The sequence below is a fragment of the Liolophura sinensis genome, chromosome 6 (assembly GCF_032854445.1).
Source record: "Liolophura sinensis isolate JHLJ2023 chromosome 6, CUHK_Ljap_v2, whole genome shotgun sequence".
Lineage (NCBI taxonomy): Eukaryota > Metazoa > Mollusca > Polyplacophora > Chitonida > Chitonidae > Liolophura > Liolophura sinensis.
Window position 1 is genome coordinate 55462967 of NC_088300.1, and position 144179 is coordinate 55607145.

The 144179-nt window shown below is 38.1% G+C and overlaps 7 protein-coding genes across 10 annotated transcripts; 4 read left to right on the forward strand and 3 right to left on the reverse strand.

Moving 5' to 3' along the window:
* Positions 1 to 12884: 12884 nt before the first annotated feature.
* On the reverse strand, positions 12885 to 51336 carry LOC135467630 (ras association domain-containing protein 8-like). Of its 3 annotated transcripts, none has more exons than XM_064745412.1 (6): positions 51244 to 51336; positions 44819 to 44870; positions 40451 to 40485; positions 20200 to 21391; positions 16066 to 16623; positions 12885 to 15036 (listed from the first exon to the last, which is right to left on the reverse strand). In XM_064745412.1, the coding sequence occupies exons 4-6, from the start codon at positions 21236 to 21238 to the stop codon at positions 14921 to 14923; spliced, it is 1713 nt and encodes a 570-aa protein (XP_064601482.1). In that variant the 5' UTR covers positions 21239 to 21391; positions 40451 to 40485; positions 44819 to 44870; positions 51244 to 51336; the 3' UTR covers positions 12885 to 14920. The 3 variants fall into 3 exon arrangements, with proteins under 3 accessions (XP_064601482.1, XP_064601483.1, XP_064601481.1); XM_064745413.1 differs by lacking the exon at positions 51244 to 51336 and adding an exon at positions 45079 to 45132; XM_064745411.1 differs by lacking the exon at positions 40451 to 40485.
* Positions 51337 to 51406: 70 nt separating this feature from the next.
* On the forward strand, positions 51407 to 60878 carry LOC135469319 (RING finger protein 141-like). Its single transcript, XM_064747941.1, has 6 exons — positions 51407 to 51482; positions 53225 to 53386; positions 54639 to 54747; positions 55476 to 55627; positions 56900 to 57019; positions 57876 to 60878. The coding sequence occupies exons 2-6, from the start codon at positions 53247 to 53249 to the stop codon at positions 58030 to 58032; spliced, it is 678 nt and encodes a 225-aa protein (XP_064604011.1). The 5' UTR covers positions 51407 to 51482; positions 53225 to 53246; the 3' UTR covers positions 58033 to 60878.
* A 137-nt stretch (positions 60879 to 61015) lies between these two features.
* LOC135467364 (uncharacterized) lies at positions 61016 to 79073 on the reverse strand. Its single transcript, XM_064745135.1, has 16 exons — positions 76032 to 79073; positions 75709 to 75798; positions 73824 to 74009; positions 72972 to 73251; positions 72596 to 72721; positions 72012 to 72232; positions 71431 to 71731; positions 70539 to 70605; positions 70231 to 70393; positions 68601 to 68676; positions 67603 to 67833; positions 66872 to 66962; positions 66623 to 66704; positions 65760 to 65932; positions 64758 to 64855; positions 61016 to 62302 (listed from the first exon to the last, which is right to left on the reverse strand). The coding sequence occupies exons 1-16, from the start codon at positions 77099 to 77101 to the stop codon at positions 62159 to 62161; spliced, it is 3399 nt and encodes a 1132-aa protein (XP_064601205.1). The 5' UTR covers positions 77102 to 79073; the 3' UTR covers positions 61016 to 62158.
* Positions 79074 to 86009: 6936 nt separating this feature from the next.
* LOC135467729 (uncharacterized) lies at positions 86010 to 100165 on the forward strand. Its single transcript, XM_064745553.1, has 10 exons — positions 86010 to 86048; positions 87143 to 87283; positions 87604 to 88619; positions 90888 to 91076; positions 92736 to 92800; positions 93454 to 93499; positions 94300 to 94355; positions 95163 to 95285; positions 95809 to 96033; positions 96907 to 100165. The coding sequence occupies exons 2-10, from the start codon at positions 87201 to 87203 to the stop codon at positions 96952 to 96954; spliced, it is 1851 nt and encodes a 616-aa protein (XP_064601623.1). The 5' UTR covers positions 86010 to 86048; positions 87143 to 87200; the 3' UTR covers positions 96955 to 100165.
* Positions 100166 to 100753: 588 nt separating this feature from the next.
* Positions 100754 to 108039, forward strand: LOC135468023 (uncharacterized). Its single transcript, XM_064746026.1, has 6 exons — positions 100754 to 100913; positions 101885 to 102107; positions 104041 to 104197; positions 104956 to 106143; positions 107080 to 107258; positions 107705 to 108039. Exons 2-6 carry the CDS (start codon positions 101970 to 101972, stop codon positions 108032 to 108034), a joined length of 1992 nt encoding a protein of 663 aa, XP_064602096.1. The 5' UTR covers positions 100754 to 100913; positions 101885 to 101969; the 3' UTR covers positions 108035 to 108039.
* Positions 108040 to 108083: 44 nt separating this feature from the next.
* On the reverse strand, positions 108084 to 116258 carry LOC135468024 (COMM domain-containing protein 9-like). Its single transcript, XM_064746027.1, has 6 exons — positions 116215 to 116258; positions 115524 to 115655; positions 114320 to 114404; positions 113862 to 113951; positions 112906 to 113009; positions 108084 to 111811 (listed from the first exon to the last, which is right to left on the reverse strand). Exons 1-6 carry the CDS (start codon positions 116254 to 116256, stop codon positions 111671 to 111673), a joined length of 594 nt encoding a protein of 197 aa, XP_064602097.1. The 5' UTR covers positions 116257 to 116258; the 3' UTR covers positions 108084 to 111670.
* Positions 116259 to 117712: 1454 nt separating this feature from the next.
* Positions 117713 to 131028, forward strand: LOC135468054 (nucleobindin-2-like). 2 transcript variants are annotated; one of them, XM_064746077.1, is made up of 11 exons: positions 117713 to 117957; positions 119494 to 119627; positions 120579 to 120686; positions 121536 to 121695; positions 123584 to 123678; positions 123951 to 124136; positions 124910 to 125000; positions 125996 to 126054; positions 126970 to 127152; positions 127529 to 127651; positions 128402 to 131028. In XM_064746077.1, exons 2-11 carry the CDS (start codon positions 119514 to 119516, stop codon positions 128873 to 128875), a joined length of 1593 nt encoding a protein of 530 aa, XP_064602147.1. In that variant the 5' UTR covers positions 117713 to 117957; positions 119494 to 119513; the 3' UTR covers positions 128876 to 131028. The 2 variants fall into 2 exon arrangements, with proteins under 2 accessions (XP_064602147.1, XP_064602148.1); XM_064746078.1 differs by having other exon boundaries at positions 117714 to 117957; positions 121536 to 121659.
* The last annotated feature ends 13151 nt before the right edge of the window (positions 131029 to 144179 follow it).

Genomic DNA, 144179 nt, shown 5'->3' on the forward strand with positions numbered 1-144179 from the left:
TGGATGGCATTCAGAAGTAAAGCACATGTGAACAATAAAAACTTTTAAAAAAGCTGATACAACATGTACGTTTAGTGGTTTGACCTGATAAGAATAAAGCTAGTTATGCAATCTATGAAAATCTTGTCTTATAATTGTTTACATCTGCGTGTCGAGATTGAAACTCGCATACCAGTCGTCACACACGTCGGACGCTCGGGGTCAGTGTTCTCAAGACCAGTTTCCAAAACAACGATCAACACAAACCATAAAACTATAACTAAGAATTATGTATTAAGTAAGGCGTTAGGTCGCCGATGCTGTTTCCTTCGTATATAAATGTGTATATCTCTGTTGCACTTTGGTTCCATCTGTTCATTGGATGTGTTCATTGTTTTTTCTTTGCTGGAATTTTACTACATATATATAGCCTGCATATGTTTTCTCGACATTTTATTTTTTTTTAATTTAATTACTTAGCTTTGGTGATATTCACTTATATATCTGTATTACGGGCAAATATGACTTTTAAATCAAAGTTATAGTACAGGTCTAAAAACACTCTTGATTCTTTATGTATATCATATAGAGAGAATACTGATAGTGGCGTATAAGATTTCCATAAGGTTTTCCCGAACATCGGATTTTAAAGCGATTAGCTCTTGTGTGAACATTCAGACTTTTTATTCCGAGGTATACATAGCAAGTGATTTCCAATGTGACAGCTCTTTTCTCTCTCTCTGCTGTACAATATAGGAGCTCTTTGTACTCATCAGTCGGTTGAAGTGATCCCTGAGTTAAGTGCAACATGCTGAAGCCTGTCATGAAACGTCTCGTCAAGAAAAACTAAAATAACTTAACAAACCTTATATCTGTTTTATTATAGATAGCTTACCAAACAATGGTCAACTTCGAGCGATTTAAAGCACATGCATGGTCAAACTCGCCAAACTTACCAAAAACGCGGGGGTGTCTGGAACCGGCAAATCACCTGAAAAATAAGCAGCGTAAGACTCCTAATAAGACTCCTTGCTATAGGTAAGAAAAATTACTGATGAAACGGATGCATATTTATGTATACCCGTATACCATAGGATTTTACTGTTATATTGATGTAATATCCTATAATAAAGCTGATATAGAGGTTTTCTTTATATATATGCTTAAAACGCACATTTTAAAATGAAAACATATTCCAAGTGTTAAAATAATATAACATATTAAATGCTGTAAAGTTTTAGTGTCAACAGCTGAAATGTTACGCGACGTAAAATAATGAACGATTATGGTTTCACGGGTTAACGCCAAATTGTAACATAACGTTAGATTACAAGATTTCATAACATTTATAATGTGGAACACAAGATCTAAATGTGCTAATTTGGCATAATAAAATTTGAGAATATAACATTTTCTAAGCATATTGTAAAGTGTTGAATCCCTTAGACTCTAGAAAGTGTTATCATAATAAAACTAAATGCTTTCCCTTTTTCACTAGTGCCAAAATGTTCTATTTAAAATTTACATTTTTAAATTAAGTAGGCCTGTTTTGTAGAGTTCGTTTTATTATCTAGAAAACAGGTGTATATTTTTAGTACCGGTACTAATAAATTCACGTTGACAAGAAGACTTTAGCTCCTCTGGGCCATCAAGTGCATGCATTTATTCAGTGGGTATAAAGACTACACTATTCCAGTGGAAAATACCACTTGCAAACTGGATTTTCACCTATACATTTTGCTGCTATTAAACATCACAAATATACATAAGACTAATAATATTTTATGAAGAGAAAATTTATCTTACGCTTTAAGTCGTCATCAGTTTCAGATAAACCCAGTTCGCGTCCTTGTTTCTCTGGTCGATCTATTGTCGCGTGAAAGAATTTCCAAAAGATTCGTACATAAGTTAATTAATTTATGTAAAGCTAAAAGGGTAAAAGCCATCATACTTTTGAAAAAACAAATGTCTTTTTCAGCTTCATTTGTCGTAAAATGCGTATTCGTTTGAGTTTTTATTGCTTGAGACTAATAGACATGAAGAAACTGTCATGGATTTATGTCTGTTTGTTCCGGGAATAGCTGAATTATTGACATTAGAAATTTTTCTCTATGTCTTCAACTTTTCAAGATCGCGTATAATGAAGTCTCAAAGGTTTAATCATTCTTACTGCTCCATGTTAACTATATGTTTATCAGTTTTGCCCGTATATTATATATGCTTGTCTTCTTAATTGAGAGAGTATAGATGCTAACAGTGGAGCGATGTAATATAGGACGATAGGAGGGATGGGGCGTGTTCTGTCTAGCTGTCATTTAACTAGCATGTGAAAATAATCTGCATGTTACATTGATGTCTTTATATCCTATATCATAATTGATTTCAAGGTACATGTATACAACCATATAAAAGTTTAAGGTAAGGATTTTTTCTGATTTTATATAGACGTTATCATATTAGTTTAAAACCCCAGAGGTTTATATTGTCTTCCTGAGCGTTGGTACATAAACTAATACATATGAAGATGAATCAGATTTTAACAGATATTTATAGGCGACCCGAAAGAATAAATGAGAATACAACCAAGTGCAATAAATTAAATTATTCGCAGGATTGGTGTTTTGTCCTGATTCAAGAATATCTCACTTGGGATATGGATTAGGAGACCCTGATTCATCTAATATATCCCCATAATGTAGTATGCATGTAACTACAATGGTAACAATCTGAATAAACTCAGCTGGATATGTTGATATATGATAGCTGAGTTTATTCAGAATCCAATGCTAACTGTGGGCATTACGTTGCCATGGTAGTTACCTGCTACAGTAAGGCTCTTAAGGCTTTGCAAATCCTTTCCCAGGTTTAAGGGCACTCCTGGACAGCGGATGTTCAGGAAAAAATACATTTTCTCCATTAAAAACTGCGTTTATTTTGATTTTTGATTAATGTTTAACGCCATACTAAAGAAGTTTTCCCTTATACAATGGCGATCAGTTTTATGGGCGGAGGAAATCGGAACACCCCGGGAAACACAATCATCAGCAAGCTACTGACGGACTTTCCCACATGAATGTGACGTACAGACATTGACGGCATATTGGTGGAAAACCGTTTGAAAGAACAGTGGTCTTCAACCTGAGACTACGCTGGGAAGTGCGTTGTGAAAAGAGTGATATGTTACTGTTATAAAATTGGTCATACAAACTGACACCATGATGTGTAGGTATATATTTATTCTGATTTTTAAACTCTGTCTATACAATGCAGCTGATAAAAACATTGCAGGTAACATACGTTCACATTTGCAGTGGTTTACAGAAATAATGAACCACACAATGTACCAATATCAAACCAATTGTTTTTACATCGACCCAAACTTTCTTGTCGATATAGTGTTTAAAATCTGAACAGTACACAAGTCAGCTCTACATTCACTGTTTCTGTACCAATGTTGCTTTTGATTTGGTATCAGAAGGTGTAATATTAACAAAAAAATTCTGGGGTTGAGTATTAGAACTACATGCAATTGTGTGATAATATTTTCTGCTAGACTGGGACATTCCATGCATACTGTACATTGTGCAGACTACGCTCTTTAAAATTCATTTGGTCTACATTATTACATAATCCCACGTGCACAAAATTGAATTCTTCATGCAAAGCCGCTAACATATTCGGCACTCGGGATACGGACAAAAAGTCCTCCTGTTACTGGAAGGGTGGACAGAAAGCCCTCTTCATAACCAAAGCTTGTTTTCTTCATACATTTGAACAAACTGATACTTGTTTATTTATTTATTTATTTATTTATTTGATTGGTGTTTTACGCCCTACTCAAAAATATTTCATTTACACGACGGCGGCCAGCAGAAGGTTGGTTGGAAACCGGGCACACCCTGGGGGAAACCCACGACCATTCGCAAGTTGCTGGAAGACCTTCCCACTTACGCAGGAGAGGAAGCCAGGATAAGCTGGACTTGAACTCACAGCGACCGGCTTGGGAGGAGACTCCTGGGTCACAACGCTGCGTAGCGCGCTAACCGACTGAGCCACGAGGCCTCTACTGATACTTGAAAAAGAAGAAAGAGACATAACTGTTGTTCTTGATATTAATTGAAGCACACGTATTAAAAGCATTAGCACACAAATGCACAACTTTATAGCAACATTAATGCAAAGCAGTCCACTTTGATCCTTCTCTTGAACCCCTTAGCAGATAATGGGGTAAGAGGGATTAGCAGCTATAACAGTATATACTTTACTAAAAGTGGAAACTGAGCAGTCAACTGAGTTAGAACTGTCACTTATATATCAATGTTACTAATTATCAAAGAATAAATACTGAGGCAAGGGACTTTGATTCTTCCCTTAATCATCTACCTTAATCCTCTGTCAGAACTCAGGCATGATTACCAGATAATGGGGTAAGAGGGATTAGCGGCTAATCTTTTTAAATCTTGTAAATTTGAACCTGTGAAAAAAGAGTAAAAGACATCAGTGTTGTTCTTGATGTAAGTTTATTAAGACATATTAAAGACATATAGCACAAAAATGCAGCACGACTTTATAGAAAAGATTACCATTGTTCAGGATAAGATTAATAAAATGTTAAAGCTATAGCACAAAACTGCAGCACAACTTCACAGCAATACGTATGAAACAAACTGTTGCAACTAAAAGCGGATGTTGTCACTAAAACTGAAGCTGTGAAATGGACGTCTTTGCATAAATGTTGCTAGAAAGTTCTGCCGCTTTTTGTGCTATGGCTTTTAAAAAGTATGCTTCATTTTATATTAAGAACAACAGTAATGTCTTTTTGCTTCTTTCACAAGTATCAGTTTATTCAAATGTATGAGGAAAACAAGCTTTAGTTATGAAGAGGACTTTTTGTCCACTCCTCCAGTAACAGGAGGAATTTTTGTTCGGGGACTTTTTGTCCCACACCAGCCAGCCATATGCTCTACAATACAGATATAGAGTCAGCCATACGTTGTACATTACAAATATACAGCTAATATACATACAGGTCATTATACTGGTATTTATTATGAACTTCATTACATTTGACTTACAATATTAAGTTCAATAAATGCACTGATCGAACTTTCATATATGTACTGCAGGATATATAGGGTACTGTCGAATACGTATAGATGCATTGCATGATTGCACATGTATATATTACACTTATTAAGGCATCAAGTTAAGACGCGGATATGTATAATACACTTGTTTTAATGGTTTTAGTCTGCTCGTATGTAAGACCTGTTTGTCTGCGGTTGAATCACCTGCGAGACTATCTTACGTTGTCGGGTGGACACGTGACTGGCTTTTGGGGGAACAAGTGTTAAATATATGCTGGACAAAGAAACGCAAATGCTCTGGTGGGTTTTCACAAGTGCCACAGCCTGAGAAGTTATTATGTGAGACAGAGGTAATCGGTATAAGAGTAGGAGTATTTGTAAATATGTTTCTTCCCTTCCTTCCTTCCTTCTGAGTTTGGGCAGTGTTCCCGCTTAGGGACTCACAAGGAGAAGCAGCCTAGAGGGTAACGTCTGGCAGTCAAGACGGTACAGCACCTGGGTGAAATGTATGAATGAAGACTGGCTGTGATATTGGCAAAACACGTCTTGACTGCTCGGCTGTCTTGGAGGGAATGGGGCTAAAACAAAGGGCCGCATGGCAAGGCTGGGGTGTGGAGGTCATGTGACCTCCCACCCCCTCTCAGGCCATGGGCACTCCCCCACAAACATAAGGCTTGGTTACTGATGTGACTAGCTCACTGGTGAACACCCAGAGCAGACATATAGCTGGCTGTATATTTGTACTGTCGGACATATGGCTGGCTGTATATTTGTACTGTAGGGCGTGAGAGGCTGTTTATTTTTTACTGTAGGATGTATGGCTGGCTGTATATTTGTACTGTAGGACGTATGGCTGGCTGTATATTTGTACTGTAGGAGGTATGGCTGGCTGTATATTTGTACTGTAGAAGGTATGACTGGCTGTATATTTGTACTGTAGGACGTATGGCTGGCTGTATATTTGTTCTGTAGAACATATGGTTGGCCTGTATTTGTACTGGAGGACATATTGCTGGCTGTATGTTTGTTTTGTAGAACATATGGTTGGCCTGTATTTGTACTGTAGGATATATGGCTGGCTGTATATTATTGCACAATAGGACATATGGCTGGCTGTATATCTGTACTGTAGAACGTATGGCTGGCTGTTTATATTTGCATGTACTGTAGGACATATGACTCGGTGTATACTTGTACTGCAGGACGTATGACTGTCTATACATGTACTGTAAAACCTATGGTTAGCTGTATATTTGTACTGTAGAACATATGACTGCCTGTATCTTTGTACTGTAGGACATATGACTGGCTGTATATTTGTACTGTAAAACATATGGCTGGCTGTATATTTGTACTGTAGAACATATAGCTGGCTGTATATTTGTACTGTAGGACATATGGTTGGCTGTATATTTGCTCTGAGGAAACATATGGCTGACTGTATATATGTCCTGTAGAACCTTTTGGCTGGGTGTATATTTGCACTATAGAACTTATGGCTGGCTGTATATTTGTTCTGTAGAACATATGGTTGGCTGTATATCTGTACAGTGAGACATACGGTTGTCTGTATATCTGTACTGGAGGACATGTGGCTGGATGCATATTTGCACTGTATGCTATATGGCTGGATGTATATTTGCACTGTGTGATGTATGGCTGGATGTATATTTGCACTGTGTGATATATGGCTGGATGTATATTTATACTGTATGATATATATCCGGATGTATATTTGCACTGTGTGACATATGGCTGGATGTATATTTGCACCCTATGATATATGGCTGGATGTATATTTGTACTGTAGAACATATGGTTGGCTGTATATCTGTACAGTCAGACATACGGGTGTCTGTATATTTGTACTGGAGGACATATGGCTGGATGTATATTTGTACTGTATGATATATGGATGGATGTATATTAGTACTGTATGACATGTGGCTGGATGCATATTTTTACTGTATGCTATATGGCTGGATGTATATTTGCACTGTGTGATATATGGTTGGATGTATATTTGCACTGTGTGATGTATGGCAGGATGTATATTTGCGCTGTATGATATATGCCCCAGATGTATATTTGCACTGTGTGACATATGGGTGGATGTATATTGCACCCTATGATATATGGCTGGGTGTATATTTGCACTGTATGATATATGTCCGGATGTATATTTGCACTGTGTGACATATGGCTGGATGTGTTTGTGCACCCTATGATATATGGCTGGATGTATATTTGCACCCTATGATATATGGCTGGGTCTATATTTGTAATGTATGATATATGGCTGGATGTATATTTGTACTGTATGGCATATGACTGGATGCATATCTGCACTGTATGACATGGCTGGATGGAAATTGTACTGGAGATTACATATCCCTAACATGTACGCATCAAACGTTCAGAGTAAAATTTTCTAAAGAACTCGAGATTACGTCATTCGGATATAGAGATGCAGTGAAACGTGAAAACGTCCTACAGTGAACGTTAATCATTCTTTACAGGGTTATAGATGCTTGTCAGTTCAGTTGTGGAATGCAATTAACTGCTTAGACTGAGACATCCATTGCCTTGTGGAAATGAATAGGGCTATAAAAACACTTGTATTTCAGCATGAGAATTTATGACGCTTCTTATCATAAAGATTTTGTTCACACCGTGTGATGATCAAGGAACACCCGTGCCACTAGCAGAATTCTAGGGTTGATCTTAACAGCATAAGATTGTTAATGTTAGCCCTTAGAATTACGCTACAACGCTATGTTCAACTATATGGACAAACCGGACGTCTCTGAGATAGACTACTAGACGACAGCGTCGTCTGCTTGATAAAACCTGGAGGTCTTCGAGGAAAATACTTCGCTTTTAATCCCTTAATCAGTCGGCATGGTCGGAAGGGAAAAAAAACAATCGAAACAAGATAGATAGAGGATATAAACAGTTTGGCGACAGTTATTTTTGTGAATGAAAGAAGCTTCAGTATGTGAGCATTCCTGCAGATGATGCAGTGTTTTGGAATGCTCGTTGTACCCCTTGCTGTGACCTCACCGTCGATATGTGCATGCACCGGTTCGTCTGGGGTCACGTCACACATTGAGCTCAGGCCAGGGCGATTAGGATGTATTCCGTAGAAATCTGAACACAGAGGACGTGGAAAAAGTGCATAATATCTATACCATACTGATTTGAGATTACATGTATTACCCTATATAATCACCGTCTTACTTCACTGCTTACATTTTACCTATATAGGCTTACAACTGTTACCGTGTACCGTTATTCACAGATTTCTCGAGACCAGCGTTCAAATCCAGTTTACCGGCCCCGATAACACAGTTGATAGAGCGTCCGCGTCGGGAGCGGTAGATCCACGGGTCCGTCATGAGTCGGATCACACCTAAGACCTTAAAAAAGTGGAAGTTGTAACTCCCTCGCTTGGCGTTCAGCGTTAAGGGGATAGTGCAATGATTGGTTGATCCGTATCAGTATAACGGCTCGGGCAGGGCGTCTTACTTGCCTTCGGTAAGTCGTCTCAGTGAAGCAGCACTAGATAAAAGAGCCATGGAAATCCTTCCTGCAACAAGGAGGCACATAACATACATTCTAAGGAATCCCTCGTCGTCATATCACTGAAAAATTGTAAGTACGAAGTTTAAACCCTAGCACTCACACTCGCACTCAAATCCAGGTCAGGCAATTCTTGAAACTTATTAGTATCTTGTTACATTCTGGCTTAAAAATTTAGCGCCACCCTAATATTAGCAGTGCGTGGGGTATTTTGTCTGGTGGCATTGGCATGCCATTCCAGTGTGGCAGTAACCATATAAGAGTGTCGTGACGTAGGTAACACAGTGTTGAAAGAGACATTAATTCCTGAACAAACAAACCAGTCAGTATTGAAAACTAAAGAGATAGGCTACTGTGTAGGAAATAATGAGGGAACAAATTTAACACCATCTATTATACGAGTAGATATTAAGTATGTCACTTAAGGAATTAATGCTTTCCAGGTAGCTGAATTGGCCATTGCTCTCTTGTAATACATGAATATAACACCTTACCAGTTACCGTACAGCTGGTCAAAGGCAGGAATGGCCAACCGACTACAAATCTTGAGCCCAAGTTAAGCCAACTTTTGCCAGGGAAGTTTCCCCATTAAGATGACATTTATATGGCCATCAAAAGCCCTGCTCCAGTGATATCAACAGGCATTTGTATCTCGTTTGAAGACTTATTTGAATATTTGAATACTTTTGAATATGAAAACTTATTCAATATATTGCAGTACGATAATCAAATTACCGTTGCACAATGGAAGTTCTGTTCCATATCTATATATGATTTTCCCTACAATGAGGTCTTCATAATATTGATTTCTGAACACACAGCGGTATGTAATTTAGCTGCAAGGCATAACAATAAATAGTTCAAAGATCCAATTTGAATGCTGCTTGGAAAGCTGTACTCTCCAGACTGTATCATTATCTATCGCCTAGTAATTTATTAACATTGTCCTCTGTTTGATCGCCTATGTAGCATTCCAGCTAGCTTAGCGCATGCATGTGGCCTGGAGATTTCGTGGAGAAAGGTGGAGCCAGTCACTTTTACTACGCTGTTGAACATATTACTCATCCTCACGAGAAATATCACATGTAGTTAGGCATTAGATTACGGTAGCAGACTTATCCTGTACTGTTTTGGTTTCCGTTATCTCTTGTTTAGGGTGGGATTGGGGAGAATCAGGTGGTAGGCCATGCATCCAAGTTTTTCAACAAGACGGCAATGTTTTGCTTTCCGTGCATGACTTTTGACTTTACATTCAAAAAATTAATCTGTTAATTTTAATAGAAAGTCTGTTATCTGAGTGATGCTAGAATGTTATTATAACATAATACTGTGTTATATTCAACATAATATCCTGTTAGTTAAATAGAATTTTTATGTTGAATTAATAGAATATGTGTGTTATTTATTTATTTATTTGATTGGTGTTTTATGCCATACTCAAGAATGTTTTACTTATACAACGGCGACCAGAATTATGGTGGGAGGAAATGGGCAGAACCTGGGGAAAACCCACGACCATGCGCAGGTTGCTGCAGACCTTCCCAATTACAGCTGGAGAGGAAGCCAGCATCAGCTGGACTTGAACTCACAGCGACCCCATTGGTGAGAGGCTCCTGGGTCATTACGCTGCGCTAGCGCTCTAACCAACTGAGCCACGGAGGCCCCCTAATATGTGTGTTATATTAACAGAATAATCTTTTACAATAGCAGAATACATTTTAGCATCACACAGACTTTCTGTTAAAATTAGCAAATTAACTTTTTGAGGGTATGTTAAATCTTTTAAAATTGCGACCATTTGGCCTACGAAATTTCCATGAGGAAAGGTCCATTGGAATGTGTAAAACTTTAACTAGTGCTTTGGCGAATCGGGTCTAAGCTGAATTCACCATTGTTAGCCTGCAATGAATAACAATACGAGAAGAACATAATTTACAGACACCTATACTGGTGTAGCTGACAGGTGACACCTATACTGGTGTAGCTGACAGGTGACACCTATACTGGTGTAGCTGACAGGTGACACCTATACTGGTGTAGCTGACAGGTGACACCTATACTGGTGTAGCCGAGAGTTCACATGAAGTTTACTCCATTCAGTGTGAGCGATGTTACAAAGAAGCGATGTTATGAAAAATGTACACGGTACAAAAGAATTGTGGGAAAATAATTTGTGGTCTCCAAATCACGATCATGCAACTAATTACACATTTAGTCTAGAAAGCATCGGGCTTCACATGTCGTTTTATGCATGTTGGCACCTTGCAAAGGCTTGCACCAGTGATCCATGGACTAGCCATACTGGTGTAGCGCCTTTCTGTTTCACTAAAAATATAGCATTATAATTTGAAAAAGTAGACTTTTGAAATATAAACCAAACGATAAAACTAATTTCTCAATCACCGGCATCCACACTTGGGCGTGTTGCTTATGTATGTTGGGTCGTTGTGGAAAGGAAATAATTAAAAATGCAGTAAAAAAAACATTAAAAACATTTTGGTCAAAGTTAAGTGTATCAAACAGAAATAAAGGATTGATTTTTGAGTCGTCCCCATACAGTGGGCGCAATTGTTTTCCTAGCAAATGTAGTTTACAGCATTAATCATTCAACATTTCTTATTTTGACCAGAATGCATTGCGACGTAATCATCCCAATTACAGTCATACATTTGACCTATCCACATACTTGTTAAACACATTTGACCTATCCACATACTTGTTAAACACATTTGACCTATCCACATACTTGTTAAACACCATTCAAACCACTACACTTAATCCTCACTGCCATCGTTGATGTATGTTGTATTGTGTGATGGCAAATTACAGATAACCATAAAACAAGCTTGGCATGTCTTCCTCAGACAAAGTAATCACCAAATATGGTCAAATGTATCTGGTTGGACGTTTGCAAGTATTCCTACAAGGGTATTCAAAATTTTGAAAGTGTCCCACTAGTGGTGTGCCAGTCTGACGGGGGATTTTTTAGATGGTTTGAAAGTTGCAAAAATGGCCCAGCAAATGGTATGTACATAGTAGGTAGGGTTTTACTCAGTCTAAATGAACAGAACTATGGGCAGATTAAAGCCAGCAGAGTAAAACAGCAACCAATGCATCTTGCTGGATGTCCGACATGAATTAAAACCACAGCCAAACCAGTGGGAACTGGATTGAAACCCACAGCCTCATCAGGTAAAAGGCTACTGGTCTTCCAACAGTTACTATTGGTCTTCAGGTTTTGTGAGCAAGTGAGACATCCAGGAAGATCTCCATTGCAACCATCATATCCGAAACCTTGCCAGAGACGACAACACAGACATTGGAAAAAGGCTATGTATTGATCTGTCAAGAGCAGCTCATACTCCTCCTTTTTGTGGGTTGTCAGTTATCCAAGTAGATCTCCCTTGGAATCACCAAACTTGAAACCTTAACAGTGACGGAACAACGCCATTGCAAATGGAAACCATCAAAAAACTCTTTCACCTTTTTTTATTCAACTATTTGATTGTTATGTAATGCCATACCGTAGAATATTTCACCGATGGCCGTCCATATTATGAGTGAAGGAAACCAGAGTGCCCTAGGTAAACCATCAACCTTTTGCAAGTCACTGCCAAACTTTCCCAGGAGTTACTTACAGGCATTCGCACCCTATATTGTTGGAAGGCAGTTGTTCTTGGGTGAATGTTAGACTCTGCAAACAGTTGCTAGAAGTGTCACTTGGTGTCAGCAAAGTCTTTGCATAGTGATACATGTAGCTGTAAACCTGCACCTCATGGGTTCTGGCAATAAAAAAGCAAGCACCTCAACTACAGCCTGCTCTCTAACATAACAGCACAAAGTCACTAATCAGACAATAAAAACTGACTTTGGACACCAGTTGTTTCCCAATTTATCCAGGATTAATAGTGTGCTTGTTATGGCAGCTGAAATTTTGGTCAGAGGCTTAAAAACGTCTTTCTCTAGAGAGGACCTTATGGAAACCAGAAGATTTTAGTACACCTCTCCTTTCAACTTTATAATTTGGTGAAACAAAAGCAAGAGCAGTTGACAAGAAGAAACCTGTGAGTATATTTCTTCTGTAAGTAACAAGTCTTGCAACAGATGTGTGTTCAAACGTAATAAAAGCTTTGTATTAAAACAACATTACAACAGTCAGATATAGTGAAGGTTGCAAAAACATTAAGACAATTATAACAATATGCAATCATTAAACTTGTTCATGTGGTTGTTGAAATTAATATTATTTTCATTTTTCATACATAGCTTGTACTACCAAAGAACTAGATGCGACAAGAGTTATCCCCCCTTGGCTTATCTCGACAAAAGCGTCATATAGAGTCCACCTTCAATCAAATGGAAGTATTGCCTTAAAAATTTTGCACATTAAGCCTTCCACAGTCAATCACTGAGTTTTTTTTTTACTTTCATTATGCTACATCTCCCTAATCATAACCCCATTCATTTAGAAACAATAACAGTACAATTCACAACCTTCATACAAAATCTAACGGCTCATCTCAGATCACAAATTGTAACAGTACAGGTAGCTGGAGTGAAAGCTTTGGCAATAGGAATGTAGACCACAGAACAGACAGAAGAGTTTACATACCATTACAAATGAGAAAAGTCTGACAAATACATGCTTTTGAAATAAAATATGGAATGGCATTATGGAAAAAAAAAACCCACAGATATCATTACAGGTCATAAAAATTGCCTTTGTGCTAAATACATTCCTGGAAATACATATTGTGAAAATACGTCATTTTTATTTTTACAATTTGGCTGGAACTTCAAAGCACCATCACAGTTAAGGCAGATGCACATGAAGACATGGTAACACCAGCTAGTTGGCGCTTGTGTGCTTGGTGGGGTAGATGAGTAAGTAATGGAGTCTCACTGAAGTCAAATCTAGTTCCTGCCCCAATATGCTGACTTGTCAACCACATCAGCAGAAGTAACCCCTATTCCCAGCCTTTCAGATGTTCATTCAATCAAACTCTTGCTTCTGTATTTTGGGAAGCCAGCTCCCCAGAGTGAAGTTGACTCTATTTCAGCCATATGTGTTTGGAAACGACAGCTCAAACTGGTACTATCAGTTGATCTTACCATTCAAGCACGGCTGAGGTTGGAAGCAGGAGGGGAATCCACACATCTAGTTCCAACTTCAGTAAAAATTTGAAATATGACTTTAGATATTAGCATGAAGGAGGCATGGCTTGATCTGACTTCAGAGAGACTAGTTATGGAGGTATAGTGTTTACATTGATTGTCTCTCTCCAGAATGTCATGATATTAAAATTACTGTGTCAACCTTTAAAGTGACTTGAGTCTTGTAGTAATACCGATACATAATATTAGTGAAGATAAAAACTAAAGCAGAAACCTGTAAAGGGCCTCCCCATATCAGGACATATTGGTTCATTGTCACATGAAGCTTGAGAAAACTCCATGAAATCTGAAAAACATGGCTGATTCCAAGAGTTGACTATTGGCAAAACATAAAACAATTTAGAGGAACGAATTTTTCACCTCCTTACTTTGGCAGTACAGAAATTACATGATTAACAGTCTGACAAAATACTAGTCATGACTGAGACTGGAATTTTAATTTAACAAGTTTAATGTTCCCTGTGCAATCAAAGTGAGCCCAGTTCATGCTGATTTTCTCTCCAGTCATACATGTACATGGAAGGTCTTCCAGCAACCTGTAGATGCTAGTGGGTTTCCACTGAGCTTTGCCAGCTTCCTTCCTACCATATTACTGGCTGCTGTTGTATAAGTGAAATATCCTTGAGTACTGTGTAAAACACCAGTCAAATCAATTCAAGTTCAATGGTATCAGACATGGAGGATTTGGCAACAACAGAATGTCACACATGATTTTCTATACCAAACTTGAGATATTTAAAACTATCACAATTAAGACAATTAAAATAATCAATTCTTGTTAAGTTTGTAAATTATTTGTACATCAGATAAAAGTTTCCCACCGAGACTTCAGACTACTCTTATTACATATACATGTATGTAACAATGTTATCTATGCAGGGGAGGTAACTCACGATGATAACACTGCTGGCAAAATATGGCATATCTTGTCTTGATGAACAGTCTCAAGAAGGTTTGGTTGGGAAGATTTATAAAAGAAAAAAAAAGGAGAAAACATGAAAATGTATTTATGGTTAACTGACTGGCAAGAGCTATATGCATGATGACATCAAAAGTGTTATGAGATGTGGAGGAATGAAGGAGGGTGGGGCTTGATGTCAGACCCACACTCCATCAGGGTGTTCACTGGTGGTCACTGTGGAACTGAAGTCTTGTGGACTGGGCTTACGTGTCGCTGGAGGCCGATGCAGCTGTTTAAACAAGGCAGATTCCCCTGGAACACAAAATAAAACACATCAGTACAAAGAGAAAACCAAGCTGATCACTCAAAAAGTCTAATGACATAAAACTGAAGCCGCAAGTGACTATAGCTGCAAACATTGTGTGAAAGAATTTTCGCACAGTTTACAACTTCACTAGCATTAGGTTAACAAACTTGTAGAAATATGTATATCTGTATCTACATGTACATCAATATGTTTTCTTTTTTTCATTCACATAATGATTAGGACATAAATTCAAAATTGTTGTTCTAATACTTGCAACCAAGCAACACAACATGCGAGAGGCTGTTCATTGTACATTTTGCGGCATATGTACCTACAGAAAAACAAGTACATTCGTAGAGTGCCTTGAATAAAACACCAATCTTTGCAAAGTCACTGGTAAACATTCTCATCTGTGACGTACAAACCTGAAGGTCAAAGCCACTGGTAAACATTCTCATCTGTGACGTACAAACCCGCAGGTCAAAGTCACTGGTAAACATTCTCATGTGTGACGTACAAACCCGCAGGTCAAAGTCACTGGTAAACATTCTCATGTGTGACGTACAAACCCGCAGGTCAAAGTCACTGGTAAACATTCTCATGTGTGACGTACAAACCCGCAGGTCAAAGTCACTGGTAAACATTCTCCGCGTCCTTGGGTAACATTCTCTACCTACTGAAGCATTATCCCACCCTCATACATGTATGAACATATTCTTTTCAATATCCTTGAACACTACAACTTAAATTAAAAAATGTGGCTGTACATACACCTAAAAGATAAATTCTGTATTTTATCTAGTTTAGTACATTAAAATGCACCTTCAGAAGCACATCTTTTGATAAGAAATTAACCAAATTTCACAACAAAATGACTAAGTGGCCCTACATGTACACAGCATGTATAAGGTGGATGAATCAATTCAAATCAAGCAAAATATGTCACTTGAAAAATCTTTAATTCCATGTGATATGCAGTAATATAAAATAGCAAGTTTATAATGTGCAAGTGTTAAGTATCTACCATGACCTACCTTCCTCCAGATGGTTGGGTGTTTCTGGCGGTGTTATCACAAACTGCTGTAGATTGGCTTCCTTCAAGCTACTCTCTAACTCAGCAACCTGCAACTTTTTCTCCAAAATTGCCGCGTCTAGGTCCTTCACTTCTTTGGTTAACTCCTCTAGTGTCGCATGACCCTTTTCAATCTCAGTCTGTTTTTCGCTGATCTTTTTCTGAACATCAGCTACTTCCTGCTTAACTCGCAGTTCAACCTCAGCCTCTTTTTTCTCCCTTTCCGAAATGTCCTTCTTCTCACACTCAATGTCTTCAATAATACTTTCTCTTTTTCTGACCATTTCCACAATCTGTTGTTGACAGTTTGTGATCTGTGTCCGTAAGGCGTCCATCTCTGCCTTGAGGCTATGTTCTGCCTGTACCTGAGCCTCGAGCTGGTCCTGCCAGCGCTGAGATACCAGGTCCTCCAGCTCCTGCTCACACACACCTGTCCTTCCCTCCCAGCTCAAGATTTCACCCTCCAACTGACGCAAACGCTCCTCCTCAGCATGACCCTTCTCCTCCAACTGCTTGATTTCTGTCAATAAAAAACAACATAAATTTGAGAAAAGTGGCACTATTCACTGTAATCTGAGCACTTAAATTGTACACATACACAAACATTTATATGAATTTATCTGAATGCTTATTTATTTACTTGATTGGTGTTTTACATCGTACTCAAGAGCATTTCACTCATACGACTGCGGCCAGCATTATGGTGGGAGGAAACCGGCCAGAGCCTCGATGAAACTCACGACCATCCACAGGTTGCTGACAAACCTACCCACGTACGGCCGGAGGAGAGGAAACCAGCATGACCTGGACTTGAACTCACAGCGACCATATTACTTGGAGGCTCCTGGGCGATTGCTCCACGCTGGTGTGCTAACCCCCTCGGCCACAGGCTCTCTGTCTGAGATATGATGCAAAAGAAACAAGCATATATGTACATACAGTACCTGCACATGTAGGTATACAAAAAAAAAAAAAACCCTTAGTGTGACTGAGCAATACAAACAAAACTGACAAATTAATGCTCATATCTGCTACTTCATTGGTCATAAGAATTACTCCCACAGTGGGTGTGGCATTGACAAAATGCTTACAAACCTACATATACCATATGTCATTTATTTACTACTTCTGATCTGAGGACAAAAATTGTGTCATTTCTTGGCATGAACGGCTGTGGATGTGAACCACATCATGCTAGGGCATGTGATAATGAATACTATTCTGTTTCCTGTACAATTCAAACATTTAAATGTACTTGGGGCAGAATTTTTACTACATGTATGGAGAACTGTGAGGCCATGTACATTTATTTGATCGGTGTTTTACGCCGTACTCAAGAATATTTCACTCATACGACGGCGGCCAGCATTATGGTGGGTGGAAACTTTGCAGAGCCCGGTGGAAACCCACGACCATCCGCAGGTTGCTGGCAGACCTTCCCACATATGACCGGAGAGGAAGCCAGCATCAGCTGGACTTGAACTCACAGCGACCACATTGGTGAGAGGCTCCTGGATCATTACGCTGCGCTAGCGCTCTAACCAACTGAGCCACGGAGGCCCCCGTCTAAAAGCTCAGAAGAAATTTAGTATTCTACACGTACACTACATGTATATGCAATAGTGTAGCAAAGAGCGTAAAACCAGAGCAGTGACAACAGCATGGTAGTTGTTGTGCTCCTGGGATGTGCTCCTGGGACAGAGTTTTATTCTGAAGGTTCATACAATGTATATACGTATATGATTAAAATGTAGCCATGTGCATGCCCCTAGCACCATGGCTTAAGCAGAATTTTGTGAACTAAAATATGCAGTGATGTCAGTTGCAATTTATTAATGACGTCACTGGTCTACAATTACTCAAAATGCTGTTTTGTTATCACATTAAGTCCACTAGTTTATCCTAATTCATGCAGGAATACAATATAAAAGACTACAGCATAGAAAGTAAAAGCAGACCAGTGATGACAGTTGGTACATGGTCAGACGTAATACCGGTGAAATCTGGCCTCTTGTCCATGTACCTCAGTCAGGGTTTTATTTCTGCCTGTTCCTGTATGTACTTACAAAAAACTATCAACATACATGGCACCTAGCACCATGGCTTATAAAGCAAAATGAAGAAAAAAAAATGCAGTGATGTTTAATAGTTGTAATATTTAGATGTCACTGATCTAGTATTACTCATAATGCTGCATTGTCATCACATTTAATAAACTATTTTGTAAAACAGAACACTGTGAACATCTCAGATAAACATTCTGTTTAATGTCATCCACAACTAAGAAATCCAGAAGGTGTTCCTTTTCTCCACAGTTACATGTATTTAAACACATTGTTATCATATATTTGCAGTCTAGTCACAGTGGCACTGACAGTGAATGCAAGGGAGATAATCACTGGAACTGAAATGACGTGACCCTCAATCTAACCAAAGTTCTAACAATGCAATAGATGTATTCAAAGGCTTAATCTACTACAGGTACATGTATATGTATGGCTGTTCAATGAGACATAGTTGTTCATTTAATACTGTTTATATATATATATATATATATATATATATATATATATATATGTAGTTTTCTTTTTGACTAAAGCACTTACATGTCGGCAGCTCAATTTGCACTTCTCAGTTTGAGCAAATGACAATTAATACATGTACATGTAATTTGTTTCTTGTCACAATATTCTGAAAAACTAGTGGGGACAGCAGAATAATTTCAGTTTTTGATATCATTACTTTGGAAAGATTTGATAATACCCTGTTTCCTCAACCTTTTGACATATGAAAATGCAACTTTCGACTTTAGAGACAAAACAACATTGGTTGGATTTGCTTCTTTCAGGGCTTCACAAAAAGTATACATGTATACAAAAAGTATACCAGTGTACACAGAATCATGCTTTTGGAATATGCTTGAATAAACACCTTGCAAACATTCGAAAAGGTTGAAGAATTATAGTTATCTCACCTTTTGTGACAATTTCTGGCACAAAATGAAATAATAAGTTCCAATGCCGAGGGTACAATGATGAGTGGCCGGTGACGGAGAAAACAAAGAATCAAATGTGATTTGGCCTTATAGTGCATGTGCACGTATGTACAGGATAGCACAACTCAATACATGTGTATACATATATGCTATATGCTGTGACTATTAAGGCACAATGTGGTACAAAATAAATACCCTGTAATCGACATACATGTACATGTAAACACACCTGAAAACATGGCATTCTCTACTGCTCAAATGTACTGTAATTCTTCAACAACTGCACATGTTTGCAAGGTGTTGATTCAGGCAAATTCTGAGGGCATTATTCTGTGTAGATTGATAAAATTATTCTATTTATGAAAGCACGACATTTGCCAATCTAACCAATATAGTTTGTCTCCAAAATCAAATTTAAAACATGCATAAATTGTACTGAAAGTTGCTCTTTCATATTCAAAAAGATTGAGGAATTCGGGTGTACAGTATTTATTTGATTTTTGTCTTACGCTGTACTCAAGAATATTTCACTTATACGATGGCGGCCAGCATTATGGTGGGTGGAAACCGGCCAGAGTCCGGTGGAAACCCACGACCATCCGCAGGTTGCTGACAGACCATCCCACGTACGGCCGGAGAGGAAGCCAGCATGAGCTGGGCTTGAACTCACAGCTACGGCATTGGTGAGAGACTCCTGGGTCATCACGCTGTGCAAGCATGCTAACCAACTGAGCCACGGAGGCCCCCTAGGGTGTACAGTATGTACAGGGCATGTATCTGTATGTATTCCTTCCGACAACTTGCTTAAATCTTACGGACGGTTGGACAGAATCACTCAATGCCACATCATAATACCTGTACAGGTATGACACATCGAGTGATTCTAATACACAAATGTGAATTTTTTGTTGTTTGTGTATGTAAGACCACAGTCTAAGACATGTGACCATTTCGTGCTTAATCAAAAATTTTCATCACCAATGCGAGTGTCAGCAAAGACAACTGAACATAAAATAGGACAGGGTTTACATGTGTACGTACAAAAGAACAACAAACCCGTTTGAGTACACATTAAAGTTGTACAGCCTGATTCAGCCTCACCTGTCTCTATCTTGCTGATCTCAGACTCCTGTACCTGAAGTCTGTCCTGCTGTTCGCTGACCAGCTTCACTAAATTGGAATATTCTTGAGATTCGTCAGATGAGGAGTTGCTGTCTGCCTTAGATGCGTTAGTCACTCGACTCTTAGCAACCCGAGCCTGAGGCGATGCATCAGGAAAGTTCCTATCCAGATCGTACTCCTCGAATTCAGGTAGCGGGCTCGACGACCAGGCTTCCTGAAAGTCTGGAGGGGAATTCTGGGATAGGTAAGTATCCAGACATTTGGGTCCATTACTAGTGGTGGAAGAGGAACTGCGACTGCGAGGTTTGGGTATAGGTCGTCCATTAGAGCGCACCACCTGACTATTACTGGTGGAGTCTGAGTTCACTGTGGTAGACCTATGTGGAGATTTCTGTTGACTGTTGCCATCTAAAGCTGAGAGATGAGACTCTCGTCTGTGATTGGATGAGGGAGCACCAGGCAGTTTATGAGTGGGTGAGCGTGACACTGCTGTAGGTTTGGCAGATTTTGAGAGGGAGAGTGAGGGGTGTGGCACATGAGATGATGATCCTAACTCACTTTCCTCAGAAATGGAGTTTTCGTGAAATACTTCGCGAAACTTTTCCCGCTTTCTAGCAGGGGATGTGAAGGAATTCCCAGAATGAGCACCACTGAATGTAAAAGATCGCTTAATGGAAGAGTCCCCATGGTGAGGCGGAGTGAAATTATGTGTAAAACGATCCTTTTTGTCATGTGAAGGAAGTCTAGTCCTTGATGGCGACTTCAGGCCATCTCTGTCAGTCTGTATCAGCATAAACTGAACATCTGTAGCGTACTCTCCCCACTTGTGTAGCACCTGTAATGGCTGCTCATCAGGTGCCAATGGTCGCTCATTACTCCGCCACTTTTCTATGAGCGTGAATCTGCCTGTGCGGCCAGTGGCATGGGCTAGCGCCAGCACGATATCCTGACAGGTGGTGCTATCAGAAACTCCGCAGATCACCCGCTGTATACCGTCCACCCACACCTTTAGCTCCATGTTGCCCACACAGCACCCTCTAACCCACACAGTGGCAGTAACAAGCCCAAGCTCTTCCTACAGGTAAATCCTGGAGAAGACAGGTGAGAGTTTGGACTGTCATCTCTGTAAGGTGTCTCCCTCCTTAATCAGCTGCTTCCCAGACTGCCCCAACTGAAACATAGCAGACAAGATCCAGTTATAGCTCACATAACACATAGACATCCACATGAAACTAACAGGGCAAGGGTCGTGATGACATTATGAACAGAGCCAGGAAAGAAAACACAAGTTTGGGAGCGATCAGGCCTATTGCATGGCCGCTATATTGACAGTGGTGAGGGATGTTTGACGATGGCTCAAACTCTTACAGGCTGCTCTGTGGTGGCAGGCCAGGTAAATCTGGTCCAGGAGATGGCCCGAGTACACTCGCAGCCGCTGTCGCAGCCGCTGTCGCAGGCGTTGATACAGCTGGCTATAACAGCATTTCTATTGTCTGATGTTTGTCCTACATATGTAGAAGCTGCACATAAGCTGTGTAGTCAGGGTATCAGTGGCCTGTCAATATGACAGCTGTACTCTTACATGAGGGTGTAATATATGGGGACACATTCATCCACTACTGGTATGGCTGCTCAGGTACGTGTTCTCCCAGAAATAACACAGCCATGACTCGAATGATTCCCATTCTGATACTCGCATCTACATGTACCTTGGCTGTTAACACATGAGGACCACACCTCATTTGCACCTTGCGCGGCTTTGGTTATTTAAGGCTTTCAAAGTAAATGTACAATTAAATCTACCCACACTTACATGGTATGAGAGTCTACAGGTATATATGTACACAGTACAGTACAAACAAATACATGAACATGTTGTTCATAAGGCTACATACTGTGGAGTGTTTTTGTATGGATGAACACGGCCATGATTCACACAGTGGATTGTTTCCATATGGATGTACATGCCTACGTTTATATCAAATACATGTACATGTACAGCATTACACTACCTTCTGACCCAGCTGTACACTACATGTGTACATGTACAAGCATTACACAACCTTCTGACCCGGCTGTACACTACCTCCTGACCCAGCTGTACACTACCTCCTGACCCAGCTGTACACTACATGCACATGTACAAGTACTACACTACCCTCTTGGCCCAGCTGTACACTACATGCACATGTACAAGTACTACACTACCTCCTGACCCAGCTGTACACTACATACACATGTAAAAGTACTACACTACCTCCTGACCCAGCTGTACACTACATGCACATGTACAAGTACTACACTACCTCCTGACCCAGCTGTACACTACATGCACATGTAAAAGTACTACACTACCTCCTGACCCAGCTGTACACTACATGCACATGTACAAGTACTACACTACCTCTTGGCCCAGCTGTACACTACATGCACATGTACAAGTACTATACTACCTCCTGGCCCAGCTGTACACTACATGTACAAGCATTACACTACCTCCTGACCCAGCTGTACACTACATGCACATGTACAAGTACTACACTACCTCCTGACCCAGCTGTACACTACACCTACATGTATCCACATAAAGATCACAGTCACTCTATAATACATATACCAGCTACTAGCAATCAGAGGCACTACATACATGTAAGCACTTTTCATGCTGGTACATGTATATTCATATCACATTTAGCATGTACAATATAATCTCATAAGAATAGACTATCTGGTAAAACCACAATAGTTTTTTGCAGCCATCTGTGTACGAAGTACATTTATTGCCTTCAATAAATGTCATAAAGACTGCTGCCCATTGTCGTAACTTTCCATTAAAAATGTGCTTTGTATGGGGAGTATGGAAAAGTGGGGTCCTTGAGTCAGTTGCCCTTCACCAAGGTTACAATAATCTATTGCTACTGGGTGGGTTATACAGTTTATCAACTGTTCTGTTGTTTGATATCATCTTCATTTAAACAAAAAAGAGCTGAGGCATTAATAACTGAAGGTAAAGGTATGCCAGGTGTAACATGACAACTGACTGTGGTTAGTCATGATATTAACAAGTACCAGTTACCTGTAATACCATGCTGTAGATCCCTCTGCTCTCACTGCATGTGCTGCCTTGGTGACTATAACCAGTCGACAATGATTATGAGGCTGTGTGCACAATTTAACATTCGATGAAAATCACTTGTCTTCCACCAATGTGGTGTACATGTATCTTTATGTCACACATGGGAAAGTTTCTAAGAAATTTGCCAAAGGTTGGTGGTCTATGCTGGGCACTTCAACATATTCCAACAATAAAACTGACAGCCAATGTATAGGTGACAAATTTAATGAGTATGGCATTAAACAACAATGAAATAACTAAATGTACTACTGTACAGCAGATTTGCAGACTGACCTGACATTTCCTGGTGAATGAAGAATGAATGAATGATTATGGCTTAACGCTACATGTACATCACTGGTGAAAGAAAACTCACTCCTACTACACGTACATAGATGTACAGTATACCCTGTGCTGTATTAGGCATCAGCCAAACAAAATACTTCATCACACTTCCCAAGACACTATAAACCTTTTCGCTGTTTTCCATAGTTTTGAGTATATGTAACTAATAATATTTTTGACAGACTGGGCCCTCGGGTTAGACAAAGTCTGTTGAGCCATAGAAAAAATCCACGTTTTAATTAGCAGCTCTAGGGTGTTCCTCATGCAAATAGACAAGGTGAATGAACTCTATACTTCATTTCACACTCTGATATATATACAAGCTACATGTAGATTAAAAACACTCCAATTACTAGTGTAAGCCACATGCAGATGTACTGTATGTACCTTGAATCACAAATGATATCTTCAGTTTGGTTCTAATATCACTTAAATCTTAAGATTTACTTTGTAGATATGGCTGTTAAGCACACTGAACGGCTAAATACTATCAGAACATATTATAATTGAGTCTATTACAGACCAGTGCCCCACTGAACTACAATTTGTATTTAATTACATGTACGTGATTCTACTACATGTACTACAGGCAAGTTGTGCCAGCACTAGTATCACACTGAATCCCTATTTCCACATGTACATACATGTAGTTGAGTCTATTGCTGTCTGATGATGTGATCAGTATCTCACTAAAATAGTGTATGTGATAAAGTTTCGTCAATGAATAAATGACTGCCTGACTGAGAGGTCTATTGATCTTAAACAGGTGTTTTAAAGGGGTTTTTTTATAGGCACACATGCAAATAGCCTGCTGCTCTTTTGCCAACATGTAAGTTTTAGCACCAAAAGGTTTTAAAACTATTTGCCACTATTAAAAATGTACCTTCTGTGGTAACACACTGACTTTAACATTAACAAACAGTTCAAACGTACCCAAAGCAATTTTGTTTCAATATGATTCTCACAGTTTTCCTTACAGGGTGTTGAAAGGCTACAATTTGTTAAAAGAAAACGGTTAAAAATCAAATGTAACTAGTTAAATACACATGTAATGCTAATGAAAAAGTAACATCAGCCTACCTGTCATTAACAGATAAAATTAGTTTACATATACCCACTGACCATAGCCCTGGGGAGGTCTGGTGCATGTAGTCCTCAAAATGTGTCTGTGAGGATGCACACTGTACCTGAGGGTAACTAGTAGGAGTTACCCCAGGTAATGTATACACCACTAATCTTCCCCGAACAGAAGGATCTCACATTACCAGGGGTCAGAGTTCCTTAGGTGTCCCATATCTGAGGACAACCAAAGATACCAGAGTTCACACAGGAACTCACCTGTCACGAACCATAGTCATTTCACCTGGCCAGACCGTAAGACATCTCTGCTCAACTGGATGTACAAAGTTAATACTGTAAACTCACATTCAGCCAGGTATTACCTTACACGACTGTCTTGTTCACATCAAAGTCTGGGACAATTTACCTGGGATTTAACTGGACTTAGGTCTCCAGCCCAGGCTCAAACCATTACCACTTCTCAACACAGGGGCCTAAAACTTGTCCAAATTGAAAGACATCAGTTAAGACATTACCCACATCCCGGGGGGGACAGACCAGGGGATTCCCCCTTCAGACCGAAACCCCAGGGATCCAATGAGCAGCTTGTCGGTCATCATCTGACCACCGGCTGGATTTATTCCCCTAATGACTTAGATAGACGGCAGATGGAGAGGTAAACAGACAGAGTAAACAAGGACTGAAGGAGTGATTAGTACACAGGTACAGGGGGATTAGCATTGGGCCATTATGGTTATCGCTGGCTGTAGTGTAGTCCATGGACGCGAAGTACATGTACATACTGAATAGAAAACTAATCTGCTATGCTTACAGTATATCATGGCTATGTAAACATCACTATTACGAGAAACTTCATAAGAAACCACAAAGTGCGCACCAGAATCAATCATCAGTATATATATTAAAATTTATTCATAGAGAAAGGTCAGACACCTGTCACACACATGTGGTAATGATACATACATGTACATGTATGAAAGGGCTTTTCAGGAGGTTCAATGACAAAAGAGGAATATCAAAACTAAAACAGAACTCAATGAAAACTTACGGTTCACCTTTATGAAGTAAAGAAGCCGTTACGCTGACATTCCAACATGTGATTTGCAGAGAGCTTTTAATAAAAACCACAGATTAACTTTGTACATAAGAATCCTTATATTAAGACTCAAGTCATATGGGTTACAAAAAAAATACCCACATCTCCCCAAGTAAAATGCTAGCATGCTAAAAATTCGTACGTAAGGGATGGACAGCATGCTTCACAGTGGTGTACCAGAAACCAAACCTTTGAAGTGAAGGGTTTAAAATCCCCGACATGAGCCAGGGTCAAGTGTGGTTACCCTCCATCCACCCCAAATATGCAGGGTGGTAAACACTGGACATACCTGTGACTAGCCAGTTGAGGGGTAATCAATGACATTCCAAGGGATTGATGAATTGATTGGCTATTTAGTTGGAGTTAAGCATCTCTTACGCCCAAGTCAATTTGTGCTCTCCAGGTAGTCAGCAACTTCACATAAACAACCCACAAGTAGGTAGTTTATGATATACACTCTAACAGCATGTTGCCCTCATACAGAATAAGGTCAATTACTGGATACTTAAGCTGTCCTATAACAATGGTTGATGGATGGAAGAGTGATAACAATTGTTGTATACATACATCTACGTGTGTCATCCAGCATTATCTATGTAAATACTATGCACCAGAAAATGCTTTAGTGAACATGTAAACCTGTTTTCATACACTACAACTCATTATCTACCTCTTTTCTTCTAATTTTTAGAAGACCTGGTCTGCGCATTTCAGCTAATGTATATGTAATTGTAGTAGGAATATTGAGTTTCTTTTTTCTCACATGGTTAACCCATCAAAAGAACAAAATACATATACTCATATCTTTACTTTTCCAAAAATGCTAGTAAAGAAATGTAATACTAGTATTCTGTTTTCAACACTACTAATATCTGTCCAAAAAATTAGAAGAATTAGGGTAAATGTAGGTGTTGGACACTGTACATGTACATTCAGTTAACAATAATAATCAAAAAATCCAACATTCTCAAACCTGTACATTCAGTTAACAATAATAATCAAAAAATCCAACATCTCAAACCTGCATGTATATGTATATCCATCAGCTAAGCAGAAACACATTTCATAATCAATAATTTTTCATTAGAATGTTGTTCAGTGTAAGAAATCTATGATCAACTTCCCAATGCCATTGCCTCACTATCAATTCTCAACTACAGGCTTCCCATGTTAAATTCAAACCTAAGCTAACCATTTATGATAAACATGACATCACAGCATACACATCATCCTCACTATACCAAAATACTTTGTCTTACTTTGTACAAACAACCGATACATGTATATCTGTGTCAAACTTTGCAAAATTGCACATATATTTACAGGTACTGCATAAGCCTACAACAGTTAATTACTATTGGATGCTGGGTTTACATGTACATGTATGTTCATGTTTTATCATGTCACAAAAATTATAATGAAAGAAACAGGTCCACGTCATATGAACATATGCCCACAAAAAGAGCAGTCAAAAAAAACTATCCTCAATGATGATCAGCATAATATCAGCATAATAATTTTCCAGGAAAATGATTATCCTTTTAATAATTCATAAAGCTGATTATTGAGAAGCCTGAATGAATGAAATACATGTTCGCAAAATCAAAGACCACATGTACATTGCTTGAAGTAAAGTTTCTGTGTTAACATGAATGAGGTTGTGCACAATATTTACATTTGCATGTTTTGCTTGTTAATGGCTGCCACACAAGAGGTCAATCATCACATATACATGTAATTAGGATTCAATTACACAACGAGCCCTTGTTTACTGTGTTAGCCCCTCAGCCTCAAAAGAAATGCACAGCTTATAGAAAAAGTTACGTTTACAAATAGATAAAAAAAAATTCAAGTTGATGAGAACTGAGAAACACTCAACCTGAAATTTCTATCAAAAGATGAATATGTTAATGTATTGCGTCTGATACCTGTAGAATCTCACAAGTTAACTGTAATGTACTTTTAAAACTGGAGATTCTGAAAATCCTGACACTTACCTAATGAAGGCAAAAAGTTAATTAATAATATTACTTTCAGTCTGAGAGTGTTGGGGTAACTGTATTCTATGTCCATGATCAGTTGTCTACCAAACCTACATGTACATCTAAATATTTTTAGTTTTGATGATGTTGCAATTTGTGATAAAAGTTATGTCTCAACAAAACATACATGTATGCACACGTACATCTGTCACATTCTGCCTCATGAGAGCATTTGCAGACATACATATTATATACATGTGACATAATCCTTACACATGAAGAATAACTATGACTGTAGAGAGTCCAACCTGTGTACCAGCAAGTAATCAGAGTACGAAATCCCTCACTGTGGTAATATAGAGTAATGATAACATACCACACCTCTGACTGTCCAGGCTGTTCTGTCACACAGCTGACAGCTGTGTACAAGCAGGTAACAAGTTAAACAGACAACTTCCCCTGACTAATGTATTAGTACGTGTGAGACTGTACCTGTGGTCATACAGAGTAATGGTAACATCCCACACCTGTCCAGGTTGTTCTCAGGCACAGTTGATTGCTGTGTGCAAGCAGGTAACAAGTCAGAGAGACAACTTTCCCGACTGAAGTACTGGTATGTGTGAGACTGTACCTGTGGTCATAAAGAGTAATGGTAACATCCCACACCTGTCCAGGTTGTTCTCAGACACAGTTGATTGCTGTGTGCAAGCAAGTAACAAGTCAGAGAGACAACTTTCCCGACTGAAGTACTGGTATGTGTGAGACTGTACCTGTGGTCATACAGAGTAATGGTAACATCCCACACCTGTCCAGGTTGTTCTCAGGCACAGTTGATTGCTGTGTGCAAGCAGGTAACAAGTCAGAGAGACAACTTTCCCGACTGAAGTACTGGTATGTGTGAGACTGTACCTGTGGTCATAAAGAGTAATGGTAACATCCCACACCTGTCCAGGTTGTTCTCAGACACAGTTGATTGCTGTGTGCAAGCAGGTAACAAGTCAGAGAGACAACTTTCCCGACTGAAGTACTAGTATGTGTGAGACTGTACCTGTGGTCATACAGAGTAATGGTAACATCCCACACCTGTCCAGGTTGTTCTCAGACGCAGCTGATTGTTATGTACAAGCAGGTACATGTGATCAGTCACAGAGACTGTTATCTGCCTTATCAAGCATGGGTGATGAAAGACTGGAGATCAGTATCAACCACCACAGGAAACTTGAATCAAACAAAAAAGTCACCATAAGCTGACTGATATAGGTTGTTGAACATGGTCTAGCGTCTCCATGCGGTGGCATTAAACACAAAAAAAAGAACTCGGCTAAAATGTCACCTATTTATAACCAAGGCTCTGTATTAATTGTAGCCAATTAGAGGGAACAAAAATACTAAGGCCTCTATGTACCTAGGGTACAAGTGCCAGTGTGTGTAGTATTTCATTAAATACATATGAACATTGTACATGTCACAGAGTACTGAGCAGTAATACACTAATATACATGTATATACATGTACATTCCCATGTTTGAGAATATAATGAACAATAGACAGAAGAGTCAGACAAACAACAAGATTTGACATCCAGCCTTTGTACAGTTTTGATAAATCTATTCTACTCAAAAGAAGTGAGTGACATGTTATCTTTAACAACAATGCTTATATTCAAGGACTGTGTCAAACAAAGGGCACAGTTTTACCAACATTTCTACACGCATGTTAAATACTAAACCATGTCAACACCACTCAGTTGTTAAATTAATGATGATATGTACATGATGGTATAGCTATCAACATTTGATCAATCTGACACACTGGGTGATGATAACAACAGACAACTGTACACACTACAAATAACCTGTGTACTACTTCCCAAAAAAAACCTGAATCTGAATTTAATTTTAAAACAAAAACATCTTCTCTACACGAACACAAATTTATCTTTATCATTATGGATATATAAATCAGACATTAGTTAACTTTAGTAGGCCAAGCATTTATCATCCAATTGGGATTTGATATGTAAGTGATATACATACAATTCTACAGTAAGTAAAAAAATTACTTATACAAGTACACCTATTTAATATCTACATGTAGCAAATTATGACATATTTGTCACCAGAAAGCTTACTGATATCCTACCATTGTTTGTGGTTAAAGCTGTAACCCGAGACTTAGCATACTATTATTCCATTCATGTATTTAAGACCCGGATACACGCCTGTTTACAGTTAGAGACACTGAAGCTTACCAACATGTAAGCCACTGATCACAGGTGTTCCTTTCTGTGTAGTGCTGTGTTCTTGTTTAGGTGTGTTCTGATGACCAGTAAACAGTTGAAAACTATGCCAGGTGAGAACCTCATCCAGCACAGGTATTCCTTTCGGTGTAGTGCTGTGTTCTTGTTTAGGTGTGTTCTGATGACCAGTAAACAGTTGAAAACTATGCCAGGTGAGCACAGCTTCCAGCACGGATATTTCTTTCTCTGAAGCAGTGTGTTCTTGCTCGGATGTGCTCTGATGTCCAGTAAACCGCTAAACAATATGTCTGGTGTGTACTTCACCTGACACCTCATCCACCACCTCACTCAGCACCTCAAACACCTGGTTCTGCAGAAATGGTCTGCTCCGATCACCTATATTAGGCCAGGAACCTATGAATTCCACCAGGAGGCAAACACAGATCCTGTCAACTGCCAAGGACAACACCACACTCCTACACAGATTAAGATTTCAAAACCAAAGCATTTTTCTTGGTGGGTTATTGGCAATAATAACACTATAGTCCAAGTTTTAAGATATAACAATGCATTAATCTAGAAAATCCTTGTTTACAATTCACTGTTTCTGCGCCCTTATTTAAACAGTTTCTGTGACATACAAACATATGGCTTGTAATCTCTCCCTTGGCCAAATCAATCTGTACCTAGGGTACTTACAATCTGTACCTAGGGTACTGACTACTTGCAAACCAAGTTTTGCCACGCACTTCCATTACCACTAAGCATAACCTGGCACTAGGAATCACAACAGACTCACCTATAGCATTCTGTGATCTGCATCATGTTCAAGTCTAAAGTACATGTACATGTACTGATGTGCATTGATCTGCAATATGCCTATCAATAATTTCTATCCGTCTATATTGCTATTTAATACCAAGTCTATGAGGGCCCAATTAACAGCCAGTAATGAATAGCAAATTAGAGCTGACTGCTAATGTGGAAAGACAGCAAAAGGAAAACAATCAGATCAATATATCGACCACAGGTGCATATTACTAGGGACTAATCAGTTATAATAGCCCAAGATGTTACATAGGTGCTACATGGCTGACCATGCTTAGAGTTTGCTTGTTACACGATGTTACATTTTCACTGTATAAGTACCAGTACACCTATTCCAGCTTGTAGGGCTTACAATCTATGACAACTGTTACAGCAAGAGATCAATTATGGACTGGTAGCAGACAAGCTGGCCATCGGCTATATGTACAATGTGTTCAAGCTAATGACCTATTAGTCAGGTAAATAGCTAAAAGTGTGAAAAAGGTATATCGAAAATTACTGAATAAACTATTCAATACAGGACTACATATGTAGCATAGAAAGTCTCTAGTTATACTTGAGAACAGTGACTTCATGCATCCCCATAAGGAACAGAATGTCCGACATGCAGAGGGGAACATGATGATATCTCAATACTGGTTTATTTTTATGCCACAGTGACTATAAATAAACAAAATGTTACTGTTTCATGTTAGCAAAGCCTAACTGTCTGCAGTGAACAATTGTCTGTAACACCCAATCATGTTTATAAATAAAGGCATGCCTTACCTTCATGCACACGTATTTCTGGCATAGATCCTACATCCTAGTTTACACACGATACAACACAAAGTGAGGAATGCTGGCTTAGGCCTATACACATGACACAACATTTTCTTTTCAGACACCTATTCACCTCACAAGATCCAATTTTATATATAAACCGACACATAAAAGCAAATACGTTAAATTGTGGCAGAAAAAGTTTCTAACTGACTTAATTAAATCACCCTATGTTTTTTTCCCCTGTGAGATTAAATATTCAAGCTGTGTGCTAAGGCTTAAGCCTGTCCAAGCACCAGAAGATAAGAGCGACTTCCCAGCTAATCAGGGGGAAAAAGGCAGAGCCCAATTACAAGCTGTCCCCTTTGCATTACTGTTAATCAATCCTCATCCCACGGGATTGACAAAAGGCAGAGATGAACTTGTCATATTAAGTGTCGGAGAAGTCAGCCGGAAATTACAAGCACAAAGTCAGCACAGTGGAACCAGCCATATGGGATGTCACAGAAACACATCTAGCTCACATACCAGCATACTAAACTTCTCAGGTATCCACTCTTATCTCTGAGTTCATCGTTTCAATTTACCAACAATACATTCATAATGTGCTAAATCCCACATTAGGCAGAAAGATATACCAGACAGGCATGCACAATGTACATAGAGGTTGCTAGTACACAGGTACACTTCCACACACACACACACATATATATATATATATATATATATATATATATACACACACATACACACAAAACTACATGTACCTGGTGCTCACCTGGATAGACCCTCATCAATGGTACAGGTAGATTAAATATCAAAAATACACAAATCAATATCCCGTCTTAAAATTCCATCCATAAAACCGCCTGGGGTCATACTGTATAAATCGCATTTAAGCCTCTTTCAGCTGTGAAGAGGTAATTTCCTGTAGTTATCATACAAAAGACAAGATATAATCCAGCATACACATCTCTACACAGGTCAGGGTCAAGTTTGACTGCAATGTGCACAAAAGAGTCCTTGCTTGTATCTAACCCTTTTCACATGCTTTTTCATACACTCTGCTAATATTGCATGTGTGAGAAATCATGTATACATGTACGTAAAGATACATAGATACAGCCAAATGAACATGATATTAAGAACTGCAAAAAAGAGATTCACAAGTTTTTTGTGTGTCAACACAGCTGAGAACAAAGATCAGAGAATAAATGAGAAGCCACTAAAGAGTAATACCCAAAAGAACAGTTACATGTTTACATATACAGTATGTAGCAAAAAGAAACACTCGATGATCATTATTAGTAATATTTTAGTTTACATAACAGTTAATCTGTATGGTAAAGTCCCTCAAATGAAGCAATTTTGTTTCAATATGTACATACAGATGTATATGTAGCCCTATGTTATGATCTGTGGAGCGAGAAAAAAAAAGTAAATAATCAAAAAGCGTAAATAATCAAAAACCATAACTAATCTTCTGTACCATTAAGAATTTCTTCTGCTTCAGGTGACAATCAGGTAACAAGCAAATAGCCTAAAAAGTGACAGCATTAGTGATTCACACCTTAGCCTTCCTGAATGTCCTGTATACACAGCCTCAGGGGCTGACCTACAAACTGCATCGGACATCACTGTGACCAGCTAAGGTGGGGCCAGTGAAGAAGTGAAAGCCATGCCCGAATACTACCTCATTTTGTCTATATACATATGTATAAATCTGATCTGATTCTAATGTTGTAACTGTATTCAAGAATGTCCAAACTTGGGTGCCACGTGAAAGGAAGTCTTGTGGTCTTTAACGAGTGCAAGATTGTCCAAACTGCCCAACAGTGTCTCCTGCTTGTCACCAACATGCCATAATCTAATACAGACAGCAGGGATGTCGACAAATTCAAAACATTTGAATGTGTGTACTTTAAATGGGCTGAATTTCTCCGATGTTCACGCTTCTGGGATGTTCTTGTTTACCTCAGAGTACATATACATCTAGATAGATGACCACATGACAATGTAAAACGGTGCTATTAACTGGCTACACAATGACAGGTCCTACACTGACTCCATGTCACCTAATCCTACCCAATAAATCCATCAAAATAATAGCAGGCTTGAATTACTTCCCATATTTTACATCTGACAGCAATGTGGACGACAAGGCTTATATTAATCATGATAGAGTTATACAGATAATGAGACATGTGCATGTAGATGTACACAAGATATACTGTGCTCCATTTAAATATTACTCAACACATTCATACTCATTGGCTTCAGATCTTGGGAAAATATGAGTTTAAACCAGTACATATTTTCCTACTCTCAGAACAGATATTTCCACGCAGACCTCATGAAAATAATCAATAATCATAATCTAATCAACAGCTTAAAACAGATTACTGCTACTTAAAAGTAACAGTTAAATCTTTAATAAAAACCTGTTTATCTTAAATCAAAGCAATCAAACTTAATTCTTGCACAATTTTTGAGCAACTGAACACTGGACGAATGAGCAAAGAGCACCTAAAATAGGCTTTTGGCAGAGAGTGCAAATGTATTAATGTAAATGTTGACTTAATCTGAAGACCTGCAGGCAGATAACTGTAGTGGTCACCATACACCATGGTCCTATTTCCACATGAACTGTACATGTGTACATGTACACTAAGCAAATAGCACAAGGGAATGGCATACACACATACCTGTACAATCTGTGTACACAGAAGAATTTTACCTTTCAAATTTGTTCATAAAAAGCAGTGTACAAGATCTGTACCGTTTAAGTATGGTATAAAAATGGATTCAACATACTTCTAGCTTCTCAAGGCCATGCCAAACACAAAGGGATGACTAAAGTCATTTACAGTGTGTGTATAATGTATTTTGTACACTTGCATCTACCTTTTTGATGACCAACAGAAAGAGCAATTTCAATGTACATGTCCTAAAATTAGAATTCATGCAGAGATGAATTAGACCTTCCTACCTGTAGAGCACACCAAGGTGTATGTGGATAAGATAACCTGTTTCAAAGTTTCAGTCGGGTTACGACTGCAGGATGACAGCGACTGCTGCAGACAGGTAAAGTCTGTGGCTGGGTGACCCTGCTGTGTTGACTTAACCCTCTCTCTAGACATCCATACCCTGCCAGCTACAATTCTACTCTGGCTTAACAAAAATAATCCCCAACTTAACACACAAAGAAAAACTCACTCCATGAAGGTATGTATTTAAGAGTGGCTGCATGGCAAAGGTATGAATACCAAACGTTTGGAATTTGTAGGTGTATGTGCTGTAGGACTGTTACGTGTTATACTGGTCCTAGTCAGATGGAATGCCCACATTCACGCAACATATAGTTCAGCACTGTACACGAATCTCAGGCAGTGGTACATGTATTTCATTGTGCTAGTCTAAACTGAATACAGACAACAGTTTTGTTTGTCAAATACCAACATAGATAAGCTGATTTGTCTGAATGGCCTGTGGTATGTTAGCTGACCAATGAGTACACACCCATCTACAATGAAATCAGTCAGTGCTATTGCATAAGAGCAATTTCAATCTACATGTCCTAAAACTGGAATACATGCAGAGATGAATTAGACCTGGCTACATCACCTTCACTATACCTCTGTGCTAGTTGTACAAGTTTATCTATAATGCAGATCTGTAATATTATCTACCTCTAGATTACATCATTAATCTGAATCTACATGCAGTAACATAAAAATAGTCTATGATGTCAAAAGCATTAGAATGTACATGTATATTAAAAAACCTGACAAGTGTGACTGTTTTTAGTTCAGACTGTGGAAGCTCCTCCTTCGTCTCATACAATCTGTCACTGCACACAGTCACAAAGTTATAATACATACTGACATGACTGATCTGTATCCAAACTGTCATGAATTGTTTTGTTTTTCCCAAAGATATGTACATATTGCAGAGAGCATAACTTCAGCCTGAATCTCTGCTTCACAAATGTAAATACAAGGTTTACAGGTAAATAACATAACATACATAGTTACAGGTAAATTAAAAATTCTATACTTCTCATTATCTCTTTTCTGCATCTCTAACTTTGAAAAAAAGACATGGGATTTACATTTTCACTTGACAGACTTATGCACTCCTGCACTGTTATGTAAAAACAGTTAATTACCTGTGACAATTTAGGTTTATGAATCACACTTTAACGCACTGAAGTAGAATATTTTTCTCAGGAGGGTCAAAGGTAACAAGGTCACCAAGCTCAAACAGTCAAGTGAGCTAGACTAGAATAAATTCATTTTAAAAAGTATTTTCTTGTATATGCTCACATGCCATACCATTCACTTAATCAAATATGAATAAAAACACAAAAGTACCTGTACAATATTTGGGCATAAGTTACTGAGAAATCTTTCTAACCCTAACTTACAAGCTACATGCATACATCAAAACAGAAGTCAGCTGTGAATCACACAGATCTGTGCTCAGGTGATGAAGTTGAGTTTACCTTGATTTCTTTCCCAGGCAGCCAGGTGTAAACTAACTGCCGTTAATACAGCATGTTAGGGGACGAGGCAATAACACAGTGCATCTCTGAAGAGTTCAGCTATGACTCCTAATGAAGTGTTCCTGTATATAGCCTGGTTGAACACCTGTCCACTCTCAGGTGTTACGGACAATCACAGGTAGCAGCTATAGAGAGAAGTCAAACCTGTTTTTCCTGCACATCTCCTTACAGTTAAGATATACACACACATATATGTATGATACAACTTTCCAGGTCATCAAAGACTTAACCAACATGAGCAACACAGGTACGTGATAATCACAGGTACAAGACAAACAATTTACCTGTGGAGTTCTGAAATTACCTAGAAACAGGCAGTCTTCATCATAATGATGTCATTACTTGTACCAAAGCCTAAGGTCTTTTAACAATTGCCAGCTTAATAAATGGCTGACCTGTTTGTGCATACTTATATGTGCATGGACTGGTGAAAGGAGTTTAAGTCACAAGAAGCTGATGGCAAAGCACACCTGTTAAAACAACACCAATGCTGATCTAAGAAAATGAACTGTTTCTGCACATTTTTATGTTGAAACTTGTCAAAAGATGAGATTTAGATGCATGTACAATGTGGTAAGTCAAGCTTACATGTATACAGCACTAGGAGTACTTAATATCTCAACAGTTAGATATGCATGACAGAAATACGATCTACCCTTGATGACTGCCAGCGCTGCCTAGTCTATGTGTGGCAGCATAAAACTGGTCAGTAAAAACCTGCACATACATTACACAAAGAGATCCAGCACATTAAGAGTTGACAAATTTTTACAACATAAAAACCTTAATGAAGAGATATTGTTTTTTGTAGCTTTTTCCCAGCTTTCTGACAACAACACTGCTATTACACAGAAATTTGTACACCAGACAAAATTTCTTTTCCTTCATCGATGATGATGATAATGTCAGTGAGGATGCGTGTAAATGTCTCTCTACATAATACCATAAGATGACACCATAAGGTCTACATAAACATGTGAACATCGTTCAGAGATTACTGCAAAGATGTCATAGCTTATACATTTTTATGCCATTAACATGACGTGTATTTTACATTTACTCTTCATTAGGCAACTTCTATAACATCAATCAGTTCAAAGTTATTCTATATTTCACCGAAAATTTTGAGAGATAGTTACTGTAAGTGTATTTCGCATGATTCTGAGATTCTGTCTATTTTACTTACAGGAACAGACCTCTAAAATATAAGCAGCCATCACTACATAGACCACTTAAAACTATGCACAAATATACTTTCATTTATTTTTTTAGATTTTTGTAAAATGAGTTAAAGGCATTTGAATTCTAGGGTGGGCTCTATGGACAATGCTATCAGAGGTTAGGAACTCTGACATCACAGGAAGTTTATCCCAGTCTAATCACCACACTGAATGTTGGAATAACTCTTTTTAGCTATGAGTAACAGATTGCTGAAATAATGTTCCCAAAAATTCCTTCTGTTTAACATCAAGGAAAAAAGGTGATGTGATGTCAGAGTTCCTAAATACCATCAGTATGGCTCACTAAGCCCACCACAGTATTCAAATATTTGAATACTCTTCAAAAAATCTAAAAAAATAAATGAAAGTATTTTTTCGCTAGTTTTCAGTTGTGTGTATGTTGCACCTTACTCCATATTTTAGCTATTCTTTCACTTTAAAAAAGATGTTTGAAATGAATGTTTTGGCAAAAAATTTTAGACTAACATTTCACACAGAAAGCAGATTATTTATTTGATTGGTGTTTTACGCCGTACTCAAAAATATTTCACTTCTACGACGACAGCTAGCATTATGGTGGGAGGAAGCTGGGCAGAAACTCACAACCATCTGCAGGCAGCTGACCGACCTTCCCACAAATGGCTGAAGAGGTACAACAAGTAGAAGTACACTGCACGCTCAGGCTGGCATAATGTCCTGCATAATCAACAGGTTTTTGACAAAATGTGAAAAATGCTGTACCTAATTGAACAGTCCAAATCCTTATAGCTTTATCAACAGATAAGGGAAGTCAAGCATTTAACCTGTTGACATGGGGTGTCAAGCTAAATGGAGTAGTATGGCTTATCACAGAGCTACATTATACCCCTGTGTATTTGTGTGGTTTGGCAAAATGCCTCAGAGAGGAGTAAAAAACTGGCTGTCCCCTTCTATATTCAGATTTCTCCATTTCTGCGTATTCAACCTGTTCCAACAGTGTTTGCCAAAATGTTACCATAAATAAATAGAGCCGAGATCTGACCTGTTCCTGTAACTCTGTAGAGCAGGTGTTAACATGCCCATGGTCAGTAATGTAAGCAGAACATTATATATGTACCCAATTAGCAGAATTTAAATACACAGCCTAAATAGTATACATCTATACAGATTATGTGATCTTTTATTGCAGGGTCCTCCGTGGCCAAGGGGGTTAGCACGCCAGAAAGGCACAATGCCCCACGAGCCTCCCACCAATGTGGTCTCTGTGAGTTCAGGTCCAGTTCATGCTGGCTTCCTCTCTGGTCATACGTGGGAAGGTCTGCCACCAACCTACGTTTGTCCCTGGTTTCCTCCCACCATAATGTTGGTCGCTGTCCTATAACTGAAATATTCTTGAGTACGGCATAAAACACCAATAAAAATAAATAAATCTTTTATCACAAGCTGACAGAACTGGTTTATTTGTGCAGATTCATTTCTTTAAGCTTTTAAGTGTTATAAGACACTTGGCATTGTTGAGGAGTGGTTTTGAAGTTACACCTGACCTCTACATGAGTTATTATATTTTGTTTATATTTATGACATTCTCTAGCACTATCACTGAAAAAAAGATTTTTTTTATTTGATTGGCGCTTAACACCCATACCAGCATAAAGATGGGAAGGAATTGGGCAGAGCCCGCGGAAAGCCTACGACCATCCGCAGGTTGGTGTTACACCTTCCCACGTTCAGCCGGAGAAGAAGCCAGCAGCCAGCATGACCTACAGATTATTGGACAGCTATTTTCATAGAATAATATCATGTGTCTGATAGAGAACTTTCCAAAACTATCTTGGTGCCTAATGATCACAGTACCTATTTCGTTCTACCCTACACTGTCACCACCACTACATGTATGTATGTGTGCACAATTTTGGGGATCCCCTAAGCCCTTTGAATAAGAACACAATCCCATCAAATCTATGCACGTAGCTGTAGATCTTATACACTTTAATACATATCTACTCTCTAAGGCTTGAAAGATTAATGCTGAATTTCATAAAGAATATCCCCAAAATGGTAAAATATTTTAGCGAAAAACACAAATGTACATATTAGTAAATAATTGGTGCTAGTACTTTACATATCATCAACCAGACAAATTCATCAGAAAATTCAGGGAACTACACACGTAGCTCTACACCCTACTGATAATGTCAGCAAAGAATATCTTTTTTCTGACATTAATAAAGTGACTTCCCCCCAAATTGATAAAAGAACCGCTGTCTACCCTCCCTGCATACTGATATTATGTAACAATCTTTAACAGAACTATATGTATTTCAATATTCATGAACACAATCCTCTTATGCATGTCAGGAATTAAACTACTAGTGGATCTCCATGCTTCAGTTGCAAAAAAAATTTGCGAAAACTAGTTTCATCTATAATATCTTTCTGGATGAATGTGTTCGTCCATTAATGTAGCCTTCAGCGTATTAGTTCAGACACCTAAGCAAACTGAACAGCAATCAATCCTGATATGAACATTAATATAAACATGACACACACTTGTATAAATACATGTAAGACAAAGATGCAGGAAAAAAAGTAAATGCTTGTACAGACAATTAAAGATGTTGTGCTTTCTAGGCACTAATTACACAGCCACAACCAAGGTTAATTAACAAGTGCACAGTGACGTGTAGAACTAGGAAATAACTGTACTTCACATAAGTCTGATTCACACTGTAAATATCTGGTATTGTTAAAACAGTACTAAACAACTGACAACTGACAACATACATGCACTTGTACATGTCTAACCAATCAACCCTCAGGCACCGTGTAACCGTACAGCCGCACACTACTCTTACATTACATGGCATTTCCCTCATTAACCTGTCAATATAAGAGCTTTACTACCGCTAACTCCATGTCCATGCACTTCCCCATCAATAAACCTGTACATGAGAATTCAATATGAGAATGCTTACTTGTGCAAAATACACAACAATCTCCACACTTATAAAAGAACTTACCAAGCTGCATGAAATTCCAAACTTCATACATGTACCTGTGTAGAAAATAACAACTGTCAGTACCCGTTAGACTAACATGGAATCATGTTCCGTGTTACACTAAAGACACCGTTAGACTTCACCTTCCTATCCCCTCACCTGGCTGCCATTGCCAACTATTGTGTTACGTGTATTCAAGCCTTCAGGGAACAGCTTCATCATCCCTGCACAACATCACATATAAACAAGTTTTCTATGTGTGGTCTTTTTTTGGGCTCCAATGAAGTCTCTTGTGTTTCTTTGTTTATTTAGATGAGGCACAAAGTAAGCCAGCCCACTGTACAAACAACCCAATCACACCACTTTACAATTCACTGACTAAACACTAAAAAGTTATTCACCTGAGAAAATGGACTACAAATTGTGACATTAAATAAAATACATGTACAACATTCTATTATACAATCTCTCATGATTCAAACCACAAGCTTGTATGGACACTGACTCCTTTATTGTCTATAAACTTATGAACTCGTAACTTATCAAGTATCATACAATAATGAAATGCATTAAAACGTCTAATATTCTAATATGGTCTAATATTTCTGTCACCCCTTAGCTTTTTGATAAGGCAGACCTTTTAGTTATTTTGCAGCAGACTGATTAAGATTGGAATGGTTAATAAACACGGCTGGGTGAAATGACTGTATGACTGTCTATGTCACTAGTTCTTCCATGGTCAAACAGTTAAACCATCAAAATCTTTACTCCCCACTTTGGTAAAGTAAAACCTATACACCATTACAGTTAAACCAATCCATCCAGTAATGACTCCACTGCCTATTTCTTCTATGCCAATTCTTTCACCAGTCATGCTCAAAACCATTTGATCTACCACTACAACATCCATTATTGTTCCCACAATGATTCCATCTAGCCCTTCAGCCCTGTGCCATCCATCCAACAAGCTTGCTTTGACACTTCCATTTAACCCTGTAGCCTTATGCCAATCCATCTAGCACTATTGTTACAATCCTTCCAAATTGACCTGAAGTCCTCTGACACTCCACCCAGCAATGTTGCTACCATTCTTCCACCTTGCCCTCTGGCACTTTGCCAGCCCACCTAACAATGTTGCTACAGTTTTTCCACTTGTTAAAATAATCCATCTAGCAACATATGGTTTGGTGTCAACCCATAAAGCATTGTTGCTACAATACTTTCACTTAGCCCTGTAGGCTTACGCTAATCCATCTATCATTATGCTACAATTCTTCTATCCAGCCCAAGTCAAGCACCCTCCATCAAGAAAATTCTGCATCTGAGAGTACATGTATACTATTTATTTATCTGATTGGTGTTTTATGCTGTACTCAAAAATATTTCACTAATACGATGGTGGCCAGCACTATGGTGGGAGGAAACCGGGCAGTTACTAAGTCAAGGTAGCCAATGATGCAGAGATCTCCTCAAATGTTAAAGTTCATTATCATACATAAGACATCACATTCAATGCAATGGGTACATTACATTTGCCTTTGCATTAGTACAATTGTACACAGAAATACCTTCCAGCAATCATAACAGAGGTACCTAAATGACCCTAAATTTAGTTCATGACTATCTTGCCCATTTTTCATGATTCTGAGAGCTATTGAATTTAAAAAAGTGTTTTGAGGTTTGCTTGGAACATGGGATGATATTTACTGGAAAGTTTTAAATTTCTGCACCAAAACTAATATTTTGTGGCATTTATTTGCCTCTAAATATGCACTTTTGTGGACGAAAATTTGGGTCATTTAGGGTATATATACATGTAGATACAGGTTCATGTATATTTAGACATATCCGCAACTCCAAGAAAAGTCAGTGCACCAGTATTTATATCATCAAATTTCTATTTACATATTTTTATGTCTTTAACACACCAGCCCTACAGTACCATTACAGCCGTTGAGTAACATTACGTTTTACATATACATGTATCTTCTGGAATGCTGTGAACACAGATCTACACGTAATTGCAATTAAGTAGCAATTGTCTACTCAGCAGATTCAGGGTATTAACATACAGACTTCTTGTAATATTGCACAATGTTCTGCGTATATGCATGTATACACATGTATAAATGTAGTATATGTGTAACAGCCTATAGTGCTCTTAACACAACAGCTTTTACACATAAAGTGGCAACCGGACTTCCTTAAGTGGCTCACTTCCTCAACCTACAGCTACTTTACATGGGACATTAGATATTGTCCTGGATTTGCAGAGTAGCAGTAATCTAGTTAGCATTAAAAAAAAAGAATACTACACAAGAGCATACTGTACCTTTGTAGTCTCTATTCAAACTACAGCAAGTGAAATAAAATTCTGTCAGTAGAAAACACAAATGAATCGTCCAACCCTTTGTCTTGACCTAGAGATGTCCTGGAACATTATAAGAGAGCACACTATTGTTCTCCAGTCTTAAGAGATGGCCAGTCAGCATTAACTACAACCATTCTCCCTAGCCACATGCCACATACCCACATGTTTTCTGTTCTGGGCTATTTATTTTCTTATCACTTCTTCCTGGAGGGTGATCTGATTAATCAGGAGCAGGGACAGGGTTTGGATGATGGCGGTGGTAAGCAGGGTGGAGGGATAGCTGTCAGCTGGAGGACAGGCCCATGTGGGTGAGGGTTCTTACTGGCTGGACAAGAACTACACATAGCACCAGTCCTACATGTACACTGGTACAAACACATGTAGACTTGTAGATCAATCTTTTCAAGACTTACACAAAACATGAGTTGGATCACTCATCACATGCCTAAAGAAGTGTACTTCTTTGAAGCTGATTTCAGTTCTCTTCCCACAAATGAGCATCCTCACAATATGAAGTCATGCATCCCAAATATATATCTTGTGTCCAATAATTTGATAGAAAGGCAAATTCATGGCTATCTACATCCAATCAAATTGGAAAGATGACAAATGAAAGCTGTTGCTCTGAGGTACAAAATTTAAAAAGTTGTGGAATTGCAAAATAATTCTGAAGAACACTACTACAGTATGCTACCAAACACAAAGTTTAGAACTTCAATAAGCATGCCAAAGTACAAAAACCAGCATATTCCACATGACAAAAATTGAACAGGTACTCAAAAACAAGCTCTACACACACATGCACATCATCAGCATGTACATGTACATAATATAAAAAGATCACTACTTTTCAACTTTTCTCCACCAACTGCTATTGACAAATTCAGCACTATCAGCGTGAACAATCCTTCTTAAGCGAAACATCTCTGAAAAGCAGTAATTAAAATTTGCGTACATACATTTTACCTTCATGTACATATCTAAGTGTATGGGTAATTGGCAAGTGGCAAACCTTGTGGACCATACATGTACATGTACACCTTACATGTAACCTTGTGGACCATACACGTGCATGTACACCGTACATGTAACCTTGTGGACCATACATGTGTATGTACACCTTACAGGTAACTTGCAAACGTGCGGATGTTAAAGTTTTGATTTATCTATATTTATGTGATACCTACGTGTATGTGATGCCCAGGTGACAGACGTCTATGTTTGTTCATCCATCAACACCTGGCATAATGGCAAGAATGGCTTTTTACAAAGACAAAAAAAGTGTCAGCGAATATGACATGTTTATATCACACTCCAGGAAATTTGATCTTACTCTACATTCCAACTGCTGCGTTATCAGGCAAAGGATGGTGGTAACCTACATGTAAATAAGCTGATTGTACAACAATAGCTGCTTTGTTAGATTGGCATGCAGAGTTCAACATTCAAGCAGAGTTCATACAGTCTCCAACATTGAGGGTGGCATCAAACAACCCAACCAAGTCGAGAAATTTTATGCTAAATTAAAAGCGACACAACAAGTTCTTACAAAAGAAATGTTACACCTCCTCCTTTTTCAGTAAGGACAAGAGTTTCAAATTTCTGCACCGAAGCTACAGATATCTAAGATGAACATTGGAACTGGAGAGAACTCACAAGTAGATTCACTGATGCTATATACAGTTACAGATATCTCTACACAAACACGCCCTGTGTAAGCTATAAAAGTGTCACTGACAACTTAATTACCAACTCATTGAGGTGTATGTAATTTCAAGTGCATATAAATGTATGTTATTGAAAAGGTAATCAAAATATTTGGAACCAAATATATGTAGATGATACACCACTTTTACACAGATTTTCAAAGTTGGATATCCTCAGCTGGGTGGAATCCATGTAATGCTTATGAGCATGTCTCTATGTAATACACACACAACTTGCACCTGTGCATCAAACTTGCAACGTGCCCCTTGCCTCACTCATGAAGAAAAGAGACGCATATCTTTATAACTTACTTTTTACTGCAGCAGAGATAGGGCAGCCACATACCAGAAAATCCAAGCTGAGCTGAAAGCAGAAAAAAACCCAAAAACATTTATATTAGCAGATGCATGTACACCTATGGTTGCCATATAAACCAGTAACCAATCTATCACAAACCCATGTTAGTTCAGAGATATTTAGGTATGTGTAATTGTATTATACACAAACTTCCTGGAGTTAAAAACCTTGTTACATGTGTTTTCAGGCTGTATCAGTGCAGCAGGGTGGGTACCTTCATGTATACATGCACACATGTCCTAGTCCATTCACCACCCAAGTCTACTGGCAGAATGACTGGCTCAGGCTGATACTAATGAAACCTGTTCAATGATTTGTCTCATTAGGGCCTGTAACATGAGCAGTTTGACAGGCCAGGGGTTGGGCTCAGTTTGTTTATCCTCATATGTGGCCCTGTAGCCTCAGACCCAGGGGCTCCACACTGCTCCACCAAACACAAGGCCTGAGATTGTCCAGGCGTCCCTGTCTTCACTCCATCCAAGGCTTAGGAGGCGGAAAAAATTTAACCTTACAAAAAACAATGGTTGTCATATAACCTTCAGCATAAACGATAAATTAACTAGCACCATGTGCAGCTGTGAAGCCTAGATAGTTTTTTCTTGTAACTTCATTAAACCACTGATATATCTGGCCCTTTTAGCTAAACAAATCCACAAAGCACAAATGGTCCATGATCTCCCTGGACTGGAGTAGGCCAAAATATGCAAGTTTTCAAATAAACCAGCCACAGCTTGTTTGTTAATCACAACAATTCATGATAAAAAAAAAAGTGTACTGAGTATTTAGGCTTTCACACAAAAATACTGTCATTACAGCCCTCCCTAAACACAGTACAACAGACCAGGAAAAATTTAAAAATTTAATTTTAGGTAAATTAAGGTAAACAGTTCCAGCTTATAGACCAGAATAACAGACCGGACAGGTATAAAAACCGGACTTGAGAGGAGTCACCCACACTTACTGACCGTAATACAGAAACTACTAACATTTACAGCTGTACCAGGACAAGAGATTCAAAAACAGAATATGCAATATGCCATGATATAGTTTAATTTAAGAAAAACGCAGCTACAAAGGCTACCCTTGGAAGACCTTTTTCGTTTACCTCCACCAATTCTTTATATAACATGTATAAGTTCATCCATTTCTGGACAGCTTGAAATATATTCTTTTTGAATCTATTACCTTGATATACTGTAGATGTACATGCATCTGTACAATATGGTTTCTATGGTCACATATGCACAGCTGCATGTTCTCAATTAGGGTCTTTATACAGGTGCAGTCTATCATTCTGGTTTTCAGGATAGAACAAATTAACACTGGTCTGCTAGCACCAGACCACTGGAAATTTTATATAAGGACTGCATGGTCTGACAAAATTTGGTGAGAGTTACTGGTGAGGAAATGGGTAGTGTATCTGGGGTGGTGGGGGTGACGAAGACTGACCTTCTCTCATGTTAAACAGCATATCAGCATGATCTCACTTGTTAATGGCTGCTGGTATCAAATTTTTATGTATAACTTCTGACCTTTTCACAATTTGAGCCAAATTTCTACTTTCTGTGCATTTCAATGAAAATGAATGTATACCAACTATATTCTCAGTAAAATCCAGTTAAGGAACATATATTACTCTTATTCTTCAACCTTTTCCCATATAAAAGAGCAACTTTCAGTGCTTTTTATTCACATTTGATTTTGGAGACAAAACAACATGTACATTGGTTGGTGTAAGTTTATCAGTCTACACTGATTATTGCCTTCAGAATTAGCTCTGTAGGGCTGTGATTACGTATAATTTCACAGCCCTGTCTTATTCCATATAAGCTTACCTTGAACAAGTCTGTACCTTTGCTGTCTTTAATATACTACTGCTGGGCACCAAATAATTTGTCTGTCCGTAGTCCTAGTCGTTTCAGCTATCAATTCCAGGCAGGTGTTCCCATGTGTTATCACCACACAAGCATGAAATTAGTGAAAACTGGATTAATTTTAACTCCAACTGCCATGTTCGAATGCACACTCCCCACAGCCCATACAAGGAAGATAACTACTGACATTACTAGCAATTAGTATATTTCGTACATCTTGTTTAATCTATTCTTTAATGGTTTGAAAAATGTTTTTGTTCATCAATGTTGATTATGGGTTCCCCCTACGTCATCATATTTGTGAGACTGATCCTAAACAAGTAGTCAGCATGCGTGTCAAAAGGTCTAACTTGCCTTATAGTGGCAGTGATAATTGTATACATGATTCTCTTCACTGTGAGGAGTATGCATTCAAACATGGTGGTTGGAGTTGCAATTTATCCACTTTCCACTAGTTTCATGCTTGTGTGGATTTATCAGTCACATGGGAACACCTACCTGGAATTGATAGGTGAGATGACTATGACTATGGACAGACATATCATTTGGTGCTCTCCTGTAGTACATTAAAGGTGGAAAAAACATAAAAATCACATAAAATTCAGATGAAAGAGTGTGAAAAGTGAGTTGTAAATGTGATCTTCAATATTTTTTTCAATTTTTCTATCAACAGAAAATACACTTGAAATTAACGTTTGCATGGTGGGTATTTATAACAGGGACCACTATTTGGTATTTATAGTCTTTGTGAAATAATGTTATAAATGAGAACTTAATACATACATGTTAAATAAATATATTTGCACTAGAATTTAGTCTTTTCAGCTAACAAATGTGTTAAGCATGGATTTTGATTGTATTTATATTTTTAATATATTCATAAATATTGTTATAATTCACACTAAATGCATATGTATGCAATTAAAAAAATATTAAAAATATTAAAGACCATATTTGCAGATAAATTCTGATGCTCTTTCATCTGATTCTGATATCATATTTACGTTTTCTTCTCCTTTAAAGCCAGAAAGGGAAATACAGATGTGTTCAAGGTAAGATTATGGAACAAGACAGGGCTGTGATAGTATACATGTATGTAATCACAGCCCTACAGATCTACTTCAGAGTATGATTGAATAATCACTAGTTGCAAGCATGCAAAAAGGTTGAAGAATTACAGTACTGGTGAGTAACAAAATGACAAACAACTATACCCAGACTTTAGTACTATAGCCAACCCTGCCTGTAATACATGTACATGTCAGTATAAATGCTATCCATACAGTACAGTTTCTTCCTGGTAGATCATAACATGAAGAAAGTACTTGTAGTATAGGCAGAATGAGATGTACAAGTATCTGTAGGTCCGTATTACCTTCCTATTGTATGGGTCCCATTACCAACATCCACATTTTATCTACAAAACCCCTCCAGGAACTTTTGAGCTACTAACAGCTAGCTAACCAAAGATGCCATGAAGGTCAGTCTTTTATGACTCAAAGTAAACACTGCAGATAATTCTAGTCACACTAGCCTTTGAACCATAATCAGGTGCTCATCTGGAGACTAGGTGTGTAAACAGATGGAGACCTGTTCTTTTGCGAATTATACACATTAACTTAGCCCCACCTGCAAAAGAACATAACTAACTGGAATTTATTTGCAGGTTGTTAGTGGGAAGCAGGATACGTAAAGTCTTGGTGCTTGGCTGTGGATCAAGCTAGAATAAATGATTGTACATCAAATTTTATCATCTCAGCCTTGAACACATTAATTTAGCCAGTAACCATATACCACTGAAAATTAACTGTGAGATTTATAGTATGATATCAAGTGCTTATTCATAGAATCTAGTTCAAGAACAGTGATCATTTCATTTCCTGAATATCACTGAAGACGTACCATTCTTAGAAAATCATCAAAAAGTTCATATTTTTGTTTCATACTGAACATGCATGTCTAATGTTACAGGATCCTATACAAAATTAGGTCCTACTCTATGTTAAGACCCAAATCATTATCCATATGTATACATTTTTTTACTGTATCTCATAGCAGATTTATAATGTACTGGACATGAATATGAAGGCACAACAACAGGAACAAGATCTGGGTACTTTAGACCTAGTATGGAAATTACAGGAAAATACCAAAATGACTCAAGTCAAAGTTTACTAATTGATGGGAATGATGATGAATTCTACCTACATCTAAAGTTGATCAGATTCATAAAGTATCTTTCCTCAGTCCTAACACAGGTTGTACAAGGAGGGTATGTGGCATTGTTATACCAATGAAAAAAGGCATTTCAGATGATATAAATTTTGATATATTATGTTATAGAAGATGATCATTAATTTTTTACATTTATTTGATTTGTGGTTTAGGCCGTACTCAAAATTATTCCACTTATACAACAGTGGCAAGCATTATGATGGGAGGAAACCTGGCAGAGCTGGGTGGCGGGGTGAAACAACGACAATCCGCTGCCAGACCTTCCCACGTACGGCCGGAGAGGAAGCCAGCATGAGCTAAGATGATCATTAACATGCTGAAGGCGGAATCATACTTTAACCATCAGCCTAGTTGAAATAAATTAGACATGATCTTGATCTGTGCTTTGAAGTGATCACATTTGGAACTTAATTTGATCAAACTCTAACAGGTGGCAGTTGATCAAACATGCAGCAGTACTAACGACTGGATGTTTAAATATATGACGACAAAAAGAGTAAAACACAGAATAAGCTATAGTAATAATGATGTCTCCAAAACTGTTTTAAGTCCAACTCTAAGTACAGTTCGCATGTACATGTAAATGTTATTCAGCCATTCTCTTTTTTATTTCCCCTTTCTTTGTCTAGGAGGGAATGGTATTTATTTACATAGTAGGTGTAAAAGTGGAGTAATTGAAATTACTGCCAAGGCATTTATTCTCTACCTTGAGTCTTATGCAGCAAGTTACTTACATGCAGATGTGCACCCGCCTCCCCCTGTCCCGCCTCCATGACCCATTTAATACTGAGCTCTGCTTTTCTTAATTGTCTTTTCACAGCAATTAAGCATATTCTTTCACAAGAGAAAGAAGCAGTTATCAAGGCATTGTTGTCTTGATTGAAGCTTAAATTATCTCTGTCTGATATAGTGAACTACCTCAAGTGTGGGAGAAAAGGCAACATATCAGCTGTAAATGGCATATGCACGTGTATCTGTTGGACAAGACACATCTAAATATAACTAAGTCTGTGCTGCCTGTGGATCAGTTTTAAGGCTCTAGCACCTGGTCAACAGCCTTGTTATTTTCTCATGACATTTGCACAAGAAATTAAGAACTACATGTACAATGAATATCGTGTGAATTATCACATAATGACGTTAAAATGTCTTTAAGTTTAGGCTGTTAAAAATATGTACATGTATGTAACATGCTTGGGGCTTTACAACATATTCAACATTCTTCAGTCAAATGACAAGAAGTCATCATTAAGTGTGTGTACATAAGTCTCTTACTGTGTCTTCATGTGGCAGGGCAAACCTGTGCCACCAAAATGCATCTGCCACTGACATATCATGCCAAAGACACCAGACATGAAATCCCACCCTGTTACAGTCCACTGGGCGGACTACTTTCTTTGTTCTAACCTCTCAAAGTTGAGTTCCAAGCAAAGCCACTTCTATAGTCTTTGGTATGACCCAACCCACATTTGATCCCAGTCTCCATAAATATGTGTATTGTGCCATGTACAAATTTAGAACATGAGATCCTTTCTCAATACTTTCAATGATAATGGGAAAATACATGCATCATTCAATGGAAATTAAAATAAAGCTTTTACTTCTTGTCTCTTTTCGAAATATGTTGTTTCTACTTTATACATGGTTTTGGCATAAAATTTTACAGTGGAATCTGTTTATTGATCACAGAAGAATGCTTTCTGGTTTCTTTCCACATGCCTCCAAAAGATCACTTTTATAGGCCAAATTTTAGGCCATTTAACGCTGACAGTCAAAAAAAAAACATCAAATATTACTGGCACCACTGAAGTTCATTTTAAAAGAATATACTGTAATGCCTATTGAAACTTAATTTTTAATGAACAAATGAAGCAGGTTTTGCCATAAATATGGTCATTAAAACTGTGAATGATGTGACCACAGGGCAGGTTGGAATGACCACTCTGAAAATGGACTTGTTGCATCTTTCCAGCATTAGGGAAATTTTACAAATGATCGACACATGTAAATTCCCAACCTATGAATAGTGTCTGGCGTTTAACATTAGGACGTAGCAGGTCGACTTCCCTGTTGAAAACCTCACATTTCCACTCATCCCAGCGTTAAACCCTGTCCAGCAGGCGCACCACAGGGTGCCATCGTCCACACTATCTAAGGGTGCCGGGGCCGACACAACGCTCAGAGATTGTTTCTACAATTCGTCGTAAGATCGGTAAACTTTTCAAAACGAAAACAGATACAAGTACAAGGTTATGTATGAGTTAGCTTACCTCAAATAGAGACAGACATTCCCACAAACTATCACAGGCAATCTTATGTTAGAAATTTTGTCAAGCCCACGATGGATCTGACTTGCCTCTATGTTGACAGAACACACCTACGCAGAATGCTGTGACGTAGTTGGCGTATTTTCAGACGTGTTGCACATCAGCTATCGGGAGGAGAAACATTGTGACACAGAATTGCTCTAAAGATGAAGGAAAACTGCGTTTTGGGGGGATGAGACAGGGTAATGGGCATCTAGAAAGGGTTCATGCATTATGTAGTTAGGAACAGTCGCGCTGTCAGTCGTAAATTTATCGTCACGTGCTCTATGTGTACACGTTTTGATTGTCAACAGACTGGGCATGTTGGATATTTCTTTCACTAAATCGGCCTTAGGCTTTTGCGTTAGATGGGCCCGTTTGGATTGTTAGTGACTCTTCATTAAATGCCATATTTGGTATAATTCAACTTCTTTTTAATATTTTCCTATTGATTCATTTGCTAGCTAACTTTTGATATTTTAGGGGTTTGTAGGAATGCAATATTTCCTGTTGCACTGTAGTAAATGAATCACAGTTTGATCACCATTCATGCCATCTCTGAATATTTGAGATATCTTGGGAATTTTCCTGTTACCACTAGATACTGTTCACATATAACGGTTTGCTATATTGGACTGGGACCATTATAGATGCTGGCTTTTCCCCTGAGAATGACTGTGAGCCCACCAGACAAGTTTGTCAGTTTCTTCTCTGAATTGTTACTCATGTCATGATAAATCCAGTTTTCAGACATTGCCCAACATACTTGCTCAGCCCAGTCGAGAATACAGACTGTCACTTGTCGCTCGAGTTGTTCGATAATCCAAAAGTCGCACTACGTGGCTTGATGAGCCAGTGTTTCTTGCTGCAGACATTTCAAAGTCTTCTCAGAATGCCTCATTCTGACAACATTTCAGCAGTTTTCATCATGCATGACGTAGCTATATAGAATGGCAATAACAAAATTGAAAAATGGTCGCAATAAAAAAAGGGCTAATTATGGAACATGGTGAGGCTTTTGGATTATTAAATGACTTGAGCGGCATGTTACAGCCTGTACTCGACTGGGCTAAGCAGTTACACAGTTGGCAATATCTGAACACTATCGCGAGTAACCGTTCAGGGAGGAACCTGATGGGCTCTGGGTCATTCTCGTGAGAAGAGTGAGCATCTTTAATGGCCACAGTTCAATACAGCAATCATTGTTGATGCACAGTATATAGCTGCCATAAAAGAACACAAACACTGTACGTTAATATTTATCATCAAGGATTCTGGGTATATCATATTTCTTGTATTTTGGGGGCAGCCTAGACACAGTACTGTCCTACAACTCTCCTTTTTTATTTGCTGATGTAATGGGATGTACAGAATGAGCTAACTAAACCATGGATCCGTATCCAAACATTACAGAAAGAAAGTAAAGGCATACTGATCGTTCAATAAAAATGCCTGTTTTCACTTAAGCTATGTTTTGAGCCAACTTACTAGGTGTAGCAGAGTCACCACAGCTTGGCATAGACTACAAATCAAATATTAAGTAAATTAATAATTTTTGAATTGGATTGTATCCGCCCACTTTCTGCAGCTTTTACTCTAGCTCTATTGTGGGCTCTGCAGGTCAAAATCTGTGGTTTACTTCAGGCACTCCACCAATAAAACTAACTGCTGTCATATTCATGTGAAGTAGTATTAAACACCAAGTAAATTGGTTTAGTAGATAATTATCTTATATTTTGTGATACAAGTGATTTAAGTTTTGTGTAATTATGAATATTTTTTGTGTAAACTGGATGAAGGTAAGTTAATATGAAAACAGGTCCATACGCAAGTTACTGCCAGACCTATATTATATGCTTACTGGTGCATTGTATACAAGTGTGCCTGTATGTGTAGTACTCACTGTAAGCATTCTGCCATTTTAATTCCAATATATTTCTTACAGAAAATGTAACACTGTGGATAAAATGGGACAGTCTGAAAGTTCAGAAGATGGCTCTGTGGCCTATATACAAGGGAAGATACAACATCACCTAACCATCCTTAAGAAAGCCACAGTTTTAACCTACAGTGATTTCCTTCTATCTGTCACAGAGCTGAACAAAGTGTGAGTAAAGGAAAAACATGATAGAAAGAAAATGTCTTGGTATTTTTGAAGACAGAACTAAGAGAGACTTTGGTGAGAATACTCTCTGCTAGTTTCTATCAAAGATGGTAATTGGCAAGCTGGTAAAATCAGATGAAGGACCCCCTTCCTCAGCCTCCTTTTTTTGTAGCACAAGATTTTGTATTCTATTACCCTTCGGTTCCTTTTTATTACATACAATGCACTGCTTGGCGTTATGCCAAGTGCACATTATCTGAGTTGTTAGATACCCCCCATCACGAGACAGAATCGTTTGACTTCTGGACGGGTCTATTGTAGTTCTAAAATATAAACTCTTCCACATCGATTTGATGTAAAACTACCGTTAGACTACCCTGACGCGAACATTATTTCTTAAATATATCACAGCTATATGTCTGTTAAATATACAAATGCCTAATGAAGAGTACTCTTAGTCTTCAGAGGCAAAGAAAACACTAGCGTGTGAAGTATATGCCAAGCTAAAGACCATTAACCACTGTTTTATAACAAAAACAAAACTATTTTTATCCTGGTAAAATGCATTGGAATCTACGGTGGCCACATTGGGACCAGTGATGTCACATCAGATTTTTACTAAACAGAGACTGCAAGATTTCATCATTCAAAATGCATATGCATATGGATCTATGAATGTTGTCCCTGAATGGACATAGAAAGAACTGTTATGGATGTACCATCACTCATACCCTCTGGGCTACAACAGAACACCATGATATATGTTCTTTTAAAACTTATAAATAAATCATCAAAAAATAAATTATGCAATTTTCCTGGACAGTGTTCAGTTGTCTTTCATCTGATATATATTTCATTTTACTGTTTTCTTTGCCTTTAAATAGCTATAAATTTTATTTCATAGCAAACTTATCCTGTAATCTAGTTTTGGCCATAATTTCAATCATTATTATCAGTTATTGTTGAAAACATTATGGTACCGTATATTTTCTTGACTATGAAGTAACATTTATTTAGTGTTTAAGTATCATAGAATTAATCTCTTCATTTGCGCGTAAATAAATTAAGGTTTCTCTCTTTAGCATGAAAATGAATAAGTATCCATTTAATCCTGTAGGACCACCTTCATGAAGTTTTGTATCAAATATACACTGTAGCTTCAAAGTGTATATTCTGGGGATGTTATTTACAGAAGACTCCAGATGAAAGTGATATCAAATGGCCTTGAGGACATGATGTAATTTTTTTTTTCCAGTACCCAAAGTTTTACCGATTGCCATGGCAAGCAGCTGCTGTTTGCTGTCAAGGCTGGCACAGATGAGACTATCCTCTGGAAGGCGACAGTCAGGATTAAATGCCTCAAGGTATGTTACCAAGCAGGGATCAGGGTATGACATATTACCTGGTATTATATTAAATCATTTATGAAAAGGCATCATCGTGATAGCCTTGATACATTGATCATGCATTTGTTTAATCAGCATAATGTTATTTATTTAGCATAAGCTAACAACATGAAAGCCAGTCCTAATATTCAGGTGATTGCTGAGATACTACAGAACATTTCTGCTAGAAGATGTTGATATTCATACCCTTTCGTATGTTAATTATTAAAGATTATGTGTAAGTGTTCATTTGTAAATCAAGGTGTATAATGGACATATGCAGTGTGATACTTTCATCTGTGATAACGGTGTGTTGCATTCCAAGCAAGCAAACAAATGAATATCCAATCATAAATCACAGAAGGTGCTAAAGTGCATGCCTACTCATAACAAACAAATATGAGCTTGTAAAATACATGTATGTGCTGGTTCAGATGACTCTTTGCTACTGTTATGGTGTTGGCCAATTAGGTTCCCATCCAGTTCATGCTGGTTATTGTTGTGTATTTCTTGTCAGGAGGTTGCTCAGGTACCTGGCAAAAGTTGGTGGTTTATCCCCCCCCCCTCCACCAGACACTCTGACACCTCCACCTATAACACCTGAGCACCATCATATAAATGAAAAATGTTTCAGTAGGACATTTAATAAATATAACCAAATAAATAAATAAATTAATTCACCCATACATTTATTATTATTTTGCCAGGTGAATACCCGTACAAATTGTGTGGAGTCATCACGGCTGCTGAACCTGCGCCAGTACATCATATTGTGTCAGGAGATCACTGAGCAGGTGAACATGGGACTGCTAGACCAAACTCAACAAGGGGCCACCTCCATATCTATGATTCTCAAAGGGTAAGTCTTCATTCCTGCAGTTCAGAAGGATATCAAAGTATATGTGTATCGACTGTATCTCCAAAACCATCACTTCATGAAACAACTCTTTTGTAGCCCTAATTATTGGGGTAAAAGACTAATATAAAATAACTATCATCAGTGAAATGAAAAGGGTTTACATCAGTCATTTGAAATTTAAATATAGCAAGAAGGGAATGACTTATAGTTCAGGACATAGCAGATGCCAGAATCTTGAGTGTCTCTGATTTCTACTGAGCTGTGCTCTGGCATATACACCTGAAGAAGTTGTACCAGTCTTCAGTGTGGCATTGTGTTGTTTGTGAAATGGTCTCTTTTTTTATATGCTCATGCTATTAGGCGAAGCGTATTATGTTATTGAGATTTTGTTACATAGATACACAGATAAAGACGTGTCACAACTCAAATTTGTCCATTTTTGCAGTTGTCATGGTAACCAGATAGCTATTTTCCTTATATTTACTATATAAACAGATATGATTTTGTATCCTGGCTATAACTCTGTTTTCTGGGTAAGGTTTTAATTTTTGGTGGATACACAGATACACAGATGATGATGTGTCATAGCTCACGTTTGTCCACTTTTGCAGTTGGTGTGGTAACCAAATAACCATTTTCCTTATATATACTATATAAATAGATATCATTTCGTGTCTGGGATACAACTCCAAATATTTTGCTGGCAAAGTATTAATTTTTGGTGGATACATAGATACAGAGATGACGATGTGTCATGTGTTTTGTTTAAACTGTTGTCATTGCATTCAAAGTTTATTAACTGCTAAACAACTAATAATTCATGCAGGAGCTATTCCCCTTAATGTAAATGGAGTTATCTTCCTTTAGTGTGCATATCTCTAGTAAGTCCAGTTGGCGTTTTACAGGTCTTTCAAGTTCACGCAGATATCGGCAAGACAGACGAGGGCTTTTGCCAACTTAACATAGATAGAATATGTTATTTTATGGTAGTTGATGGATTGAATACATATTTGTCTGCTGACTCGACGGCGCCATCGGCTCCTACCGTAAAATCATGTCTTTTAGCTGCAGTAGTTTGCGAGAGCCCCCCACCCCCACCTGTCTCACTGATATCTGCGTGAACTCGCGAGATCCCTGAAAAGCCGATTGGGCTTATTTGTATTAATGAAGAACTAATTAATAAAATGATTCACAATTTCATCTTTTTATTTCTTTCTGTTTTGAGCGTTACTTTTTTTGGTGTAATGGGTTATTTTTGATTGTACCTTTCAGTGTTGATGAACTGCCTGGCCTCCCGGATGACTCTGATGAATGTTGTATATGTATGGACAATAAATCAGAAGTTATTCTGGCCTGTGAACATAGATTCTGTGAGAGATGCATCGATGCCTGGTATGTACAACTAGTACTTTATTTTATACTCCCATTTATACGTTTCTTTAAAACATATATGTTCGACACAGTGATAGCTGAATTCTAAAACTGGTCACTCATGGATAGCCAATCATGGGAAGCGATTTGCACATCAAAGGTCACTCCAACAAATTAGTACTCGAACACCCCACGATAAAGTTTTTTACTACCATAGCTCAACATTTGCTCAGCCATTCACAGTATTGTAATTATTCACGGATTGCCACATGCAGTTCACAATTTGCATATCATAGACCACTGACTCAATTTTGTGCATGTTGACTGCTATAGCAGGCGAGCTGGTGGGATTCTCTGAATGCCGTGTTTCCTTTATATGATGGCAGTCAGTTTTATTGGTGGAGGAAACCAGAGTGTCCAGAGTAAACCATCAACTTTAGACAAGTTATTGACAAGCTTTCTCACATGTGATGTACAGATAATGATATGGACATCATATTAGTGGAGTTGTCTTTAGTTGTCTTTAGCAAACACTAGACTGCACAAATGACCACATAAGCATTGTCCAATGCTTGTTGTCACCAGAGCCCCACAAGCAGTGAGAGCGGGGTAATCTAAAAATTCCCTTCCAAGACCGGGTTTGAACCTACACTTAATGTATTTTAACAGTTGAAAGGCAAGTGCCTCTAACCACTAGACCACGACAGACCCTGAAAGACTGTTACCACAATGTACAACAGGTTATACTATTTTGGTGTGTTGTTACATGTAATTAGACTATCATTGATACTCCTGGATGATTATTTTTTAATTAAGTGTACTACTGTGTCCTTTATTATTTTACTCTATTCCTTTCTCATAATTCTCTTTTTCACAGGAATGTTACTCACAACACATGTCCAATATGTAGAGCCAAAGTGGAGAGTTCTGATGATACATGGGTCCTAACTGACAAACCAGACTCTGATGAATATGCTTCTGAGGTCAAAGGGTATTTGATGGGATTGGCTGACCGGACTGGTGCTCCGCAATGATTGGTGGATTTTTCAGAACAGAAAAACTTACAATACGCATGGGTTGACATTGTTTTGAGGAGCCATACTAGTACTCGGAGAAGTGTGCAGTAGGTGTAAAGTGACTGAGGGTGAATTCTGTGATACATCTCTTGCTGTTAAGCTTGTAGAAATTCAGAATATTTACATCTGGGTCAGTGTTTGTCTTTCTGCTCTACTAAGAACAGATCTCACAACTGTATATGCAGAAAACAAAGACTTATGTTTTGATGTAAATACTTCTGTTTTAAATGTTATATTATAGTGGCATAGTGTATTATATTATGTCACAGGTAGTTTCATTTATTACTGTGTCAAATGGGTTCCTTGATGTTAGTTATGAAGTTGTGCTTTGAATACAGTTTTTGATGGTCATACTGTGTAAGACAGTAAATTACAGGCTAACTACTCTGAGACAGGTGAAGCAACATAAAACATTTATCGTTTTAGTTTGATGATTTCTTAAGTGATAGTGCTTTGCTACTATACTTTTTATCTGGCTTGAATTTTAGGGATTTTCAGGAATACATCTCTGTGTACAATTTGACCATTTATGATATACTAGTACATGGAGCTATATAGACCATATCTTAGTTAACAGTATGTAAATTTTTATTCATTTAAATAGACATAGAAGTGTACATATGTTTTTTATTTTTGCTGTGTAACAGCACATGTATATATACAGTATATTAAATCTTCCTGTATGTACTTTTAAGTAGGCAGACAATTTGTTACATCAGTGAAATGTTGTAGAATTACATGCTTTGCGCTTCTTACTTGATTGCTTGTACATGTGTATAACATTTTTTGTGCTTATCCCACCTCATTAACTTTTCTGATAACAATTTTGTTTAGGCACCACATACATGAACAAGGGTTGTACTATGAAGTTTCCACACCACTGATCACTTTCAATATGCAAGCTTAGTATTATTTCCATGCTTACATATTTGTATCATTTTAGCAAAACTTTTGAATAGACAAATCCACACTAAGGAAAGGATTTGAATTCATGACATTATGTAAAACATTGATCAAGGACTTTGGTCAGACGCCAGGATGCCTGAGAAAACAGGAGGGCCATGTTTTGGCTTTGCCACAGTTTGTTAAAAATTACTGCAGAAATGGCTTACTTGTAGTTGTTGAATTCTACTAATGTTATTGTCAGGAAGTAAATATATACATTTTTTTAAATTATTATTTCAGGAAGTACATGGTTTATCCAAGCGTATTTTAGGAGCATTGTATTTTGCAGACTACTAAATTGTTATGAAGCCTTCAGGTTGGTTATCGAGGCCAATGTAATTTTACATGCATAATCCAATTATGTTACTGCATAAAGTTTGAAGTTTGTTTAAAAAGTTAAGGAATTAAATTCTGATTCATGGTTTCAGACTCTGACAGAATGTAAGATGCCTTGTCACTATGTGACATAGTTTACAGCTATTGTTGTTTGTAAATGTTGATATTTATGCTGTTAATATGCATAAAGTCTCACGGAGTGTGGATAACATTTGTCAGGCTAAGGGGCATTGGGAGGTCACAAAAATGTGGCCTAAACTTATTGCAGACTGCTTGATCTTTGGCAAAACCTGGATTACCAATGATGGCTGCCAATATTTAATATGGCAGTATATACACTGTCAGTGCTCATTGTGCTGTCTCCACACATATTAAGAAACAATATGCCAGTGTAGTTTGGAAAAGCCAATATTCTCTGAAGCAGGGGGAGATGACAATTTCTGCGGTTAAGGTGTCAAAGAGCTACCTAGATATGTATTGTAGAACACAATGGATATTTATTTGAACATCACAATATACCAAAGTCCTACAATCTTCAGTGATATGTACATATTGTGCTTAAAAAAGTGGGTTTGAGCATTCTTAATTATGATCATGCCTTGGTGTTCTAGCATTTACTCAGACAGACAATGTAGAAGGTGAGCCATTAGCTAAAAATACTACATTTACTTGTATTAATGTTTAACCATAGGAGTCCTGTCCTCTTAGCTCAAGTTGTGTAGTTTATATTAGCGAGAACAAATATTACATACCCGCACAAATATGTATGTCTACACGAGTAGTTCTTATACCTGAGGCCCTTGTTGCCTCACACTGTACTGGTGAGGTTGCATGCTTGGATTTAGCTTCCTCTGGATAGGATGGGGATTAGGGAACTGTAAGGCAGGATTTGATTGGTGTTTTATGCCGTATTGAAGAATATATCACTTATAAAAGGGCAGCCGGCATTATGGTGCGATGAAAACCCATCCCAGCATGAGCTGGACTTGAACTCACAGCGACTGCATTGGTGAGAGATGCCTGGGTCATTCTGCCTCTCTGGCACGCTAACCACCTTGGCCATGAAGGCCCCATGTAAGGCCGGAGGAGTGTCGGGTACCTGGTAAATGGTGGGGTGGTTTACTCTAGGCTCTTGCCTGGCATCCTTCACTCATGAACTCACATAACCTCCCTTGTATATGTGAAATATTTCAGTGTCAGTATGGCATTAAACTCTTACCACATAAATACAATGATAAAAGAAAAGTGAAATCAGAATTTCCCCCTTTTTATAACTTGATGTCTATGCTGTATTGGTATCATGTTAGTAACTGTCAACTCAGCAAGAATTTGGGTCGCATAAATGGTAGTTGCATGAAATGTGTTTTCTGTTTGAAATGGTAAGCAGTGTAGAGAACTGCCTTGATACAGTGAACAAGAATATACATGTATGTTGTTTAAATTGTCTCTCTGGACCAGAACATGTGCTACATCTTCAGATTATTCAGTATTTATTGTGATTAAAACAGAAGTAATAACATTAACAGTGATATTTTTCATCTTTAATTTTCTTTCTGAATTTATTTAGCCTTCTTTTCATTTTAGCCATCAATATCTTCATGAAAGGTCAGCTTGAAAGTTGAGAGTCCAAGCTGTAGTTCTTGAGTCAGATTTAACCGTCAACCTTATTCTTTTTGTTTTTTCAAGGTAATTTTCACAAAATGAACAATGTCAGATATGTCCATGTAATTACATGTAAACATGTGCAATTAGGTGCAAAACACAATAAACCACGACAGCTGCGCTACAGAAAATCTGTTTCCTAGAGAAAAGAGTATTACTGTATTTAGAAATTAAATCAAACTCCAGAAAATACCAATCTTTCTTATATTTTATCAGTCTGTCAACAATTTTGATTTTTTATTTATATGTACAAAAACATCCATTATAAAGGTTCCATAATAAAGTATTTTATCTGCATATATAACTCTTTGAATGCTTATCACCAATAAACAATTCAACAATTCTATGAAAAAGCTGGAAAACATTGTTTTTTCTGTTTTTGCTAATTCATTTGAATAACTCAATAACAGGCATACACTTGAAAAACTACGTAAAACCTTTGTTTCATACATACACATGTGTACAAATTCAACATCTATGTGTCACTACTTCACAAAATAGCTCTGAATATGCATAAAATAAAACCTCTTTCTAAGAAAAAGGATAAGTTCAAATGCAGTTTAAGCACCCCACTAACTACTAATGTTATTACATCAGTCAGGTCAGCTTACATCAGGGCATAACAAAGGGTACCATTTTTATCAGCCCCATGCCTTCAGAAGTTGTTAAACTAATCGTGACAACCATTAAAAAAAAAATTCAAAGAAAGGTACATGTACATGTAATTATTAAAACAATAGATATATCATCATGCAATCATGATTTAAGTGCCTTAACAGAATGCAACAATATGTGAAAACAAAATACACTACTATTATATCACAGAATGCTCTAACACCCATTTTGGTATGTTTGCATATAAAGCATATGCCATGCAACGCAGGCATTCATGATGCTTTAACACACAAATATCACAGACACCTTATTCTAGTCTTATAAATGCAATATTCTCTGCATCATGAAAAACTTCAGATGTTACATCTACCAATGTTAAACAGAAAGTTAAGCGAAATATGGTAAAGAAAACCCTGGTATCAGTCATTCAATAGTCACAAATATGTTATTTTAACTCCCCCCTTCTGAATGATGGACTAAAGAGGGGTAACAACGTATTCCTTATTGCCTCTCCAATCCCAGGAAGTCACCAGGCTGAGTAGAGTGGGGGGCGTGGCATGGGTGGATTATAATCGTGATGCTGCGACTGGACTTGCTGGAGGCCAACACTGAAGCGATCACGAGGAGTCATGAAAGCACTCGGGGGCATGGAAGTTACACCTGGATTGTTCTAGGAAAGAAAGTCAGAAATTAGCCACAATGTACCATAGATTTAGCAGAAGTACAACGCCTAACAATGCTTCAGCCTTTCAAATATTTGCACATCATGGACAGTTGTACTTAATGAATACCTTCTAAACTAAATTATCTTAATTCAATTGTTGAGGCAGTATTAAATACATACATTTTGATTTTATGTCCAATTTTTTTTTTAGTGATATCATGCACATGGTGTAAAGCAAAGCTATCACACAGAGGTAATTTATTTTATTTGCAGTTCACTAAGGAATGCATGTGAGCTTAAAAATTTCTACTTTGTGTTCTATCAGCAAGCAACTTCATGTACATCAAATGTTACCCTATATGTAGGAGATTTTTAAGGTTCATGAACAATTTTTTTTTTACACATTTGGTTTGTAATTCTCAAAAAACAGTGTTTTTTGTGCACTATGTGAGAGCCAGTCTGGAGTCAAATAGCTTTACCCAGGTGAACATGTCTACACGCCTTTTGACAAACACAACTCATCCAAAACACACATTCTTGTTAACTCTGATCACTCTTAATCATCTACTGAAACCATCACAGAAAAATGCTCTTTTTTAAGAGACCTTTTCAAAACCATGCAAATCAGTCAAACCTGGAGAAACTGAAGATCCATCCAAACCCAGAACTAGGGAAACTTTTGTGTGTTGAAGAGAAGAGAAGAGCAAGAATGAGACAGTGCCAAAACCATTTTAAGTTACTGATGGAAACTAGAAAAGGGGCTAGACTGAATACAGGCAAAAACTGGGACACACCTAGGGAGTTATGAAACGAGCAAGGCATGTAGTTTTATTACTGCAGGCCTGGGAGAATTCTTGTTGGAGCGGAGATAAAAATGGTGTTGGTGGGCCAAATCGGCGTGTGTCTACCTAAAAATAAAAATTTGTGAATTAAAATGCTTAGACTTGGACAACTTGAAAACACAGAGGGAAGACAGGCTGAGCTGTACATTGGTGCACATTTAGCGAGTGATGCGCAGAGCACAAGACAGTAGAACACCATCTTGACATGCAGGACAGGGTAGACAACCATACATGCTGACACACATGCACACAAAAGACAAATGTGATGCCCAGTATTAGTTGATATATCCCTAATTTTCCCTTGCATAACCTGGGTCTGTCACAGTCAGTTAGCTGAGGAACTGTGTAATCCAATAACATCAAAGGATGAATGCCAAGATAATTTCCGGTGATAGTGAACAGAAGCCTAGGTACTTACACACCAAAATCCAATGGATATGTGTAATCAGAAGGGCGCATACATGCACCACTTGTAAGAGCTTCTAGCCAGAGCAACACAAGGGAGACAACCATGTTTTACCAACTTTCACTCCTGCCCATAACGTTTTCAGCTGGTCACAAGGTAATACCGTTTTGTAAGAACAATTACGAGGAACAATGCTTTGTACAAGAAAATATTTGCGAAGAATGGTGGAGAACGGTAATAAATGGGTAATATGGAGAATGCAGACTCATGTTTGTGAGTTGCTGTGACTTAACTGTTTACTAACATGTTCAAAACAAAAAATTATAACGGAAAGTGTACAAGTGAGAACAGCAGTAACAGTTGAGCAGAATATTTTCAAATCAAACCTTGTCTTAGGTTCAGGTTATGGATAAATAATCAATGCAAATGTACTATTAAAAATTATACCAATACCAGAACACAAAACTGACAAAGAACGAACAACCTTGCTGAAAGTAACTACATAGTTAAAGTGTAACAAAGACATGCAAAGAAACGAAAATCCTCCAAATGTAGCACTCCACCGCTAAATCCAAATGAAAAATGACATAAACCAAGAAAAGAGGGCTTGTGAGCTTGAGCAGGCAGAATGTAATGTGAAACATGCAGGAAACCAAGCACACGTACATGCATATGAATATATGACATTGCTGAAGACAAGAACATGGGAATGCAGTGCCTAGCCAAAAGCAGTAAACAAAACAATCCGAGTAGGAATAATAATGAAAAATGCAGAAAATTAAGAACATACACATAAAAGATGGACACAAGTTTTTGCTCATGTAAAAAGTAATTGATGCTGGAAATGGCATTTGTAACATACATGCCAAGTTGAAATAAAGTACTATACACTCTAAATGCATACACAAAAATAACTGGTTGTGGATGCTTTTATGTCCTACACACTGGTGGAAATACATGCCAAACATGCCAAGATTTTAAAACTCAGTATCATTGACCTGTTCTGTTGGTTTTTATGTCACAAAGTTTTATGTTAGATATCATTCTTTACAATCATACTGAATCTTTGATACACAGATTCTCTAGTTACTGCCAGCAGAAAATTTATTTCTGTGATATCACTCAATATTAAAAAGTAAAAAGAAGCAGAGACAGATGACCAGATCATGGCCAAAATAATCTTAATGGTCAGTTAGTTTTTACTCCAACTTACTGCTTTATTTGCAATCTTGCCACTACTGTGTGGTGGAATCCCTGGTGGAGGGGCATAATATCCTATTCTCTGTCCACTTGGGCCGGCATATGGCTCTCCTGTACAACACACACACCATCACTAATTACAATGCAACTCAAATACAGGAGGCACATGGAATAAATATACATCACACATTCCAATGCAATAAAAGCAGAGAACTCACATTTCTGACAGTGACTAAAGGCAAAGAAAATGCTAATGTAAAGTACATGTCAGATTAAAGGCCATTAAACACTGTCCACAAAAATAGTTGGGTATATTATTTTAGAATTTTTACAACCCAGTAAAATGCATCTGAACCTTTGGACTCTGCAGTGGCCTTTTCTGATCACAGTGGGACACGTCTACGCTAAAACATATAGATGTGATGTCACTGACATCTTCTGGGTGATTATAGACCACAGTAGAATCTGATGTTTTAAAACCATTTTACTCTGCTGGAACATTCTAAAAACATAAATCAAACTATTTTGCTGGACTGTGTTTAATGGTCTTTCATCTGATACACTGTAAATCTTTAACCTTTTCCACCTCTAAAGAACTTTTTTCATTGGAATTTATGAATATATTTATAATAAAAATGATGATGCTTAAGATGTAAGCTTCATAAAATTATGGAAATTATTTCTCTACACCCCATAGTTCTCTCAGAATGTTTCTAAATATTGGTCGCAGTGGTAGTTAAAAAAGGTCAAAGAATTAGGTATTTCATTTTTAGTGTTGTCTTTGCCTTTAAGTGTGCCATTATCAGACTTCCACATGAAGCACTTCAGTCAATACTACATGATGTCTAGCATGATTTGATTAGTTTTCTACAACTATGCACCGGCAAAAGAGATTTCATTAGTAGTTCTTAGAAAAGCAAAGCATCAAGTTATTAAGGAGCAAAATAGCTAGCTCAGCAAACACTATGGCCAAGGCTTGCATCAATAGGGTATGAATTCAGGCGTGTTTAATTACCTGTAGGTGGGTCAGGGGTGCAGGTCTGTGAGCGTGACTGACGATTAAGACTGCTGTTGTCGTTGCCTGCCGTCAAGGGGCGTGGTGGATATGCTTGAGGGTGGGTTTTCTTACCTGGGAAGGCTCCATGTGGGTGTTTGGTGGGAGACAGCGATGGTGGCGTCTGTTTCTCTCTGTAACATACACAACATACCTGGTGCTGATTCTAATTGGACAAGTATAATACATAAACCAGTGTAAATATTTGGAATAGCCCTGTTTTGATCATAACACAGATACATACATGTATTCATTTCAAGGGAGTTTAGAAAACAGGACTTTCTTTGCGATCAAAGCAAACCTTAGCCTGTGCACAAAATCACACCTAGCTGTTAGACAATGCTCCAGGCAACATGTACATGTAAGCTGTTACAGTCAAAAACAATTTGTTCAGATGAAAAGGTACAAGTTTTTATCACATCTACATCAGTGCTAAAACACAATTATTCAGAGAAATTATGGTAAAGATGTTAACTGTAATTCTTCAAGCTTTTGCAGGCTTTTCCGGTTTGTATTCAGGTATATTCTGAGGGCAATATTGTGTCTAGACTATTGAAATTACACCTTAAGCATAAAGCATAAAGCACACAGAAAGCTGTTTTTTCATATGCAAAAAGGTTGAGGAATTTGAGTAATGTTTCCAGGGCACTGGAAAAAAGGTCTTTGCAAGAATGCTCAGAGGTCAACATTGCTAAAACATGGCTCAGAGAAGAAACAGATTTTTATAGAGAGTTTCTCAATATTTTTAACAAGAGTTCTTCAATTGTTTTTAGGTGAATCAGATTTGCAAACACTAAAATTAGCTATTTCAAAGACAGCCTCACCTTCGGAGGTAAACCGAATCTGCAGGGATTGCTGACCCATTTACGTAGGTTTCTGTCATGACTTCATGTTCACCCCCATTCTCTGTAAAACATTACACAATACAGAATGTTACAGTCAGCTTTTATCAACACTTATAACCAAATATGTTAATATGGCTGTCAACAAAAATGGTAGAAACCTGTAACCATGAACAGTTAGGCAATTTGAGTTCTTCAGTGTGTGACAAGTAAGAGAGGTGAAGTTCCTACCTTGCACGTGAGGCTCCGTTGTACTGGAGCGGGACTCCTCCTCAAATCTGTTACGAGTGAAGCGATGAGCGGCAGTTGTCCAGGCTACAGCCTATGAGAACATGAGAGTTCTGGCTATCAATTAATATATACTCATTGAGCTTTACATGTTTTGTCATTTACTAATTACTAGCAAGCCCAACCTGCGTTTCAGGGGTCTTTCGAGTTCATGCAGATAACGGCGAGACACTTGAGGACTCTTACAAACTAACATAAGTAAAAGACGTTAGGCAGTTGCTAAACTGAATACACATCAGTCTGTCAACATCAACTGTAAAATCACGTCTTTTAGCTGCAGTAGTTTGCAAGAATCCTCATCTGCGTGAACTCGCTGGATCCCTGAAATGCTGATTGGGCTCGTTATAGCCCCCAAAATAAGCCAATGTAGTGCCTGATTGTGATGTCATCATTGTCTGATTTGCATAAGTAATATACACAATTTTTGGAGCACTTGACACAGCACATCTTTTCGCTCACAGCAAATGGGTAAATGGTTGTGGAGAAAACTGAACGACAAATCGACATGCAGGCATATATACACAGATTCCTTCCTTGACAGTTAGATAACATTTTCTTGGTGGTTTATCAAGACAATCAATACTGAACACTAAAATCAGCCTACACTGTAATACAACGAACCTTTATTTTTGCCAAACATTAGATAAAGCCTGAACATCTGAGTGTTGCCTTACCTGTCCATTGGGTTTACACAGAATGGTGGTGCACTCAGGCCCTGTTCCCCACCGCTCATGCTCCTTCCACACGAAGTCTGTCGGGGGCTGGTGTAACATTGGGTCACAGGTGCCTGACCAGACGGTCAGTGTCTGGTGGGCAGGCAGGCGGGTGTGAGGACTGAATCTATAAACTGCCACTGGATGGCCGCCCACATTCTGCTGGATCATGTAACCTCCTATCTCAGCATCCTGATAACACAAATGTACTGATGTGACTTAAACTGGAGAATGATCAAGGGGCACATACAGACCTATTTGAAGTCTATCAAAGTTCACAGTAAGATATGTCTGGCTTGGTCACAATGATGTTATTCAGTAAAAACTTATACTTAGTCAGTCTATATCTTTTTTCACTGTTTTAGACATGTGTTCTAATGAACTGATGTGTCAAATATTTATTTACTTATATACTTCATTTTATTGGCCAAATATTGGAACATTTCACTTATGTGAAGTTGGTAAGCATTATGGTGTGAGGAAACCACATGCAGGTTACTGGCAGACTTTCCCATGTACGACCAGAAAGGGAGCCAGTGTGAGCTGGACTTGAACTTACAGCGACTGTATTGGTAAAAGGTTCGTGAGTCACTGTGGTGTGCTAGGACACTAACCACTCCATTACGAAGGCCCCATGCATGTCATGTGTGCCACATATAGATGTACACTTGTATATCTGCAGATATCTACAAACACACGTGTGTACAAGTCAAAGTCCATGCCAGATGGTTAAACATGTACCTGTATTAATAGCCTCAAGATATTCTATCGAAAAGCTCATCAAGCAAACTGATTTAAAGACATGACTTTAAAACCCTGAGTGACCAATAAAGAATACACGTCAGACATGTGTATCAGTATTTTAAGTACATGCACCTAGTTAATACATTACAAAGGGAAGGCATCCATGCAACTCCTGAAATAGATATAACCATCAAAGTAAACAAATATATTCTTACTTGATTTCCCGTATTCATTAGACGAACATATTTGCCATCTTGATGGACTTCCAACACCTTAAGGTCCCCAGTAGCACTGTGGAAAAATGTTTTGACAAGCATTATAATAGAGATATCAGTAGATCACATGGAAATGTGCTCTATGTGGTTGTTGTTTTAAGTGTGCCAAACTTTACAACATGTGCATGCATTAACCAATGTTAAATCAGGGCCAGGTCATGATTAATGCCTTCACAAGGCCTGTTCGTTCAGGCGAGATTTTTGGAGAGATAAGCCTCTTAACTTGGTAACCAGGCGAGCCCACCATAACAATACCCTCTAGCAACCATACAAAGGCCAGGAGGTATAGGTTGGAATTTTGCCAGACCCCCAAGTTGTACTCAGTTTGAACGCACCTCATTAGGCAGATTACAAATCAAACACTTGACAGTTCCATTATAAAGTGCATACTATATTGTATTTTTAACACAAAGCCTGGCTAGGATTTTCAAACAGCTTATAAAAGTTTATAATTTATTTATTATTATTATTTTTTTTTTTCTTATCATAGAAAAAAGCGAAACATAGCAGATCGTTAGCAGACATATTTACGTTTACCACGGGCATACTGAGACCAGTGTGACCTGCCAACACCTTTAAACTCAGTTCAATAGAATGTACCAATTGCTCAGCTCAACAGAATGCACCAATACATACTGGAAGTGAATCTGTTTTGACCAAGACACATGCAGCTATATGTAGGTGGTTACAGCTGACAAAGGTTTTCTGACCAAGCAGTAACACCATTATGAACACACTTTACAATGCTAGCTTCATAATTACACATAATAATACAGACATATGAGCCAGAAATTACATACTCAGTAGAGCCCTTTTGAAATGGTATTACATTTCACGTCTAATTACAAATGGTATACTTAGCTTGTTTACACAGCTCTCAAGTATACTGCTACATGTGTGACAGTTACACACCAACACCAGCACAACCGTATAAACACTCCAATCACCACCACAAACACACAACACCAAAAAAGACAAAAAGGCAGCCAACATTTCCTTTCACGTGATCAACCATTGACATTGTTCAAACACGTGGTTAATCTGAGGCATCTTGTAAACACCTGATCAGCCAGAAGCAACTTCCAAACACCTGATCAACCAAGAGCATTTATCCAAACACCTTACCAACCACAGACAATATCTAAAATCCTGATTGACCAAGAACCTTTATCCCAACACTTGATCAACTATAGCCAATATCCAAAAACCCCATAAACCAAGAAAATGTTTCCTCAAAATAATCAACCAAAGACAATATCCAAAGGTATAAGCAATATCCAAACAGTTGACTTAGAACCCTTATCTAAACACCTGATCAATCATTATCCAAACACCTGATTATTTATGACCTAAGTACTTGTTTTTCTTAACTATTAACAAAAATCTGGCAAAAACTATTGCATTAATCAAACACCTACTCAACCATGGACATTATTCATCACTCTAGGAATGATTACCACTTTACTTGTAAACATATGTGTCTACATCCTGTCGAATCATATACACATGACATAATGTAAAGCAAGAAGTTCTGGTCACTTTACCTGTGGATGTCCATCACAAATCTTACCTGGTTGTGCAGGTGTTGTAATCATGTGAGGTATGTTTAGGGACGGGGGTGCTGTGGGGGCGGAGAGGCTTGTGGGGCTGTCTCTTCTTTCCAGCAGTGAACAGTTCTTCAAAGTAATCTTTACCCTGACCCAGAGTGGTGCTAAGGGGCCGATGATGAGAGGCTGGAAATAATACACAGATAGAAAAGTGTAGAAATGTATTTGTAAAAAAATACTCCTAAAAATTATTGTCACTTTGCTCTTGACCAATGAGTGTACATGGCCGAATAGAGCCCGCATTGGTTTGGCTGTGAGGTCCGTCACATACATGGTAAAGGGTGGTGTTTTAACTTTGGCCTTGTCCAGTTTCCATCATCTCTCTGTAAATCTGACCGCTGTTATACATGTATATGTCAAATACTCCAGAGTAAGGTCTTTGGCCCCACTCAAATGATTTAAGTCAGCCATGCCTACAAATCTCTCAATGTTTTTAGCCAATGAAAAAGCCAGAACTGCTCATGGAGCCTATATACTATGGAGGCTCTATAGCATGTAACCATGAAACTCCTATAAGAGATGTGTATCCATCAGTGCAGTTTGATACCTGGAACTAGATGTACATGAATATGTTCAGTTAGCCTCTGATGATATTCAGCTAAAATTCTTTACAATGTTTACCATATCCTACAATCTTTGCCAAACATCATGTAACCTATACATATACTTTATTATACATCTAACCATCCAGCACCAGTGGTATTATGTAGAAAACAACAACTGTCCAATATGAGATCATACTGGACATTGACCAAATGGCTTCATGTTACAATTGCTTTCACTGAGAATGGAATGAAAAGTAATCTTGTTATGAGATGCAGAGGTCTGATTTCAGAAATCTGAGAATAGGCAAAAAGAAAGAATTCCCAAACACCACACAGGCCAATAACCTATACATATTTCACTTAAAGTTTGGCCAGTAAAAATGTACTTTCAGAGACATGTTTTAAAATGATAACTTTGATGCCAACACTGAGAAATTAATCAAACCACAAAAAACTCATAATGGCCCTATAAGAGGGAAGAATCAGTCAGTAAAAAGTAAAATGTGTTATTTGATGAAAACTTCAAATGAAATACGGTAAAAACAATATGAACATACTGTCTTTTATAAACAGGACTACAAGTTACAAACACAAAATCAGAGTGTGTGTAGTATATACCTGGAGCTGAGCGCACCCTGCTCCCCGATGTTCCCCGAGACTCAGGTGTGGCCTCCAGGTTAAGCTGGTTGATGCTTGGTGAGGTCTGGTATGTGTACACATTTGCTGTAGTTGAGGTAGGGAGAGGCCTCCCATGCATTGGGGTAGGTGTCCTGGGTGGGGCAGTAGGCACAAGAGCTGAATCCCCGCTGAAGTGTACACTGAGGCTACAGTGTACTTGGGGTAGCCCACCTCTGTTAACTTAGTAGATGTAGACATTCTGTTTGTGAGGGGAAAACCTTCATGAACTGGGCGGCCCAGCCTAGACACAAACATTTAAATAGGTAAGAACAAAAAACACATGAAAGTTGTATTGTTACTCATACCTTATGCCAACGAACATCTCATATATCATAAAATCCACATAAAATAAAACATTAATCATGAATATACCCTTAGATTGAGTGTTGAGTAAGTGCACACACCGGAATAAGTGCTCTTGTTGTAAACTGTCATTTCACATTTCATTCATCTTGATTTTCATTACATTTTATTTTGTTCACATTTGACTTTTGCTGCAGTGACAATAGCATTAAACAAACCTTTTCTCCTCATCTTCCAAAAGAACTTTAAATGCTTCTATTTCAGCTTTGAGTGGCAACTGCAGTTCTCTTGCCATGTTTGCCTCATGCATCTTGTCCATCAGAAGCTCCTGTAATTCCCTTGCCTTATGCTCCATACTAGCAATCTGATTAGCATAACGGTTTCGCTCTGATGCCAGTGTCTCTTTCAATGCCTTGTTCTGGTGTTCTGAGGCTGACACCTGTTGAAACAAGGAAAAAAGTGTTACAGAAAAATCATACAAATTCTCTGTTGCATACTGAAGACAATGGTTGATTCTGTCTGTGTAGAAGGACCTAATGCTGACACTCTGCCAACAATTCGGACATAAACTACACACTGACAAATTTTTATGGATATCTATGTAGTAACATATTGGATGTACATACAATATAAGTACTTAGATATGGAAATTAGATTTCATTCTAAAAACATGCTTTCTTGGGCAACATTTTAGGTCATTTCTAATACACTGAGGTTTATTTGTCGATGCAAAGACAAACTTTATCACTTTTGAGCAAGAGCAGACATAAATTACAAGGCTGACCTTGTCCACTTAACCTACCCTTCCCTGAAGTGACTTAATTTGGGCCACAAAATCAGCTCGTTTTTGAATAAATTCTTCATTCTGAGTTCTCAGACTGTCAATCCTTCGAGCATCCTCTTCCGCCTGAGCTCGTAAAGCAGCCATCTACAAGGTTGTCAGCATAACTCTGTCAGTTGGCATTTATCTTTCCACTGTACATATACACACATGTAGGTACATAATTTTAACATAAAAATAACTACTGGCATGTAATATATAAAAAAAAGTATACATGTATATGTCCAAACATAAGTGAAACTAAAAGGTGGCAGACATCAAGAGTGTGACGGGAGCTGACAGCCAACGAGAAACTTGCAGTTGCCTGATACACAGAGAGTACTGTATTTATACGTACATTTCTATTAAATCTCTCCTGTGAGTCTGTTTGGTATTTCTGCAGCTCTGCAGTCGCTGCCTCTCGAACTTTTGTCAACATGTCACCAAGGTTAGCACCCGCGCTGTTCTGTTCACGTAGTCGAGACTCTAAAGTCAAAATACTGTTGTTTGCAGCCTCAAGCCTCTCTCTCATTTCTCCAATACTTGACTGGCTGACTTGATCATTAAATGATAATTTTTCTTCTAGTTGTCTTGTTTTCTCCTGTAAATCATCACAGGCCTGGTGTTGCTTTTCTAGACTGCAACACAAAAAACAAATATTCATTTGTTTATTAGATTTAGTGCTTTTACGACGTATTCAAGGATATCAAACTTGTGTGTTGACATGTGAACTAACTCACCTTTCTCCCAGGTTTGGTTCTCCCTGGTCAACTGTCTATGTGTGAACTCGTCTGTTGTTTCTGAACATGTGTGTTGACATGTGAACTAACTCACTTTTCTCCCAGGTTTGGTTCTCCCTGGTCAACTGTCTATGTGTGAACTCGTTTGTTGTTTCTGAACACATGTGTTGACATGTGAATTACCTCACCTTTCTCTCAAGGCTTGGTTCTACCTGGTCAACCTGTCTATGTGCGAACTCATCTCTTGTACCTGAACACCAGTGCTGACATGTGAACTAACTAACTAACTAAGGTTTGGTTCTACCTGGTCAAACTCTATATGTGTTAACTCATCTCTTGTACCTAAACACCAGTGTTGACATGTAAACTAGCTCACCTTTCTGTACGTCAAAACTTCCTGGTTAAACTCTCAAGGTGTGAACTCTTCTGTTGTACCTGAACATGTGTGTTGTACATGTCAACAAACTCACCTTTCTCTCAGTTCTTGGTTCTCCCTGGTCAACCTGTCTATGTGTGAAGTCATCTGTTGTACTTGGACCTGAGATTGTTGTGCAGTCCTGTTTTCTGACATCTCATTTTCCAGGAGTGATAACTGTCGCCGAGTCTCTGTCACTTCATTCATCAGTCTAGAACTTTTTTCCCATTCTTCGGTCAACCTGGAACATTTACAGTTATAGTCAGTCACATGCTAGCAGTAGCCTCTTTATAGTCTAACAAGTTTAGCTGACCTTCTCATGAGTGATATGACAGTCTGACAGCAGACCTACTTCCTTTAGCAGACCTACTCATGAGTAAGATCACAATCTGATTGTCTAACAACTTTAGCAGACCTATACTCAGGGGTAAGACCACAGTCTGATTGTCTAACAAGTTTAGTGGACCTACTCATGAGTAAGATGACAGTCTAATTGTCTAACAAGTTTAGCAGACCTACTGACGAGAAGACGACAGTCTAATAGTCTAACAAGTTTAGCAGACCTACTCATGAGCAAAACCACAGTCTAATTGTCTAACAAGTTTAGCAGACCTACTGACGAGAAGACGACAGTCTAATAGTCTAACAAGTTTAGCAGACCTACTCATGAGCAAAACCACAGTCTAATTGTCTAACAAGTTTAGCAGACCTACTGACGAGAAGACGACAGTCTAATAGTCTAACAAGTTTAGCAGACCTACTGACGAGAAGATGACAGTCTAATAGTCTAACAAGTTTAGCAGACCTACTCATGAGCAAAACCACAGTCTAATAGTCTAACAAGTTTAGCAGACCTACTGACGAGAAGACGACAGTCTAATAGTCTAACAAGTTTAGCAGACCTACTCATGAGCAAAACCACAGTCTAATTGTCTAACAAGTTTAGCAGACCTACTGACGAGAAGACGACAGTCTAATAGTCTAACAAGTTTAGCAGACCTACTGACGAGAAGATGACAGTCTAATAGTCTAACAAGTTTAGCAGACCTATATTCATGAGTAAGACCACAGTCTAATTGTCTCACAAGTTTAGCAGACCTACTGATGAGAAGACGACAGTCTAATAGTCTAACAAGTTTAGCAGACCTACTGATGAGAAGACGACAGTCTAATAGTCTAACAAGTTTAGCAGACCTACATTCATGAGTAAGACCAGTCTAATTGTCTCACAAGTTTAGCAGACCTACTGACGAGAAGACGACAGTCTAATAGTCTAACAAGTTTAGCAGACCTACATTCATGAGTAAGACCAGTCTAATTGTCTCACAAGTTTAGCAGACCTACTGACGACAAGACGACAGTCTAATAGTCTAACAAGTTTAGCAGACCTACTGACGAGAAGATGACAGTCTAATAGTCTAACAAGTTTAGCAGACCTACATTCATGAGTAAGACCAGTCTAATTGTCTCAAAAGTTTAGCAGACCTACTGACGACAAGACGACAGTCTAATAGTCTAACAACTTTAGCAGACCTATACTCAGGGGTAAGACCACAGTCTGATTGTCTAACAAGTTTAGCAGACCTACATTCATGAGTAAGACCAGTCTAATTGTCTAACAAGTTTAGCAGACCTACTGACGAGAAGACAACAGTCTAATAGTCTAACAAGTTTAGCAGACCTATATTCATGAGTAAGACCACAGTCTGACTGTCCAAGAAGTTTAGCAGACCTTCTCATGAGTAAGGCTATAGTCTGATAGTCTAACAAGTTTAGCAGACCTACTCAAGAGTTAGACCACAGTCTGATTGTCTAACAAGTTGAGCAGACCTACTCATCAGATGGCCTATTTATATATATTTTAAATTTGCCAATTCAGTATTTGTAAACTTTAAAGGAACTCTAGTGATATTTAAGGTGACTCGTGAGTTGCATTGTACCTGTTTTGTAGATTTGTGGCAGCTTGTTGGTGCTTCTCACTTGTCCGTCTCAGCTGATTCTTCTCCTTAATGCTCTCATCCAGCTGTTTTCTGGAAATTTAAAAAAAAAAAAAAAATAAAATAAAAATAAATACCCCAACCCTCCCACAAAATTCAACAGTTATACTGAATATTATTGTTAGATATTACAATATCAGTCAACAGGAGAGAATAATAAAATAAACTGGAGATTTTCTTGCAAACTTATTTACAAAATTAACCAAACTTTATGGTTGCAAGCTGAAATTTCCAACAAAAGAAACTACATACTTTAATATACACACCTTAAACTTTCTAGTTCCTTTTCATATAAATTCTTCAGGTTTTCCATCTGCTCCTCCAGCAGATTACATGAGTGGAGAAAAGAAGAGGAGTCCAGCTGGCTGAACTCCTCCCCAAGACGGCGTACTGTCTGCACATAGGCTGAGAATCTGTCATTCAAGTGCTGTAGCTCCACCCTCTCCTGTGATCGACTGAACCCAGGGTGGAATGAGGTGGGTTGGTGATACAAGCTCATATTGTAGCTGTGTTTGTAGTGTGGTGATTTCTGTATGATTGGCCCTACTGTCTTGTAGCTCAGGTGAGCTGCATTAGAAGGCATGTGTGTATTACTTGGCTTAACTAACTCAGGTACCCGCCCAGAATAGTTAACCAGCTCCTGAGCCGTCCCAGAATTGGCAAGTCCACCTATAATATATGTCCTCTTCTCATGAGACGGTTTTGGTCCAATCTCCAATCCTTGCTCTGATAAGTAGTTTCGAGTGGAGATATATGAAATCCCTTGCTTCGGCAAAGGTATAGGTTTTGAGTATTCAACTTCTTCTGTATCACGGGAAATTTTAGTTTCTGTTTGGTTTGAGCGTGTGGTTTCTAAATCAGAGCTGTTAAGTGGCAAATGACAGTGAATGCAGGCTAGTTGTTCTCGAGGTGTCTCATCAGTAACATTTAAACTTTCACCAGTGTTTGGCTCAACATGCTCTGTGGTGACAGTTACTTCCCCTTCTTCCAGAATATCAGCTGTTTCCTGGAGAGATTGGTCTAAATCTGATGGAAGCTGGTAATTTTCACCCCTGATTAGCTCCTCCTTTTCCTGGCTATTCTCAGCAGGCTCTTCCTCTGATTGGATACTGGAATCTGGTCGTTCTGGAGACACTAAAAGATTGCCGCTGTCTGTTACCTCATTGACAGGACTGAATCTATATGGAAAATTAAACAAAAGAGTTGATATTAAATATAAATTACTGATAACGTACATGTTCATTTTTGGGTTAATTAGCTGAATAATTGATACTATATGCTCCATGGCTAAATCATGTGACATATAACAGAGAACTTGGACAAAAACATGTACCATGAAGCAACATACAAATGGATGCACTGCACAGGTACTTGTTACATCAACATGCACATTATGATTGACTTTAATCCATACATACCCAGAGGACCCATTTAAAGGATAAACAATGGATAAAAGCAGATTAAATATATGAAGTATTTACTACATATAAACCTGATAGTTGGGCTGAGCCATTCTCTACATAACAGTGTTAATAACAGCATTCAGAAAAACCTTTTCTTACATGACATAGCATAATGGTCCTAATGGAACGGTTTTATAACCTTAATCTTTATCCTTACACAGATTATAATAACAGAAAAGATTTAGAGTGGGGCTTAAGTGAAACATGGCAAACAATTTACACAAAGAGCACAGAAATGTAGACAGTTTTGGTAACCTGTTGCATAATACATGTAGATATGAAGATCAACCGAAAGCTACGGATTTGAGAAATCATTTCACCCTGATTACAGGAACACTATCTCAGACATTTAAAATCTTGTGCAGTACACCGCATAAAATACATATAAAAAGTACAAGTGAACAGATCACAGGTGTTGTGTTTAATGTTTATGTGCCCTTCTGACAAGGTGTACACATTTTACCAACTGAATGAGATTGTGTATTCAACTCAGGATTGCACTCGTTATCTATGACCCTATAATGTCAGGAGGTTTCTCATTTATCATTAAAGAGGAAAGTTTCCTTTAGGGTGCCCAAGGTTTCTCTATCCATAAACTTAACTAACTTCAACTTGAACCATACTGACATTGGCATTAAATCTCCATCCAATCAAAAAATTATTGAATAAAATTTTTGATTCTCTTGAGGTCAAAATCTGTAAGTATAGATACGTACTGCATGGAGTTCATCACCAAATTTTATGTCACTTAACAAGTCTTATATATCTATAGAATTGTTTAGCAAATGGTCAATAGCTTTTGAAAATAAATGCAGCCAGCCAGAGAAGTTGATTGACATGGGCAAACAAAGGTGCACTAGTTTAGGAGTGTACACAAAGGTATACAGCCTGACCCCTTCCCTTGTTGTTTACTGTGGTTACCATTGGCAACCTCCTGATCTCTGGATCAGATCAGTTTACATGCACCTGCCTAGAAAGACAAGCTGGCCTAAGTCCATTATAATTAACATTATCATTACCAAGCAAATAGCTGTGTATCAAAAAGTTGTATGGTACAAATGAATCTTTATCTTCCTCAACTATATGAATGTTGTTTTTATCATGCACAGGTGTAATGATAATCAAGACACTGCATTTCTTTCCCAAGCTTGGGATTTCAACATTTTGGTGCATAAAGTGAACACTGATTTGCACTTGAAATATCCTTGTACATGTATGTCTGTGTTAAAAAAAAATGGAAGTACATGGCTATTTCTTCATCATTAGAGGATGTTACAGGTAACAGTCTAGACCATTGACCTACATATGTGCCTACCAGTATAAACTTACATGTGTGCTAACGTCAAAAACAACATACATGTTAAGGCAGGGACAAACAGGGCAGATTTTTTTTCCTTGTTGGGACAAACTTAATTGCTGGCAAAATACGCCGATGATATTCCTAGCATACATTTAGCTGCAGACGTACTATGTGGGTTTTTCTGTTGATCGTGGTCAGTAGGTTATGTCATGTGAGAGAAACAAAATGAATGTTACAGGTCAACACAATTCCATGTTGTTTGATTGGTCAGCCTGAAAATCCCCAGGGGGGACAACACTATGCACACACAGTGAAATCGCTGGCGTATTTCTTCGCTATTATCTAAATAGCGAACAGCTAAAAACAAACAAAGACACACAAATATCAAAACCTTAATAATTAGTACTCAGGCTTATATTATATACAAAGCTCAAAAACAGTAAGACTGATAAACGAGAACTGAAAGTACTTGCACTTGTCCAGACATCACTTTCTGCAAAGGGAAGAATATCATGTACTGTGAGGCTATTATTACAAGATACAGACATTACCAGATATATATGTACATGTATACATTACCTCACATTTTTTCTGTTCTGTTTTACCCCCATTCTTCACACTTGAATTCAGAATGATAAAGATACTGACACTGGATTATACAGATTTCACTATATCAATGACACCGGCAAAATCAGTATGTCAGTTTGTGTGCACCAGGTTATTCTAGTCCTACATAGGTATGTGAGCCCCGAACACCAGAACCAATTCTGTTAAAAGATCTCTCAGTTGTTACTATGGCTGTCAAATGGATTATAGTTCTTCTTTGTGCTCCTCTTGGGCTACTCTCCAGAAACATCTGTACACATGGTGAGTATTAAGTTTTCAAACGCCAACATGTAAATCCATGGCTTGCTGAGCTGTCAGTTCTCAGTATTAAGTGACACAAAGTTGAGTCTCATGTAGGCCTACACCTGCAAAATGTTACTTCAGACAAAGTGCCCTCTATGAGCAAGTCCACCCTGTGGTCTGAAACCATTGTGGCTCTGGTAACCGTCACTTATTACACTTCAAACCCACATCCACCAATAATGACAGTGGCTAGTCAAGAAAGGGCGGAGACTCCCAAGGAAAGTGTCAAAATAAGCAAAGTCCTGTCAGGTGTTCCATGGACGAGCAACCCTCAACGAATGGTGTACAGGAAAGATAAGGCCTTCATAGTTAAATGGTTGACCCTGGATATGATCAATCAGCTATCCACCTAACCCCCAGGCCCACATACCTCCACTTTATAATGTCACATTCATACTGCTAAAGTGGCCTTCACCAGACAATACAGCAGTATACGTCATCTTATTCAATGATTTACACATATTACAAATCAACCTCATGTTATGACTTGTCTGATCAGTTCTCATAGATCAGGCCATTATAAAGAGAATATTATATGTAACATCCTCATACAACAAAGTGAATTGGAGTCAGACATTTAAGCCAGCCATATGCTCATGAAATTTGAAACATGGATAATTCATTTTAAACTGTTCTGAGGTCTGGATAATATATTTGAAAATGCATACATGTATTAAATGTTATATGAAACTAAAGTAAAACACTAACATCCCCCCTCCACCCAACCCACTCCCCCCAAAAAACCTCTATCAAAATTTGTAGATCCTGTTAATGGAGGGTCAGCCAGGTTACTCCCAATAAATATTTGTTATGTTACTTAAGGGTTCAACACCGCTGTAGCGGTGTTTGTTGCGCATTCTTGGGATTTGAAAATGAAAATCTATTCTACCCCCAAAATTGCAGAAAATGTGGCAAAAACTTCATATTTCATGCTGCCATTCTGTTTTACTCCCTCCACAGAGGTCATGCATTTTAGACTAATAAATGGCCAGCTTAGGCCATGGCAGTTGACCTAGGTACGTCAAAGCGTATGTATGACGTCGTGTCTTTTTGTTGCATGAGATGGAAATGTAAAAGTTCACTGTACATGTATTATGACATCTTGTCCCTAAGTTCAGATTTGAACGTCTTGAAACAAATGTTTCTTTTTCAACGTCTGTGTGTAAAATATAAAAAAATGTAAAAACAATAGTGATATTTATAAACTGTGTGAATTAACACTTTTATCACTTAAAGAAATTCCAATTGTTCACTTTTATATAAATTAGGAAGCAAATCCAACAAGTAAACAACCTAGAATTCTTTTATTTGTAGACACAACAGCATGAAATGATATTACTTGGGGGAGTAGACATACCGGCCAATGTGTTGCGTGACACACTCAATGTTGTTTGAAAGGTCATCTCTGTTCAATATCTATATTTGCACATTTGCAACTGACAGCAGGGTAGAATTTTATTTTACCTACTTCTCCCTAGAGTTTATAACAATCATGATATAATAAACTGTACAAAAACACTGTTCGCAAAAACAAAGAAATAAGTAACTAAGATCATCACAACATGATTACATAATTAAACAATATCATATACAGTACAAGTAATAAAAAATATAATAACGTAATAAAATAATACTATTACATGTATTCTACAATAAAATAATGTAAAAATATGAAGTAAATATCTCCATCTCACTGTTAATAGTGCATGGAAATGTTAAGGAAAAAAGTACATGACTGTTTGCATTACAATTTAAAATCTAAGAAAGAACTAAACACAGGTAGGTCGATATCTTTATAGTCTCAGAGAGAAACCAAACGTTGTTGCCTTGAATGATAATCCTGCACTTTTGTGGATAAAACAATTTGAGATCATATTTGGAGGGTCTGTATCTTGTGTGTAGTTGGAACATGATCAAATATCTGATTACTAGAGGTAAGTGTAAGATAGCAGCTATTTAAAGGAGTCTATCATGTCACTAATAAAATGTTACCTATGTTTCAACTAAACTCTCCAGGCAGTCTAAACTGTTTTATTCATGCCATGGCAATATTCAAAGTAAAAGCATTCACTTGCATTCATGCTCAATGTTTTTTAAAGTTTACAGGATATATATATATATATATATATATATATATATATATATATATATATATATATATATATATATATATATATATATATATATATATATACAACATACTTTTCAAGATGGCTTTGTTGCTAACTGCCAGCATATATATGACTTTCACACATCGCATGCACCCAGCAAGCAGATCTAAATGTATTCAGTACTCTGCAAGAGACTAGTCAGCTTTCCAAACATTTGCATACATGTCAGCGTCACAATATGTAGGCCATGCAAAATGTAATGCTAGGGTTGATGTATCAAGGAAGACAGCCCTTAGGGTAAATCCTATTTACAATAAGGTCTGTACATGTATGGCTATGTCATATAATGACAAGACAGCAACCTGTGGATTATCGTGGGTTTCCCCTGGGCTCTGCCTGGTTTCCTGTCACCACCAGAATGCTGGCTATTGTGGTATAAGTGCGATATTCTTGAGTACAATGTACCACACTAATGGAATAAATAAATAAGTGAATACATATTCAGAATGACAAATTATATTTCATTCTATCATAACTAATGGATCTGAATTTAATGTTGAATATGAAATCAAACTATTTAAATTGTTTATAAACTATCATAGACGATCCATTTGGTGAATGTGTTGCTGTGTTGACAAAGATATGGATGTCTGCAAATAAAATGTGCTTCATGCAGCTGGTAATGTAGAGAAGCTTCCAGGGAGCTAAAATTATCCCCCCTTAATCCCCCTGAAATATGTCCTGCTTGAAACAATTATAAAAATTCCTTTGACCACATTCCTACACAATAAATGTAAGACCTGGAGTTTTACAAGGAAGTTTGTCTGGTAATTGAAGTTGAAAAACATATAAAATATAGTTATTATACAGCATCCTTATATGTTTAGAATATCATATAATATAATTAAATATTTTCGAAAGGCATCAGGAGCAATGTTGGGGCCACATTTCATATAGAACACACTTCAGGGCATACAGACCAAGGGCTACATCAAGGACAAAGTTATATCTTAAACTACATGGGCACATTCTGTTCACTGGGCCCACACACGAAAGCTCTAAGTTAGTTGTCTTTTACATGAAGCTTGCCTACAAAAAGTGTAGGCCATATTCTTTTCACGGGGATTACAGCACTTGAACATAATAAAATACTGAGCATGAGAAAGAATCGTGAGAAGGAATATGACAACCAAATTAAATTAAATCAGTCCTTAAGGATCATGTGATAAGCTTAAAAAAATCTTTTCATTCTGTAGTTGTCATCTTGGAAACATTACAACAAATATAGGCTGCTAATGTCCAAGGTTTATCATTTAACTTCAAGCCACATTTAATAAAGTTCATCCCAGCAGTTCAGGAATGGCACAAAAACCATTACAGTCTGCTTTAATGGTATTTACACAGACAAACGAATATACACTGTCTAAAAATTGAAAATCCATCTCATTAACATAAAACAAGATTTGATGATGACGGGTTCGCTGGTTTTGAAGGCACTGTGCAGATATGTGTACGGTTATTAATGAGGCGGGGCAGCAGAAACAGAATAATATTTTGTAATATATGATCATGAATAATAATACCAATATTATTGCTACTGAGGTCATACAGTAGAAACACCAAGTATATAATATTTTACAATACATGATTATGAATAATAACAATTCTGTAATTAACAATAATAAATGATATGCTATATATACACTTAGCCCTTGGTTTAACTGTTGTTTATCTTTTAAATTTTACAATAGTGCTGCCTGTCGTCATAAGTGAAATATTCTTGAGTACAGTGTAAAATACCAAATAAATAAATAAATAAATGACTCTTAGATTTTTGTCTGTTTGTAGAAGGGTGGAATGGTGAAAATAAATAACGAAGAAAGCAGAAATGTGACAATTAGTGGAAACTACATACACTTTAACAACAGTGAGCACTTCGTGAAAACAGACACTACAATCAATGGCTTACCTGTCTTCAGCCATAACACTTCAGCAATTTAGGTCACCTGATGTTCAAATGACAAAGTATCAGCCAGTGGTTATTCAGTTCATCAAACTTTGTGGAACATAAAATGACAACACTGCATGCAGACATCTTCAGAATATGCCACCCAACAGCCTAATAATGACACACACACTTATCCGTCAAAACTGTGCTGGTATTTAACAATGCATCTTGGCAACATTAACATACATGTACATCAATAATTAAAGAGCTAAATAGGGCTAAGTTAATTACCTACTGGCTAGTTTGAACTTACATTGCAGTCTTTCCTAATTGAGAGGAAGCAGCTTTGTTAGAAAGCAGGTCATACATGAGCTTCTATAGATTGATTTCTGAATGTTTCATGTAGATTGTCAGCATCATAACTAGTACATAATATAGTTGTGGCGTGTTAAAGTATTTTGTGGGGTTATAATCCTTTACCATGTAACACTGACACATATCTACATTGTGCACTGAGACGAACAGCTCATACGTGCAGAATGCAATGTCTCTGCCCAATAAGCCATATTCAACATCTGTGGACGTCTTGCCAGGTGTTTTTTTTTTTTTTTTTTGAGTAGTGGTAAAAGACTGCGAGAAGGACTTTCTGTTAGATTTCCAAGGGTGAAAATTCTGAGCTCCACCCTCAGACTACTTTACAATGGCTTATCCTCATAATTCATTCCAACACAAACAATCAGCAGGTTATTTCGGGGCTCCGGGGGAAGATTAAAGATTTATCATCTAAAATCAGTTTATAGCTCTAAGAAGAACACTTCTGAGTTCACCAAACCAACAAATCAAGAAAAAACCGCCAACATTTCAGCACTCTGTTACTCGCAAAATCCTGAGACTTCCAAGGAATCAATATACAAATACTCCACTTAATGGAACCTGCATTTGTTATTTTGCCATAATTGTGAATGCTTCACCTTCACACCACTTTCAAAACTTCATAAATCCATTTTCTCACAAATCACCATGCAGGTACGTAACAATAGTTTTCAGCCTTAGCACGTACCGAAGTAGATGTCACTGTGCACTACCATCTTATCAAGACTCCTTTGTTAATGCATATGCTTGTTACTTTGCCAAGTTTGAAAAGTTGAGAAGTATCTTTTTCACATGCATATATGTATGGATTACAACTTGCCTTATACTGGTTTCCTTCATGCATAAAGTTGAACTCCATAGTATAAGTGAAAAACTCTCGAGTACAATGTTAAGGAACAATCAAATATATAAAATGCTAGTTAAGTGGTCCTCAACAATGTGGGACTGCCTCAACAGCAACATGATTGTTGTCAATGGCTTGTTGTCATCCAACCTGACCCAAGCCCCACAAAACACCATTCAGTACATAATCCAACTCCCATACTATGTCAAGATTATATTATTTGTACATATAAAATCATGATGAAATAATTGACCTCAAAATATCCATCCACTTTCTGTTTCATACACTTGCCATTTATATTTTTCGGATTATTAAATTGACATACTTTTCTGATAACTGATAATTGATATATCATCATCAATACCACTGTTATTTTAATTTTTATGCCAAATTTCAGATGTCAGTTGCACTAAGGAATGCACCATTTACAAAGTGAGGACGGGGACATTGAAAGTCATTTTAGAAATAATTTCTATTGATCTAATGCACTGTAAAAGTTATTCGTTGTGATCTCTTAACAAATAATTATGTTGAGATAAAGGTGTATCAAATTTGCAAGTGTAGGACTAGCTGTAGTGTCAGTATTAAACTTTGTAGGCCTAAGCATGTTGGAGGACCTGATTAACGTGGTAGCATTCCCTCGCAAAAATAAGAGAAAGAATAATTAATTTAATGTTGTCAAGTTCCTGTCATGAATAAATTACTCACAGGCCTCAATGGTGACTGATGTCCTTTAACGCAGTTCTTGGTGTCGGACAAGACCATAACACATTCACCAAACACCCACTTCTCGCACCAACTGGTTTGTTGGCAGGTTACTAAGGGGTGGGGTCTAAAGCGGAAGTCCAAATCAGTAGCCAATCAGCAGATAGCGGGTAAAAGTGGCGGGAGGTCTTTGCTCGATCGTTGATTGCGTCTCTTGGACAGTCCTTAGACAAGAGCTGATGTGCATATGTATCACTTACATGATTCGGAAAAATATGAAAGATGCACGAAAATTACGTCTGACTACCTCTTTTTCCCAGCACCCAGCTCTTTCCTTTGGTCTTTGTCAACCTTAATCCCAAGTGCAACTCCATCATCCATGAATCAAATGCCTGCTTCAGCTAATTCATTGGTATAAAACAGCCTTTCTACAAAAGACCTAACCTCCGGATTGAACAGATTATACGACTTTACACTTATTTCTGGGTAGATATTTAGCCGAAAGTGAAGTCGACGTTTACCGGAAATCGAATGTTCAAACAAACGGGGTGCACATGGGAATGCGGAGATGTTAAGCCAATCACAAGACACCGTGGGACGACGAAGGAAGCGTATCCAATTTTTGTGAACGGTGTGTTTCCTCTTAGTTAAATGAACACCTGCTTATTTGCGTATATTTGCCTCAACCAAGTGATTTCCCTTATTTTTTTTAATTTGACTTTAATTTTTGTACAATAGTTTTACACAGGCTTACGAAAACTCGACAAACATCCTAGACACAGGTACCCTTCCTCTTTCCTCATGTGAAGACTATAGAATGTGCAATTTTCGTAAACGTTTTTAACAGTACACCCACAACTATAACCTAATCATTTTAAAGTTGAATGATGACGTTACAAGTTTTATCGTTAAAATAGAATGTCTAATTCAATTTTATGTGATCTTTAACTTTCATAACTAATGTAGAGTGATTCCAGCTTGTTGGGTTAGTTAATCACGCACAGAAATCGAACTCAAGTCAGGACAAAATTACTTGTACTGATTTAGAGTGTTGGCCATCTCAGGTCTGTTAAATTAGATACACGATAAGTGTCTGAGGTGCGAGGCGTCAGAACTCTGGTACTACAGCTCGGAAGAAAAGCTAATTTATTGATAATGTCCACTTATAAAGTATTCAAGCAATTGTCGTAAAATATACATAGCACACATCTGCCATTAGAAATCTCTTGATTCATGCATATTCATAGCTCAGAATTGCCTCAGACGTCAAAACTCTGATAACCGATTTGGCATGTCCACCTGAGATCTGTAAAATCATCTTTACACTCATTGTCACGGGGGTGTAGCAATATAGATAAGAAGTGAACAGGATTAAATATGGTGAACATGACTGGTCTGTTCTTGCACTTCTAAGCCACCACGAATATACTGACCAAAAATACCTATGTCATGGACATTTTAACTGAGTATGCGTGCAAAGTATTGTTTAACTTAGGGTAAAAGTGTAAATTTTGTTGCTAAGTAGTTAAAGTGCTTTTCATACTTTTACTTCTTTGTATTTTATATGATATGATAAAGTATATGGCATATAGGGTGGCTGGACTTGAGGGAATGTGCAAAGCAGTAGGAAAAACAGTATTCTGTATCTTTCAGAATGGACACCTCTGTCATTGAATGACATGCAATAGTTAATGTTATGTTAAAATTTATGAATGTAATCTGCAGGTAACCTTGTCTGTGATGATGAAACTTGAAAGTGATACAGCCTGGTAAGCTTGCAGAGATGGAAGATTGGAAGAATTCGCTTTCAGGGGGTACAACTCCTACCAGATCCTGTGGGGAAATTCTTGTGCCTGAGACACCAAGGTAAACCAGAGTGTCTTGGATTTGTTACATTGGCTCTGCCAGTACACTTTCAGTAGGACAAATAAAGGCCTTAAAATGATACTTTTGATGACATCACTTAGGTGTTTCTGATAAGAAATTAATTAAACTTCACAAAACTCTTTTAAGTTGTCCTATAAGTTGGATGATTTCAATCAATATCAAGCCAGATGTGTCACTCCAAAAGCTAAACTTTTGTGGAAAACTGTTAAATTAAGCATATTGTTACTAAACTACTTTGAAAATGTTTATGGCATTTGTACAGAGCTGATCATCTAGGCATTGTTTTCCTTCCTTTTCAGTCCTGTATTTAATGGAATCCATCAGAGCAAGATGAAAACATCCCCTCACTTTGGTGCCCATAGTAGAAAACCCCTGTATTTTGAGGAAATAAGTGGAAAATTTAATGCAGATACTGAGCAGAAAGGGAAAGCTGCAGCCTCCAAAGAAATGAAAAGACAGTCTGCTTTTGAGAGGCTAAGAGCCATTCGTCAGAAGAAGAATCAAAAATCCCAGAAATCTGAAAGACCCATCACTTACAGCTCATGGCCTTCTGAGTCAGAGTCTGATACAGATTCTGATCACAACTCACCATTTTCAACACAACATGTGAGAAATGATCGAAGACGAATTGGTGGTAAAAGTGAAATGCCAGAAACACTTCACAGAAGTGTGTTGGAGAATAGAAAAGGGAGTAGCACCTCAATAGACAGTCCATTTTTGCCTTTAAGGAAGCGCATTAAAATCAGGCACCCTGAAGCTTCAGGAAGTAGCCAGGTTAATCCCTTAGATAATAACACTAATAGTAGGTGTCCACCTGAAACTGATTGTGGCAAACTGGATGCCTCAAGCACAACAAAAGTTACCTCTCCTTGTCCCGATTTTATGTCTGCACGACAAGTCATGGAGGGCAGTGGCGTGGAAGAGGTAGCATTAAGCTCTTTCATAAGAGATAAAGACTCTGGAAAACTTTCATATCATAAAAGTCGGAATAAAGTTAAGGGTAAAGGGAAGTCTGCAAAGAAAGATCTGCCTACAGCAGAAAAAAGTCCCCAGAGTCATCTTGTGAAATGGTTACATCGCTGTGAAGATGATAGCTCAGAGGATTCTGATGTGGAGATTTTATCAGGATCACTGAATCACAGTAGACACAAACATTCTACAATACAACCCAAATCCAGCAAAGCAACAGATCTACAAGTTCATACCAAGAAATTCTACAAAAATACAGCTGAATGCAAAGGTTCAGTCAACACAAAAACGAGAACAAATACCTCGAGGGAGCAACCCATGAAATCAACTTTTCGGAGTCAAGCAGGTTATATTTTAGATACTTCTCTTGTTTTATTACAGTATATGTTGAAGGCGCAAATAATTGTACTTCTTTTGTAGGTTAAAGAGGACATGACTTGTATATTTCTTGTATCAATACAGGAGTTTTGAATGCTGTAGGCTTAAATATCAGTACTTAAAGACAAGTTAGGAAAGAAAATTGTGTTTATCTGTACTTGCACAAGGATAATATGATACGATCAGGATTCAGTCTTAGGGCAGACTGTTTTCCGAACTGTTACTCAAGAACGCTTATGTGACCAATCATAGTCATTGATATTGCAAATATGTTTATTATTATACACAATTAATTTGTGTATAATAATACTCAGTTGTAAGTCAAAGTCGCCAAATTCATGGTTTAATTGGTAAAATCAGTGTAATCTAGTCCTGAATTTTTATCAGTGAACCACAAGATAAAATATCATTTCAATGAGAAATATTCCATTAAAAACTAGGACGAAATCAGTCAAGCAATATTAATAAAAACACCCCATAAATATAACATACATGTATCTGTGTTTTACTTGTTCTTGAAACGTTATCAAATATGTACTTTCAAAAACTAGAATATCATAATTTGAACTGTGAAAAAAATGGATTATTGCATAAAACCTGAAATTATCGAGGGTGACCTTTTTAGCCCACCGTACTTTGTAGGTTATGTCGTAGTGTCGGAGTGTAATAACAGGGAAAGCAGTGTTAAACAAAATGTTAGGGGCGGTATCTTTATAGGTAATGCTGTTATTGAGATCAGTGTTTGCACACATGTACATGTAGAGCACAATAACACGAGGGGAATATTCCATAGGTGATTCGGTGTGTACATATTTAATACTGTAAATGACTGAATTCCTGATGTAATGTGTTCTGTATTAGAATCATGTTAAACAAAATGTTATGGGTGATATCTAAAAAAAAACTGCATTTATTGAGCTCAAGGTTTGCACACATGTAGAGCACAATAACACAAGAGGGATATTCCATCGTTGATAGGGTATGTGAATATTAAATACTGAAAATTACCTAATTCCTGACTTAGTGTGTTGTGTATTAGAATCAAAGCTAAACAAAATGTTAGGGGTGGTATCTCAAAAAGTATATCATGTTTTGATGTACGGTAAATGACCTAAAGTTTCGCATGTGAGTTACTGTTGTTTACTCTCACATGATCTGAGTTGGCACAAGATGACAGAAAAGAGTGATTAGTCCAGAGCTGTTATCGCATTAGGAGTTCGCACAACACCATCACTGGCTTTATACATAAAATATTTTATGATTTCCTATACACAGTTTTGCCCACACGTGATTTACGTGTCGCCAGCGACAGATTATTGTTTTGCTTTTTGCCAGCAAAAATCATGTGATCGATGGATAGACGTGGAAATGTCGCGTCCTGTGATTGTAAGTGGCTTGTATCTGCGTGCAGATCAATCCAATCTGTATGACTAAAATTTCATCCTAGGGGGCTTGATTAAATATAAAGTATTTTTAGTATTCATGTTTACGAAATATGGGCAGAAGTCGACAGTCTTTCAGATTATGCCAAAATGTTGTGCAGTGCACATATTAATGTTATTATGATCAAAATTGAGGAAGACATGAACTGTTGGTGGTAGGAGCATAGACTAACTGCTCAGTGAAGCATGAGCTTATTTATTACATTCTTGAACTGTCAGCATAATACCCTGACCACCCCCGATGCTCACCCACGACGCCCAGTCAGTAAGAACCACAATCAATGCAATGAATCATGGGATACACTTTCTGAGTCCCAGGGTGAAACTTTATGTCATTTACCGTAAGTTTTACATGCATGTAAAGCCCAAGGACACAAGGGCAATGTTCCATCCCAGATGCTCTGTGTGCATATTAATTACCATAATTTATCAAATTCACAATTTGTGTGCTTTATATATTGAGCTGAAGTTTTGTATTCATGTGTCTCCTACCGGTGAGTTATTTGCTTGATCTAAATCTAAGTTTGAAAGTGCACTATGATAGAAAAAATACATAAAACTTAGTTTGAATTGCTTGAACCAAACATTTGCAGTCATTCTCCACTGTAGTCTGTTCAAATGTTAGCTAGTGATTCTAGACCTGTTTTTACAGTTGTTCAGATCCTAGCAGTTTTTAGAGTTTTAGCCCTCTGAAAATCAAATAAAGGTGAAAAAAAATTTTGTTTTTATCTACATATATTTTATAATGTTTAGAAAATGGAATTTAATAGTTTTACTTTTTTGCTTTTAATTAGCTGTTACAGTGGAGAGTGATGAAGATGCAGTTTTGGTTGTCAATCAAGTGGAGACAGATGAGACTATGGCTCGAAGATTACAGGAAGAGATGGATCGAGAGTTTGCCTTATCCCTGGCGCAAACAAACTCCCCTCACCGTCCTGAACTTCACCCTCAGGGGCGTGTCAGATCTGGTCCTGTCACCTCAGGTAGCCTGTCACACAGACTCACTCCCCTCACCGTTCTGAACTTCACCCTCAGGGGCGTGTCAGATCTGGTCCTGTCACCTCAGGTAGCCTGTCACACAAACAAACTCCCCTCACCGTCCTGAACTTCATCCTCAGGGGCGTGTCAGATCTGGTCCTGTCACCTCAGGTAGCCCATCACACAAACAAACTCCCCTCACCGTCCTGAACTTCATCCTCAGGGGCGTGTCAGATCTGGTCCTGTCACCTCAGGTAGCTTGTCACACAGACTCACTCCCCTCACCGTCCTGAACTTCACCCTCAGGGGCGTGTCAGATCTGGTCCTGTCACCTCAGGTAGCTTGTCACACAGACTCACTCCCCTCACCGTCCTGAACTTCACCCTCAGGGGCGTGTCAGATCTGGTCCTGTCACCTCAGGTAGCCTGTCACGTAGACTCACTCCACTCACCATCCTGTACTTCACCCTCAAGGGCGTGTCAGATCTGGCCCTGTCACCTTAGATAGCCTGTCACGAAGACTCACTCCCCTCACCATCCTGTACTTCACCCTCAAGGGCGTGTCAGATGCCGTCTAGTCTCCTCAGGTGGCCTGTCACACAGACCCACTCCCCTCACCATCCTGTACTTCACCATCACGGGTGTGTCAAATCTGGTTGTGTCACTTCAGGTAGCCTGTCACAAACTCACTCCACTAAACATCCTGAACTTCATATCATAATGTGTCAAATGCGGTCCTGTCACCTCAGGTAGCTTGTCACAGTGTCACTCCCCTCACCGTCCTGTACTTCACCATGATGGTTGTGTCAGATCTGGTCCTGTCACCTCAGGTAGCCTGTCACACAGACTCACTCCCCTCACCGTCCTGTACTTCACCATGATGGTTGTGTCAGATCTGGTCCTGTCACCTCAGGTAGCCTGTCACGTAGACTCACTCCACTCACCGTCCTGTACTTCACCCTCAGGGGCGTGTCAGATCTGGTCCTGTCACCTCAGGTAGCTTGTCACGTAGACTCACTCCCCTCACCGTCCTGAACTTCACCCTCAGGGGCGTGTCAGATCTGGTCCTGTCACCTCAGATAGCCTGTCACACAGACTCACTCCCCTCACCATCCTGAACTTCACCATGATGGTTGTGTCAGATCTGGTCCTGTCACCTCAGGTAGCCTGTCACACAGACTCACTCCCCTCACCGTCCTGTACTTCACCTTCATGGTTATGTCAGATGCGGTCCTGTCACCTCAGGTAGCCTGTCATATAGAGTCACTCCCCTCACCATCCTGTACTTCACCCTCATGGGTGTGTCAAATGCGGTCCTGTCACCTCAGGTAGCCTGTCACGCAGACTCACTCCCCTCACCATCCTGTACTTCACCATCACGAGTGTGTCAGATGATGTCCTGTCACCTCAGGTAGCCTGTCACAAAACTAATGTGATAATGAGAACATCCATAATCAAATAGGCATTTTAAATGAGCTATAAACTAAAAAAACATAAACCTCAAATACTGCTGTGATACCAAGAATGTTACTTCAAGTTGGTTTATTGTCAACAACAGCGCGGAAATTTTTTAAAATTATCTTTGCTCTTATCTTGTTTTTAATGGTATCATCATCTTCAGTTTTTCTGATTTTCTGTAACTGGGTGAATGTGATATCTTTGCAGGGTTTGGTGGACGTATGCAGCCATCTTCAGAAGACTCTGATAGTGAAGAGAACCCTTTTCTACTGGTAAGTCCTGTTTCTCAGGAATTATAATATCTATTTTTCCTGTTGAAGACATGTTTATATGATCGAAAAGCCTTTGAAAAACAGGAAAATCATAAAAATATCTGAAGCAGACAAAATATAAATGTTGACTTTCAGTTTTACTTTTTTTCCATTTTTTGGATATTTTAGCATCGGCTCACCCATAAAACAAAAATAAAATTGGTGTCATCTATAGACACAGACCAGCTTTAAAGGACCAGTCATGCGAAAGCGATATGCAGTGCAGAAAAATTAATAAATACATGAAAACAAAGGATGTCAGTGGGGCGCTGAACTTGAAAGTTGTGAAAAGTTTAAATGAAAGCCAGTGTAAATGAATCAGTTGTGTAATTTGGTTAATGGAGAGATTTTCATCTTCTTTTGCCACAGTGTGGCTGCAAAATAATTCCAAAGTGGTGTTAAGCTATTATCATTCATTCATCTTTTTCTGCTTATAATTTATTTATTTATTTGATTGTTTTTTTTAAACTGTACTTCATTTATATGATATCAGCCAGCATGATGATAAGAGGAAACCAAGCAGAAACCCATGACCATTTGCAGGTTGCTGCTTATAATTGACACTATTGATCTATGTTCATTCTCACAATGAGAGTAATTGAATCCATTTGCAGGGATGTCCATTTATGCCCGCAGGAAACTGGGCGGAAAGGCATTATGGTAAGTTTTGATATGACCATCGATCAATCACAGTGCGTGTATGTTTACAGTACACACACTTGTACTAATCTGTTTAAATCTACTTTAAATCTGCCGCATGTTGGCAGGATATTCTGAACGCATTATTCTGTGCAGACTGATAAAATTGTACTTTTTGTGGAGTCCTGAAATTGGCCAGTTGGACCAAACCAATGTAGTTTTGTGACCAAAAACTTAACTACAACTGTATATCATTTGCACTGACAGTTCCTCTTTTGAGGAAAGGTTGAGGAATTATGGTACCAGGTAGTTGTTTCTGATGAAGAAGTTTCCTAATTACAGTGCAAAGCTTTTTGACTTGTGACGTGGATATGACACTGTATGAGACTGTCAAACTAAGAATTCTATACGTGGTACAGAAGCTTATCAGTAATATTTGGCAAATTTATTATGGTATAAAACACTTTAGTAATGATTTTTTTAAAGCTCTGTGCAGTTACACAACAGCAAGAATTTTTTACGGACACAGATCTTTTCATGAAAAGAAAAATGTGTACATGCTGAATTGAAACAGAATTGGTAAATTGCTTACCCTTAGCTAATAAAATGAGCTTTAGCTAGCTTGTTTTCTTGTGTATGTCATAATGTAGAAATCAGTTCTACATGGGAAAAGAAGTTTTACTTTTCATGTTTCAACCCTCTTCTAAATTCAAGTAGTGCCTCTAATTTAGGGCTCTGAACATTGCCATGCGCACCCATGATTTGCCAGTTCCATTTGTTTGTGGCCTGTCTGACATTGTTACTTTTGATGCCAATTTCAGCTCTAATGACTGGAGGTGGGAATGTGCTGGGCATGGGAAGTAATTGGACACCTGAGGTAAGAATGTGTTGGCTGAGTTGTATGAGGAGAGAAGAAAGTCGTAATAGCCGTGATGACACTCATATTTGCCAAAGTCACAGATTTTCTGCATGGAGAGATGCATGGCTGGTTACATGTCATCACACATGTGGATAACGGATGACTGCCTTCTCCAAGAATTGTAGGCTACAGCATTTATATGATGGTGTAGAAGTTTAAAAACCTATCAGTGAAACACGCGACTGGCATACCCCTATCTGTGACAGTCTAGTCCAACAAGATACATAATAATAATAATAATAATGGCTTTATTTCAAGAGGGTAAAATACAGTGCGTATACTCAGTCAACACTGGGTCGATCTACCCTGAGGCCCTCAAACACAAACGATTTGAAACAATATGTTACATGACATATGCGTTGGAAAACATGGTAATGTGGATTGTAAAATTTGGATTCCACTTGCAACAAGATTTTGAAAACAATATGTGTATAGATGTAGTGGCAAATTAAATCAACACAAAGTACTTAAACAGTGAAATAATAATAAAATCAAGTGTGAATTTTGCCACCATAACTATCCCCATGGAATGGAAAAGATATGTTAGTGGGAGACGGCCCATTACCTACCCCTACCTATTCCTTCCAGAAGTTGGAATCTCATGATACACATCTTGATCATCTTTATAAGTGTGGTTAGGTGATGATTTGATCCCAGTATTTGTTGAAAAGCTGGTTAAACCTTAAAACAACTAACTCTTTCAACATGTGATACATGTCTATAGTTGGTCATAATAAGTGGATATTTGGTGATGTGATGTTGCAGGGTCCGCGGAGGCGATCAACCCGGCAATCCCGTGGAGGTCGCAGGGGTCAGGCAGGACGCATGGGACGACGCAATGCTGTGATTGGTTTGAACAGTCCAGGTGTCAGTGGAGAAGACTATGAGGTTAGAGACATGAAATTAATGTCAGTAAAATGATGACACAGGAATTGTGTAGGCATAAACATGCTCCGACCACCCAAACCCCACCCCAATTCCAATCACAGGTAAAAATTTGGAAAAAGACACATTTTAAAAAGACAAAACATTTAATAACAGTGGTGGACATTCATGGCTGTATCATTGATTTTTGATATTAGTGGTAGTCTCAAGGTAAGTCGACGTTTGCATGTTTATTTCTAATTTTTGACTTAGCTAATTAATGTACTTCAAATTTCTTCAAATATTTTTTTAACTCAGCTTTGTGAGCCAGACAGTTTTTTTTTTGGCCAGTAAGTATAGTTACTGGTGTTTTATTTAGTTCTACCAAGTACATCTAAGTGTAGTATTATAAAACTTTATTCACTTATAAGCAATGAAATTATAATAGACTTCTATTTTTGACAATAGCAGTAACAACAATAAGGTAAGAAAATAGCCTAAAGCTGGGCCTGGTTGTGTAATTATCTTTTGCTGGTTTACTTGACAGGCTTTGCTGAACCTTGCTGAAAGTCTGGGAGATGTCAAACCAAAGGGACTTACAAAGAGCCAGATTAATTGTCTACCTGTGAAGAAGTTTGTGCCCTCATCAGGGGAGAGTGCCCAGAATCTGGAGTGCCTGGTGTGCATGTGCGAGTTCCAGAAGAGTGAAGATGTACGCATTCTCACTTGTTTCCATGACTTCCATGCTGGGTGTATTGACAAGTGGCTGAAGGTAGGTCAACCAGTTTTCATGGTTTGTACTACATGCAGGGTCCATTTTTCATGGGTAGGTCCCTTGACCCTGACCTTATTTAATCTGTGATCCCCCAGCTGCCATTTCGGTAATGTTACTGCTGCTCCCGACATGTGAATTACATGTATTTGAGAGAAAGACACCAACAGTACTTACCTAATGAGGAGGCCTCCTTGGTCAAGGGGTTAGCATGGCAGCGAGGCGAAATGACCCACAAGCCTCTCACCAATGCAGTCGCTATGAGTTCAAGTCCAGGCGATGCTGGCTTCCTCTCTGGCCATACATGGAAAAGTCTGTTAGCAACCTGTGGATGGTCGTGGGTTTCTCCTGGGCTCTACCCGGTTTCCTCCCACCATAATTCTGGCCGCCATCATATAAGTGAAATATTCTCGAGTACGGCATAAAACACCAATCAAATAAACAAAGAAATACTTACTTATGTTGGGGTCAAGTTAGCATTTTGTTTATATCAGAGTACAGTGTGATATATGTTTGAGTGAGTGAGTCATACATGTACTAGCTGAAAAAGGCATGGCAAACGGTTTCATAATTTTTTGGTTTCTCCTGAACAAAAAAACTTCAAACATCCATCACCCATAGGAAAACTATATGATGTGTGTTTATTATATTTTTGGGGTTGGCACTCTTCTCTTCTTCATCCATACACCTGACTGCCAAGTGATAAGTAAAGAAAATTCTTGAGTATACATTTAGCATTACATGCCAGTGAAATAAGAAAAAGGGACATTCAATTTAGCCTTTTGTAACAGCCTGCCCTTTGCTATGTTGTTTGTGCTGAGGTCAGGAAAGTTTCAAATGGCTGTCTTTCTTATTTCGATGTTGTCATTTCAGAATAACAACACGTGTCCTATTTGTCGGGTAGAAGTCCAGCTCCATTGATGTATCCAGCCTTCTGCTAGCCTGACACCCATGAGATCCCAGATTCCAGACCAACCACCAGTGACTTGTTCAGACACTGTCAGTCAAATCCAGTGGAAATTGAGCGATGCATTTCAAGCTCAAAACATGAACTATTATTATGTGTAACTTCTCTGTGTAGTCTACATCATTGATCAGATCTCTCTTTATCTATGCAAATGAGTCTTATCCATGCAGTAACAATGCTCAATGTAAGGGAATATTTCACTGCATCCTAAACTAATCACCCATTCAGTTGTCCACACCTAAGTTTAGCAGAACAAATTTTAAAAACCTGTGAAATTATTTTTGTAAATTTAATCAATTTTCAATATCAGTTGGAAACATACTAAGATAGGTTTATATCTATCTATTAAATACACCAACAGAATGGAAATAGCAGGGCAGCAATGTTACCCTTGATTATCCAAATGATTTTTGTCCTACATAAATTTTTAAAAGTCGAAAAATTATGATTTCTATGACGCAAACATTTTTTTCTTGTAAAGGTGACAGTGGTTGGTCAATTAGTTACTGGCGTATGAACCTAGGGGATCACAAAGTCATCACTTCTGGCCATATTCTGTGTTTGAAAAATATGAACTGCATGTAACTTCCTTTCAAGCTGTAAATCAGACCATTGTCATTTCAGTTTGCCTACAACATATCAACATCAGAAAGGCAGGAATGAGTAACTAACTACTGTACTTGGGCCCATGTTGGTTCCTCATAGATTTTATTTCTTCTGAATCTTAAACAAGGGCTTCCAGAATCTGGAAATCTGAAAAGCTTACCACTGTTGTAAAAGACAAAAATTTCTTGAGTATAGCATTTAAGACTGATCCAGTAAATAAACACATCTTGTGTCACCCAAAGATCCAGCAAAAACTATTTGTCGGAAGTTTGTAGCTGAAACTATTCCAAACAGTTTCTTTCCGCAACCATTCTAATTGCATGGGAGATTCTGAAATGAAACAAGGAACACATTGCCTTTCAATATTTATCACGTACATTTGGATACCTACATAGACAACACTAAATGTTTTTACACAATATATTGCATTCAATTTAGTTAAACTCTAATAACCTTGTGGACATCAGTTTGTATCTAAAACATTCATATTCATGTTGTTAAAAGGTTACTCACCCATGTGTGATTGTATATATTCAGTGTAAGTTTCATTTGTGTAATTCTTGTGGAATCATTCAGTACTGGACTGTCAATATTATGATTTCAAAGTACATGTACTAAAATAGTAGTAGCGGGTGGTATGTAACTTTGGTTTGGAGATTTACAAATTGGGTTTAAACTTATTTAAGCCTTATGAGCAGTGTTGAAGCTGAATGTGGGAACTGGCAACTATGTGCTAGGGGCCATTTCTAAATGAAATCAAAAGACCATGTAACCATGCTCAGTTTTTGGTAGGCCTACTGGAAGTTTAAATTTAAAAATTTTTGTCTCCAAGAGGCTGTACTGGAGATTTTTGGCAACAAGTCCATATTCACCAATCAGATCAAATTTTCTGTATCTACCAAGAACACTGATAGCTCAAACTATTGTCTTTCGGTAAATAAAAAATTCTTACTTGTACTACTGACAGTATTAAAATTAATCTAAAATTTGAAAAAGTTCTAATTTCACCCAGATTATAAATTTGAGGAACTTTAATACCAGTTTTTAACAGCAACATGATCAGTGATGATGCTGATCTGTTGTGTCCTTATTTGGGCTATTCTATAAAAAATTTGATTGGATTTGTCTTGATTGATTTATTGATAAAAATCTCTGGTATAGTCTTTTTAAGATAACATTGATGGGGTGGTCAAAATTGTAATTATAATATGAATTGCTGGGGTAAAAAAAAGTTTGAAAGTCGTATTTCAATTTGACCATGTCAGAAATGGATTTGTGCAATCGGCCGTAGGGAAATGTGTAATGAGGAGTTCTGCTCATCTTGTGCTGTCTTTAGCACAATATCAGATAGGGAAATAAATCAGTCAGATAACATTGCATGTCTGAAATGTTGAAATCCAGCATCATACAGCTGGGTACTGTTTGCAAATGATTGTACTCCTATGTACTGATATTTAGTAATACCCGGGGTGATATTTATCAGTAAATAAGACTGGGTGTTGAATGTTGTATACACCTACCGTAAGTCTTGTAAAATTTGGGACAGATATTAATAGAGTTGAAAAGTAGAATATTACATTTCTTTACCAGTAAAGATACGAGTATGAGTTCATTAGATTGTGTAACCATGTGAAAAAAAAAAGAAACTCAGTATTCCTGCTAGAATTATATATATATTGGCTAAAATGAACAGACTTAGAAGAAATAGAGTATCATGAAATGATATTAGTGGGTGTGTGTAAATACAAATATACTGCTGCTGTAGAACAGTGTCAAAATTGGGGATAATGTAAGTGTGATTTGGTATTCCTTGTAGATACAATGAAGTCCAGAGATACTGTCTCTCATGAGCACTTGATTAAAAATCATCAGACATACAAGTTGATAGTTCAGTCCTAGCCTTGGACTGCTCAGCTGTTTTTTTTTCTTTTTAATCTGTGTGTAATAAGGGCTTGGCAGCCATTGTTTGACTCTTTATGTGGTCTTACACGAAGTTTGTTGAAGATTTATGTGTAGCTGTTTCTCGAATCTACCATTGCCTTCTATCAAGTGGCATACACAATTGGGCTCATTCATCTGGTGAAAATTAAGTCAGGAGGTTATTTAACAACAGCCAATGGTTATGCTGGATACTTCAATTTCCTGCACCATTGACACACATCATCATAATATGAGTGATATTTGGCAGTGAATCAAATAAATTCAGTCTGATTCATCAAGGTTTCGATTGAGGCATATTCTTTATAGATTGATTAACACCTTCTACCTCCATAATCAGTGTTTTTTTTTAAGTTGCTTGATTAGCATTCAGAATTACTCTTCAAATGTTGTACAAGACAGGCCAACATATACGTATTGTTGTATTTAATTGGGCATGAAGACTAATGCTAAACAGAAAAATAAACTCCATTTGGTTCTATATGTACATGTACTTTAATTCAGTGAGCTAATTGATCTCGCTCCTTGTTTAACATTCTGACATTTACCTTGTTGAATTAATTTGTACACAACTTTCCTCACAAATAAGATAAAATAAAAGTCCATTTGGTGAGGTCCCTTCAGATGTGTTTATTTTATTTTTGTGTGTACAAATACTTTAATATGATTTTTTTATTATTATTATTAAATCAGACTGAAGAATGTATCGTGGATGTAGCAGAAGTGTGCAGGTTTTATGCTTGCAGGAGGCATAAAAAATATCAGGAGGCCATCTACCCAGTGCTTGTTCATTTTATAGCCCCATTTTGGCTTTCAAACGAGCTGTCGAACGCTTGTGGTGAAGTGAATCTGTAACAAAATATCAGTTACTGTTTAAAACTTCAACTGTCTACTAAACTCGGCAGCCCCAGTCATGGTCAAAGTTCAGATGGTAGATAGGCCTGCACAAGTTGGTTTTGACCTCCTCCTTATCAAATTGAACGGCAGACAGTATGAAGGTGTAATGCCAGGAACAAAAATGTAAGCAGTTAACGATTTAATACGTCTTAAACCTTCAAGTTGTCGGAAGTGAGATATACTAGGGTGTGGCGACAGGAGATCGTAAATGCAGGTTGGATCTGTGGAGGCACATGATTTATAATTGTTTAAAGAAGGTGTTTGACCCAATTTACAGTTGTCTCCCCTTAGTACAGGCTGTGAAAATGGCGACGTATAGGCAATAGTATACCGGTACTTCCGCATTGATTATATTACCCGCGACATAATTTGTGGTGCGAAAGACGAGAACATTAAGAGCTAACGGACTGGTTCTACTCCGGATTGCACTGTTGGCGTCTGGCATTTGCGAAATTGTTCGCTACATGTCGCAGTACGTAGTTATGTCTTCGAATAATACTCAATACAATATTAATAATGATGCTTTCACTGCAGAAAAAAAATGAAACACTCTTCTCTAATGCAGTCATTTAAAATTTGGGTCAACTAAAATTTGTGATTTTATGTTGCATAAACTGAATGACATTCTAAACATTACCTTTACATTTTTGTATCAATTTCGAGATACTTATGAATATGTACAGGTAGTCGTAAGTTCGAATGTGATTGACATGATTTGAGAAATTTCAGAATTCATTTTGTTTTGGAGTTTGAAGTGACGATCTTCTCAGAATACAGAATATGATATAGTTATGAATCTTATAGGCATTATACATAGCCGACCTTTTAGTGTAGAGTCCATTTTTTGATATTTGGCAATTGATATTCAGATCAACAGTGGCCATAACATATATATATATATATATATATATATATATATATATATATATGTTAGATACCAAAAAATTATACAAAGCGATTTTCCAGTTTCTGCTTTATGTTAATGAAAGGATGAATTAATCGACAGTAAAGAGCTATGGCTTAAATATGAGAACTTAATTATAGTGGGTCACATTTACAGCAGCTATTAAAATTAATGTATATGGCCTACATTGTTACAGGAGAGAATACACTTTCCCAGTAAAATGTGTATCTCGCTTGGCACCCGCTTTGTTTTTTAAAAAGAACACATTTGAAAAACATTGGTATCCTAAGTGACACAGATACTCTCCTTAGGCAGAGGGCCGTCGCCATAAGTCTGCGGGTACATGTAGGTTGGGATGGTCTGGCATGGAGAGACAATGACACAAAGTGATATATTAAATGTAAGAAAGCACATTTACATACATATAGCACCTTTATAATCATACAAGCATATGCTTTGAACATGTGTTTGTATATCTGTACATTTGTATCATTATGAACAACAATGTGAACATATGTATTTGATGCCAATATTTACAGTCATGTCAGTGGTTTCGTGCAGTGATATGGACTGGGAGATTTGAAACTACCAAGAGCTATAATTAACCAGTTAGGTTACTTAGCAATGGATGGACTTATGGTAAAACATCTCAACTATGGGGTGAGGAGGGCACTGTGCAATGGACTGGACCCAGAGATGGTTTCTGGACACAACTGGAAGATGCTGGCAGAAAAACTGGGCTACACATATGAGGAAATCATGGTATGTTGTTTGGTTTAAAATTGTCTTTGTTGTCACAAGGTGTTGGTCCTTGAATTTAACTGTGCAGTTGGAGACAATAAGAACAAATGTCCTCTGTTTGTATTTTCACGATTCCCTGTTTGCCTCCTTACCTCAGTGTCCTGTGCTTGTATCTTCACCATCCCCTGTTTACCATCTTACCTCAATGTCCTTTGGTTTCATCTTCACTTTCCCCTGTTTTGTCTCCTTACCTCAATGTCCTTTTTATTTGTATTTACACCGTCCTGTTTGCCACTTGCTTCAGTGTCCTGTGGTTGTATCTTCACTAGCTGTCATCTATTTGCCTACTTACCTCAATGTCTTCTGTTTGTATCTTCACTGTCTCAGGTGTGCCTCCTTACATCAGTGTTCTCTGTATCTCCCCTCTCCCCTGTTGCCTCCTTACCTCAGTGTCTTCTGTTTGTATCTTCACCATCTCCGGTGTGCCTCCTTACATCAGTGTTCTCTGTATCTCCCATCTCCCCTGTTGCCTCCTTACCTCAATGTCTTCTGTTTGTATCTTCACCGTCTCTGGTGTGCCTCCTTACATCAGTGTTCTCTGTATCTCCCCTCTCCCCTGTTGCCTCCTTACCTCAATGTCTTCTGTTTGTATTTTCACCGTCTCCGGTGTGCCTCCTTACATCAGTGTTCTCTGTATCTCCCCTCTCCCCTGTTGCCTCCTTACCTCAATGTCTTCTGTTTGTATCTTCACCGTCTCCGGTGTGCCTCCTTACATCAGTGTTCTCTGTATCTCCCCTCTCCCCTGTTGCCTCCTTACCTCAATGTCTTCTGTTTGTATCTTCACTGTCTCCGGTGTGCCTCCTTACATCAGTGTTCTCTGTATCTCCCCTCTCCACTGTTGCCTCCTTACCTCAATGTCTTCTGTTTGTATCTTCACCATCCCCGTTTGCCTTCTTACCTCAATGTTTTCTGTTAGTATCTTCACCATTCTCTCTTTGCCTCCTTACCTCAGTGTCCTCTGTATGTTCACTGGCCCCTCTTTGCCTCCTTACCTGAATGTCCTCTGTTTGTATCTTCACCATCCCCTGCTTACCTCCAAATCATCTCTTTTTCTCACCACTGCCATTTGATATTTCTCAAATTCACCACCACCAAATGTCTGTTCACCACATCCAACCACTGTTTATCAGGATGTGTTTGCCACAATATAGCTGCAACTTGCATTGGGAAATTATCATTCATTCTAGTCCTGTTCATGTCCAAATAAATTTATTTTATATTATATGAGGTTTATGCTTGTATACCTGATAGAACTAAATATTTTTGCTTGATATTTTTTGTGTGTAGGACATATATTTGTCAAGTTTAGGTATTTGGAAAGCGTTTTATTTTTGTGTAGATGAATGAAGGGTCTGTGATGCTGTAGCCTGAAGCAAACATGTATAATGACACGTGTCATTCAGGGGAAATTTTAATGTGGTAAAGTCAATGGACATGCGAGTTATTCAAGCATAACATGATTTTGTGGAAACACAAGATTTTGGGGTGAAAGAAAAAAATGTCACTAATATATATGCAAGTGATCAATTGCCAGTATCAACCAACCTCATTAACATAACTTGTTGAATTGTTCTAAACTTGAAACAGTGGGATGTAAATCACTGTCAGATTGAACAGCTTAGATCTGCCCACACTTTGAAATGACTAGCACTCTGGATTTTAAGGCTATATTCAGCATTCTTCACAACTCCAGTTTTTATTGCTGGTGTTTGATTGGATGTGTTCTCTTGTGGTGACGTATACACACAGTTGAGCCAATTCAGTTAAGCTCTATTTTTATCCTTGGAGGGCTGGGAAATTTGGCTTGCCTTATAAAGATATGTGACACAAGTTGTGAGGTGAAATCGTCAGCGTGGTTTGGCTCATTCTCATGTATTATTCCTGTTACTACCAGGCCCTAGAGGCCCGACAGACCGTCCATGGCTCCAACACACAGAAACTTCTTGAGGACTATGGTCTTAGACGAAACAGCACATTGCAGAACCTGTGTAATCAGCTGGAGGCTATGGACAGACAGGACTCTGTCCAGGTTGTGGAAGAGGCATTGCCAGGTATGGAGAAGCTAGCGTGCAATAACTTCGCAATGTTTCGGGGTATTAACCTAGTGTACTAGATTTTAAACATCAGTGGTAGACATTGATAATCTAAAATTCATAGTCACTGTTATGTGACAAGTAACTTATCAACTCTTTGCTCTTGGTACTACAGTGTACGTGTTCCAGTCTAATACTAATTACTGGTACATCCTACCGGTCATTTCACAATAATATATTTTACATATTACATATGTACATGTATATAAATATTTGAAAACCCTGTCATTTCAAGATGATGCCCTTAATATCTGACATGTATACATATTTTCGATTTTCTGTTACATTGTAGTTATTATCAAGGCCTGTCATTTCAAGATTTTACATTCAATGTGTTACTTGTATCCTTGTCTATGATTTTCTGTTACATCGTGGATGTTCAAAAGGCCTGTCATTACAACATGGCTCATTTATTATATGACATGTATATAATTTTCCCTTACATGGTAGTTGTTGGCAAAGGTCTGTCATATCAGGATTTTACATTCAGTAAGTTACTTGTATCCTTGTCTATAATTTTAGTGCTCCAAATACATATAATTCCAAGATAATACATTTAATGTATGACATGTCTATACGTGTAATTTTCTGTTGGTAGAACATGGTTGATGTTCACAAAGGCCTTTGAATATATAGATGATTACCTTTCATTTGGAGATAAGGCACTTAATGTACAACATGTACATACCAGTATATAATTTTTTGTGACATTGCAGATATTCGCAAGGCCTATGAGGATGAGATGAACCTTGAGATGATGCAGCGTGGCCAAGCACAAAAACCAGGGCCCTGTACTTGTAGCAGTGTTCACAGTTACCAGCGTCATTTGTCTGCTCCCACCCCAAACAACTTCCAGCATTTTTCTCAGTCTGACCATTGTTATGGCCCTTGTCAATCCAACATGGGTCAGGAATACAGTTCTTCTCTCTCCATGAATGACCATCACAGCAGGAGTAGGGTAAACAGTTCTCCTGGGGTGTGTTACTCGCCTGTTTCATCAGGCCCTAACTGTAACTGTCACTATACCAGACCTGCCCCTCAGCCAGCCAGGGTACCCCAGGGCAGCTGTGAGCATGGTGTCAGGAAAATCCAGAACATTTCCTGTCAGCCACCACCTGCGCAAAGGCCCAAGTTCCAAGCCATGGTGTCTGTGGAGGACAACAACGTGGCAAACTGCAGCATGGTAGTGAGACATTCTAACTCTCTGGTCCATGCCAGACAGGAGGACTTTCTGGAGACTCATTCACCTCCTATAAATGTGTCAGTGCTTAGAGAGCACCCCGTGCCCTTGGAGCAGGGCATCCTGCGTGCTATGCCATTCAGCGACTCTGTGCCTCCCCTGAAACAGGCTGTGGATATGGAGGTCGCTGCTGAGGAAGAGGTGTTCACCTCCAGTGATAGCTCAGGAAGTGCTAGCTCCAGCCTTGGCCCAGTGTTCCAGAATCCTACAGAAGTGCATAAAAAGCAGCCATCTTCTAGTGGTGGAGACGGCAACAGAAGGCGATCTCGTGTTGTAGGCATGGAGAGAAATAACCACCCAAATCAGGAGACTTCTGGAAGTGTTGAACGTGTCCGAACCACGAGTGTTGATCAACATGGGATGAACTCTGGACGGATAACCCGTAATAAATCATGCACCAGTACTCATTCAAAATGTAGGTTCTGTTGTGTCAACAAGAGTGGCCGTGAACGGAATCAGCAGGTTTGTCAAGCCCACAATGGTCACTCACAGCAAGCAGGATCACACAGTTCCTCCCATAACAACAGTATCCAGAGAATCCCTCCTGTCAGTCAATCAGTAGGTCAGCATTACCCTGAGCCGAATCCCGTCCCATACACTACCGTAGCAGGTACTCAAAAACCCATCCCTTCAACCAAAGTGAAACTTGCAGAGATCTGTAAAGGTAAGCAGACTGTGACAAAGATTGAAGTTGACAAGAAGTGTCAAAGAGTTGTGATTGTTGTGTTGACGATTTTGCCAAACAAACATTTCTCATTGTGGTTTGAACTTGAAAGGTGTTCACCAAATGGATTTTTTTTTTGACAACCATAATATATATTTCAGGTGGAAGATCGAATTAATAATTCAAATGGCACTCCTTGGCTTTTTGATTTGACTTGAAACAAACAGTAAAGGATAAATTTTAGATTATGGCAGAGCACTACATTCTGTAACTGTTTGTTGCACGTAAATTAATATTATAAATTTGCACTGATTTGAAGCAAAAATGTTGGTCAATATTAAGTTTTGGTATTTTGGAAGATGGTATTAATATTGTAATTAGCATGATTAGAGACAAATTACATGTGCTGTTAGTCATTTTATGATAACTTTAGCACCTGGCTCTAGTCTTGATGCCTATCGGGTTATTAATGCCAGGTATTCATCTCTTCCATGTTTTTTTATTTATTTATTTGATTGGTGTTTTATGCTGTAAAGAATATTTCACTTATAAGACAGCGGCCAGCATTATGGTGGCATAGCCTCAGGGAAACCCACAACCATCCGCAGGTTGCTGGCAGACCTTCCCACGGATGGCTGAACTTGAAATATAGCCACTGCACTGGTGAAAGGATTCTGGGAAATTGCACCTCGCTATGTGTGCAAACCACCTCAGCACGAACGTGCCCTTCCAAGTTGCATTACAGTGACTGATTCATGGGGCCCGACTTCAGTCCGAGGTGGGGCATACCAAAGATTGGCAATCTTGATCCGTCTCCTGGCTTGTGGCATCCGGGATCGTCCTGACACTGTTGTGATCCACTGGTAACCAAAATTGTTATGAATGCTAAATGTTAAACTTTTAACAAAGAGTCATCTCATGTTATTATGTTTGCAGGGTCTCGTAAAGTGAAAGTATTTGTGACATACGCAACTGATGGTGAACGGCACCAACAGCGTGTGGCTGACCTCAGTGACTGCCTGGAGAAGAATGGCTTCTCCAGCCACTTGGACATGAAGGAGAGAGATCAGATGATGGAGGACAGACTACGGTGGTATGACAGTCACTTCATGGCTGTGAGTACATTGTTTTACGGTTTTACTGCTTTATGTGTATTGTAGGAGACTTAGACAGCACACTGCCGAAACACTGTTAATCACTTGATACTCCCTCAACATATGTCAATATATAGCCATATTCATATGCATGCATATCCACATAGCAGATCTTCAAGTTATTAATAGAGTCAAATTGTTTTATAAGTTTGGGTCATGAATATTGTACTTATTCACTTAGAATTCCGTAAATATGACACTGCATTGATGTCCATTGTGGCCTTCAGCACTCCCAAGTTCAAGGTTTAAATTGTTCCTTTGTCTTAAGCTGTCTGTACAATTGGTTGTTGATTTCTGTTGTGACTGGTTGCTTCTTCTGAACTTGAAGTACTTGAATATGAATTATGAATTTCTGCTCAGATTATTTAACTGTGTATACATAGATCTGACTTCTATTTTGTTTACAGGCTGATTTTGTATTGCTGTGCGTTTCCCCTTTGTACAAACAGCAAACACAGAGCAGCAATAATGGATCTAGCCTAGACTGCAACCCACTTCAAGACCCTCTTCAGGACTCCATCCACACCACATACATTTACAAACTAATGCAGAGTGAGTTTGTCCGCCTCGGATCTCGTAATAAGCGCTTCATCCCCCTTGTGTTCCCTGGCGCAACCAGAGATGATGTGCCAACATGGCTGAGAAACACGCTGATCTACCAGTGGCCCAGTCAGTACAAGGACTTGCTGTGGATGCTGACCAAGCCCCAGGACAAAGTCAGCAACTCCATGGTTTAAGGTAGCACAAGGATTTGATGTGTATGCTGGCCAAGCCCCAGGACAAAGTCAGCAACTCCATGGTTTAAGTTAGCTCAAGGACTTGATGTGGATGCTGACTGAGCCCCAGGACAAAGTCAGCAATTCCATGGGTTACGTTAGCTCCAGGACTTGCTGTGGACGCTGACCAAGCCCCAGGACAAAGTCAGCAACTCCTTGGGCTCAGTATAAGAACTTGCCATAGATGCTACCCCAGTACTCTGTAAGCGTAAAGTCACTAAGGACAGTATACAAGGCTCATTCCTCAGAGCAATACTATTTGTAAGATCATCTGAAATGAACATTCATCTTCTCATTCCTCAACCTTTTCAGTCGCTATTTTTCACAACTGCTAACTTTGCATGGGTCCATTGATGTGAAAATGCTTTCAGACATGAGTAAAAATTTCAAATTTGACTTTAGTGACCACAATTTACAATTGAGAATGAAGTACATCTGACTGCTCTCTTTGTATGTTTGAAACCATCAAAACTGAAATTTTCACTGAAGGCGCCTGGTCTATGCATATGTATGCCAAATCTGGTCATCAAGAAAGCCAAAATGTCCTGAAGAAAATTTTCTTTAGTGTATTGAAAAATTAGATTTAAAAATCGCTTTGAGGAATGCATCCTCAAACTGCAGTGTATAAACTTATCAGGGAAACTAACAAGGAGGGATAGGAATATTTCAGTGGAAGAGAAAATCCACAATTTACCTACATGTACCAATTGGTCAGGTTGTGGAATAGGGTTAAGGACAGCATTTTAAATCATGCTTCTTCAGTAGTGTTCATGCGTGTTTTCAGTGTGCGTTCACGTACATATAGACTGTCACAAACAGCAGACTTTGTTGACATCCAGTTTTGATCAAGTACCATGGGTGCAAAAAGTGCCATATGTTCATATACGTCAAATTTGGTGCCATAATTATGTGTATTTTTTTGTTAAGAGTGTTAAATTTTAGTGATTTTGATGTGAAAGAATTTCACATATCCTTGTTATGGTTGAATACATTTATGTCTACATATACAGTCTATTTACACACACATATATATGTATAGAAGCGTCACTCATAATTTTATGGAAGTTTTCAATAACTTAACTCCCTGCTGTACTGACTTGGTGAAAAATTAACTGGAGCAATTTGATTTGAGTAAATCAATTCATTTCACATGATGTTGAACCAATCACCCATCTATGCTTCAGGTAGTACATTAGGGCAATTAGTTGCCAGGTGTATAGTTCAGAAAAGATTTTTGAGAAATTCTTTGTGATCGATGTCTTAATGATGAGTATTGATTTCCTATGGCCTTCCAAATTAATCCATAAGAAATACACAATATAGTTTGCAGCCATCATTCAAGACACTTATACACAGCCTCTACCTAGCCACATCAGGAGGTTCAAATCTAGAAAGCCATGTACACTCTAAAACACAGGAGACATATGTTATGGATGCAATAGATGCTTTTAGCTTACCCATTGCCGAAGTGATAACCCAAACTTGAAAGTTGTTAGATAGCTTTAAGTCTTGAAACAAACACATTTATTAAATTCCAATATTGTGTATATTACATATGACCTTCCATTTCTGTATGGTCATGCTGTTTTTCCTACTATACCTGTACATACACTCTACTTGTACTCCCACAGTGTATATGTACTTGGACAAAGCCACAATAATAGGCCAGCAGTTTTCTTAATGGATTTATATATAAATGCTAAATTTTAGACATAAATATATCTGTACAGATAGATGCACAACTACAAGCTAAATCAAAGATTGCGTGCAACATAAACACTTACAGCTGTATTTGGTATTCTTGCCAAGTTTTATTGACTTGTACAAGAATGAATGTACATGTACTTATATAAACATAGACTTGACTGAGTGCTCTTGCCAATAAAAGTATACCATGTGATAAATAATTTTGTGTTCCTTGTATGTTTATCTTGCATATGATTTGTTATATCTTTAATTTGTGACTTCAAAAGCCCAGATACATGACAATCCACAGACATTTACCATTCTTTCCCTTGAAATACTTCAACATGTATCATTATTTGCGAACGTCACAATCTCTGGACCATTTACTCTGGAGTCAATGTAACAGTGAAGATTTTAAACAGACGCACTGCCTAAAGAAATTCAGAATTTTTGAGTTGGTTTAGCTAAATACAAAAATGAGTTGCATTTGACTCTGAACTAAACCTCCTAGGCCTATGAAATTCGTCACAGGACTAAACTGCCCGCCCGACAAGATCACATGCAAACGATGCAGCGCAACGATTCCCCTAATGCAAGATTCGCTCATCTAGAAATGAGAGGTACAGCCAGCAGGACAACTGTCCTGTTGATCCCTAAGTACCAGACATTTTTGCAACTCGCACAACAAAATTTCTCTGCACTGAACTGTTGGCCGATATATGATTAATTGCACTGTGTTTGCCATGTAACTGTTTTAATTACATGACACAGTGTTTATTTGCGGTAACTGTAATTTTCACACATGGTGCAATACATCGCTTCCAATCTTTCTTGAAATATTGCAGCGTAGCTTCATTGCTTGGGTCAGTTGGATCAGCTTTATTGTTTGGGTCAGTTATTGATCCATTAGTCGACTGCTTGGTAAACCCAAATTCAAGCAGGCCGGTCGTTTTGAGCTATCAATATTTTTTGTTTCGCTGCCAACGACTACCATATTCCTAGAGTCGCACTCCTGTTCCAGTGAACTTCATGATATGTTCATGATATGTGCCTTGCGTCTCTTTGCTCAATAAAAAGCCACGGGAACATGGTAATGATAAATCTATTTTCGTAGCAAGGACAGTCTCGTACAGGAAGTGTGGCACATTTTATGGAAGAGCGATTTTCCAACGAAGCGATTTGATTTTGATTTGATTGGTGTTTTACGCCGTACTCAAGAATATTTCACTTATACGACGGCGGCCAGCATTATGGTGGGTGGAAACCGGGCACAGCCCGGGGGAAACCCACGACCATCCGCAGGTTGCTGGCAGACTTTCCCACTTACGGCCGGAGAGGAAGCCAGCATGAGCTGGACTTGAACTCACAGCGACCGCATTGGGGAGATGCTCGTGGGTCATTACACTGCACTAGCGCGCTAACCGACTGAGCCACGGAGGCCCCCTCCAACGAAGCGATGTTTATCAACACAAGTTTGGGAAAGTGATCAAAGCAGCAAAATTTCATGTATGCGCAAATTTGATATGCTGAACATATCACATCGTCTACGCAAGAAGGGGAGGTAAATGACTAAAAAGAATCTGTCTTTCTAAATACAGCAACTTGAGTGATTTTACAGATGGAAGGACACCCCGGATAAAACTGAACGTTCGACCGTTCACTCAAAGTCAGAAACATATCAGTAGACATATGAAAATCTCAAGTTTATGTAAATGATGTCTAAAATAACACCACAATTTTTTCGCCGTCGGCAATACATGTATGTATACATTCCAGTAATGCTTTACAGAATCACTTCTTAAGATCAAAGATTTGATAATGGCATCCACATCTTTTCATTTACTGCTGCTTGTATACTTTAGCCCATCCCACCACACTATGTTCACAGTCACTTCACAACCTCGATCTACATCATCTCTTTGCTACTGATGACAGCTGGTCCCTGATTTTACCCAGCCCATCCAACATTGTATCTAGGGTCTCCTTGGACAGTTCCACGTTAGTGCTTGTTAAGGGAGGAACGCTTCCAACCTGTGTTGGATTTTCCTGAACCTGGAAAAATTTGAATGACAAATATCAAAATGTACACTGATCAATTAACCTTAAGAAAAGTCCGCATATAAGATGGCGGTCAGATTTATGGTTAAGAGGATACCAGGAGGATATGGATGGAGTGTTTGGCATAAACCACCAACCTTTGTAAAGTAAATGACAAACACTTCCTTTGGTGCACAGATTTCAGGCCATATTGGTGGAAGACTTTGTCTCCATTGAACCTTAAACTGTACAAATGGCCACATGAGTGACACTAGCTTGCTGTCACCAAGAGATCAAAAATAATGATAGCGGGTAATCTAGAAATTCGATGATCCAGAACAGGACTTATGTATTTATTTATTTATTTGATTGGCGTCTTACGTCTTACTTAAGAATATTCACTTATTTTGACAGCAGCCAGCATTATGGTGGGAGGAAACCAACAACCATCTGCAGGTTATAAGCAGACCTTCCCATATATGGTTGGAGAGCCAGCTTGAGCTGGACTTGAACTCACAGCAACCGCATTGGTGAGAGGCTCTTCGGTCATTGTCCAGACCAGGACTGATTTATTTATTTTTATTTATTTGATTGGTGTTTCACTCAGGACTTAAAGAGTATTTCACTTATACAATGGCAGCCTGCATAATGGTGGGAGGAAACCAGGCAGAACCCGTGGGGTTGTGCTGGTAGACCTTCCCATGAACAATCCGAGAGGAAGCCAGCATGAGCTTGACTTGAACTCACAGCAACCACAATGGTGGGAGACTCCTGGGTGCTAGGGTGCTAATCCCCTCGATCCCCTATCAGGATTGAACCCATACCTTGTGTATCATTACCACTGTCCACATTTGTCTGTCAGTAACTTTTCAGAAAAAAGTTAAGCAAACAAGACAAGAGTTATTTCATGCTGTTGGTAAAATCTGACAAATCACACTGTGAACAGCATCTCATAAAATAGATACGGTGTAAAATACCAATCAGATAAATATAAAATAGAGGTTGTTCTCTTTTTCATCCGGCATTAACCGCTCAAACATGTCACCAGCTATGCCAAACATGTCAGCAGCAATGTGGGTGGCACTGAACTTTTTGCAAACTGTTTTTACCTGTAGCTGTAGTATACAAGTGGGTACAGACATCTGGGCAATGTTTTGTGATGCAGCTTTCAAATCTATCCTCCAGTCAAAATCTACCAGCCTTGGGAGGGACACTGAAACAGTGCATATTGATTAAAAAAGAATATAATAATTTTAGAATTATCAGTTCAATCAGTTCACAGTAAAAACATTAGCATCAATCTTGTATACCACAACCTGATAGTGAAGAATAATCTGCATGTTTGCTCATCTGTTCAGCCTTAAAGACTGCTGATCACGAATGATATGAATTTTAATATGTTTCAAGCCTCAGGTTTTTCTGCCTTGCCATATTGTGCCAAACAGCAAGATTCATACAACTTGGTTAATGCATGTGACTACAGGCATATGGTGTTCCCAACAGAGCAGCAGCCGCTGTTGTCATGGTATGAGTGAAATATTCTTGAGTACAGCGTAAAGCACTTATTAAATAAATAAATAAATAAATAAATAGAAGAGCAGGAAACATTAATTTTCAATGAACCAGGATAACAAGCAGGCACAACTTAGACTTTATTACCTCCGCCAAAGATTTCATGTTTTGTCTGCATTTGTCAGCATCTTTCCAAAAACAAGTTAAGCAGGGATTTGGATGAAATTTTCTACACAGGTTGATGATGGGTGGTGATCTGAACCAGTGAAATTTTTTATGACTTTTGCCAGAGTTTTATCCAAAGTGGGGGAATCATACATTTTGTTATGGCAGAGGTTTGAATTCTCAAAGATTTTTGTTTATTTGCTTGATCAGAATTTTACACCACATTGAAGAATATTTCACTCTTGGGTCATCAATCACATTTGTAGATTAGGGAAGCCCCTCGACAAAGACAAACCTCCTAATTTACTGTTGTAACCATCACCAAAATCTGGATTCGAACCTACGATCTCAATGGTCAAACGTCTAACAGGCCAGACATATATCTTACCTTGGTTGTTGATGGCATGATTCCTCCAGTTTGGGCAAAGCTCAGCAATAATTTTACTCAGTAGTTTCCTTAAATCTTTGTGAAAATCATCTGCAAAATACATGATGCTGGTTAACAAAAATGATTTGGTAAGGTAGGTCTACATGTTTATAAGTACTGCTAGGCAGTGAATGTTTTGATATCTGTATGAATCAATTATCAGCATCAAAGTCAAAAAAATTGTTCTCAGACAGACAGTATGCTTTTGAATCTATCCAGAACAAGACAAGCAGATCACCAAAGGGGCCAGGCTTGATGCATATCCCTATATTGGTACATAAAAGTCTTGGGTACTGCCTTTATGCAGAATAATCAATGACAAACTGTCAAACATTATAGAAGGAACTTAAAGTATAACTGGAGTGGAAATGCTAACAGCATACATGTCATGGAGAAAGACACACATAGTTTGCACTGACCTGGAAAGAGAGTGGCTACCTCTGCTGGTTCCTGCAGGGACTGGAATAGGGCAGCTTTGATCAAACTACTTAAAGATGCTAGCAGCTGAAATAGGCAAACTGCTATAGTCATAAATGAGGCAGAGAGAGAGAGAGAGAGAGAGAGAGAGAGAGAGAGTTGTAAGAACAACAAGGCCTCCTGTATGGGAAGAAGACTTGTGGTGCATATATAATACATACCCTAAGTAATCATGACTAACTTGCCCATTTTTCCTGATTCTGAGAGTACTGATTTTAGAAAGATGTTTTAGGTTTGCTTGGAACATATTCTACTGGAAAACTGTAAGTTTCAGCACCCAAAATAGTATTTCGTGACATGTATTTGCCTGTAAAAATGCACTTTTGTGGGCGAAATTTGGGATCATTTAGAGTATTTACACTTCGACTGATTAGCCTCATGTAGTAGAGAACTGGCAACTTAACAAACAAGACACCATAAAATACAACACACAGCTTCGCTTGTTATTATAAGCAGCTCAATTAATGCAAAAGCACTAAATTACAAGTAGCAGATGCCAATCTTCCTTGAAGCCATTCAGTTTTCAATTCATGTAAGTCATATCATTAGATAAAAATTTTTTGCCGACATCTGAACAGTACACGTTGCAACTGGTCTCAGTTATCATCAACAGTTGAAACATCTTACAACACACTGCAACTTGTATCACTACCTTAGACTTTGTATTAAAGAAATGAAAGTGATGATTTATCTAGGTAACACTTGATTTGATGCAAGCATGACAAGAGACATAGCCAGGATGTTTGTGTTCATTCTACGCTACAATTGTTAACCTATTTGAGACCGCAGACATCCGGGCATTTGCTGTTTTAATCGTGCCAACACGCATACTCGCTCTCATACAGCAGTGAAAACATTGTCTGAATAACATGTGAGTGAATACAAACCTCTGGTTCACTGCCTCAGAAGTCCAAAACCAGGTTTTGTTGATATTCACAATTTATATATGCTGTGCACATTGTTCTGTTGACTTATATACTATAATTCGCATCATCTGCTTGCCGATAACATGCATGAGCAAAGTGCCCGGATGTCCGCAATCTCAAATATAAGACAGGGTTGATTTTACTACATAAAATTAACTTAACCAAACCAGCTAAACTGCGTTATAATGTTCAAGTCTTAATAATCTGGTAGATATCTTACTGCCTTGGCTTGATGTGCAGACACAGACAAACTCTCCTCTACTGTTGACACTACAGACTCTGGAAGCCTCGCAGCATCCCGATACAGAAAGGCTTCATTGCAAACCTGCACAACCACCTCTTTAGAATTTGCCTGTTAAATAATACAAATAGTCAAAACAAGGAATGCAGAAATGTTTCTCACTACCCTGGTAGGACAGACTCAGGACTCAACCCAGGTCTCCTGCAGAGTTAAACATGCATAAAACAGCGTTTTTTTTTTGTTTGTTTCTTAATACGTAGCGTATGATGCGTCCTAACACATAAATGTACAAAAAGCTTGCCTGTTTCTTCTTGGTGTACTGGTACCATTTATAATAAGGGTACACTTGTTTGACAACAGAGAGAAAAAAATTACAGCTTCAAAACAGTGCAGTGAATGTGATGTATGCCTATGTATAAAAGGTTTATCCCCAACCTCATGACAGTCATGTAGGCACGCCCCCTCGCTCCATAGTCCCTGTACTAGTAGTAGTAGCCTACTGAAATCAAACAAGCCTAAAATACGGCAACAACAACAACACCTATTTAGCAATTCTTCAAATTTTACATATTGACTTGAATGTATAATTGATGATTACTACGTTCATTCTGTTCATAAACCCACGCAATAAACATAAGTGATCAACAGTTTCTGTTCAAGGTAACAGCACCTGCAGCAAAACCGTCAACGTTTGGAAGTCACAGGTTGCCATTCTCGTTGTACACTCTCCACATGTGCAAATCCCGTGTGGAGGAGAGCCCTCTAAACTGGGCGGGCACATTGCATTGACAGAAGCACTAGTTATCACAGCTGATGGACTCTCGCATTGTGATACCTTGAATATTTCGATAAGCGAAACAATTTGTTCAATAATTGTTCTGAAAAGAAACTGATCTTCAAGTGAACTGCTTCGTCGCACACTAATTCGGGAGGAAACATCATTCTGCACGAGTACCGGGTATACATGTCTTAATTACATACATGGACTGTTATGACAGGTCGAGTTTAAAACTGCAAATTATGTTATCAGGATTTATCCTTTTCGTCATGTAAAGGAAAATTACGACCAGGTAACTCCTTAACGTGTACAATATATGCACCAGGTTCCCTCCACCCAGAAAAATGATCATCGTGAAAAATTCTTGAGCACAGTGCATGTTAACCATGCAACAATTAATGTGTTAATCAGTAATGTATACGCATACAAATAAGCTGGCTAAAACAACATATGCACCATGCGGAATGCCAATATATTACATCGGTATAGCACGTTAAACCGAACACTACTTGCTTCAAGCATGGTTGGAGCAGCTGTGGTCTTCACGTACATGACTCAAAGAGCATACCCCAGACCTAACAATATCTCAGGTCGCAATATTTACTGCGATAAAAATCCCAGTGCATTGCATGCCCTGTAAACAGAATGCTGGGTAGCATAAAATTGCATGCCCGAGGTTGAAAAAAAAAAAGTCCAAACATGGCAGACGTTGATTTGAGTTGTCGGATTCGAAAGTTTAAACGGCTGGATTACCGTTGAAAGATAGTGTTTACCAATGCTGGATTTAACATATTACATTTCGGGAGTTTTAGTGAATCGGTGGATAGCTAAAATAAGGTTGGGTTCCAGCCAGGTTTTTTAAATGAAATCGTCCGCGTGAAAGTGACCGAAGCTGGGCGTTACGGTAGGAACGTCTGGCTAGCTTTATGTTATCTGTGCCTATGTTTATTTTCAGAATGTTCTGTTTACATTTATTAAAACTGTACATCATACATGTCATTCACGGTTCAAATTCGGTCAACGCTGCCCGTAAACAAGTGAAATCTGAAACTTCTGCGTACAGGATATATATATCCCCTTATGTGACTTTTGGCGCTTATGACGTCACAGTTTTTAGCACAGTTTCGACGTCATCAGCCAAGAAGGGGTTATCTTCAGGCGACAGCGCTAAATAAATACACACAGACAACGCAAAATAACTCAATTTTTGTCGCCCAAAGCAGAAAAAGTTTCAATGTTAACAACGTAGCGCTACCATGTTGGTCTTATTGACCAGTATTTAGAAATCCATCTTACGACAGGGATTATTTGCCGGAACCGGATATGCGTGTTGCAGAGACTCTCGTGCCATGCTGAGGAGTTCGCCAGTCAATGCGGTTCCGGAAGTAACCGCGTTGATTTGCTTAGCTGGTTGGACCACGTATACACATGCGTTTTATTGTCAATTTGGGTGAAATAGACAAGCCGCGTCACGATTTTGATGAGGAAAACAAGAGATTCTTTTGTTCTCTTTCCAGATCGTCATTTTAATCTACAGAAAACCTCTTTGTCGGTCAGGACACAGATACGGTTTCCATCGGTAGACCGGTGATTAGGATTTATTTCGTACTTGGCTTTCGTTGTCGTAAGTGCAAGGTAAGGCGATGTCATGTCCTGCATGTATAGGTATGCCTGTTACCGATGACTGAACATCTGCTCAGTGAAAATGTCATGATTCTTGTCGTTTTGATTGATATACATTAATGAGAAATAATGCTTGTGTGTTACTCAATTTCTTTATGTTATACAAGGAATGGTGTGTCGTAGCAATTCTCAATAATATTTTTGTACGTTTTTCTTATTATTTAACAGTCGTATGATGGTTAGGAGAATGGATCTTTGGTAGTGGCTATGTAACATATGGATATCAAAATTACGGTTCTGGGTCCTACTAATTTCAAGATCAAAACTACTAAGATGAAAGTTAATGTACACTCTTGCAGAAAGTGAATATACCGGAAAGCAAATGCCTGCATATGAGCCTGTATGTACCTGTAGAAGAGAAAGGCGAAACGAAATCTGTTTTCAAAAATAAATAACACCTGGGGTTTATTCTTCGTAAATCTTTACATAGTATATGTTGACCAGGCATTCAGATATGATGTTGCGTAAAAACAGACGACTATTAGGGCCCAATAGTAAGCAATTAGATGCATGACATGAACAAGTAACAAGTAAATATGAAACACAAATGAATAGTAGGTTTTGTGGGAATATTGATTGCATAGGACTCAAACAGTTGTATTTGCCTGTGTAAAAAATTTCATTTTCTTGGCACTGGCATGCCATTGTTGGCATTTCTTTGTGTTATTTACTTTTATTTGTGTTATTCATGAGACCAACTGAGATTTCAGGATGATATCTGTCAACATAGTTTGTAGTTAATGCCATGGCATAATAGGAAACACTGCCATCAGTGTCATTTGTAAATTGTCAAAACTTTGAGATAGTATCCAAATTCAGAGCTGATATATTCATGACAACAAGAAAAAAAGTGAAAATCGGTTTTGCCGTTGTTGGCTTGTTGTGGCTGCTCTTGAAGATAAACAGAAACCCTAAGCCTGTGTTTTTGAGATCACATTCCAGTTTTGGATCCTCTTTTTTTTCTTTTAACCTATGTTTGTTTGTCTTGTAGTCTCTGTCTGAACACATTTGATAGAGCAGTTACTTTCTTTCTAGACAAAGTGCACAATTATGTTTTATGTGAAAACAGATTGTAAAATTTGTTTTGGAATGTTTGGTGATAAATGTACAGTTTCAGAAATCATGCAAAGTGTTAAATGTATATAGCTACAACAGTGTTCATATATTCCATAAATACTGATTGCTATGGAAGTTGCATGCATTTTTATGATGCTACATCGGTAGAACCAGTTTACAGTTTACTGTACGTTTATGAAATATAACAGACACAACACTTAGTTAATCTCTTTGATACAGATTGAAATGTTTTGTTCAAACATTATCCATATATATATATATATATATATATATATGTATATATGAACTCATGAAGGTTACTTACTCACTTAACTGTAAAACAATAAGTAATCATTATTTACATACAGATATTATTTTTCATGTTTCTGAATTTTGTTATGGTTATTGATTGCTATGTCTTGTCTTTTTTAGATCAGGGTAAAGATTGAAGGATGCGGTTGTTGTTGAGTGTGGTGTTAGTTTACACCTGCACTAAGTCTATTGTCTGCCCACCTGTCACCCCACCCAAGCCAGTAGAAGGGGGGTCAGAAGCTGATAAGAATTATGTAAGTCATTTTGCACCAGCATTGGACACCTGTTTGTGTTTATTCCAGGTAGTTGGAACCACACATGCAAAATTTTATGAATGATTTGTGTGAGTTTGAACATATAGCAACTATGTATAACCTAATACTTACCCTAAGTCCTTAAGCCTTTTTGCATATGAAAGAGCCGCTTTCGATGCAATTCATGTACCTTTTTAAATTAATTTTGGAGACAAACTACATTGGTTAGGCTGGCCAGTTTCAGGGATTCATAAATATAAGTGTGTGTAAAATATTTCTCTGAAAATATGCCTGAATAAACATCTTGCAAATATGCGAAAAGGTTAAAGAATTACAGTAGTGTGTAAATAAAATGGCCAAAAAAATTTAGCCTTAGATGTTTAAGACCAGTGACATTGAATTAATTTTTAGGTTCAGGTAACATGTCTGTCTTTTTGTTCATTGTACATGCTGACGGTGTAGACGGTCACATATTCTATATGTACAGCACGACATAAAACATGTATGGAAAACATGTTATGACACGTGTACATGTATACACTTTGGCATTAAACATGCATAGCAAAACTTATCTACATACGCAAACTATGCAAACAATTCCCTATCCCAAGTAAGACCACATACATGCTAGTATACACCCTATAAACCCAGAAAAATTAGTGAATTGTGCTTGTTGAGGTGGTTTTCACATTGTAATGTTAAAGATCATTCGTCAGCGCGGTGCATGAGGGAAAGTTAGCCATCACTAACTTGTCAAAGTTTGGTGATTTACCAGCGTACTAATTGTCAATATTAACAGTTGTGTGAATAAATCTATATTAAAATTTACTTGATGTAGATCTCATTCCATATAGATATGTTAGTACATGTGTGTTGTTTTGCGTTGATGGCAGTTTACAGCAGTTGTAAAGAATTATAATAGTGTTGACATGACAAACCTGTGTTTTTCAGGATACGGGCCTGGAGTATGACAAGTATCTACGAGAAGTTGTTCAAGTATTAGAACAGGATGAAGAGTTTAGAAAAAAGCTGGAGCAGTCCAATGCCACTGATGTAAAGGTAAGTATTACATTGTAAATACACCGACAATTTTACACATGTATGACATAAGACATAAATATCATGCAAAACAGTACGTTTTTATAGACAAATGTACAGGATGCCAGAAAGTCATTTTTCAATGTATCATCCAGACAAACCTCAAACATCCTTTCTAAGGTCACTCAAACTCACAGAATTTAGCAAAATGTGCAACTTAGTCATGGGCAAATTTTTAGATTATTTAACGTATTCAGATATGGTTTTAAAATGCTGATGCTTGACGCCCATCAAGACTCGAATAAAATAAAATTGAAAATCTGAATTTAGTGAGTATTTTTTCACCCTTTTTTAAGCAAACCATTTTGGGTTTAAATGATAAATTGCATTGCTTGGTAATAATTTTTTGATCTAACATTTGTAACTGTTACATTTGCTTTTGTACATGTAAGCTGCATTATTGCTTTGCTTTTATTTGCATTCCCTACTATAGATAACTTTTCTTCTCAAGTGATAACCAAATTTTGAACAACATTCTCCAGTTCATGCATGCTTCTTCTCCGAATGTTTGTTGGAGGGTATGTCAGTAACTTGCGGATGGCCGTGGGGTTCCCCTTGGCCATGCCTGGTGTGCTCCCACCTTAATGCTGGCTGCCGCTGTCGTGCAGGTGAAATATTCTTGAGCACGGCATTAAACGCCAAGTATTAATAAATAAATAAAGTGAATGGTAACTTGGGGGGTCATGTTAGGTCATTGGTTTGAGAAGTTTTACCAAAAAGTCTTCTACAAAGACACACTTAGTATAGACTGTTTTGATATAAGAGAAAGAATGTTGGTTATTAATTTTATATCTGTGTTTTGTTCTCAAGAGTGGCAACATTGCTCATCAGTTGGAGTTTGTATCCCATCAAGTCAGAGAAAAGTTGGATGAGCTTAAAAGGAGAGAATTACATCGTCTGCGTGAATTGGTCCGCGACCAAATAAAACAGAATGGTACGGAAGTATTTCTTGCGATTATTCGTGGAGGAGGTAGGCATGACTGCATGGTGTTGCTTTGCTGTTGCTGTGTTGCCTTTACCTGCCTGACACAGATACCTGTGTGAAGTTAGGCATTACCTGAGTGGACATTTATTTAACCATCCTTCACTTCACCATGACCTCATTAACACATTCAGCATTGTGAATGATGGCTGTGTTTATGACACTATAGAACTCCACCCCTTCCTTGTGCATATTATCTTAACCTTTCCCTTAGTATTCCGTCTCTCACATTCACAGTCAGGCATCAAACCAGGAAGCATTTCCAGTAAACTTCTAGCTCAAGATCTGACCTTTAAAATGTGCACAGTGACATTTCTTAGGTATCCATTTTTTTGATTTGAGCAGGTGTGGGCTGATTTGTACATGTATTAGTACATGTAAATTCACACTCTTTAGTCTCAGATGAACTTTTTAAAAATATGTTTGGAACATAAAATCAGTTAACAGCACTCTGAATTTCACATGACTAAACTCATGGAACCTCACATGTGGATGTCAAAGGCACATTAATAGCACAGCTGAATTTCATTTGCTAAGGTGTGAGAATGTGATCATATGCCTCATATTCGGAGATTATGTCATGGCTAGGCATGATTCGCATGAACAGCTTCAATTTTTATACCCAAGTATTATGGGTATTATTATTGTCAACTTTTTAACATAATTTAATCGTTTCCTCGATCTATATCTACAGAAGCATTTCACTTATAAAGTTATAAAATTTATTCATTTTCTGTCTCTGCTAGCATATTTCGTCTCATATTTCTTTTTGAAGATATCTCCTGTTCCCCACTCTCAAAAGAACCCAAGATCATGACCAGGAAACATTTTCCCACTCTATAATGTACAAACATGCTTGTGGATGAATTATACACTTTGTAGATCATCTGTTATTCAAGTGTACATGTACTACTGATTGATTAGACATGATTATCTTGCCATTTTTATCCCTCCACATTGTCTTTATTACTGTGTTCTCACCAAACATATGCATGTAGTTTTGCTGTGAAAGTGTATATTGCATGTATCTGGTAGCTGTGGTCGTTTAAAGGGTACAGTGTTCATGAATTAGTGACGTGGCATGTATTGGGTGGATTTGTAACAGGAGGGATCATCATATCATTGTGCAGCACATTGTCATGCTTGAGCTTTACCGGTATAACAGCACAATCCCTTTCTTATTATGATATCCTGCCTTGTACTCCCGAGCTTGCTCATATTGCTATTAGCAAGCTGTCCCTTGCTTTTGATTGGTTCTCTCAGTACTGTAACACAGACGCCACTTTTTACTCTCAGCTGCCATACCGGTGACACATCTGTGCTTGCTTCAAGGTGCATATAATGGGCACCTGTTTTGGCATCATTGTCTTCTACATTGTAAAGCCACATTATTTATTAACATAATATAACTAGTTATTACTTTGTTTCATACCTGCTTTCACTTTTCTACTCTCTGGTTTTGAAAGTAATTAAAAAAGTGATGATGTAAATTTCAGTAGTTTGGTGGTAGGTATGTTGCTAAAAGTGTAAATTTGGTATATATATCAACTAAAAAATCAAACAATGCAACATGTTCTATAATAATAATTTCTTAAAGTTGTGATAAAACACATAAGCAACAAATGTAGTTAAAATAATCTTGTATTCTGTAATGTGTTTAAACTGACTTATTAACATTGTTTAGATTTATGCTGTGTGTGAATTTGGAATATATATCAGATAAGAAAGAAAACAATGCAACATGCGTCATAATATTAGTTCTTTAAGTTGTGATAAAACATATATTTGAAGAGACTCATGTGGTTCGAATACTGTTTTATCCTACTATAACTTTTGTAATTTGATCTAACGTTGTCTAGATGTATGTTTGATTTAGGTATCGACAACCTGAATGGACAGGCTCCAGCCCACATTGATGTTCGCAATCCCCATAGTTTTGAGGTTGATGATTTAAAGAAACTTATAACAAAGGTATTTTTTACTACGCTTTAATCTCCATCCTCTTGACTTTAATACTCATGATGCTATGTACATCTAGCCACTGTGTATCTAAGGACGGAGGTGCAGATATTTCTCGCTTTTTGCAGCTTAACTTTACCTTAGCGCAATGGAGATTTATTTAGAAATCATTAGATGAGACATGTGATGAAGTTGGACATTTAGAATTGATGTACTTTTTAAACTAAAGTTTTCTGTACTTAGTAGAATTTGTTTGCTTGATTACAAAAAATCTTTTATTGCAGACAACATCTGACTTGGATGAAATAGACCAGAAGAGGCGACAGCGATTCAAAGAGTATGAAATGCAGAAGCAGCATGAGCGAAATGAACAGCTGGAGCATATGACCGAGGAAGAGAAGAAGAAAGCTAAGCAGGAATGGGAGGAGCAGCAGAAGAAACACAAGGAACATCCTAAAGTGCACCACCCTGTATGAACAGCCTGCTTATTTCATTCTGTACCAGTATAACACCAAACACGTTTGATTTCACTATCTGTTCAGTGTGTGTACTAAATATTGTTCGAACTTACTTCAACAGGCTGTAAGTTTACCTTAGTAAATAATTTATAAATTTACTTCAAGAGGCTATACCTTCGCCAAAAATCATTCAGCGCAAATCCAGTTGAATCTTTGCTATTATTTAACAATAGACCAAATTATTAAATGTATTTAGAACTTTTTCAAACATTGGAATCACTTCAACGCTATAATATGACAAATATTACCTTTATCGAAAGGAAGTGATTTGAGCTATTCTTGGTAAATACTGGAAATTTGATTTGACAAGCGAAAAATGTTAGAGCTTCTTCATCTTTGTGATTTAAGAGGAGTGATGTAAAATATGGAAGGATCAAATGAGCATAATGACTGAAACACAGTTTTTATGGAAGACAGATTGTCTACAACTTCCTCCATGACACTGCATTAAAATAGTCTAGTTACATATGCACACCAGTGAAGAACAATAAGGTAACGTTATTTATGGAAGAAAAGTATTGAAGATGGTTTTTGGAAAATGCCTCTGGAGCGAAACATCAGCTGAACATAATGAAGTTGAACAAAGGTATATTTTATGGAGATGGGTACATGGAATTTTCTTTAGGAAGAACTTATCCCTTGTTGAAGATTTTTCAGCAATCAGGATTTTTTTTTACTACATATTGTAAATTATATGGTTAATACTATGTGTTTGTTTTGTCCAGGGTAGTAAAGCTCAGTTTGAGGAAGTATGGGAGGAAGATGACCATTTAGACAAAAGAGATTTTGACCCTAAAACATTCTTCAAGCTCCATGGTGAGTGCAGTCTTGGTTGTATCATTGTGTTCAAGCTCCATGGTGAGTGTAGTCTTGGTTGTATCTTTGTGTTCAAAGTCCATGGTGAGTGCAGTCATGGTTGTATCTTTGTGTTCAAGGTCCATGGTGAGTGCAGTCATGGTTGTATCTTTGTGTTCAAGGTCCATAGTTGGTGCAGTCTTAATGGTATTTTTGTGTTCAAGCTCCATGGTGAGTGCAGTCGTGGTTGTATCTTTGTGTTCAATCTCCATGGTGAGTGCAGTCATGGTTATATCTTTGTGTTCAAGCTCCATGGTGAGTGCAGTCGTGGTTGTATCTTTGTGTTCAAGCTCCGTGGTGAGTGCAGTCTTGGTTGTACCTTTAATTGTGTTCAAGCTCCATGGTGAGTGCAGTCTTGGTGGTATCTATGTGTTCAAGCTCCATGGTGAGCAAGTCTTGGTTGTATCTTTGTTTTCAACAGCTGTTAATGATCTGGGTTGTTCAACATGGTGGCCATTTAGAAGTCAAAACATGGGGCCTCTATGGCTCAGTCGGTTAGTGTGCTAGCGCAGCCGAATGACCCAGGAGCCTCTCACCACTGTGAGTGACTGCGGTCCAGCTCATGCTGGCTTCCTCTCTAGCTGTACGTGGGAAGGTTTGGCAGCAACCTGTGGATGGTCGTGGGTTTCCCCCGGGCTCTTCACGGTTTCCTCCCACCATAATGCTTGCTATCGTCTTATAAGTGAAATATTCTTGAGTATGGCGTAAAACACCAATCAAATAAATAAATAAAATAAATAAGAAGTCAAAACAGTATTTATCCCTTATTGAGGATATTCTGTTCCCTATGACTGCACTTCATGTACAGCCTTGCTGACATTAACTAAAATATTTGGTGAGTTATTAAGTTACATCCTATGATGTGAGATTGTCATTATGCTACATATGTACAACAGGAAGTAGTAACTAGTAATTTTATTGTTAAACTGAATACAGTAGAATGCTCCATTTTTCAGACTTGGATAATGACGGTATGTGGTATGAAGATGAAGTCCGGGCTCTGTTTCAGAAGGAGGTAAGAGCATAGTACATGTTGCTAGAACACTTTTTCCATAGTTTTAGTTATTTCCCAGTGGGTAAAATGAAACTTTCTCAAATTAGTTAATACTGAAAGTAACTGATACATGAATTTTTTTTTTTTTTAAATCATCTTTGGACAAGTTGGTGAGCTATCGACTTAATAGTCCAGTTCACTTTTTGAAAGGTCATGAAGTCACTTCCATTTGAATGCATACTGTATTAAAGTCTGTCTTCTGGTCTCTCTTTTTAATGTAGGGCCATACTGAATCTCCCACACTGAATAAACGTTTTATAATTTGTAAACCATTCGGAGGGAATTTAATATCCCCCAAATGAAGTACATGTACAACAGAGAGCCTTGGTGAACTCCATCTAACTTGTAGGCTTTTGAATTTTGTCTGGGCTGAAAAATATAAACTTCATACAAGATCTTGCGACAGTTATGTGACTCTCATTTGATGATGCCATGGTTTTCCACATTCACCCTCCAAGAAAATTGTCACCCTTGAAACATAACTTACATAAATTTTGATATGCGAGTTCCCACTTCTTGTAGTTTCGTGCCTCAAAAATACCTTGCATTATGTCATAACTGCTGTGATGTTACAAGGGAGGTAATGCAGGGAAAGCCAACTGGACATTTCTACTGGACAAATTGGACAAAGATTTGAAATTGATGTATTGACACATGACATGTCCTTTACAGTGTAAACAAATTGCGTATAGTAACAAGCAAAACACAAGAAACCTGTCAAAATTCCATGAATTTAGTATTGTGTTTCAGCACTAGTTGTTGTATCTGTACTAGAGCCCACATATTGCAAGGCAGGACAAGGCTTTGCCAAACCAGAGAGAGCTTGGTTGCTATCTGAGGCTAAGTGAATCTGAAGTTAGTTGTTGTCCTTTGTAGCTGGACAAAGTGTATGATGAGAATGCTTCAGAGGATGACATGATGGAGCGTTATGAGGAGATGAACAGAATGAGAGAACACCTGGTCAATGAGGTGGATGTCAACAAGGACAAGATTATCAGCTTTCAGGAGTACATGGATTATGTCAATGGACAGAACTTTGACAAGGATGAAGGATGGGATGTAAGTTGACTCACCCATGTTAAATATCTATATTCTATCTAGGTAAGGTCCCGAATTAAACAGGGAATCTGTCAGGCCATTGGCCTTGTCCAGTGAGGTCTGGTCAGGTACCTGAGAGTTAATGCCTGGCACACAGATTCCCTCCACCCATAAACCAGACTGCTGTCACAAAAGTGAAAATTCTCAGGTATGGCGTTGAAAAATCACCAATGAAAGAAATTAATAAATCTTATCATTGGGTGTTCTTAAAAATAAAGTTATATTCTGATAAAAGCCGTTTTTCTCTAATTATTTATTTGCCTCTTGTCATCAATAACTCCTGTTCTTGCTTGTGCACGTTACAAGTCACACCTTGTTCATGTACTGACTGTTCCAGACTCTGGATGAGGAGCCACAGTTCACAGATGAGGAGTTAGAGGAGTACGAGAGGTTGATGAACGAAGAACGAGAAAAGTTAGGAAACGTTCTGGATGGTCATGCTCAGCCTGGAGAGATCAATGTAAGACATACATATAAGCTCTAGTCACACCGTTCTGGTTACACCAGTCAAGTTTACGGTAAACATTGTCCAAACAGCGTCTCGTTTATCAAAATTTAAAAGTGCCAGAAAAGAAAGTAGTTGTGAACGAACTTGCACAAAGCCCCCTGACCTCTGGGTGCACCTGTAGACATATAATCATGGATGTTGCTTGCTTGTAAAGGGAAGAGATTGTTGTGCAGGAGGAAACTGGTCTGCTTTTGGTGTGGTGTTATCTTGTCCAGATTTGCTACTAGATTGGACTAAACTTGAAGAAGAGGTGGTGGGTGACTATGGTGTTACCATGACAGTACCTACACTTGTGTGTCTGTGATAAGGCATAGCCCCAGTTGGCATCATTGCTTCCCTGAAGCCCAGGACACACAGAAACAGTTTGTTCTTAAAAGCAGGATTTCGTGATACAGGCAACAAAAAGGCAACATTTGACTCATGTATGGGCAACCACAACATGAATTCCTGACTGACCACGTTTCACCAGCAAAGTCTTAAAAAGCTGACAACAAATGTTGCCCTTGTGCAAGAAACGGATTCTTCGCAACATTTGAGTGCCGGTATCTAAAATGCTTTTTTCGTTAACAAATGTTTCTGGTGTGCACTTGGCTTAATGCAACTGAATGTATTTTTTTTAACAGATCATGATACGACTGCAATGTTTCTGAAGCAGCTTTAAGCCATGATCAATCAGTCATCCATTCATTCTTTTCGGAACAGGTACCACATGAACAGCCCCAGGTTGTCCACATGCAGCAACCAAATGCACCAGTGGACCATCAACAACAGCAACAATTCCAGCAACAGCAGCAACAACAGCAGCAATTTCAACAGCAGCAACATCTAGACCAACAACAACAGCAGCTAAACCAACAACAGCTAAATCAACAACAGCAGCTAAACCAACAACAGCAGCAACAACAGCTAAACCAACAGCAACAGCTAAACCAACAGCAACAGCTAAACCAACAACAACAGCTAAACCAACAACAGCAGCTAAACCAACAGCAACATCTAAACCAACAACAGCAAGTTAACCAACAGCCACCAGTAAACCAACCTCCACAAGTAAACCAACAAGTACCACTACAAGCCCAACAGGTCAATCAAAATCAGCAAGCTCAGGTTCCTCAAGGTCAAGTTCCTCAAGGTCAGGTTCCACAAGGTCAGGTTCCTGTTGTCAACCAAGCTTAGATCTCCTATACGTCAGAATGGTGCTTTAAAGTGGATAAATGTTGAAATGATATTTCTATGTTTAAAGTTAGCCTGAAAATGAATGAATAACGTTTCTTGTTATCAGTATATATTACTGTGTGGGTGTTGAAAAGTCTCTTGCATCTTTTACGGTAAAATCAAAAGAACTGTTTTATGCCTTCTTTGCTTTGTGAACCCATTTGTGATTGTTTTCAATTGATGATTACAATTTATGTGATTCACTGTTTTCTCTCACTTGGAATAGGTAATGGACAGTAATGTTGTAGTTAGTATTTGTTTGGTAATTATTACAGGAATATCTGCTTGTCTAACTTCCTTAAATATTTCTGTCAAAAAATAATAAGAAAATGGAATTTAGTACAGAGTAGTTTGAAAGAAGACATGAAAACTTTCTGTCTACCTTTTTTTATTGTTGTCCTTTTGTTGAGTATATAATGGGTAGGACTTTTTACTTGTCTTAAAAAATTTTTTTATGTTAGGTGATGGGATATTTATAGTTGTAAATCATTTTATAAACTTTCATACCTTGACAATGCACAGGTTGTGTTTTGGATTTGTTCTTGTGGATTACATGTGTCTGTTTACCAGAAATGCTGATGAACATGCTGTGAATATTATTCTGTTGTGTACATTCATTCCACAGATATATCAAGATGTTTTGTCTGTTGTTCGGCTGTAAAATTTCCTGTTTACTTGTACATTGGTGGTGAATGTGTATACAGTATGGCTGTGACTGACTGTGTGTATGTGTTGGTCAGTGAACGAGTGTAAAACTACTGAAAAAGGTGGCTGGACTGGCATTAGACCCTTTAACATATGGTTGTAAACCGGGGTCTCATTGCTATTAATCTCCATTTGTAACTTACTGTATATATTTTTCGGTGTTCAAGATAAAACACAATGTTTTGTGCTTCCTGCTTGATGCTTTGCGTAGCAGTTCTGTGAAAACTGTTCTAAATTCTGCTCTGGCTGCTTTTGCTTTATTGAAACTGGACAATTGAAAACATAACGTCATTGGTAACGTGTTATTTTCACATCAGCAGTTTGTCTAGTCAGTCATTTGTGTAGCATTGGTATAATTATCATGGGGGCCAGTTGGTCAAAAATGTATTAAAGTCAAGCTTAAATCTAAATACCACTCTGAAATCTCATGCATAGCAAATACAACGTTGTCTAGACTAAAATGAAAACAAGACTTGAATTTTAATACACGTTTGAGGAACCAAGCCCAGGACATTTCTTAGCATTTATAACATTTTTTAATTTGCTGAGAGTTTACATGCCAGCTTCTTTTGTAGTGCTACCGGTTCACTTGAAAACTTCTTTGTAGGTTCGTTAACCTTGTTACTTAATAATAATTTGAATAGTTTTACATTTAATGGTATATAAGTTTTATTTTATTTAGTTTTCACTGTCTGGTGTGAGTTCATTTGATACCGGTATGTAGAAATGTTCAGTTGAGTGTAAATTGATCAGACAGCAGACCGTAGCGCGATAAATTATGATGACGAAATACGACTTGAGAGGAGCTGGATCTCATACAATTGTCCAAACAATGTGTAAGAAAACTCCAGTCAAGCAAAATGGCATGTTTTGATACTCAGCATTATTTGTAGGAAACTAATGAATTAAACTGCTGATTTGAACTCTGAGGTCACAAAGATTGATGGGCGAACACTATGTTTATACCGACTGAAAATTGTAGCTCATAACATGACGAATGTGATGGATCAGCAGTTCTAATTTTACATGCCTCTAATTAAAATGTGTTTGTACCGTTTTACAATTTGAAGTCAATTGATGACAAGTCTGCACATCTTCTGTCTCTGGTATTTTTAAACACAAACTCTTTTGCTTGTGTCTGGACAATCTGAACGACATGAAATTAACCCAGACGGAAATCATGTTATTGCATGTACAACAATATACTGCCATATTCAAGATGTGTACTCGTGTGTTAAAAAGGTGAATTTTGTACCGGATCACGCAGAGGGTATACAGTTTGTTTCTTTCAGGAACTGTTGTCAAAAATATGTACAGAAATAGGGACCTATACATAAACTGCATGGACTACTGAGAGATGTCAGTGTTATACATGCTGAACTCTGCCTCAATAAACTGCATGACTTTAATACGCTGTTTGTCAAGTTTGAATTTTCTAGTGTGTCCGCTCCTGTAGTTGAATATACATCGATGTATGTCCTTCTGACAATGATCTGAGGATGATTGGTATTGTTCCCGGAACGTTCATCAAGAGCTGCTAGAAAGATATGGCACCAAGCTACTACTCACACTATGTAGCTATAGTCTTCTTTTTAGCTACTTTAGTGCCCAGTGAGTGTTGTCTAAGGCACACGTCTCGAGACACACGAGGTGCGGATTTCATCTCGGAAGGAGAATTTGTGGATTTAGTGATTACATTGGGTGAAAGTTGGTCAGTAAGTTGCCGAAGTCGGTGGTTTACCTCGGGATCTCAGGCATTTCTTGCAAAGACATACCATTTGACTTCTGAAATTTCGTTCACATGCAGTGTTTTTTAGAAGATAACCGACATCTCAGGATTGTGGAAAAATGCGTGAAAAGCCAATCGCGCATTGAACTCTGTCCTGCGCCGATAAAACTCGCAGTAGTCTCGTAAGTGAAAAAGTCATGAGAATGGCGTTAAACAACTATCAAATAGATAAATAAGTCCTTACCTCAGGCTGATGGGCTATTATTTTGTATTTCTCAAGAACAAACTGTACTATAACATGCCACATTTATGCACATAAAATGTATGATGGAAAACTGGGCAGAATAGTAAAATGATAGCATCAAGACAGATAACCCCTACGACCCTTCTGTGGATGGTTTGAGCCTGGGTTATTCCCCTTGCTTCTGATGGCTATTTAGCACTCCTAACCCAAAAGGCCTAGTGTAATCATAGGCCTACATGGGCTGGCTGTGAATGCGTGGGGCGGATTGTTTAACTCGCTGCGAAGAACGTAGGTATCACCTACCTCAGTATATATTGTGACTATCACTCAGCTTCCCACATGTGTTTGCTTGACTTCAGTGTGTTAATCGTTTCAACCATCCACACACGGCGAGCTATAACTGGGCCCCTATGTGAAGATTGCACAGAAGGGAAAGCGTGGTGTTTTGGTGATCTCGATGCCTTCATGTTTAAAGATACATGAAAAGATGCTATACAACGAAGCACATGGTTTTAAAAAAACATGAAGATACATATGCCAAAAAGGAAAAATTATACATTTTTTTCATTCTTGAAGCACATTTTATATTTCTTAATAACCTCTGTATTTTATGCGTGTTTTCAGTTATTGGTCGTATCCGAAATACATGTATTCGAAACTAATGTCATCGATGAACATAGTATAAACGTGGGACCAGCTTAGCTCCCCACAATTCTGGCTCTCCGTCAATCAAAGCTATTTTGACGGCTATCACCATTGAGGTCACAACAGCAAGCTACATAATTTCTGGACTGACCGATGTAATCTTAGGAAATTGAAGTTTAAAGTCAGTTTTATGCCCCAATAAATCGAATCGTCATGTACTCGTTGCGGGCTAAAAAATGAGCTCAGGTGAACAAATATATTCATATTTATAATCCTAGATACAGAGTAAATATTTTCAATCTAATCATCTTGGCAACCGCGTTAAGGCCCGACACATCGACTGTCGCCCATGTACGTTGTATCAGCTTAAAATGAAAAATGCATCTGAAAAGCAAGGTTACCATGGCAACCGTGAAAATGGACAAATGTGAAGCGCGATACATCGTCACCTCTATAATTATTTATATAGTAAATATAGGAAAATGACTATCCCGTACCATGGCAAGCATGCAAAACAACGGACATACAGACGGACAGAAAGGCGAACAAAATCACCGTATATACCATTATAATAAGCCCCTCATAATGGCAGACACCTTAATTTGCTGCTAAATATTGAGCCAGTCTAAATCCAGCTGACGTCCAGCACAGTTCGATTGCTGTTTTTTTTGAACACGTGTATATAACAGACATTAACGCAAGAGATTAAACTTTATATGGCTAGAATTCATCTATCAGCTGACATCTCATTGCACTTCTCGTGCATAAGAGGGAGGAAGTTACAAACATTATGCAAGCCATTATATCAACTTGATTTTATCGGTTTATAGTTAAATCTCAAAACATAGTATGGGACTTAGACTCGGCTAAATTGGTGCTATGTCTTAAAGCCATATAAAATACTATCAAATCATTTCAGGCTTCCTGGATTTATTACTCATATCATTAAGTCGTTCCTTGCGTCTTTAATCCCATCACTGATTTTAAGGTATCCTGAAGTCTTTTAGGGATATCAGAAAAAGAACTAAAGATCAAGTTTATTTATTTAATTTGTGTAAACAAGTAATGTATTTTACCTTAAATCTGCGAATGTATCATGAAACAATATCACGATTTAATTTCGTTGTATCACGAATTCATTTCAATATATTATCAAATATGCATGACGGACCTGAAGACGAATCTCTATGGTACATGTTCTTTGAACATGTTTTACAAATCTGTGTGACAGCAGTTAGCATTCAAATCTTATAACAAAAGGTATGTTAGAAGTCCTTATAATTTTTTTTATTATAGGGTTCGTGTATACATACAGGTAGCCCTTCCAATCTGGCTTTTGACATGGTGACCATCTTTGAGGATAACCCAATTGAAATGATGATATTATCAATCAGCTCAAGATATGATGGATCGAATTCAAGATATCAAGATGTGTTCAAGTTCATCTCCTATATGGTATGATCCAATAGTATTATCATTTTTAAAAGTTCAAAGTTGTGTTTGAAATTATAACTGAAGTTTGTGGATACGTACTTAGCTTTATTTTGGAAAGGACGTGTAACTTGGAAATATAGAGTTATAGTTCCACATATGAAGATCATTTAACTTACTATATATATATATATCGCACTGTGGACAACGCAGAAATAACTTAATGGCTTACAAAACAGACATTATTAGTCAATGGAGTAAAATAACGAAATGATTTTTTTTTTAAACTAAAAGACATTTTGGCATTGTCTTAACGTCGTATTAGTGTATGCATCTGTCGTGCATTTATATCCTAACCATAATAGAGAAGTTTTAAACTTTGTCGTATATTTTTCATATTTTTCATTCAGTGAAACTGAAGCTGTGGTACAGTATACGCTGTGTATACATTTATTTTTAAGTACTCCATAAAACGGTGTCAATCAAATATAGCATTCGTTCTTAGTGTGGACGGTGACTCGCTGTCATAGGCATGGAAGTGGAAAATCGCAGTCAGGGGGTGGTTCTACAAAGTGTCGCTTGGCTACCTCAAGCGCATTTACCATTGTGGCGTATCTCTTCACTGTATGTTATCATGGGAATTGCGACTGGTGCAGTTTGCGACTGCTCCGAAGGACGGGCTACTGCACTGCACATGAGGAACGTGGAAGTGTGGCCAAAATTTAGGCTGGAAAATAAATAAAAAAAGGGAAAGACAAAAAATGTCGAAAAAAAGTGGACAACAAATACAATAAGTTAGACTGCTTTGTTCACAGATTTCGGTGTTCCGATTATTCACACTCTGGTACTCTTTTGACAGATTAGTGGGTTACAAAAGGCCTTGTTGTTACAGGGCTATCCTGCACGGTGGTCGATATCCTTCAATCGTATTAGCCTGGAAATCCTGACTATAAGAGTGTAACGTTTGGTTTTGATGCACAAGGCTAAATGTGAACTAGACAAGGGTTTGTTACAACTGGTACCAAGTTTACAAATCAGCGCATGCATGAATAAGGCGCGTGTGTTCACATGAGCAAAGAAACACATTAGCGTCGTGAGAACGTAATTGTGAAGGAAATCAATGGATGAAATCTGTGCCACAAGCTTTTATACTGGCCTTCATCAACACCATATTTATATATTAATGATGCTATTTGTCAAGATCAGAAATACTGTTGCACTGTTGTACTTGAATAGATCTAGACACAGATGTCACCTATTATGACAGAGTGACTGTAATCAATAGCTTATACTGGCTATAATGACTTATCGACGGCAGTTTAGGGAATCCGGGATGGGATATCGGACCCGCAAGAGGGTAACACATGGAACCAACTGTTACCTGATCGCCACGGTGAGGATAGGGCCAAAGGAAACTCTACCTGAGGAAAGCACGCTATTCAATCAATACTGACCGAGGAGAGGAGCTTAATACGATAATTTATACACACAGAGACACATTAACATAATCTATACTTAGACATGCTCAAATCAAGGGCGCTAACTTGTAATGTTCACATCAAAAGGAAAAGCCGCTATAGAAGGATAGATACCATTGAACGGTATAGGTGTTACTAGTTTAAGTCGACTTTGTACCAATCCCCGACAAATCCCGTGAGTCTGACCACTTAATCAATGTCGTGAACAACACCAGGCAGAAGGAAATCCTGTCAAGACGAATGGTTTTCGATTTTATCATTTTCACGTTGAATGTCAAGACATATTTCAAAGTTATAACATGCATGTTTTTGCCACGATTAGGTGGAAACTCTGTCAATGTGGCGTTAAACCCTAGTTATCCATTCGTTAAAAATAATTTAGGAAAATGAACATTTCCTTATCTCTCTCCTTTTCTCCTAATTCACCGTCATAATTAAAAGTTCAAAAATATTTCCCTATCAGTACAAATGGCTGTTGTAATATATGCAGCTTGTATACATCACCTAAAAGATGACAAAGGAATTTTGTCTCAAATCCCTATATACTTGTAAAGATTGTATATTTTGAAATAAGTTCAAAGATATTCAAGCACCGAAACACCATAATGGTTTTATACCAGTGAATTGCTATATATAGTATTCATGCAGTCAATGTTTTGCATGTATTCTACGTATTTATATAATTTGTTGATAAACAATCAAGGAATCAGATTATAGCTGATGCTGTTAGGAATCGTTTCTTCAGGTTGTGGAGATAAAAAAAAACATGATCAGCAGGAAGTGCGAGTCTTTTTGTCGACAACTAATCTGTATTTTTTTGCAGGTCAGCTTAAATCCGATTTAATTAGGCGGTCAAGTTGCCATGTTGAATGTAGCCAATGTCGGCGGTCTGGCATGACCGGAGGGGCAACCACATGCCTGCAAGAAGCAGAGCTGATGTTTTGCCAATTAGATCGTGAAGGATACAGACAATGAGCAGACAAAACAGGTACGAGGTTTAAGAGGCTTCGGGGCCGTACCAAATGTCACCAGAGAGCCTGAAGCCCATTGTGGTGTTGCCATTGTGTTCTACAGCCTCACTGCTGTTCACACATTGTACTCTAAGAAAGCACTGGCTTGTACAGCGACCCGGATTTTCGAAAGGCGTTTTGCCATTTGCTTCTCACTAAAATCCCCTTGTTGAATTGTTTATGTATCACGAAGAGCGATCCTAATCACAATGGTTGCCTTTTCTCCAAATTCTGTTTCGTCTCGTCGTCCTATTAATTGCCTCCGCAGTCGCATAATGATCGCATCTTATTGAGGTGTAAAACCTTATTAAGAGATGTTCTGTCAGATATTAGACGCAGATCATAATTTAATTGGACCGAGATTAGACGTCCACGCCTCGTGAGTTCCTATTGATCACTTGCATTTGAAAAGCGACGTGTCACAAAGACAGCATGGCCAATTGTTGACATTATCCCCGCTTCAAGATGTGTACAGCTCCTTCAATCAAATAGACCATTCACCGCTACCGTGTTCAAGTGAACAGACCAAACACCTTATGAACTCAGTGAAAGCGAACTGGTGATTTCCAAGCCGAGGATACGCCAAGCAATTAAATATAAAGACACCATTGTAACAGGGACTGCCTCAACTTTAATTCAGCCCGAGCTATTTAATACTGCCCCACATTGATATATCTCTATTATTTGACTCTAGTTAGTCCGTCTATTAGCACTGCCTATATTATATTTAGAGTTTCATGATACCTCACGCAAATACTATATGCTTTTTTTTCAAAGCGAAACTTGAACACTTGTCATACGGTGTGATTTACATCAGACACACAGACTGGGGTCTTGATAAATGGTCCCGGGAACGGCCGATTTGTTCAAGGAGCAGCTTTCACACTGTTATAGAAATGTACAAACAAAGTTACTCTGTTTGCCTCAAACCCGGCTGCATCCGTCGTTTTTTGTATGGAAGTGTTTGATTCTCTCAAGTCATATAGAATTAAAGTTGCCTTGTTAAACTTACAAGTCATAACGATATATATATATTTGCTTTGATTAAAAAGGGATCATTAAGTCGTACAGATTCATGTCGTCGCAATGTTTCCACATCTGTCACCGGGCTTAAGGGAAGGTCATCGTGGGATCCTCACAAATCCAGAAACTTCAAGAGTTTCTGGATGGCTGATGATCTCAAATAGTACATAGTTGGCCCAAGGCGCTGCCTTTCTTTACTAAACTCAGTGTTTTACAGGATTGTCGATTAAAATTGCAGATTTCGTTTACCCACTCCAAAGCATTAATTCAGCTGTCAAAGTACTGTAGGCGGCCCGTAGGTATAGGAATATTTGCACAGTTGGCGAGCGATGCCATTTTTGACGATGTTCTCGGTCAGTGCCATGGTGCCACCTAGAGGAGTCCCCGGTGTTTAACCCGACAAACCCTGGTTTGTGGTAGCCATTTCAACGCCTGTTTGGCCGACTTGAGCCAATTGCCATTTTAATGCAGCACATAGGTGCTAGGCTTTGTGCAGATCGACGTGGAAGCAACTTGAACCGTGTGCGTTTGCCTTGCTGAATGAAAGAAACCAGCGCGCTGCAGCGCAAATGCAGCAGTATTTTACGCTCTATACGTTTAATGGCATGTTCATTTCATGCATGAAAGCATTTCACAAGCTGAGTATAAATATTTTTATAAACAGATTAAGCCTTGAATTAAATATGCTGGAAAATGATTATGTATTTACACAATGCAGCCTTAAATATACTAGTAATCTGCATAATCACCACAAAGAAAAGGAATAAGCACAGGTACTAAGATAAACATAAATATTTCACAAGAGTTCTCCATAAAAATCACCTGGATGTGAGCCCAACTCAATGGAGATATCGACGTTTGGAGAAGACGTTTAGGTGAATTTCTTTGTTCATTTCATGGTTTGCTCTTTTCCGTGTCAGATTTTGTCACCTTTGCAGTAAACGTCTAATTAAGTTTCTGTAAATCAGCCCAAAATGCTTCTGTGCATACCCATATATTGGTTAAGTTTCATATTAATATTTTTAGTGTAGTAATCCAAGAGATGTAATTCGTAATTTATTTTCCAAAAATGACCCAGAAGCCCATGGAATAAGTACACAGAAACCTATGGCATTTTTCGTCCGCAGAATTTGCTTATGAGAACCTGAAAGCCCACGAAAAAGAGATTTTGTTCCTGAGAATGTTAAATTCAGACTGTTAGTTAAATTCATATTTTTAAGTATCAGTAATTCCATGGTCTAAAACGACGTTTAACACAAAGTCCCAAAAGGCATTGTATATATATATATATCGCACAAAGCTATAAATCATAAACGACATAGGAGAATTATCTCAAACACTAAAAGTTTACAATGGCGTGTTAGCAAAGAACAGAATCCTGACCAGTAAGATAGGAATTCTGATGACTGTGTATGCCATGAATGTTATTCGTATCATCGTTCATATAATATGTATGTGCTGTGTGGACGTTTATGTACAGCCCGGTGGCTAAATTACAGTTGAAAGTAATAACACAGAACCAAAAGTTGTCAAGTCACCTAACTATGCATATAAAAGAAACATAAATAATATTGTTCACTTCAGATTTATTTATAATCTAATGATATTCAACTTATGCCACAATTTATGCCACCCTCTCTGCAAGTGTCCTCTTGAGGTATGCTGCGCGGGTGTGGAACAGTTGGCGACCTTCGTCTATGAGTCTGTGAGGGCGTCACAGCCCACCTATGGACTAATTAGAAAAGTAAGTGATTTGGGGTATGAATTGAAACCTCAAAAAGGATCCATGTCAAACATTTAATTCTGGTGAAATCGTAAGTGGGATTGTTTAGATACAGAAAGTCGACTACTTTAGGGGCCGATTCCATTAAGACATCTCAGACTTAAGTCAAAATTTAAAGCGTTGTCACAATTTTTAGCTTTAGGAAACGAAAGTTGAAAAAATTTTGAGACATTTGTCTTATGATAGCACTGATGAGGTGGTCAAAATTTTAATTTACAGGTCACAAACATAAGCTTTGAACCCACATTTCAATTCTTGATGTAAGTTAAAACTGGCTTTGTGGAATCGGCCGCTGATTTATTTGTCTACTGGTATTTAATTTATACTACAGTTTGTTGGCGCTGGTTTCTAGAAGTGTCATGTTAGGGTATGCTGTGGGGTGGGCATGATGAGGCGGTGTATAGGAGGGGGTCGCAGGTCACAGGCGTATTTCACTGGTCTGTAAATGGCTGACTTGACAAGCGAACAGGTGTAAACAGACAAGTAGCACTCGAAAACAGGCTGATTTCAAAAAGGTCTTTATCCGCCCAAAGCCACGTCCGTCTTTTTGTGTGTTGTTCAACAGCGATGTGTTGTAAAGAGGATGAATATCTCACTGTTTGTAGCGATTATTGGGGCATCTTTAACAGCGACCCGCTTTAGTTTGGACTGAACATTAGAGTGGGCAGTGTAGGGGGATTTGTATGAGGGCTGTCACCTGTGCCGAAATCGGACAGCGCGACTCGGACAATGTTGGCATTAAAGATATCCCAATAGCTTGTCAGATGGAATCTTGCAGGGTTGCTTTTGTATAGTGGTGTGAATCTCCTCACTGACAAGCGTGACACACATTGAAGACTTTACAGCTAACAGTAACTATTTTAAAATTCGACTTTGTACATTATATTTGATCAACCAGTCAAAACTAATCATTTAATTTTTGGTCCACAAAGACGATGCGCTGACAGTCATCATGCCTGCGGCGATTGCGTATGTTTAATACTTTAAAACCTTTATAATATTTATGAAATATTACTGAACAGAAGTCTTAATATAAAAAATACTAATTCATTTAATTCTAAAGACAGAATGTTACATAGACCAAAGTAGTGACGATGTTGTACAACGACTATATGGACACATTATAACAACCATCTTTTCTGAGAGGTGTCTGACTGTGTCAAATGGTTAAAGAGCTGCGATTGTCGGGCTCTTGGTCAATGAGGTTGCGTGTTCAAATCTGCCTTTTGCTGTTTCCGCTGCCTCTTTAAGTCAGGGTGTTAAACACAAATAAAATAAATAAATAAAGTCTATCTAGTTCCCGCGTTTTATTCGATCATTGAATGATATTGTGTCTCTGTCTAAGCGTTGATTTAAGGGCTGGATGTGTGACTGCGCAGAGTGCGGAATTCGCGACAAGCTCTTGGCTTCATTCAAGCCATGTGAAGGTTTGAACCATTATTTTATTTTAGAAACTGGTCACGTGTATTGTATTTTGGTTAGAGAGAGAGAGCACAAAAACCATACACATTTTCCCACTCGGTATATGTGAAGCAGCATTTACATAGCTGCATTCAGTATGGGAAGTTTTCAAGAACTGAGCTATGTTTTGTGTGACTTTTGTGCATTGTTTAAATGTGATTGTATGTTAAACGTGATGACAACACAGCATTTTGAGTAATTCTAGACCAGTGACATCTAATAAATTTCAATTATCATCACTGCCTGTTTTAACCTAATTCTGCTTAAGAAACGGTGTTAGGAGACGTGTAATTTGATCCTTATTTATGCTTTTCCATGGACAGTTAGAATGAAACCCTAACTGATGTAAATTGAAAAATAGCCGTGTTTCATCGGTTACGTGTTACCATTTACCAGCTATCACATCGCTGGTCTGTATTTTTTCTCTATGCTGTACGTCTACCACATTGTCGTCGCTGGTCTGTATTTTCTCTCCATGCTGCACGTCTATCACACTGTCGTCGCTGGTCTGTATTTTCTCTCTATGCTGTACGTCTATCACACTGTCGTCGCTGGTCTGTATTTTCTCTCTATGCTATACGTCTTAAATATATCAGAAACATCTCAGTACTTTGCTAAGTGCTCAGATTTGGCCCTTGTCGATCGAATGCATTGTAGAGTCCACATGAGTATAAAAAACACAAAAGTATTTATGTCTAATTGTTTACCATCCTCCTAAGGTTGAATGTCAACATAATATAATGTATATAATACAGCTAATTAGGATTGGCTCTGTTAGCACTTTCTCGCCTGTTCTGAGATACTTGTTTGATTAACGTTTGCGATGGAATAGATTTCTCTAATTGAAAAGTAAATGGTCGGATCGCTGTGAAAAATAAGAGAGATAATCTGTCATTCATAGTCACACGACACTCTCAGGTTATACGTACTGTTTGCATAGTTATAAAGAAAACCGATTATCCCTGTGTGTCACCAGCCCATAGATGTGCTGTTTCAACACTGTTACATGGTCTTTGAGATTGCCATGCATTAAGAAGTAAGATAACGCCATGTGATAAGTCTCCCAACAACAACATATTGGATGGAACTACTGCTTGGGAGCATATTTACAAACATGTTTAATATTGAAAGGATAGTAGTAGATGATTTGTGTCAGTTTCGTGAGCAATTATAGCGAACATTCACAAATAAACACTATATTTTACCTCGCTGCCTCGCCCTGTATTTAATAAGTCGAGGAGGCGAAAATTCCTCTATAGGCTCGAACGTGGGCTTATGCTAAAAGAATCTGCTTCATTCCAAACTAATCACCAAGTTTGATTAAATTCCGTCAAGTAGTCCAGAAGATATATGTAACATACACGCACTGACCAACATGGATAAAATGTAGCCAAATGGACAAATGAACTGGCCAACGCCACAGGTTCCTTCATAAGAAAGCTTAAGAACAAATTTAATAAAATTCCGCCTAGCAGTTCTGGGGATATCTTGCAAGCAATAACCGATAGGGATTGCTAAAATAGTCAAACGCACAAACAAACAGGCGTTATTAGCAAATCAGTTATTAAGGTCTCCATAAGTTGGAGAAATTTGATTAAAATTTCGCCCAGTATAGTTTTGAAGAATGCAAACAAGCTCAGGTGATGGACGTCGGACAATACGAACGCATTATATCGGTTCACAATGGTGCTGGGTAAGACAACGAAGATATTACATAAACAGATTTCTTATAGAAAACAAGCGGTTTGTGACAATGTGACAAATGTAACGATTCTACAGTTGTATTGTCAAATGGGGCACTTTTTCCCGTCAAAATGTCGACTCGGGTGGGAGTTTAATTGCCCATTGTTCTCTTGCAATAGGGGAGTATCGAGTCCGAACTCTTTTATCCTTGAAGGTAGAAAAAGTCCAGTTGTATCATGTGACCTGTCAAAAATCTTTTGGCAACTATTTTTGATCTCATTCGCTATAACATGGACATCTGTAAAAAGTGTCATTAAAAGTAATTTAGAATATACGAATGAAAGAGAAAATTGAGAATGTGATTTTGTGAACTGGAGAAGTTCCTATAGGAAAGCGGTATCATTTGTACCTGTACAAAAGGGTGAGGCAGGTGATCAGTAAATCAATTTCAGCAAGTTTGCCTAACACCTTTAACCATTCACATGGCACAGTAGAACTGTTGTTTTTGATGACAAAAGAAGTCCAACTTGAAACTTTCCAATAAAAGACAAGTAATACTTTACCACTTTGTGGAGTGTGGCCTCTGGATATGTAGTATATCTGCAAGGAAACACACATCATATAAACCACTGATGTATATTAGCATTTTTATTTATTTGTGTTGTACATCATGTAATTCAACAGACAAATAGCTGACAAACATTTCCGGATTTCTACCCGCAGTGTGTTTGCCATATTGGTGAAAGGCATTGGCCTGAAACAATATATATTTATAGCCCACCTATTGACCTTGTAATTGCTGTCATCCACGCATTTCCATCGAGGCCCAAAGAACAGTGGATACCTTGGGAATTGAACTGGGATTTTCCTGGGTTTGAGCCCACACCTGGCACACACACTTGGCCTGACTCCACTCCACCGAGGCCTTTGTTTCCAAGGTTTTTTCGATTTTAATTTAATGCCTGTCCGTAGAGCAGTGTTTCGATTGTATACATAAGTTTACAAAAAATTAACCAGGAATACATGTATATCCATTGATCAGTCCAAATGTCAACAATGTATACCGCTGATATTTGCCAACGATTCATGCAGTATCAACTCTCCAAAACTTCCCAAAACTGCGATATTTTTTATTCTGCAAACGTTTCAAGGATGTCGTTGACTAAGGTTTGGTTTGGTATGTATGGGTTTGTTTCATTTTCAGTCTAACGTTTTGCCTTTGAAATCAGAATCAGTTTAATGTCAGCATGATAGATGCCACGCGGGAAATTAACAATCCGTGCAAATTAACAATACCAAGTATATGATCGTGTGAATCAGCCTGATGTACCACAAAAACAAATAAATCTAATGGGCACAAGATTTTTCGAATTTTAAATACCACGCGGTTTATGTATAAAACGTCTTTCTTGCTAAGTACTTGACACTAATGCGTTTATTGGGACACTAAGTGTTCTGTCTGATCGACTCCATTGTGTCGTCCGTCCTATGGGCCTACAGCTGTATGACAGTAGAGAGACCCTCCCGGAAGTGCTGTTTGTTTCTGGGATAGGTGAAAGAGATGTCAACTTTTCCTTTTCCAGTTTAGTACAGGAAGTCCTTTCGCTGGACCCATGTTTCGGCGTGGTTCATTAGAGAGGGTTGAGATCGATGAGACCAGGCTAGGATAGCGGGCCAGAAATGCAGAGGACACTTGATGTACTTTCGGCTGTCGGATGATGACTTCTGTAAATACACGTCCAGTACTCCAAAACGATTCCACATAACGGCTCACATTCGGCCCGACTAGACCGAGGTCTTTGTTTCCCAGATCTTTTCGATTTTAATTTAATGCCTATCCGTAGAGCACCGATAATGCGATGGGTTGCACAAGACAATAGGCACAGTGGCCACTTAGAGCAATGTGTGTAAAGTTGGTTAGGCCCAGTACAATCACCGGCAGAAATCGTTAATTTATTTGAGGGCCAATTCCATCCCTGTGCCTGTTCCAAGTTCATCAAACACTCGAGTCGAGACGGAGATTGGGGCTTTTACATCAAGCTACATACCTCTTGAAGCAAATCAATTGAAAGC

Coding starts and splice junctions, on each gene's coding strand:
- LOC135467630 (XM_064745411.1), bottom strand. CDS start 21,238: ATGGAGCTAAAGGTGTGGGTGGACGGTATACAGCGGGTGATCTGCGGA. Junction 16,624..20,199: donor GATCAGCAAGATAGAGACAG/GTGAGGCTGAAT, acceptor TTTTATTGACAG/AAATCAAGCAGTTGGAGGAG. Junction 15,037..16,065: donor ACCCAACCATCTGGAGGAAG/GTAGGTCATGGT, acceptor TTTGTGTTCCAG/GGGAATCTGCCTTGTTTAAA.
- LOC135469319 (XM_064747941.1), top strand. CDS start 53,247: ATGGGACAGTCTGAAAGTTCAGAAGATGGCTCTGTGGCCTATATACAA. Junction 53,387..54,638: donor GTCACAGAGCTGAACAAAGT/GTGAGTAAAGGA, acceptor TTTTTTTTCCAG/TACCCAAAGTTTTACCGATT. Junction 54,748..55,475: donor TCAGGATTAAATGCCTCAAG/GTATGTTACCAA, acceptor TTATTTTGCCAG/GTGAATACCCGTACAAATTG.
- LOC135467364 (XM_064745135.1), bottom strand. CDS start 77,101: ATGGTACATGTTTTTGTCCAAGTTCTCTGTTATATGTCACATGATTTA. Junction 72,722..72,971: donor AGGAGAGATTTAATAGAAAT/GTACGTATAAAT, acceptor ACAACCTTGTAG/ATGGCTGCTTTACGAGCTCA. Junction 65,933..66,622: donor GATTCGGTTTACCTCCGAAG/GTGAGGCTGTCT, acceptor TGTATGTTACAG/AGAGAAACAGACGCCACCAT.
- LOC135467729 (XM_064745553.1), top strand. CDS start 87,201: ATGGAAGATTGGAAGAATTCGCTTTCAGGGGGTACAACTCCTACCAGA. Junction 87,284..87,603: donor CTTGTGCCTGAGACACCAAG/GTAAACCAGAGT, acceptor CTTCCTTTTCAG/TCCTGTATTTAATGGAATCC. Junction 91,077..92,735: donor ATCTGGTCCTGTCACCTCAG/GTAGCCTGTCAC, acceptor ATATCTTTGCAG/GGTTTGGTGGACGTATGCAG.
- LOC135468023 (XM_064746026.1), top strand. CDS start 101,970: ATGGATGGACTTATGGTAAAACATCTCAACTATGGGGTGAGGAGGGCA. Junction 102,108..104,040: donor ACACATATGAGGAAATCATG/GTATGTTGTTTG, acceptor TGTTACTACCAG/GCCCTAGAGGCCCGACAGAC. Junction 106,144..107,079: donor ACTTGCAGAGATCTGTAAAG/GTAAGCAGACTG, acceptor TTATGTTTGCAG/GGTCTCGTAAAGTGAAAGTA.
- LOC135468024 (XM_064746027.1), bottom strand. CDS start 116,256: ATGGCAACCTGTGACTTCCAAACGTTGACGGTTTTGCTGCAG. Junction 113,952..114,319: donor GGTAGCCACTCTCTTTCCAG/GTCAGTGCAAAC, acceptor TGTATTTTGCAG/ATGATTTTCACAAAGATTTA. Junction 113,010..113,861: donor TCATGCCATCAACAACCAAG/GTAAGATATATG, acceptor GCACTGTTTCAG/TGTCCCTCCCAAGGCTGGTA.
- LOC135468054 (XM_064746077.1), top strand. CDS start 119,514: ATGCGGTTGTTGTTGAGTGTGGTGTTAGTTTACACCTGCACTAAGTCT. Junction 120,687..121,535: donor CCAATGCCACTGATGTAAAG/GTAAGTATTACA, acceptor TTTGTTCTCAAG/AGTGGCAACATTGCTCATCA. Junction 127,652..128,401: donor CTCAGCCTGGAGAGATCAAT/GTAAGACATACA, acceptor TTTTCGGAACAG/GTACCACATGAACAGCCCCA.